The sequence below is a fragment of the Macrosteles quadrilineatus genome, unplaced genomic scaffold, assembly GCF_028750875.1.
Source record: "Macrosteles quadrilineatus isolate MER2022 unplaced genomic scaffold, UCM_ALF_1.0 Scaffold_2__2_contigs__length_208266976, whole genome shotgun sequence".
Lineage (NCBI taxonomy): Eukaryota > Metazoa > Arthropoda > Insecta > Hemiptera > Cicadellidae > Macrosteles > Macrosteles quadrilineatus.
In genome coordinates this window covers 119,316,093-119,443,040 of record NW_026542595.1, presented here as the reverse complement: position 1 = coordinate 119,443,040, position 126,948 = coordinate 119,316,093, and the positions used below count along the sequence as shown (strand labels likewise).

At 33.0% G+C, this 126,948-nt stretch overlaps 2 protein-coding genes across 7 annotated transcripts; both read right to left on the bottom strand.

The window, feature by feature from the left end:
* Positions 1-6,885: 6,885 nt before the first annotated feature.
* LOC128987086 (protein cramped-like) lies at positions 6,886-38,721 on the bottom strand. Of its 4 annotated transcripts, XM_054407784.1 has the most exons (16): positions 38,621-38,721; positions 35,345-35,559; positions 33,108-33,377; positions 32,783-32,986; positions 27,383-27,555; positions 26,361-26,570; positions 25,453-25,609; positions 24,092-24,252; positions 23,566-23,709; positions 22,247-22,333; positions 19,839-19,946; positions 18,728-18,920; positions 17,881-18,069; positions 12,878-13,026; positions 12,069-12,196; positions 6,886-7,926 (listed from the first exon to the last, which is right to left on the bottom strand). In XM_054407784.1, exons 2-15 carry the CDS (start codon positions 35,523-35,525, stop codon positions 12,089-12,091), a joined length of 2,334 nt encoding a protein of 777 aa, XP_054263759.1. In that variant the 5' UTR covers positions 35,526-35,559; positions 38,621-38,721; the 3' UTR covers positions 6,886-7,926; positions 12,069-12,088. The 4 variants fall into 4 exon arrangements, with proteins under 4 accessions (XP_054263759.1, XP_054263760.1, XP_054263756.1 ...); XM_054407785.1 differs by lacking the exon at positions 12,069-12,196; XM_054407781.1 differs by lacking the exon at positions 6,886-7,926 and having other exon boundaries at positions 9,991-12,196.
* A 9,481-nt stretch (positions 38,722-48,202) lies between these two features.
* Positions 48,203-71,538, bottom strand: LOC128986253 (protein takeout-like). Of its 3 annotated transcripts, none has more exons than XM_054406512.1 (6): positions 71,406-71,538; positions 68,882-68,980; positions 62,889-63,045; positions 59,290-59,426; positions 55,640-55,795; positions 48,203-48,495 (listed from the first exon to the last, which is right to left on the bottom strand). In XM_054406512.1, the coding sequence occupies exons 1-6, from the start codon at positions 71,479-71,481 to the stop codon at positions 48,347-48,349; spliced, it is 774 nt and encodes a 257-aa protein (XP_054262487.1). In that variant the 5' UTR covers positions 71,482-71,538; the 3' UTR covers positions 48,203-48,346. The 3 variants fall into 3 exon arrangements, with proteins under 3 accessions (XP_054262487.1, XP_054262486.1, XP_054262488.1); XM_054406511.1 differs by lacking the exon at positions 48,203-48,495 and adding an exon at positions 52,060-52,321; XM_054406513.1 differs by lacking the exon at positions 48,203-48,495 and adding an exon at positions 53,287-53,526.
* Positions 71,539-126,948: the final 55,410 nt, after the last annotated feature.

The following is a 126,948-nucleotide window of genomic DNA, read 5'->3' as shown; positions in this document are numbered from 1 at the left end:
CTCAGAACCACCAAAAACCCCTTCCGCGTTCAGTGAATCGTTTTCTGTTTCAGAAACTCATCCAAGCTCACAAGTACGATTACCTAAACTGGACTTACAAAAATTCTCTGGCGATCCATTAACGTGGACAAGTTTTATCAATCTTTTTGACACTGCAATCCACCGTAATGCTTCATTATCCTCTGTTATGAAATTCCAGTACTTACTCTCTGTCTTAAATGGAGAGCCTCTCAATTTAATAAGGAGTTTAAATCTCACCGCTCCTAATTATCTAGTCGCCTATGAATTGTTACGTGACAGATATCACAACAATCGAAGATTGCAATCATTGCATCTTAACCAATTGTTGGACCTGCCAAACATTACGGCAACTTCACTCAAAGGTTTGCGCCAATTTGTAAACCTGTTTACGGAACACACACAAGCTCTTAAGGCATTAAATTGTGACGTTAGTGACAACAACCCCCTATTGTCCGCACTCCTTTTGCGTAAAATGGACCAGGAACTACGTAAAAAACTTGAATCGTTCCGTTCCAGTCAAACCGAAGATCCAGTTACTCATTCATTACCAGAAATTGGTGAAATAATAAAATTTCTTAACCAAGAATGTTCGCAGACAGAAGATGCTAACATACATAACATGTCATCGGCCCACAGAAGCGTTCAACCTTCACCTCACAAAACCATACCAAAAAAGGTGCATTTCCGGTCTGACGTAGGCCTAGCCATGGTAGCTACTTCGAGATCTAATGCTCCCCCCTCTCATAGCTCTCAGACTAAAAATAGTCCTGTCTATAACAAATGTTTTGTTTGTAACAAAAATGATCACAAAGTTTACACTTGTGACGTATTTCAAAATAAATCTCCTCGAGAGCGACACGCCATTGTTAAAAAACATAATCGTTGTTTTTCTTGCTTGGGTGAACATAGCTCCAAAGAATGCCGCTCTCAGTTCACTTGTCGCACATGTAAACAGCGACACCACTCTCTCTTACACCTTGGTGATAATAATCAAACCTCTCAGATGTCTTTTCGACCTCAAGGTCAAAGAACTTCCCCGACCACTTCAGGTCCATCTCACACTCAGACTGGTGATGTTAATTCACAAGCCTCTATCTCCGCCACTGTCGCGGATGTAAGCAATTATTCTGCCCAAAATAACTCATGTACGATTTCGGGTAATTATACTGTATTACTCGGCACCGCCTTGGTCAAGTTGACTTCCCCTCAGGGTATCTCTCATGTGTTTCGTGCTCTACTAGATACTGGCAGTATGTGTGATCTGCTCTCAGAACGCGCTGCGAATCTCCTGAATATAAAACGCCAGTCTTCTCAACTCAAAATATCTGGTCTTTCTCAAATGGCTTCCTGTACTAAAGGGTCAACTTACTTGAATCTTGAAACTCTCTCAGGTCGAGTAATAGCCACTGACCATCAATTCCATATTCTTGATAAGATTTCCGTCGACTTACCTCGCTCCCCTATATCACCGGAAGTGCTAACAAAAATCAAGCCCTATGTTCTAGCTGATCCTACTTTTCACTTGCCTGGTGGCATTGACGTGCTTATAGGTAGTTCTCTGCTACCCCTCCTCTGGACTCATGAAAGTTACTCCCTCGGCACGCACATGCCTCATGTGATAGGTACTCATCTTGGCTTTATTCTGATGGGTAAAGCTCCCTGTGCAACTAACTCTGAACCCTTGTCAGGTTTTGCGATCTCTCTTCTCTCTGTTAGTGATAATTCACTACACTCTTCCCTGCAACGTTTTTGGCAACAGGAGGAACCCCCTCACTTCCAGGTTAAGTCACAGGAAGAGCTTCTTTGTGATGAATACTATAAAAAATCACACTCTCGTGATCAATCAGGTCGTTATGTTGTGCGACTTCCGTTCAAGACGGACCCCTCCATTCTAGGCCAATCTAGGCCCATTGCTGAAAAGCGCTTGTTGTCTATTGAGCAGAAATTTAAAGCTCAACCCCATTTTTCACACTTGTATAAGACGTTCATGTCTGAATATCAAACTCTCGGCCATATGACAAAACTAGATTTTGTTGAAGACATACACCCACACTACTTCCTACCTCATCATGGGGTACTGAAGGACTCTAGCACGACCAATTTAAGGACAGTGTTTGACGCCAGTAGCAAAACCAGTTCCGGTCACTCCTTAAACGATATTCTTTTGACAGGACGTAAATTACAAACTGACATTTGTGACGTAATTTTGAACTTCCGCTCTCATAAAATTGTGTTTTCATGTGACATTCGGCAAATGTACCGCCAAATACAAGTGCACCCTGACGATCAAAAGTTTCAACTGATTATGTGGCGTGACGACCCTTCAAAGGAAATCTCTACGTTTCAACTTACTACCGTCACCTACGGCATGAACAGCTCCCCCTACCTTGCTATTAAAACTTTAATGCAGTTAGCGGAAGACGAAGGTGATGCCTTCCCTCAGGCTTCTCACTCTCTACGTCATCACACCTACGTGGACGACATTATCACGGGTGCTGACTCCGTTGAGGCTGCTCTTGAACTACAGGACCAACTTATCCAACTTCTACATCGTGGTGGCTTTGAACTTCGCAAGTGGGCCTCCAACTCCTCTGCTCTTCTAGAAAAATTTCCTTCGGAACATCTAGAGACTCCAAGTTTCCTGCAAGACGCTCAGCTTCCCCAGTACTCCATCCTAGGTCTCCATTGGTCTCCTGAAGAAGACTGTTTCTGTTACGCTTTCAACCCCCCGTCTGAAAAGCTGACTAAGCGCTCCGTGCTCAGCTTTATTGCCAAACTATATGACCCCTGCGGATTTTTGTCCCCATTAATCATGGTAGCAAAATGCTTCATGCAATTACTATGGACTCAAGGTCTTGATTGGGACGACCATCTCCCTTCTGATCTCGCACATAAGTGGCATGTGTTCACTAGTAACACTAAAGACCACCTCGGTCAAATTAAGATCCCCCGAGCATTTCCGCTCGCTCACTCCTCTGATATCGAGCTTCACGGTTTCTGTGATGCATCGGAATGCGGTTATGCCGCGGTAGTGTATTTCCGGTGTGAATCTAGTGACAAAACAGTCATTGTGAAACAAATATTGTCTAAGACTCGTGTTGCCCCGTTAAAAAAGGTAACTTTACCCCGCTTGGAATTGTGTGCAGCTCACCTCTTATCAAAACTAGTGCATTATTGTGAAAAACAATTTAACTCTCTTACTACGAATACCACTGTATTGTGGAGTGACTCATCTGTAGTTCTTACTTGGCTACAAACCCCTCCATACAGACTAAAGACCTTTGTGGCTAATCGTGTAGCCCAAGTGCAAGAAATCATTCCCAGTTATCAGTGGCGGCACATAAAAGGGACGGAAAACCCCGCTGATTGTGCCTCACGAGGAATTCTAGCCTCATCTCTCATTGACCATCCCTTATGGTGGACTGGCCCACCATGGTTACAGCTCCCTGCGGCCAACTGGCCCCCCTCATGTTTTTCGCCGTCTGAACTCACTCCCACGGACGAAATTAAAGAAACTCCTCTTAGTGTACTTAGTGCAACAGTCGCCCCTTCGGAATGGGACTTATTGTCTAAATATTCATCTTGGTTGAAACTAACCCGTGTGCTAGCTTATGTACTACGATTCATAAACTATTCCAGGTCTAAAAACAAACTCTCTGGACACTTAAAACTCAGTGAATTAAATCTAGCGGAAGTGACAATTTTTAAACTAGTGCAAAAACTCCATTTCAGTGCGGATATTAAATTATTGAACAAAGGCTCAATATGTTCTGCACAATTACAGAAACTCACCCCCTTCCTCGACCCTAATGGTCTCATACGCGTCGGTGGCCGATTGTCACATTGTTCGCTTGCTCATGACATACGTCACCCTATTGTTCTACCCAAGTCTCATACTGTAGTGAATTTGCTTATAGACTTTTACCACCAGGTACACTTGCACTCAGGTCCGCAACTAACTCAATCACTACTCGCCCGAAAAGTGTGGATTCTATCGGCCAGGAGCGTTATCCGCTCGCGCATATTTAAGTGTCTTGTGTGCTTTAAAAATAAACCACGAAACAAAATCCCTCTAATGGGTGATTTACCTGCTCATCGGGTCAATCCTACTCGTCCATTCTCATCTACAGGCGTAGATTACGCCGGACCATTTAGTGTTCGCGTTTGCAGTCTCAAAGCTCTTAGACAGATTAAGGTCTATTTGTGTATTTTTATCTGCATGGCTACCAAAGCTATTCATATAGAGGTAGTCACCGATCTTACCACCTCAGGCTTCATTGCCGCTCTCACACGTTTTGTGTCGAGACGCGGACTCTGTTCCGATCTGTATTCTGACTGCGGAACCAACTTTGTTGGTGCAAACTCGGAATTACGCAAGGTAATCCGTGAAACCATCCTTACACCTGATTCGCAGGACAAAATTGTTCATTTCACCACCCCCAAAGGAATTAACTTCCATTTCAACCCCCCCTCTGCACCTCATCAAGGTGGCTTATGGGAAAGTGCCGTTAAAAGTGCAAAATACCATCTGAAACGGGTAATTGGTGAAACCATTTTAACTTTAACCCAATTTCAAACTTTGTCCATTCAAGTAGAGGCAATGCTAAACTCGCGCCCTCTTACAGCTCTTAGTTCAGACCCTTCCGAAATTTCTGTGCTGACCCCTGGACATTTCCTCATCGGAGCTCCATTAGTTGCCCTGCCGGAACCTCACCTGTCTGAAGTGCCCTTCAATCGTCTTCGTCAGTGGCAGCTTGTCCAGGCTTTTCACCAGCGTATCTGGAGGCGTTGGCAGCTTGAATATCTCCACTCCCTCCAGCAGCGATCCAAGTGGACCACCCCTCATGAGAATTTGAAGACCGGAGACTTGGTGCTCATTCACTCCAATTCACCTCCACTCACCTGGCCTCTTGGACGCATCGTCTCCACTCACCCTGGCGCTGATGGAACAGTTCGAGTCGTCACAGTGAAGACAGCTTCTGGGACTTTCACACGGCCTGTTCACAAGGTCTTCCCTCTGCCATGCAATGAAGACTAAGTCCAAGAAACCTACTCTATGTACATATTAGATTTAAGTGTGGTTTACGTTTGCTCTTGTGTTTTTTAATTAATTGTCTGTTGAAGCTGTAATGCTTCAAGGGGGCCGGAATGTTCGGTATTCATATTTTTAGAGTATTTAGAAATTAATCATTATGTTAATTAAGTCACTGGTTAATTAATCATGCTAATGTGTATATAAATCACCACATTTATTGTAATATTATTTAGTCTCAGTAACAATTTATTGTAAATAGACTCCCGCTTTCAATATTCAAATGAGATTGCTAAGCCTGCTCGAATTTCCCGCCACAGTAAGGCCTATTTTCCTGTACTACATACCCATGAATCACCTGACGCCGTGTTTGCTTCAATCGCATTTCCTATTGGCCATCGAATTCCTAGACCCCTCTAAACCGCAATTGCATTTTTCAAAGTGTGAAGCCGGCGATCGGCGTCTGTCTGTCCACGGTCGGCGTCCATAACTCACGGTGTATTCCGTTTCTCGTATCTCGGGACATTAATTGCCCATTTTACCTCTCTTAAACGTATTTTTAGGCTATAGATTAATTATATCTGGCCTCCCTCTCCTCTATAGTACATTTAACTATATATACATTTTAATTTCCCCCTTTTGTTTGTGATTAAATTACTTAAATTGTGATCTAGTGCTTTCAGACTCTTCAAACCTCAAGACAGTGTGTGCGCGTCCGTGTATTACTTCTAGACTTTCCGTACGTTTTCACCGCGACTTCCGCGTATTAGTGAGCTCTTTGTGATTATGAACTTGGGTGCGTTGCGTTCTCCAAAATTCTACAAAACAGAAGCACTCGGTCTAAGGACTCCGCCATCCGCCATCGCTCCACCATAGACGACGCCGCTGCCATACTCTCCACCTTTGGATAATTGGACTCAAGGTACAACCTTAAAGTTTTGTGTGTGTTTTAATTAGACTCTAAAACTAATCTCATTTGCCCCTCACAAGACATTTTATTCCATCTCGGGACCTCAGTGCCCTTCAAATTGCAGATTCGCCATTTTCTCTAATTTAATTATTTTTCTCTTGAACTATTAATTAGTTCTGGTCCTTCGAGTTATTAATTATTTTCATTTTCACCCATTACGCCCCCAACAGTTAAACTAATACATCGGTTTGATTAACATAAACTACTTTTAAAGGCAAACTATCAGTTCTATTTCATGTCAAAAATTAAGCAGCCTCCCCTAAATAAAATACAAAGATAAACAGTATTTGTTAATTATTATGTCTTTTATTGCTGACAATATTCCCGTAGCGGAGCACAGGCGGTTAACTAGTTTGTTTTAACGCTGGGGAGAAGCATGTGAAATTGCCAGTGGAGTCCACTATTTCCAGAGCTTATTGATTAGCATCTATCAAGCAAGTGCTACAGATATTTTGAATACAATATATTCAAGTACACAAGCTGCATGTAAAAAGCCTAGATGTATCGTGTCAACAAGCTCTGTGTGCTTGACTCTTTAGGGAAGTGTTTTTTACAGTAACAACGACAGTCTATATCAGTTATCTAAGAATCAAATGGGAAAAGGTTAGGAGGTATTTTTGTACTTCCAAGTAAATATTTACAATAAATTGACTGATTTGTTGGGATAAGTTTCCTATGTAATGGGATAAGGTGAGGAAGTATTTTTGTTTATCAAACTCGATGTTTGAAAAACTAATGACATTGATATTATGGAGTAGAATTGAACAGAAAGCTTAATACAAAAACTAAAAGAAAAACTACAAACTTTTTATTTAAACTGAATATAGCACATTTTACATGGAATTATGTCCATTATGTTCACAGTACAAACAACAATATTGTACAATAGCTAAAATATTATTACACTAGGCTATTAAATATATGAACACAATTGTAAGTGCCTTATCGTATCCTTATATCTAAGACACAGAGATAAAAATATTTTTTAATGATCTTTAAAACATTACTTAAAAAACAAGTTACAAGAATTTAATAAAGGTTACACATTTGATGTCATCTAATACATTTTTTTTACTTTTAGAGTATTATTGGCACATAATTAAATTTTTAGATACGGCTGTGGTAAAATATTTTTATATATCACAAAAGCACACAGTTGAAATATCTGGTTTTTAGTGTTTTATTGTATGATGCTTTATAGTAATGAGGAAAATCGGTTAACTTACAATAATGAAAAGCACCATTTCAAATTTCAATATTGGTAATAGTTATGTTTATGTAAAAAAAGATTGTGCTTCAAAATATAAAGATGTATTGTAATAATTTGAGACTATTGTTAATTTAAACATCTAATTAAGATTGAATTTATTTTAGTTTTTTTTTTATTTGACTGAAGCTTTTTTAAAAGGTTAATTTTTATTTTCCATTTATATAAAGGTTTATAAAAAAGATAGTTTACTAAATATTAAAGATTTGCTATTTATTCTAATCATATTACTATTCCACATTTATTGTGCCTTAACCATTGTTTGAAACATATTCTAACGACCCACAACAGTGTTACAAAATAAAGTCCTATATCACTGTAATGTGTAATTTTTCAAAATAGGTTGTATACACTTAAAATTCAAAAGTAACTTTTGATTCGAGGTTTTTTTGAAGGGATATAGGTACATATCGAATTTGAATTATTATTGTTACTAATAGAACAATTTAACATTTTGTATTTCATAGAAAAATAATATTTGATCAATCATGAACAAATTTTGCTTTTCTCTATTAATTAAAAAACTTACTTACATTACAGGACAGTTCCATATATTATCTAGAGGAAAATTGTGTTTTCAGAAGTTCATAATTATGAAATTAAGGGTTGAAATTCAAACATAGGCTGGGATAAAACCTGCAATCATTTTTAACACAAGGTTAGTTGAATAAAATTATATTTATATCGATTAAATTTAAAGTAAGAAAACTTCAATTTTATGAAATAGATTTGATTAATAAGTATGTCTTTTCCCCCCTTTGATATACCTATTTCTTCTATAAATAGTTTCTCAAAGCATGAAAAAAATATAAAAACTTAACAATAATATTTAAAAAAACTATGTCTTCAAAGGATACGAAAGAGGACATAATATGTCCCTTTCAAAAACAACACGACACGACTAAATCTAATATAATAAATAATTTTTCATGCCGATATTTAATGGGAAATAGACAAAGTCATATACTTGAATGTAATTAAATACAACAAATTAGAATTGGACTAATTAACTTGGTTTGTTAAAACTAATTTGTACATACAGAACGTAATATTTTAAAACAATTTTAAGTATTAATGAACTAGTATCTGGAAGGGAAAAAGAAGAAAACAGTTAAACTCTGCTTAACTGGAATTGGATTTTTACCAGTGTTTCAGAAAAATAAGATCTGAAAACGGAGTTCTACTGAACGTTTTTATAGCAAAATATTAAATTGAATAAATTAATACTTCCCCTGTATAGTATTGTCAAATACAAAAAACTAACTGAAAATCATACATATTTAATTCTGTAATTCAACATCCAAATTCTATTTAATTCTTCAAGAATCAAATTTGTGATGCCCCTTTAAAATAAAGTAGTTTAAACAGTATGTACATAACAATAAAAAATAATAGAGCAACAGAAAATAAACATATAACCTAACAGTAACAATGAATTTAGAATACAATCTGAGGAATCCCCCAAGTCGATAGAATCCTTTTATTTGTACAATTTACAATATTTACATGTAAACAGAGCTTTTTTGTACATGATGATCTGAAACTAACTTCTGAAGATCTAGTCAAGTAACACATTCCCAAACTGTCACTAAACAAAACCTATAGACTAGCCAATTTCAAACGGAAGTAAAAAACAATTTTTCTACTTATATTGACAATAAAGGATGAGTTTTATTTGTACATTTCAACGTCATTGCTAAACTTTAGGCAAATGAATATTGCATAATGAATTATAACGGTTAAGGAGTTAAATCGAGTATTATAAAACTGTAAAATAATAGTTAAAACAAAAATTAATTACATTTGAGATTTTACTCATTTTGGAATACAACATTAAAGACTTAACTCACAAAGACTAAAAACCTTTTTAACAAATTTATTTTCATCCACAAAATTTATAAAATTTGAAATTTTTAAGAGGTTTGGTTTGAAAATTAAAACCCTACTTAAAAGATCTACAAAAAAAAAAGATTTTGTTACACTATAGAACATGTTTACCTCAAAACCAAGAGATAATAAACTTTCAACATGTTGTTTGTTGAAATATAGAAAATTTACATTTTTACGTTTCTAAACTTTTCTTAAAAGCTTATCAAGATACACTTTACATGCCAAACAAATCCAAGAATTAAAACTGTAAAACCTTTTTTTCAAACCAGAAAATAATAACTTGTAATGCGCAAACAATGTTTTACTTTACCATCCAATCGCATAACGTTAACGCATAATCCAATATACGTTTTAAAACATTGCTTTGAAATAAATGAACAATTTTAAAGTCAGGTAACATTGTTTTTGTCCTAATTTAAAGATAATACAAAACTATTCTTAATAGGTAAATAATAAACAGTATAACTTTTGTACTGAAGAGTAATGGGTGTGTGAAGGTATTCAATGATATCGCGACAATCATACAAGACTTATCCTTAAAAGGAGAGTTTAATATGTAGTGCTCTACAAAATCCGGACTGTATTTGGTGTGAAGCATATTTGGATTTTGTAAAATCAGAATTTATTTGATTCAAATTGCTGATGTGAGCTAAAAGATGACATAGCTTACAGTAAGTCGACCTATCACTTTAGCTTGGTTAAAAGGTTGGTGTAATCTACGTATATCGGTGATTTTTGTCAGTGGCTTGGCTTGAGTTTACACCTAATTTGATAAAAAAAAAAAAAAAAAAAACTTTAACATGAGGATGAAGTGTGTAGTTAAATATACTAGGTAACACCGTAATGCACATTATCAGCACCAAAATCTCATAATAACCGGTGCTTTAGTGATAACAAAGAGTTATTAGAGATACAAAATACAGTAGGCTATACAGTAGGAAAATAACTTGAAAATTGAAATTCAATTTTTATCAGTCCACATTTTTGAGATCTAGATTTAAAATCTACTTTATATAGGATTAAATAATACATAATGTTACAACTTCTAACCTTTTAAAATGTGAATGTCATGGCACTGCATGTTTTGAACTAACAGAAACTGATGTTTACAATCTTGATACATTTGAACTGTGCAGCTTTTACAGTACTAAAAACTACATCTGCATTTTTAAGTACTTTTTCGAATTGGAAATAAGGTTATGAACAAACTCATTCATCAAAATATTCCGAATGTAATTTTGTTGCTTTGAATATTGGATAATGGATACATTCATACACTTATACAAAAATGTTTGAGAAAGATTAACAGACAAACTGAACTAGCAGACTAATAATTAATTATAAAATAATCAAATATCACATCCAAATTGCATGTAGTAGAAAGTATTAAAACTTATACTATGTAAACATTTCTGTTAAAAACCAAAAATGTAATTAACTATACAAATAAAAATACCAGACTTTTTCAATAAATTCAATAAATACCGTACAATTTGTGTATTCCGGCAAACAGAGTCCAACCAAATACTCACATGCCTTTAACATATTTATATTAGCACTCGTATTAGCTATTGAAATATTCTTTGAACTGATTTCAAATCATTAAAATTTAAAGGAGTTGTTGCACCTAGTTTTGTACTTTAAACATTTGATCAATGGAATACACCTGTAAAACATAAACACTCAATCACCCTACAATTCAGCCTATAATTAGTAGTTATAAACCAACTAAAAACAATTGAAGCTTTCAAACCTACAAACTAATACTTTAAGCAAGAAACAATTACATGTGAAAATATTGACACTTTCTAAACTTTAGAAAAAATGCAACTGCGTTAAGTGTCATGAATTACACACATTTTAATCAGCAAAATCAAGCTAAAAAAATAAATACTGTTAAACTAATTTTGTTTGTAAAGTTTCAGGATGGATAATCGAGACACAGATTAATAGGGAGGGAGGGGGGGAATAGTCAGGAGATACAGGAAAAGTAATTTATACATCATTAGAGTAAATTTTATGACTTAACTGAATGCTAAAACCAAAATGTTGACCTTGAACCCTAAACTCGGAAGATTACTGTGAAAATGGGTCAAGCTCCTTGAAAAACCACAGACAGCTACGATTGTCCTGCGTTTATGAAAAAAACTTTTGTTATGAAAACGTAGGAATTGTGACGAAAACTTCACATTTAGTTAGTCAAAAGCTAATTTCCAGTAGGGGTTTTTATACCTAGGATAGTTAAATTTATATTATATTGTTGTTTTGGACTACTTGGTCACTGCAAAAAATTAAAAATGCCTATTTTCAAACTGCTTAAAAATCTCATGATTGAGACTGAGAGAGCCTAAATACTTGAGATGACATAATATCACTGCCAAAGAGAGGCAATGAGTTAGTAACCCTTGCTGGACTATAGTGCTGATATCCACTGCTCAATTTGTGCATAGCGGACGGTTTTTTGGGATCCGCCGACGGTAGGCGGATATATCAGCTGATTATTACGGCAGTTATCGTTACCTATACTTGATTGTCTATAACATGATTAATCTTCATAAAAAATGTCAATATAGTCAAATGTATCTTTAACCGATGTACTAGGAATGTTTTTTAGAAGAATAAGAAATTTTGTTTGAACCATATAACGAGGAAGAAAAAAATAGGTATAAAAATATTTTCGACAAAAGTGTTGCATAGGTCAACTATTTACAACATTCTATACATTATAGATATAAAAGATATTTTTTAGTATCTATTTAAATAAAATAATTTTGCTGTCTGTATACATCGTACGATAGGCCGTCTAGGAAGGGTTAAAGGAAATTGGCCAACAAAGGAAGTTAGGTAAAAAATGTTTTTCCAAATTGAAGCTGAATTGCTTACGATACCAATGTTGGCGGGGTTATGACTAATCAGGTTCCATTTTTTCTGGTTTAATATTTGCTGTCAGGTCTGCGATGATCGCATTGAGATCTGTAGAATTATCAGTCCCCATCAGGTTACCTAGTTGTGAATCCTAAACATAAAGTATGGAGGAATGATTCTCTCAGAGAGTATGGAGCATTAATTAAATCAAAGAGTATGGAGCAATGTTTGACTCAAGAGAGTACGGAACAATATCTCACTCATATTGTGACAGTATGAAGCAATGATTAAGGGTGTAATATAGCAATGAATTAATTGGAGAGTTTGAACTATTTAGTAACTTTTTATTAACTAATAAGAATAAGAATCCTTTATTGTCATTAGACACAGATGTGCAATAGACATTGCCAAAGAAAACTATAAAATAAAAAATGTAACAGAGTCATGAACATTATCACAGTAGACCTTATGTAACAAAATACATGTAAAACTTAGCCTATATCACAGAAGAGATCACAGTTGTCAATTGAGAATAAGTATCATAAAATAAAAAATTGTTGAATAACAAATGCATGTTAGGCTACTTAATCTATAAAATCAGTAGCACTCAAATGTAAAAACTCATTAACAGAATTAAGTGGGTGCTTTAGAAGACCATTTGTTACGACAGTTTTAAAATTAGCAAAGGATTCAATATTCCTGACATGATGAGGTAGTATATTGTACAGTTTAAGAATAAGTTTAATAAAGACTGAGCTAAAATAATCCCGTTTCCATCAACAACAAGGGTAATGTTAGATTTAAATTTTCACAAAGAAGTGTAAAAGCTTACCATATCCGAGAGCCGACTCTCGTTGCCCAAATCTTTGATGTCCGTATCGAGATTGTTGAGGAATGAGAACCCACTGAGAGAAAGATCAGGGTCGGATGTTATCCACTGGTCTTTGGATACTTCACTACCATCCTGGCTGTCCAGCAAACCTATGAAAATTCAAATCATACAGTTTACTAATAAAAGTTACCATTTATCCTTATTATTTTTAGGAAAAAGCATTAAGTTTGGATTAACAGTGTCTTAGTCTAACCTCAGTGTCCGTAAATACAATAACTTATTGCTATGTGTCTGTATTTGGTGCTTTGTGTTGTGCCAGTTGGCTATCCTGTAAGCCATTTTAAAATTTCAAACTGTGACATCTTATTTTAAACTGTTGTCTTTGTAACTGCCCTCTCCTTCTGAAGAAGCCTTTGGAACAGAGGAAATACCAAGTCTTTTGTGATTATATAATTTGTTTGTAGATAGATAGATAGATATTTATTGGCACAAAACGTACAGAATATTACAGGATGTATGTACAGGTGCTTCGTCATAAATGACGAAGCTATTTGTGCTATTTGTGTATTGTATTAACCCATTGAGGAAGGAATTAATGCGCTGCCTGCAATGCCCTTGGTCAGCAATTGATTTTACCGAATTTGTAGACTTTTACTCAAATTGTTATATAGAAAGAAAACCTTAGGTAATAATTTAATAACTCTTTTGCCATTTTGTTCACAATACAATTGTCTACAAAAAAATTGTAGTTTTTAGTGTAAAACTTTAAAAATAAAATTATGAAAAAATGTTTAAAAATTGTTTTTAAAAGTAAACTTTATTTACAAATTCCAAGATTAATCCAGACAACAAATGACACTATCAATCATAATAAGTATTAACATAGAAAAAACATTTTGTTTTACCAAACCACAGCTCATTTTGGGTGATATCTGGTTTCCATGGCAACACAACCTTTGTGGTTCCAAAAAAAAAGAGATTAAATATGCAAAACAAGAAGCAAGATATAAACATTATAAAACTAAAAAAAACTTTATAAGAAAAACTAGGCTTGTATGTTGGATTCATAGTTAGGAAAGTTAGTAAAAAATTTTAACTAGTAAGAAATTATTAGGTAGTCCCGTAAAAAGTAACTGATAGAAGTTATTAGTTAGTTGGTTGAAAAACTAACTGATAGAAAATAAAGTTAGTTTTTGTAGAAGTTAGCTGTTTGTTGGACAGTTGTTTTAAAGGATTTCGTAATGACACATCTTGGTTACTTATCAATACTATAATACAGTATGAGTCTAGTTTGAGCACAATGATTAAAAAACGGCTGCTATGATTTCTTCCAATTGCAATGCTATTGGGGGAGAATTGCTTATATAATACATTTGCATTGTAAGATGTATTATTAACCAAAGGGATAATAATTGCGTTACTACAACAGAAACAAATGAAAATGAAATTGGGAAAGCTAGTTAAAAATTCTATCTAGTTAGAAGTTATTAGTTAATCCCGTAAAAATTAACTGATATAAGTTATTAGTTAGTTAGCCAAAAAAACCAACGAATATTGCTATTCGTTATTCCCAAGTACGGTAGGATTTTGGGTCTGCAGCGGCCAAACGAGTAACGCTTGTAAGTCAGTGCCTATGAGTTAACCCTAGTAGTGGCCAACGATTGTAATACGCTCGTTTGCCGCGAGGCCTAGAATGGCCACTAGCGTAATACGATAGTATGGGCTGAAATTTTTTTTAACAGTAAAAAACCGCTTATAATGAACTCTGATGTGAATAATATATATATATATATATGACTTTTTTGGATACCTTACTTCATTAGATTTACATGTAAATATCATTATTAGTAGGCCTATACACATATATTATATAACTTTTTTAAAACACAAACTAACACTGTACGGTTTTCAATTTTTCCGGTTCTCCGTTTGTTATTATATTACGCCTAAAAAACTTACAAAGAAAAAATATTTTCCTAACTTGTTATACAGGGTGGTCTGGACCTAGCGTTAAAAATTTTTTTGGGTGGTAGACCAACACAAATGTGACTCAAATCCACAATTTAAAAAAAATATATTCCATAAACCCACTTGCAGAAACATTATTTTGATTTTTTTAGAAAAACCTGTACATTTCCACAACATTTTAAAATTCCTCTAGTATTTTCATACATTTTTATAACTTTGACACTACCATCATATTCTCCATTAAATTCTATGTAAGAATAGACAGCTTTTGGTGAGCCCAAAGCTTCAGAATTGCTATTTAAATTGATTAAAACTAAGAAATTTTGATTTTCCCAAAAAAAGGTTAAAAATAAGCCTACAGACACTTTTTTTTAAGCAAAATAGTAGAGATTAGCAAATTGCTACAAAAACTTCTCTAAAATCTTAGCTTTAAAAAAATACGATTAGGCATTTTATTTGCTTCCTTTTAAGTACAGCTATTCCAGTTATAAAAATTGAAAACAAGGTTTCACTCGAACTCCATTAAACGCTAACAGCGGTTTTCCAAACTCTGTAGAATGTCACTTAATTATCTAGCAAAGAGATAAATAAATAATTTTAGTTTTAGATTACTTTTTTTAGTCAAATAATTACAAAATAACTTAGGGGCAAGGAAAAGTATGTTATTTTCCACTAAGATAACTGAAAGGTTTTGTCCAGTATCTGATTACAGCCTACCTTATCATGAGATAAGCTTGTATTGACTGATCCAGTGGATAAAATTTTAATAGATTTCAGTCATTTACTCGTTGTTAGTTGTCTGAAGATGTCCTATTCAAATCAGGAATATGCGGAAATGCATTTTATATATGGTTTCTGCAATGGAAATGCAAGTGCGGCTCAAAGGGAGTACACCATTCGCTACCCTGGTAGGCGCATTCCCAGTACGCAAGTGTTTGTGCGGCTGCATCAGCGATTGGTAGAACGTGGATCCGTACACAAGGAACGTAGTGTAGCACCGGTGGAAGTGTGCGTTGAAGAACAAATTCTGGACCGAGTTAGTGAAGACCCGGAGATAAGTAGCAGAAATCTTGCTAGTGAAATCGGTGTAAGTAAAACTAAAGTTTTATCTATTTTGCACAAAAACAAACTCCATCCTTACCATTTCACAAAAGTTCAAGGCCTTGAACCCAATGATCATGGTGCTAGAGTAGATTTTTGTCGCTACCTCCTGAATTCTGACATTGAACATACCACTTTTTCAAAAAGATTTTGTGGACAGATGAAGCTCTTTTTACAAGACAAGGTGTATTCAATTTTCACAATATGCATATGTGGAGCACTGAAAACCCACAGGCAACTAGAGAAATGTCCTTTCAAAAAAGGTTTACAGTAAACGTTTGGGCAGCTGTGATTGGTGATCGCTTCTTAGGTCCCCATATTTTTCAGGGAAGTTTGAGTGGAGAGATGTACCTTAACTTTTTGCAACACGATCTGCCTCAAATTTTGGATGTGATTGATCCTGTGCTCCGCCAAGATATCATTTATCAACAAGACGGAGCACCTCCTCATTTTACGAATAACGTTCGAGATTGGCTGAGTGCTAACTATCCCACATGGATAGGACGAGCATCCTATCTATCCTGATCTAAACCCCATGGATTTCTTTGTGTGGGGATACATGAAGTCTAAAGTCTATGCAACTCCAGTCAATAGCGAAGAAAAACTTCTAAACAAGATCCAAATCGCAGCACAGGCATTAAGGGATAAGCTAAGCCATAAAGTGACTGTTAGAGGAATGCGGAAGAGAGCTAGAGCCTGCATCAGAGAGAATGGAGGACATTTTGAAAATAAATTAAAATGAACTTGCATTTTAGTTTGGTTATCAATCCAATACTTGTAATTTGTTTTGAAATTGTCTAGATACAAATTTTGTTGCAGCCTCATGCTGTTTCTATAATAATAAAAACTATCATGTGTGTCTTTTTGGTTTGTTATAGTGTGTTTTTTGTTTTCCTTAAACCGTGTTTTCCACAGTTATAACTGGAATAGCTGTACTTAAAAGGAAGCAAATAAAATGCCTAATCATACTTTTTAAAAGCTAAGATTTTAGAGCAGTTTTTGTAGCAATTTGCTAATCTCTACTATTTTTCTTAAAAAAAGTGTCTGTAGGCTTATTTTTAACCTTTTTTTGGGAAAATCAAAATTTCTTAGTTTTAATCAATTTAAATAGCAATTCTGAAGCTTTGGGCTCACCAAAAGCTGTCTATTCTTACATAGAATTTAATGGAGAATATGATGGTAGTGTCAAAGTTATAAAAATGTATGAAAATACTAGAGGAATTTTAAAATGTTGTGGAAATGTACAGGTTTTTCTAAAAAAATCAAAATAACGTTTCTGCAAGTGGGTTTATGGAATATATTTTTTAAATTGTGGATTTGAGTCACACTTTTGTTGCTTTACCACCCAAAAAAATTTTAACGCTAGGTCCAGACCACCCTGTATATTTCTATGTAGGGAATTAGATTGTCTACTAAATGTTTATAATGAATTTCCCATAAAAAAATCTGTAGGATAAATTTTACCCAGACTGCTTTTAAAATTTCAAAAAGAAACTTTAAAATTTTTTTATTCTTTTCACTTAGCTTAACCGAGAAAAAAATTTTCTAAACCATTATTATATTACTATTTCTAGAATTTCCTGTTCTTTCCGAACAAAAGAAATATGAGGTTGGCTAAGTTTACTTCTACAGTTGAATTTTTACAAATTTTCAAAAAAAGGTCTGCAAAATTGCCAAAATGCCATTCTATACTTCTAACATTGGCCACTGCTAGGGTTAAGTAAACAGCTTAACCAAGCTCTTCCTTAAAAAAAAATCCTAATTACAATCACTTGTACCATCTCGTACAAATCCATGAGCTATAGTTAAAGATGATATTAGTTAAAGATGTTTCAGCACAACATGTTGACACCTGTAAAGTAACATGTGATGTCAACACTGTTCCCTTTACCATCAATACACACAGCATAAAAACAGTAAAATCCTGCACTTACCTCGGAAAGAAGGTACCGGCGTGGAGAGCCGCGAGGACCCCGCACTGAGAGAGGGAAGCGAGAGATCGTCCAGCAGATTGCTGAGAGAAGGGGGTGAGGGGGGTTGAGTTTCGGAGACAACATTCTTCACCACTACTGTGGGAGTGACAGAGGTGGCGGTAACTAGGGCTACTGGCGCTACCTTCACATCTGTGGAGAAATACATCATTGTAACACGGAAGTAGTTTTGAGATCTGGCAGCTTGTGTAACGAATACACTAACATTTTTAAAGTAAATCCATTGACCAGCCAAAATAATGGAGGCAAGTGGCTATTTTGGATTAGGTACCAATTTTTTTGATTAGTCAATGGTTGGAAGTTAAAGGATGTTTCGGTCAAAGAGATATAAAACAGTTGTTTTACGTTATTTTAACCACAGTAAATTTAAAACCATAAATTGTAGAGATAAAATATATATTTTTCTTATCACGGAATGTGGTCTGTGTCACCGTCGCTCCATTTCATGCCGTTGGCCAAGCTATCCACCGCCAAGGCAAACAATTACTATAATAGCCCAGCTGATTTTCTGATTTATTTGAATTTTTTAATATGGTTTCCGTCAACTCAGGCTTTTTCTGGATTTAGGTACTTGATATTGAATCAATTCATTTTCATATAAAACCAACACAATTAATGCCAAAACCGCAGCACTTAGTGTGAAAATTTCTCAAAATCTTGACATTCTCTTTACTTGCCAAAAACTAAAAACTAAGGAAGGAAATGTTTTAGATTGTAGCACACTTTGTACGTGTCTCATTTGATTGTTCATTGTCTACTTCAGAATCCTAAAGTCTATGGCTCTACTTACCGATGGACACCGGGGTGGCCGTGGCAGTGGCAGCGGTGACTGGTGTCGGTGCTGGGGCTATGGGCTTGAACCCTTGCGGCCTTGTGACACTGTTGAACAAACTGACCTTGGGCAGTAGTGGGGCCAGGCGGGGGGGAACAGCCGGAGGTCGACGAGGCCTGCCTCTACGGTTACAGTACCTCGGCCTCATCTTCTGAAATAACAAATTTATTTTATTTTAAAGGAGAAAAATGTATATATTTGAATGGAAAATGGATTGTATGTCAAAGGGGATTTCTTTTGAAAATTTATAGGCAAATTAAGGAAATAGGAGAGTAGAGGCGCAACTGGGAACTAAGAGAACTTTACAAGGATATAGTATAGTGTAGGATATAGTTTAAATGTAGAATGATAAGCTGGGCTGGGCATATTTTGAGTAGAGAGGATTGGAGTAATCTCCAACAAGTAATATAAAGTTAAAGTTAAAATGAAAGTCACGTTTGAGAATGGTGGAGTCAAATTATGGTTGATATGGAGAGAGAAGGAGCAACTGAGAAAGACTTGTGAGATTGAGAAAGATTAAATTTGATGGTGGGGCCAAATATCGACTCAGATATATATATGGCTCTGAGAGCAAGTATTTTATTTGAACTCATGAATAGGCCTAAGAATAATGGGTGTAAGGCTACAGCATCAAGGAATCAGTGCAAGCAAGCTCACTCCTTCCCCCGTGTCAGACACTCGCCTCCATCACTCTAAAACTGAAAGGAAATTCAGAAAGATTGCAGAATAACCACGGGTAATTATTACCTTAAGATTGTCACATACAGCAAATGGGAATGAAAATCGCTAAAATAAGTATTTAACAACATATTTCAACCAACACCTTGTTTAGCTTACGTACCGTAGCAAAAAACAGGCCTTTGAAAATTTTGAAACTACTGAGTTGGTGTGAGATTTCCATGTAAGCTTCCGATCTATTCTAAAGTGACCCCCAGTAGGTTGCTGATTCAAGCCTGAGTAGGATTTAGTCTGGACCCAGATGAAATTTGTCAACAGGCAACAAAATGATACTATTAAAAGGCTGCTTTTTAGAAGTTTTAAAAGAGTAAAGTCTAAAACTCTTCCTCACCTCCACCCTGTCCCCAGCACCGTCCGTTGTCTTGAGGATGGTCGGCCTCAGAAACACATCATCTAGTGTTAGCGGACAAACCTTGAACTTAAGCTGTGCCTCTACCTTCTGGAACAGATAAACCAACGTTAATATGATCACCAATCGCTTTATTAAGATTATTTTGCTATTGAATTGAATTGAAAATGTCTTTATTCATATAATATACAGTGGTATACATTGAATGGCCTCATTATGCTAAATTATAGCTAACAACTTAATTTAATTACAATTCCTCCATAAGTCATAAGGAACCTATTTAAACCAAAAGGTGATTGTAAACAACAAAAAGTATGGTTGTCAAAGTTCATCAAATTTATATAATGTTTTATTTTTCAAATGCAGTTTTAATTTTTTCTTAAAAAATTTCACATCTTTAACGTTTCTCAATTCCACAGGTAGCCGTAGTAAAAACTTAGCACCCGAATTTAATGGTTTTTTATTATAAAACTCTAGCCTGCGGAAATCGATGGCAATTTGATTTATATTTCTTGTAAAATAGGAGTGGCTGTCACCTAACCTGGGAACCAAATTGTTTATACTTAGTTTTTTTAGCATAAAGTGCTGTGTGAAAAACATATAAACTGTAAACGGTCATTATGCCCAAATCTGTAAAATGCTGACAAACCGAACCACCAAAATTCAAATTCATTATGATTCTTATCGCCCTTTTTTTGAAGAATAAGAATTCTATCCAAATTTTGTTTTGATGTACCTCCATAGATTTCAATGCCATAACTGATTGCTGATTCAATAAGAGAAAAATAAATTGTTTTTAATGTATTTACTGAGCAAAAATTAGACATCCTATATAAAGCATACAATCCAGAGGTGACTTTGTTAACTAAATGAGATTCCATGTTAAATTTTCATCCAATGTTAAGCCTAAAAATTTGGTAGAAATAACTTTTTCCAAAGAATGGTTGTTTATTTTTATTACTGGATTTACTGAATTTTTGTACTTCCTGCATTGAACATGATAAAATTGGTTTTACTTGTATTTAATAATAGTTTGTGATTTATTCAAAAAGTTATGGATACCCAATAAAGCTGAAGAAGTACTATCTTCCAAATTATTTATTGTATTACTACTAATAAATAATTAAGTATACTCTGTTAAGGTATACTCAAATTGTAATATGAATAAAATACAAGTGTAAAGATGAATAATAGAAAAATGACAAAAGAAGTGTTTAAGAGGTTTGATACATTCACCTTGGACCATGGACATTCCATTCCAATGAAATTAAATGTGTTTAATGTCCTTTGAATTTTTGTAAATTATTGACAATGTCATAAAACAGTTTTAATTATAGCATAGTCAGTTAATAAATACAAAATAGCTAACTAGACAAAATGAGACATGTTACAATACATATTTTAAATATTACAATTGTATAATCTTATTCTAAAAAAAAAAAAATACCCCCGTCGCTGCAAACCTGCCGACTAAGCGAATTTCTAGTTGCCTGAATTGATTTTAAATTAAATGTATTTAATTAACATTAGGTTTTATGAGTAGCCCACATAGGCTAGCTGCTGCAGGGAGGGTAAAAAATGTGTTTTTTAGTAAAATATTAATAACTTAGAATAAAATAAATAAATTTACCAAGTTTTATCAAAATGTATCCATAAACAAGCAAACTGCAACATATTACAATATTCTCCATAAGAATAACATAGGAATTTTAAAATAAACATTATTTTAATTTTCTTTGTAACCAATAATCGTACAAAAACACTTTGATATACTAAATTATTTGTTTTTTTAAGCTCTTTAAAAAGGTCTGGAGGAAAATTGAAAAATTTTGTGTTTTAAGGGTAAAAAATGAGAAAAACCCATTTTTACCCCATAAAACCCCCCATTGAACCCCGTTGCCAATGTCCGATCATGCTGGTTCGCATACTCATTCAAGTTTATCCCGCCTTACACCGGGACACGACGTGATCAGGTGGTAACCCCCGCCCGATCACTTTGTGTCCCGTTACCGTTATAGTATTATCCTTGGTTTTTAATCCTAAATGTTCGTTTCTATGTTCGTGTACGTGTGCGTGTTAAATGTATTTATTTATTATGAATTGACGACCTTCGAATGAAGCAAGAAGACATCTGTACTGGCTCGACGATGACTCCTTTGTGAGTCAAAACCGGTTGCAATTTAGCAACACATTGATCACATAAATGCAAGTATAAACACCATTATTTAGTGTTTAAATGTGATTAGGAGGCTAAAATTCAATATAATGAAATTATATTTATCTAGATTTCTTCATTTTTTACCAAGCAATATTTTAACAAATGTTATCAAATGAAGTCAGTCTTCAAAGACTAAAATTTCAAAAAATGTAAAATGAAAAAAATACAATACCTGTACACCATCCTGCTGTGCTTTAGGTTTTGAAAGACGAGATTTTGATGTTTGAGAATCACAGCCGTTGTTATTTGATGTTGAATTCTGTAAAAAAAATAATTTAAATTAGGAGTTAGTCCTAGCACTCATAATCTTCTCATAGTGAATTCATATCAAAAAAATAAATAAGCAGTTGACGAAAATATCAGATTAGTCTGCTGTTTGCATGAATTCTATACAATACAGGTATTCAAAGAAAAATTATAGTATTGTAAAAATACCTGTAACCTGGAGCGGAACTTTGTACCCTAGCCGCCTTCAGGCCAGAACCAGTCGAGACTCGGCACCCGTCATGTGTACACCAGTGTTTGTAGGCCTACAGTTTTTAAATGTTTTGTGTAATTTTTGTAAACTTTGACACGACCAATTCTGCTTTTTATCTCCTCTATTGTTCTGTAGTTTTGCTACTCTGTCAAATAAAATGATTGATCCAAAATTTAACTTCTCACTCAAAACATCATTTTGGGGAATTTTTGATGCTTTGTAAATTTCAACGCTTTTAAGAACATTCATCTTTTTACCTTTATTACATTTATGTAATATCTCTAAATTATCTATGCAACTCTTGACATTGTGATTTTTGTTCATTAGGTGTTCTGCAAACTTTGATTTTTGTGTTTGCAATTTAGGTTTGGGAAGGTGTTCAGCATACTTTTCTTGAAATGAACGACCAGATTTTTTTTTATTTGACAAGGGCAAGTGCTAAGTAATTCATGTTTGACGAGTAGAAATGCATTTAAGGATTTTAAAATGGGGTTAAAACCCCCTAAACTAGTAATTCACTAGAAACAAAAGGATTGATTGACGACAGGTCAGTAACCTTATTTATGTTTTTTTTTAACATTTAATAAATGAATGAATGAATGATATTTTTTGGCAGAAAAACCTACAGACAGAGTATTACAGGATGTTTATTCAGGTGCTTTGTCATTCATAAAATTGTCCTATTATAAGTCTTCAATTTCCTTCTAGGTTAAATACGTTAAAAAAAGTAATAAAAAATAGACTATGTTTATAAATAGTAATAAAATTCAACAGTTGAATATAACATAGGGAAAACCTTTGGGAAAACTAAACAGTGTACAAATAATATTAATTTAAGTTATATAATATATAATTAATCCATTTTTGTCTAAAACAACCACTTTATTTTTTATAGTTTTAGTTATTTTATAACTTCTTAGTTTCAAATTATTTGTATATTGAAAACGTCGCCTGATTTACAGCATTGCTATATTTGTAAGCGTATGTCAATAAAGATTTATCTATTTACTCACTTTGTTTTTTGATGTCTCCAGCTTCGCGACAGACAACAGCTTGCGTAGCGTTGTAGTCAGGGACGACTCAGCAGTACAACTTACTGAAGACTCTTGCGGACTCTCCCACCAGTAGTCCAGATGGATCTTGGCATCACAGCCAAACTGTAAACATAAGTTGGTTTAACGTTGGGTAATGTGGTGGAGAAAGATGAACTCGAGGTTTAAAATAGGTTGATTGTACGGGAAGGAGAGGTGAGGAATTGGTTAAAAAAGTATGGAAGAAACATTCCCTGATGAAGATTTTCTGTGCAAAGGAAAATGTGGAAGGATAGAGTTGATAATGTGGGGAAGGGTTGGAAGAGATAAAATAAAGAGGACGTAAATCAAATACTACCTGAGGCAGTGTCAAAAAAGGTAAAAAGGAATAGGTTTTTAATATTTTACCCTTAAATTCTCCCGTCTAAATTCATATAGGACTCATCTCAATTAGAAAACTTTAAATATTTAAGAAATGGAATATGAATGAGTAAAGTATCAAATGTACCATGATGTAGAGATCACCAATGCGAGTTGTGCCACATGTGGCCAGACTCCAGCCTACGCTAGTCTGAGGCAGATCTACAGAGGTCGGTGCACTCTCAGGCAATGGACTGTTCATCATCTCTCCGTTGGCACGGGGACTGATGATATCAGGTTGTGCGTTGTCTGAAAGAAGACAATCAGTGAATGACTTGAGCTCACAGCTCACAGCGACGATGCAGTTATCAGCTTCAGTGCAATAGCCGCTGAAAGCGACTTAATATTTTATACAAAAGCAACAATGTCTTAGACTGTCTCATGCGGCCAACTGTTACCCATTTTCGGCTTATTCAATCATTGACTATACTCCGTTTCTAAAATTTAGGTGGTTTGAGGGGAAGCCATTCCATCCCTTCCACCTCCACAGAGCTTTAAAAAAAGCTGACAGCTGATCAGCTAATACATTAAGCTAAAAAAAGTGGATCGGGAACCCAGGAAACCTTTCCCTTAAACCGTCTAAATTTTGTGAACAGAGTATAAACAAAAACAGTTACATGATGCAACGGCCTCTGGATTGTCTGAATTACCAATTAACTATAGTCGTTTATATTACCATGTTACTGTACATAACGATCCTTTGTATTTTACTAAGACTAGTTGACTAACACGTTTAAAAGTTATGACAAACTCCACCAAGAGGAATATTTAATGACGTCATGACATTCTTCTGACCTGATGATTAGCTGCAGCATGAAACAGCTGTAGTATTAGTAAACTACAAAGGATCATTTTGGACAGTAAGGAGGTAATATAAACCACTATAGCAAAAACAGTCATGTTTGCGATTTGCAAAACTGTTTGTTTTGAAAAGAATTTTTTTTAGCCTAAAGTATGAATTTTTTACTGAGCTCTTGGTACTATATCAATCTAACAGATGTCTACATAATTTACATTTTTAGGAAACTCACCAAGCTATTTTCAGATATTCTTAAGAGTTTTGGTGACTTCCTTTTCAGTGAAGCATGTCGACATTTTTACAAGACAAGACACAAAATTTTCAGCTGATTTTGCACATCACGGTTCACAGTAAAATTAAATTAGTTAACAGCACAACTCCCAGCTACCTCTAATCTCGCTATGCTTAAACTCTTGCAAAATATCTTTCAGAGATCTGCAAAACACATCTAATGGTTCAAACAGTTAATTGCTTTAAAAATTATAAAAAAAAACATAAGGTTTAAAAGTCAGCAGTACATTTTAAAATTCTGTAGTTTTTTTAGATCATCCAAGACAGGACCCAGCTAAAATATGGGAGTCTTTTCAGAGATAGGAATATCCAGACAGCTCTGAGTATAGTATAGGTTCATGTTCTGGTGTGCATATTACCTGATACACAATCCAGAGCTAGGGCTGGAGGCGTAGGTTCAATCTCCTGTGAATCGCCCCCAGGTGCAGCCTCCGTCTCCTCCACTTCTTTAGCACTCACGCTGTCAGCCCTCGGTCTCTTGACACCTCTCCCCTTAGTACGATGTATGACCGGCAACTGATAAACATTTAAAATAGCTTACACAACTTCACCTCCACTGATTTAATTAGGCAAATTTTACTACTTTTTTTATCCGTTTGATGCATACAAACATTTGAATAAACGAGGTTTTTGGTGGACACACACAATTTACCTGAGCAAACCTTCTGGAAATTATCACTACAGCAAATGAGTTACGTTATATAGTTGTTTCCCAGCAGTTGAAGTATACAGAAGTGTGCGACTAAGCAAGGTTAGTGTTGAGTAAAGAGAGGCATTTCAATGCAAGTGCGGTTACTTATTGATTTTTTTGGTATTATTTCATTAATTTTAGAATGAATATGTTGACCTTATCAACATTTATATATTGTAAATATGACAGGAGATGAAAGTTACATGTGGTTATATCTTAGATTACTTAGATAGACATCAAAATTGTGCAGTGTAACGTATGCAAGGCCAGTTTGAAACATTAGAGGATTCAACAAAGGCATTTCACGCTAATTTGAAATGGGTAAAAAGTGAAAATCATAAAATAATCCCGGGATTGATCCCAGGATCAGCATAGTCAAATACCAAATTCCCGGGATTGGATTAAAGCATCGGGATTGAGAACCCTGGATGCTACAAAAATCCAAAAGATAAAAGTATCAAGGGTTCTACTTAAACTCTTTTCACAAAAAAACATTTTTTGACTAAGAATAAATAAAGATAGTTGAGCGATTTACTGTTCACTTTAGTTAATTATATATGTGGTAAAAAAAATTACCTGCTGCAGCAGTTGTGCGACTTCCTTGCACGTAGGATGGAAGCGTTGCTCGTACGCCAACAAACTCAGTTTGCTGCTAGTGGCCACCTCACTGAGACGAACTGACGGAGGACTAATGTAGGTGCCAGGACGAGGTCCTACCCTCAACTGTCCTTCACTGTCTGTCTGTGTCTCGCCTTCCAACTGCTGCCTCAGTCTACTGTCTGGTGTCTGGAATAAATAATATATAAAGCCACAAGGCCGGGAAGTAAGTGTTTACGGTACGAGAAAGATAGTTTCCATGCTCTATGCAGGAGTGCTGTTAAAACCTTCAGTTTCTGGCCCTTTGACTATTTTGTTAAGACTATAATAGGTTGTATATTACCTTACCGTATGGGGGGACCTACCGCATTAAAAGAATGGTACAAAATATTTAATTATACACTGCATTTCAACATATTAGACTGAAGAAAAACTATTTATAAATTTTTCTTGGTATTTTTGAGGTTATGTAACATAGTTTTTCAGGTAATATGCAACAATTCACCCATAGAAGCACTCGTCAACTAAACTGACATGAATTGTTTACTTCTATGGCCGGAAACTAAACATTTAAGTTGAATCTTGTTGAAGGTCATTCGCCCGTGACGATATGACTTGTCCTCCTGAGACCGGGCCGGACCATCCGGCGGCCGATCCAACCGAAGCCGAACTAGAGGGAGTCTACTGAAGTTGGAATAACAGCTGATTTCACAATATTTTACATAATTCACACAAAATTTATGCCAATCATCGGAAGAAATTATTTATGACTTTAGCAATGGTTATTTCACAGATTGTGAACGAGTTGGCCCAGTATTTTAAAATTGTAGTTTAAACTCTGTTTCCCGTAGCTTTTTTTAGGATACCATTATTTTTAATTAGGCCTAAAGTAATGGTTTTTTTTGTAGGCAAGCAAATGCAAGGTCAAAAGATGCTGATAACTTCTTGGTGGTAAACAAAATCCTTACAGTACAACTTAAGTTCAACAATTTTAGACTTACCTGCCATCGCTTTGTAAGGTACGACAACAATGTCTCCAGTCTACGATGAAGCGGCAAGAGTGATCTGACACGAGGGTTCTGTGCGAGAGCTTGCACGCGACACCAGTCCTCGTTGTAGCGAGGTCGCAGTTCTACTGTCACACACGACGGCAGACGCAACTCTTCTGAACTTTCTGCCAATAAAAAACCAGCAATTATTGATGTGTTAAGGCCAAATATCAAATATATTGTATCTCGGATAGGTTTAGATTGACAGGATTGAATAATTAGATGTTGTCTAATTACACAGTCCAGTGCTACAATGTGTGAAAGATAGTCAACTTAATCAAATCTGAATAGTAACATATCAATTTTTCTTGCGAAACCACCATTAATTTCTGGATTTATTTTTCAAACAAAAAATCTACAGCACGTGCACAATTTAGTAGAACTACTGTGTACCACTGAACCACTAGGCTTAAATGTTCTAAGCCTAATTAAAAATTATGACTAAAGCTATTTAATTTTCCTCCAAATAATAATAATGAGCCTTAAACCTGAAAAACTCAAACCTTGGTCTATTACAAAGCTTCAAAACGTCAAATGTCGGTTTCACCGGTTCTTGGGAAAAGTACAGGGACCGAGAACCAATGGTGAAATGTCGGTACCGATACCTTCAGTACCAAGTTAATTGGTTATATTTTTATTTACTCATTTTTTACAAAATTGAAATTGTCAACCATGATGATTATTTTTCACTTAAGGCTAATTGAAAGGGCATGAAATATTATCAATAGTAGGCTGTACTGTAGGATGATTATTTCAGTGTTAGTTGTGATCACTATCGTCAGCTGATAAGAGTGGTGCAAACGTTAACTACAATTGCTCCACCATCTTCAAACAGAAGACAGAAGGCAAGCATAATAAAGACTGGAATAATTAAATGGGTTTAATTGGACTCAACAAAATTATTGCACAATCTTAATACCATTCTTTCCTTATCTGAGGTTGATTAATAATAACATTAATAATAGTTACAAGTTAAAGGATTATTTTATTCATAGGCCTACAGTTCTTTATTTTACTTTGTTTTGCACGGACTATGGAAAAACAGAAGCAACATAAATAGTGCTAAATGTACGACTGGAACCTTAAACTCATTCCAGTTCACTCTAACTGTTTAACTCAGTCCAGTCCAGTCAGTGGTTGAATTCATATTTTTAAGCCCAATGGTTAAATGTTGGGTTATTCCAACGATCACATAAGACCAATAGATGGAGCCGCGACGTGAAGCCAGTATTTTTCACTAATCTTAACCAAGATGGTAGCTGCCGCCTGTGCCTAATAGCGGGCGAAACTAGTTTAGGCTATATCAATGATATCCGTGACAGCTAACAGAACCTACCTTTGAATTATAATTATTTCTATTACCATACGCTTTTAAATTTTTTTCTAGCGTTTACCGTTTCTTAGAAAAAATTAGTTTGAATAATTAAAAACAAAAACTTTTTCGGCAAAAGAAAAAAATTCTGAATAGCTACAAATTAATTTATAATATATGTATCTACATCTTATTCAAGTTTGATCAAGTTCTGGCTTTTGGTTTCCTCTTTACAATGTACAAATTTTCAAAGTCACAAGATAGTTTATGAAGCTCTTTATACAACTCTCCTTTATATTCTGACTGTTATATAAACTTTTGTGAAAGAGCTAAAAAATATTAATTTTTAGATTAATAAAACGAAGAACATTTACATGGACTCCAATTACTTTTAGTAACTTTTCTGTATAGTTCCAAACTTGAGTATCTAAACTGCATTACAAGTGAGGTTGTAAGTAGAATCTGCCCGCATGACACAACGCGGCCGGCGGGTAGCCCCTATAGAAAAATATGATGAAAAAATTCAGCTCTTTACCTACAATATCCACGGTTTTTTTTTTTAACTAACCTGACCAAAAAATAAAAAACAGGGTGGCTAGTGAAATCACATTGAAAAATTCCCTGACTTTTCCCTGACAATTCCATGATTTTTTCAAAGTTTCCCTGATCGACAAATTCAAAATTACAATTTTAATGCTAACTAATTCTTCAAAAGGACTAATCTTTATCTGAAGAATATCTTATGTTTGTTTATATGAAAAACATACATAAAATCTATAGATACAGGCTAGCTTATATTCAAACTTTGCAACTTACCTTAACCCTCCGAGTGTCCATAGTTTAGGCCTTAATGTCCGCCTATTTTTGGCGCATTTGCAAGGTTTTATTAAAACCGATCTGAGAAGCTTAAAACAATGTCAATTCTACTGTTCTATATACCATTTTGTTTGGAAAATCATGGGCTTCAATATTATACATAAAACATAAGGAACATTTGTTTCAAAAAAATTTTTTAGGTAAAAAAAAATTATTTTGGAAAATTAAAAAAAAAAAAATAAGTTCGCGCTCAATGAAATTGGATAAATTATAGGCCTATAAATATTTGAAAATAGCCACTTTGTTCTAAATTTTATGAGGATTACAAATATATAATAATATAAGGAAGTAGATTTGCAAATAAATAAGTTATGGGCAAAAAACAGATTTAAGTACATAGCGTTTAGCTAAGAATGCATAGCCTAACCATAGCTATGAATCTGGCTGATAATTTACATCAATATCACTACCTACTTCTTCAGGATCATCAACCAGCCCTTCAAAATCACCTAAATCTTCTTATAATGCACCACGTATATCACTACTTTTGATTTTTAACACTAAAACAATGATAAACGTAATAAAACACATCAGTCATCGGTCCGAGGGTAACCTAGCTATTTACAAATACGCACGTCAGCTGTCTGCTACAATTACGATCGGCTCGGAGAACATACAGCGCTGAGACAGACCTCTGGAGAAAGCTTAGAATATAACAAGAAGAACGATACCTAACTCGATCCAGTTCAATCCGATTCAGTCAGTCATAGAGCCTTCGCCGTAAACGATGTTCGCGCGTCGAAAAATCGACGCATTACTCTACACAAAGTGTGTAGCGCGTCGATTTTTCGACGATGGACGCTCGGAGGGTTAATAAATTAAACTTGGTTTGATTAGATGATACGCAGTTTATAAATTGTACAAAAACACAAAATTTATTTATACAGACATATTTCTTAGTTTCCACCCACACGGCACACGTACTCTCACCAGATCGACCTTTCCTGACAATTATTAAAGTTATTTTAAACCTTTTACAATTTTCCCTGACTTATGACAAAATTCCCTGACTTTTCCAGATATTTAAAATTCCCTGACATTTCCAGGTTTTCCAGGTCACTAGCCACCCTGAAAAAAGGTAGCAGCCGACGAACTTTTTCATGTCATATTTTAAAACTCATTTAAAAGTACCGACTTTATTTGAAGATTTAAAATAGGAAATATTAACTCTTAAGCTTTTAATTAGAACCAATAGTGTCCTAGACTTATTGACATCTTTCATACGAAGTTACAACGATTTACCTTTAGTCTAAGTAGGCTAAATGTCAAGTTATTTTGATGCGGGACATTGAGTTTTGGTGCCGTTTTCAATTGGCATATAGCGCTTCTATCCTAGAGTAAGATGGGGACCTGGCTTCAGCTGCTTGAATGTTAGTTAGATAGGCGTGGTCTTATGTGATCTTTGGGTTATTCATGATTTCGACGAATCATTGCATTCGATCTGTAACCACCGTGACAAATGGCAACACTGCGCATTTCGCAAGGCCACTCACTATTTTAAATTTCAAGTTCAAAGGTAAAACTTATGTATTGATGGATGAAACTACATGGCTACATGACAAACAGCAAAGCCTTCTTTCAGCAAACCAAAAAGAGCTTTTATTTGTTATTGTTTGTATGCTTTGTTCGGTGGTTTGTACTTAATTTTGTTTTTGTCTTTCTTTCTCGAGGTGAGAAAGTTTAAATGTAGTTTATGGTCGTGTGTCTAGTTTCTTTGAAATTGAAGATTGGGCCTTTGTTTTCATCGGATTTCTTAAATAATTTATATTTTGATGTGAATAATTAAATTTTTTTGGTCTGTAAATAATAAGTGAAAGTGGATTAGCTTATTAAAGGAATGTAGTGCTACCACAAGTTGTTGTTTTTATAGACTAGTTTGTGATAAATTCTTGATAATTGCTTCCCAAGTTTGGAAATATTTTAAAATTGATGAAGCAAACAACAGATTTTCGAAATGCATCATATTATTTAATAGGCCTATCTCCAGAGATGGGGGGTCTAAAAGGACTTTTAACCGAATGAAATACCTAAAAACCCACAATACCGGTACAGGCACTAAGTTAGGCCTACAAAAAACCATCACAGTCCCCAAACTAAGCTTTTTTTTCTTTTTCTTTTTTAAAAGAGGTTGGCAGCCTCTTTTAACCTTGCATATGCCCGTCCACATAGACTAACCGCCCGTGCGTGGATCATAACAGCAAAGCAAGGAGTGAGCCGGTACATTCCAAAGGTGATCTGTACTGATCAAATGTTTTCGGTAGTGACCAGGATCCGAACCCACGACATTGCTGCCTTGAGCTCAAAGTCCGCGACGCTACCGACTGAGCCACCGACTCACTAAACTAAGTTTTTCAACAAGCATGCACCTTAAATTAAGTTATAACCTCAAATGAAAACGTACCAGTAGGCCTATTTTCTAAAAAGTTATGTTCAAAACATCCTTTCTATAAATACTTTTGTTCTACATTTTTCTTAATTCTGGAACCTAAAATTAACTTAATGCATGCTATAGGTACAAAATGACTCAACATTACTTCCTTTGTTCTAAATATTTAGCTAGAACTTCCTATCAGGCAGTTAAAACTTAGTTTAACAAATTTCCAGAACCATGAAATAATCAAATAATTTATTGCCATAAAAACATACAAAACACACGTATGAAATCGTCATATTTTACAATAAACTTAAATTGCCACTTTTCTTTCCAAAGTTAGTAGCTTATGTTAAATTTATTGATTATTTATGATTAGCAAAGAATCATTTCAACAAATAGGCCTATATTTAACACTTTAAACTGGAATGGTATATATGTTGTTTTGATTTGAATAAGTTTGGTTGTTAAGGTGTTATTTTGTACAAATAGGGCTACGATTTATTTTCCTAATCCCTTAATATAACGAACCTACACTAATTAAAAATAATCGTTTGAAAAATTGAAATAGGATACTGTATTTTGTTTAAAAAATAAAACAATTAAGTAGCCTAATTTAAAATGATGTAGGCCTACCAATGGTACCGGAACTGAAAACCGAGAATCAAATTTGGTTAGGAACCAGTACCGGTACTGACCCATTACTACTTGAAATACTACAGCATTGTACGGATCTAATCTAATTCAAAACATTGCTAATGTTGGTTTTTCAATTCTTTGAGATCAAACCCACCTTGAATCTGGTTGAGCTTGCGCAGAGCCTTACACAACGGAGTTCTCACTTTCCGAACCTTGCCTCGGAACTTGAGCTGCGTCGAGCCGCTGTAAATCATCTCACTGAGCTTCTCGTAATGCTTCTTGATAGAGAAACTTATCTTCTTGCGAAGCTCGCCAAAGTTTATTAGAGCATATAGTTCCTGTGTTTGTTTCTTGATGTCTAAAATGAGACGAGAATTTTAACAATTAATTGATAGCCAGAAAGACAAAGCTCTAATTACAGTAGGCCTCACCTTATTGTTAACAACAAATTTATGAATTAAGTAGGAAAACATACTTACGAGGAGGAAAAGTTATGTGTTTTGACAGAATAGACCACATTCTGTAGTAGAAGAACCGCACTTGGTCTTTGGTTTTTGTTTCTTGACCACCACGTCGTTTTGATTTCTGCACCAAGTAGTTGTGAATGGCGTCAATGTCTTTGCCAAACTCGTTAAGCGCCTCAAAAAACGCACATTTGTCCTCAGCTGACCAATCCACTCGCTTGGACCTCGGCTTGCTTTCAACGACTGGAGGTACTTCCACCTTCTTCTCTTCCTCATGGTTTTGATCTGGAACAGCAAACAAATTAACGTTACTTACTTCTATTTAGGAAATACTAAATGGCCCTGAAATATTTACACTTTTGCAGGCAAAGCATATACTAAACAAGGAAAAGAATTTATACTCCATCTATTGTTCATATGGCTGAAAAAGTAAAGCACATTTATCCATCAGTCAATTACAACCAACAATTTATGGCATTTATTTGGCTGTTTGGTTTTGTTTGTCATTGGGTAGCTAGTTAAATATAAAAGACAAAATTGAAGTAACATTGTTAACGAAACCAATGTTACTTATATCCAAAACCAATGCTACCTATTTAATTAGGCCTACATCTCTCAACTGTCAGAAAATAAAATAAACATTTTTTTCAAAAGGTATATGTAGTGAATTAATTCATCTCATGAACATAAATACATTTTTTTATTACTTACTTACTCCTTCGTCTTTTACCCAAAATAGAGATAGATTGCGGCTTGACAGAAAAATAAAAACATTTCTGTTACACGCACAAAAAGAAAAAATACTTCACAACGTGTACAACAGTTCAAGATAGATAAAACAATATATATACATATACAAAAATAACTTCCAGGGATGATAGAAAGATGGCTACCGTATGTTTGCAATCTCATTATCAGTCATGAACTCCGATATGCTATAGTAGGCTCTCTCAATCGACATAAGCTTGTCCTTAAGATAACCCCTTCTCCAGCCCCTAATGGTCTTCAGCAGTTTATTAAAAAACTTTATAGACCCTGAATTTGATAGGTAGCAGCTGTCTTAGAGAGCCTAACGCAGGGGACATCCAGCATGTTTCTCTGCCTGGTGTTGTCGGAATGGACCACGGGACGTATGTTTATCCCAAACATGAAGAAGGCACAGGAGAATGTAATGGTAGAAGACAATTCCTAGTTTCACGAAAAGGGGCATACTATGAGCCCGTCTGTCACTAAAGGTGATGATTCTTAAGGCTCTTTTCTGAATCTTGAGAATCTCCACTGTGCCTGGAGAACAATCCATTATTAATAGAGCGTACTTATCCCAGCTATAGGGAGACAGCTCTGCAGCTATTTAGGCTATAATGTAGGTAATTTTATAGCCAGTGCTTCAATTTGCGGCGGAACGGGTCCCGGTAACTCTCTTTTGGAGATAAAAATATTGCTGTAAAAGGTAGCCTACTAATCATATTAAATAGGTAACAGTTCTGACCCCTCATTTTTTACAAATCGAGCACTTTGTAGAACCATCCTTGATCTACAGAAATCAATTTTTGCATATAAACTAATCCAGCATACTTATTTAACTGCATTTCATGTCCATGAATACATTGCTTGAATGGCGGTATACACCCTTAAGGGCTTAAGAAGACAAAGGCAATTTGGCCTCCTCAATTTTAGGTTAACCCGAAATCAACATATGAGCCATTGCAAGTCATATAGTGAAGAAGCACTTTATATAACACACAGGTTCAACTAATGAGTAGGCCTAACCCATTGAGCCGCAAATACAGAAGCAAAAGATAACAGTAGGCATATCCAATTTTCGGAGCTTATTCCCCTGACCATTGCCTGCCACAATAACAGGTACAACTCTATATTCATTCCGCTCATGTGTTTGTGAGGGCTGCAATGAAATTTGACATACTTTATCTTTTTGTAAGTGGTGTATAATATATTTTCTGTAATACTAGGGTGGTATTATACAACACCTAAATTGATGGTCACTAATCAATTGATCAATTGATTGTCATACTACGTGCCAGCCTATCCAACAGAAGAGACCCAAAAAACTTGAACTTGTAATGCGTTGATCATCAAAAATAATTCATTTAAAGACAACCTGCTACAGGAATAGTAGGCCTGAACATTTTTGACTGCATCGATTAAACATAAGTTATTGATAGCCAGGAATACAAAGCATTAGGGTATTAAATAAACAGCATAACTTAAATATTTTTGACCTCTGTCCTCACCTTTTTTCTCTGAAGCTTGCGCTAGAGAGTCAAGTTTGAGTTTCTTGGAGACTCGAGCACTGGTTCTCAGTTGAATTCCACCCTCCGAGTCTGTTACAGAACCAAGAACCTCTGAACCATTAGTGACGGCCGAGATACTCGAGGTTAAAGCATTGTCTTGAGGTTTACCTTCCGTCTCCATTATAATCTCTTACTGAATCTGGTATGCCAATCATCTGGAATTAAAAGATTTGAAACCTGAAGATTTGCTTGGTAATGAACCATTAAGTAGGTTATGACAGTTTCTGATGAATACTTTTCAATGAAATAGTGACCATAAAAAGTGCCAATGTAGCAAAATTGTTACGCATGCAGTTATCTATAGAGGATAAGTTACTGCTATGAAAAATTATAAGGCTGTAACATAATTGTTAAATTAGGTTCTAACCATTTGTATTTACTTAGTAAGCGACAATACTTTTGAGATTAATTATTTACGACTGTCATAAAGATTTAGTTACTTCCTATCCCAATAGGCTAAATACCTCAAAACCGAGTGTGGAGAACAAGATTCAAATGTCTCATTTATTTGAGTGAAATTTATATTTAAACAATATGTTTAATATACGGTACCGGTAATCCGGTATTTAATAAATTTGATCAAACTTTTCTGCTAGGCTACCTTAGAGCACTAAGGAGTACAGTTCCGCAGAGAAACTGTGATAGGCCTATATTATACACTTAAACCTCAATATAGGCCTATCCCCACCATGGCATTGAAACTGTTTAACAAGGTGCCTGAGGACTTGAGAAATCTTGAGACCAAGAAGTTTGAGAAAGCAATGAAAGACCAGCTTACTCAGTCGGCCTATTTCTCCATCAAGGATTTCCTTGATGATAATCTTGCGAGTAACTGACTCAAACCCCTACTCCACCTGCCAAGTTTGTGAGTGACCTATTTGTACCGTACATAATATTATTTTGAAATATGACAAGAACATTTGATTTTGCTATTTGATTTAAAATTAATAAAAACTGATGCAGTTAATCCAGTAAACCTGGTCAAAAACGAAGAGATGGTATTAAGGTAGGCCTATCTAAATTTTCATTTGGTTTGATATATTGTTTCAACAATATAAGTGAATTTTTTAATGTAAAAACCGAATTGAGTTAGATCATTTATTTAAGTTTTTATTGATGTTCAATAAAATGAAACTACCGGTACAACTTTCTCAATGTTTTTGCAATTATTTTTGTTTATATCTATGGTCAAATTAAATTCAGTATGATATTTAACTTAGCCTATATAAGTTATTGAACCAAATCATATTTAAAAAAATATATATATATTGATCCGATAATATATCGCAGGTTCTCTGCAGAACTGTCCGCACTAAGACCTCTAAAATGTTGCTCCTTTACAAGAAATTACCCTCTGTTCTTTAAGCAGGAAATAGATCTTTTTAAGTTAATTTAGCCAATAATAAGTTAGTTATTCACTTACTTTCACAATGAAAAGGGGCATAATGGTAATAAAAAGGGGGGGGGGGGTTTCAAAAGAATGTTTACTTAGTAAGTTAGCTTAAAGCCCCTATTAATCATCATTTAACTTAAGTTAGTCTAAGTTACTCATATATGTAGTACTGAATTGAGTTAGGTAATCTGTATTCATAATAGGCTTACTATGTCATAAGTTTAAGAGTACTGATTCAAAAATGTATTTGCCGTTAAATATTTACAATAAATACAATTAGGCTTTGTCATGCTTATAACTAGAACAATGCAAGATACTGAAATCTTAATTTCATTTTTAAGAGTTGTTAGCCTCCGGATTACGTTTGAATATTTATAATGGTTTAAATACCTGCATTCAGTAATCCATTATGCTGCTTGTGGCAACTATAGTTTCGGTTCACAGGGAACGGCCTGAAGATGGTTCCCTGTGAACCGAAACTATGGTTGCCACAAGCAGCATAATGGATTACTGAATGCAGGTACCTATTTAAACCATTATGAAATCTTAAATAATAAACGGGACCGGTAGGCCTAAGTTACTCAATACACTACGTAGGTAAGAGTTAGGACATAGACTAGGCCTACGTTTAAACTTGCCAGTTATTGAATTAAACTAGGATGACCAAACGTCCTTAAAAACTGAGTTTGGTAACTTACCGTATTTTTGTAATAAAATTGTCTCGGGACACTTTAAAGTCCCAGGAGTAAGTTAACTCTAATAAACAACTTTTGGAAGTGTACAACAGTGTTAGGGAGGAAACAAACAATATAAAGGTATACCTTTAGCACATTTAGGCCGAGGGGAAGGTGGTATTTAAAATACAATGTTAAGTTATTTTTTATAGCCTATAACTTATTTACCATAGGTATAACTTATATTTATCGTGGTATCCTAAGTTAAATAATTGCATGGTCAAGATGGTAAGATTCCAACTCAAGAAAATAACTTACAACAGCCTAGGCCTACCAAAGTTTGTACAGCTAAGTATTCCTAAGTAAGTTTCCAACCTACAACCCTGCTTGGTATTGGAGCTTGGACTAAGCCTAAGTTTAAGTTATAGCTGCATAAATGCTACTTTTCAGTCGGGTCTTGCGCAATTTTTATCAGTAAGACTGATATGACACATAGCATTAAGGAGTAAGCCTATGGTCACAGACTTGAGGAGTATGCCTATGTTCACAGACTTCCCGCTCTAAAAGTTGAAATATTGTGTCACTTTGCAGGCAAATTTTATGGTTAGAAAATATCCTCGGCATACAGCAGCAGTGAAATTGAGGACTCTGACTCTATCTTCAGCCCAGGATAATGAATTGTATTGCAAAATTCAAGACAATTAAGTTATAGTTATAGGCCTAAGATAACTTATTATGCCAAAAAGATACTTAAAATAGTAAAGGCTAGTCTGTTAACATAAAATATAGGTTTAATTTATAATAATATTGATATAACTACTTCGTGTGATAAAATTAATTTAGATCTTGTCTTGTCATCAAACATGACGAAAAGCCTACTTAGGCCCTAACATGGAAGGAAAGCAGTGTAGCAAATTTGTAATTAGAAATGTTACTGATCAAAGGTCTAGGTTATTGTGAAGATATTACAAATTTGAAGGCATTTTATCGCCGAGAAATGCATGTATGCGAAGAAGCAATAAGTATTCCGTATTTAATTTGAACCAAGATTGAAGAACTCTCGGTTGTGTTCTTGCAAATGGCGTCTAAAACAAGGATTGTGTTTACAAAATTCAAAGTGCGAATTCATGCCTTATATTAAATACTTACATAGGGTTTTGGTCGGATTCTAACATTAAACTTCACATTTCATAAATTCACAGTCAAATATCAGCTTAAACACACATAGAATAACAGTACTTCGGTTGTTTTCACTGCCTACAAACGTTCCGTCATTGCCCAATCTGAAATCCCGATCTCCGCCAAACCATCACTAGCTGATTCGAAAATTTTGTATTTCAGTCAAATAATGATAGTAAACAAACGGGTTTTTTTGCATAAGTTTGCCAGATTTTTAATTTAAAAGAGTTTTTTTACCTGTTCTACCATCAAATATTCAAGTACTTAATATTTAATTGCTTTTGAAGAGGGTCGCTGAAATACAAAAGAATGTGAAATTAACCCTCACTGTAACACTGTAAATTATAGTTTATATTTTACTTTAAACGTCTAAATGGGTTCAGAAGTGGTTTAAACTTTTACTCAATGCATAAAATTAAGTTTACAGCCCAAAAATTTAGATTATTAAAAGTTTATACGTTTTAAGTTGTTTTTTAATGTAATTGTGTTGATTTTTTAAAAATCCCGCCATTGTAAAACATATTTACAAACACAAACAGAAGTACCTACAGAACAGTATGGAATTTTGTCTTTGGGTCTTGAGATGATGCATAGAGGAATATACAGGTTTGATCACATGTGTAAGAAATGTTCGGTAAAATTGATTTGTTATTGTTCGTTTATCAGAACATTAAATATGACCATCCATATAGTATATAACTTAGTACCATAGATAAAAATAAAACATAATTCTTACTCCTGTGTTTGGTGTTTTACTATTATACGGTTATGGTATAAACGGGAACGCGCCAATGCGCCACCACGTCAACCCGCCATCAAAAAGAAGAAGTTTGAGGTGGCGGGTTGACGTGGTGGCTCGTTGTAGGGGTGGCACGTTGACTCTAGCCACACGCACGACAACCCGCCACCTCGGAAAACTGTGTGGTGGCGGGTTGTCGTGGTGGCACGTTGTCGCCTATGAGCGAGGTGGCGCGTTGACGGCACCGAACACTGAGCGACGAGCGTACACGTCAACCCGCCACCTCGCAAAAGAGTGGTGGCGGGTTGACGGGGTGGCGCGTTGTTGCCTACGTGCGAGGTGGCGGGTTGCCAACATCGAACATGGAGCTTCACGACAACCCGCAACCTCTGATAAAAACTGGTGTTGGCGGGTTGTCGTGGTGGCATGTTGTCGTGGTGGAATGTTGTCATGGTGGCTCATTGACTTGAGTGTGTACGACAACCCGCCACCTCGGAAAATTGTGTGGTGGTGGGTTGACCTGTACGTACACGTCAACCCACCACCTCGGTTTTTTTTGTGGTGGCGGGTACGGCGTTGACGCCTCTGACCAAAACACCGAGGTGGCTGTTTGACGTGGTGGCGCATTGACCCGTATAAACAATGGGTATAAATGGTATGGGATGTCCCACTTCGGAGTCCAAAATATATGGTCACGTTAGGTATGATAGCAGTACACGTTCAATACAATTTGCATTATGTTGAGATTTTTGCCTTAGTTTGCATTGTATACGTTAAGCGTGACGTATGATTAGACGGAAATGGCCGTAAGCTATCATGGTCACCTTTAACTACAGGCCACGACCTGGTAGAATTGGTAACGTTGCAAGTGGTTTTTATAGATAAGAAGACCCTAAAGCCTGACTTTATCATACCAAGTGGAACCACATTGTGGAAGTGGTGGGGATGGAGGGGAGAAAAAAGTGACGTCATTCTGGCGCCAATGCGGATTTTCGAATCTCTCCGATGGCACTAGCTTTTTGTCTAGATTTTTTTCATTATCAGCAAGTTTGGTTGGTTATTGGTTAGGTTATGCCATTTTAATTTTATAATAACATTATAAAATTGAATTTAAGCCATTTATAGTTTTATTTTATGAACAGAACTATTTTTTTCGATTAAGCCTTCATTCAATTTTTCATTATCAGCAAGTCTGGTTAGTTTGGTTAGGTTATGACAGTTTAATTTCATAATTTTAAAAAATATAAAATTGAATTTGAGGTATTTATAATTTTATTTAATGAACAGAACTAAATGTTCGATTAGTAAACCTTCATTATAGTCAATCAGAAGCCTCCAAATGTCACTGTTATGACGAGATGATGAACCTGTCTTTTTTGGGTCGCTGTCAAGGTGCCACCACGTCAAACCGCACCTCGGTCGCTGTTGTCCTCCCTCCATCCCCACCACTTTCACAAATGTGGTTCCACCATCGATCTCTATTATTCATAATAGAGATCGATGGGTTCCACCTAGAATGATAAAGTCAGCCTTTAGGGTCTAGTAAAGTAACCTTGTTCGGGTTAGGACATGCTTGATCGGCCCCAAGGCAGAGAAGAGTCACCTTAACTGTTTATTTATTTTTTTTCCGAACAGCATAGCCACTTTACAATGAAAAACATTCACAACTTGAAATAACAGGAAACAAAATAGTAAAAGTTGTACAAATAGTGAACAATAACTATAGTAGTAACAATATCAATAGTAGTAACAATATTAATAGTATTAACAATATCAATAGTAACAAAAATATTAACAATACAAATATTTACAATTTATAAATAGAAAGTTGAATGGCACAAGTAGTGCATGAGTGAGATCAAAGAATTTCATACCCCTAGATAAAGATCATTGCTCTCCAAATTGTTACCTAGCCCATCTATAAAACCTAAACCAAAATCATAACCCATGAGATTGTTGTAATATAAGTTATAGAATCGAAATATATCTTGTTATAACTTTAATGGAATTTTGATTATATATTTTAAGTAAATTTATATTTATAAATCAATTAATAAAGTGGAGTAGGTTGCATTCCCTTATTAGTGCAATAAAAATAAGAGAAAAATTCCATAAACTTAGCTTGCTTCCATAAACACACTATAATAACCTACCTGTAGCAGCAAACCAAGGTACCTGTTGAATCTAATTTTATTTAAATACAATTAATAAAACATCCAATCAAATGGAGATTTGCTGAGTCTGCAGGTTTGCTGTGGCGGAGTTGTTTTACTTATAATATAAGCTTAAATTTTAAGATTTTATAGTATCACACTATTTAACTAAATGGGATAAATTATCATAATCCTTGAAAGTAACGGTCAATTTCCATGTGTTTCACCTATTTTTGATAAATTGAAAAAACCAAATATACTTAATCACAAATAACTCAAAAGCCGTTGGGTTTAGAGAAAGATGGTAAATACAAAAAATGTGTATTTTTGGATGGCCTACATTTTGTATGTTTATATTTTTCCTGTATCTCTAATGATAAAGTCACTATAGCGAAAAATACAGAAATATACGACCTGATTTTCCAACATGGCGGCCGTAGCACAGCTTCAATTTTAGGGGACTTTTAGTATGTTCAAAAGGAAGGTACACCCAACATCTGTACCAAATTCCCGGTTGTGCTAATTTTTTATGGGTCAAAACATATTTTTATTGTACTGTATAATGTTAAAAATACCCCCGCCGCAGCAAACCTGCAGACTAAGCGAATTTCCATTGACCTGATTGGATTTACACTAAAATGCCTCCATAAAAATAGCACATTTATTTTCTATATAAATAGAATTAGTTTAACAAGTACCTTAGGTTTGCTGCAACAGGGAGGGTAAAAAAGATTTGTTTATAAAATGATAATAGTTTAGTAAGAAATAAAAGTATTTTCAAAATCGATCAAAATATGTTCATAAACAAGCAAACTACAACAGTTGACTTATTCTCCATAAGAATAACATGGGAATTTTAAAATTACAATTTTTTTGAATTATCTCCGTAACAATTAGGCGCATAATAACGCTTCAATATACTAAATTATTTGTTTTTTTAAGCTCTACAAAGTGGTTTAAAAAGAAATTGTGAAATTTTGTGTTTTTAGCGGCAAAAATGGGAAAAACCTATTTTTACCCCATAAAACCCCCCATAAACCCCCGTTCCCATAGTCCGATCATGCTGGTTCGCGAACTCATTCAAGTTTATCCCGCCTTACACCTTCAAACCAAATTTTATCAAAATCGGACAAAAATTACTCAAGTTATCGTGCGGATGGACACACACACATATATATATATATATAGATATAAAAAAATTTGAACGAATGGTGTTTTTGGCCTCTGGGGACATCAAAATGAAAAAAAAAATCGGTCCCGGGCTTAGGTCTTACCATGAGACTACAATAGCTACTTCCCTATAGGGAAATTCGCTAAAAACCTCAGCTGTCCTTATTTGTATGTTATTATTTCAATTTATTTCCTTATTAAAATCAGGTTTAATTATTTGTTTGTATTTCTGTATTCTGTGTTGTTTATTTCAGCATAACTTAACACTTAACCAATCAATACTACCCCCAATAACTATTCAATTTCTAATCAATTTCAATTTCAATTACTATTCATGTATATAAAATGTATAAAGTGAATAAAGATAATTTGATTTGATTTTTGATTTGAATAATAATTGTATTATGAATTAAAACGGGGTGAAGTCCGTGGGTAACAGCTAGTTGACCTAACTACGAACTTTATAATACAGTTTATATAATATAGGACTATAGCCTACTCAATTCCCATACGTAGGATGGGCCAACAGCTCGTATACTTAATTTTGCGTATAGCTTAGTTTTGTGGTATATTCCATAGTCAAATTAAAGCAATGTTAATTCTTGTTAAAATTTTAAATCAAATGTTTATATAAAGCTTAATCAAAAGACAAACGTGAAGAAAGGAGAGTACATTTTAGTACACCAAAAGACGGAATTAACATTTCCGATTGTTTCGTCAAAACTTGCGGGTATAATAAACCCTGCAATGGTTGTTTCCCATCAAAAATGAGCCATTTACGAGCATGCGCTAAACGGCTGCTTAAAAAATCTTACCGCAGTTGCCGTGGAGATTCGTCCGGGAACAGTTCAACAAGTTCATATTTGTCCTTTGTCCGATTAAAGTTTTACAATTGGTTAACTTGTAACCCGTTTTTGGTGAGTAAAATTTGCAAAAGATTTTTCTCTTTTTTATATAGAGTACATAGTTCAAAATAGATTCCTAATGTATTCGATTCCTGAGTTTTTAATATAGTCTGTCAAATTACCTAGAAAATTGGCTGGTAAATAGGAATTGTTGAGTACGAATGGATACATTTGATTGATTCACGTTACGGTACTTTAAAGATAGTGGCACAGCGTAGTCATTAAATCTGATGTTATTAAATAAGGCAAAATACGACCCGTTTATGGATTTTTTTAGTATCCAAGCAGACAAATTGAATTTATATAGTCTTCAGATTTGTTGCGACGGGGTATTTTGTTCTATTCAGGATAAAAATAAAGATAAACATACCAAAGCTTGACAATCCGACCCCCCTACATGGTCACATTCCAGAGACTGCCTGGCGAGATTAGCCCCCTTCTAAATTCCTAATAGTATGAGTATACAAGCATGATTCGCCCTGTCCTCGAAGTCTGCTTTGCCTCTCTGTTGAGATATAAATCTCATCAGCCAAAATACATTACAGGTCTTGATGAAAATAAACAATTCAGGTTTTTAATAACTTCCTTGAAGTTTGTTTTTAGAAGAAATGTGACTAATAACTCTGAACTAAAACTCTGCATGTTCGATGACTCAAAGTTCTTATACTATGGATCTATTGAACTATAAACTATTAGACTATAGAATTAGTTACAAGCCTCATTGAGTACAACAGGAATTTTGACAAAAGATGCAGACAAAAAGCTCAAAAGAAAATTACAAGAGGAAATACCTTTAGGCCCATTTGGGCTCAATGCGCAAAAGAGAAGACTTTTCTACCTGACTTATTACCAGTGCGCAAAACATAATATTAAATGTTCCCCTTGACTTTAAATGTTTTCTTAGTTGTCACAATTTATGTTTATGTTGACATGTTGTTGGTTATATTGCTCTTTGACACAAGCTGCTTATATTGTTATTCCTCAAGCTGCCTTATTTATTGAAGAAAAAATCATCCAAAGGCCTCGTCATAGACCAGGCGAAACGCGTCATTCTGTAAATAGTGTAAATACCGATTTGACTGGTCAGAGGACCGGAACACCAAGAATATAAACAATTGTATATCTTTAAAACTTGATTGTAATCGAGTAAAAACAGTACGGTACGCAAATACACATACAAAGATACACACAGTGTATAAATAAAAATTATTTTTGTAAGATCATATTTACGTTCAAGTGCGATATTTTTATTCATGAAGCTTCCTCGTTTAGCATTTCTCTCAGGGTTTGTCTCGTCATCAGAATTCTACGAGCAGATTTTCCACTTGTTTGAAGTAGCACATACGATTTTATATATGTTTACTTCCATTCTAATTTTTTTATTCGAACGTGTTAAAGCAGTATTAAAAATAATACAACGGGCTTAAAAATATTTAAATGGTTTAAAAAAATACGATAATCTTGTCGATGTGCTCAGTAACATTTGCTGTTTTTAAAGATCGTATCAACATTGTTTATTTTAGTAGTTATTTTATAGTTTATAAGACAATCAGTATTTTTTTATGTCTATTGACTTAGCCAATGCATTAATGTAAATCTGGCCAAATAAATGACTTATGACTTAAAATTCTAAAAAGTACAACAGTTATATTAAACTAGTTTTAAAGGCTCAAGTTACAACTAACAACTTTGAATTTAAATTTTAATATTTTTGACCAGGATTTAAATTTCAATTGAACAATCAAACCTTTCTTTGGTTAATGTTGCACATAGAGTTGATTTGTATCAAAATTGCTATAATATTCAAGTTGTTTTTCTCATGCAGAGGAAAGATCTAATTTATAGCTATCTTGAAAATTGTGATTTTGAATATCATCACTAGTATTGATTATTTTAACATCTAGGGGGGGAGTGGTCATAACTATATAACATTTACTAACTTAACCCAATCTTTATACCAAAGTAATAAACATAATATGGTTTTAACTGTGAAACCAACTATTAAATTCTAAAATTATCAACCGCTTTACAAGTTAAAACCATTCTCACAAACACCTAGCCTACATTTAATATTACTTAATTCACAAATTAACATTGAAACCATTGATTTACATAATTAAATAATTAATCTCTTGAGTTTAACTTAAAGTTATTCTAGCCTAAGGCCTAGTTGTAACCAGCGTTCATGTTTAAGATTTTCACTTGAATCATTTCATAATTTTGTACCAGTTTGTAATCCTGGTTCTCTAAACTGAAATATCTTATCCAATTATTTACTTAGAATTTATTTTTGAAACAATCCTTAAGGCCCCTATTACACGAGGTAGCCTGGCGACGTCGCCAGCGACCAAACTGGCTACTCAGCTTGTCATGGGGCATTGATTCTTATGGATGTTATTACACGAGGGTAGCCAGCGACGCAGCCACACTTTGGCGACCAACTGGCTACCGAGCCCCGTCGCCACTGTGGTAGCCACTGGCTACCCATATTGGCGACGCTGCGTTGTAGCATATGGAGCTTATTACACTAGGTCGCCAGTATCACGTCGCCACTCGGTTAGTTTATATCACGGGGGTACTTGCACACTGTTGTGTTGCGTTCTGTTGTGTTGTGAGTGTGTGAATTGTTCACTTCAGTTGATAAAATGTCTATATCATCCTTTATGGCTCGAAGAAACTGGATTGTGACATACGAAAATAATTAAAACATTTTTTATTTTCCGCACAGAGCTCATCAAAAAGGGTGTAATATAACCCTTTTGATTCTCTTGCACTAAGCATTGGATGAACATACATTTTTCTCTTCCTTTGCCTGTTGCCTCCTTTTCTTCAGAAGTAACAGAAGGAGAAGATACTTATAATCACTCATTATTCACTGTAAACACCGCTCATAACAAGTACAAGTGCAAGACAAGCACTCACAACAACGGCGCTACGGCGGTAAAATTCTGGCTACTCAACTGGCTACTAAACTGGTTATAGGTTTGGTGGCCAGTGCGTCGCCAGCTACTGCCGCTGGCGACGTCGCCAGGCTACCTCGTGTAATAGGGGCCTATACCTTTAATGAGTTCAAAATTGTTCTGGTGTGGGTTTCAGTGACATAGTGTAAAGGGCGAGCTTCTTATCCTAGCGAACAGGTGTGGACGAAATAAATGACTGTTTCCATTCTCGAGTGTTTCCCAGTTCTGGAAGTCATGGTAGGGCAGGAAAAAATATAGGTCATGGGTGTTTTTTTTTGGATGGTTTCTAAAGGTGATTAGTATATTGTTTACTGGCGGCAGTCCTTGATCTTACCGACTGGTATTTGTTATATTTTATTTTAATTTTGACAGTTTTCAAATGTTCAGACAATCGACAAAATTAAAGCGATGCTATATACCCGGTTGCAACTACCATTGGCCACGAATACAAGTAGGATTCTCATAGCTTTGTACAACGTGAAGTCGACTTTTATGTGTGCCATGTTGGTGATGTTTGTGAGCTTTATGTTTAAACTTACAGTTTTTTCTCTTATTTTACAGGGAAAATTTTACATCGTGAATTTCATTGTTTTGTTATAATATGAGATAAGTATTTAGTTCTATTTGGTTAAATAATAGAATAAATATTAAAAAATACTAATGAAGGATTCTATAAATTAACTGAAAACTCATTCAAGAGTTATCGGACTAAAGTGTAAAAATATTTTTTTCTCAACCATTAGGATGATAATATAACTCTTCGAGCCCAACTAGTACGCGCCTGAGTCCTTGGAGGCTAGAGGCCATCTTTCATTATTTAAAAAAGCTGCTGAAGAGTTATTTATCGTCCAAAAAATCGTTTCAAACACCAAAGTTGTTATAATTTAAATATCTAGTATACTGTGCGATTAGAAATGTTCTTTGTAGTTTTTTAATGTTCTCAAAGGGAGTCCATGGAAGCTAATAGCTCTTGGATATAACCTCAGAAAAGTAGTAGTAGTACAGCATCAAAAGTGGTGGTCTTTCACGTTCCGGTGTTGTTACTTAAAGTATTAATATTTTAAGTAGTTTAAATAAAACCCTGTTTACTTGGATCAACTTTTTCGCAAGTACAGTATTCACTGAACACGTAGAATAAAACATTCTTGAAATCCACATTTCACATTGAAACTACACGTGTTTGACTCGTACTAATAGTGTGAATCTAATACAATTAAAAAGATGTATTATTGATTATAAATTGTTTTACAATAAACAAAAGTGTACAGGAACCGGTGTTACGATACAATTTCCTCTTCGAGTGTCACAATAAGTAGTTCGACCTGTTTGCAACGACTGGATTGTGATGGAATCCCTTAAGCCAGTTTCTGTCAAGCTAAGGTTCAGAACAGAGTTATGTGATGTTTTTACAGAATATTTCAATACTTTCCTCACATAAATACAAATGTTTTACTACCTCTTCGTCATTTTTCCACATAGCTTAGAACTTTGCTATGAATTCATGTAGATTAAATAATAAATAAACAGCGCTGTTTCTTTAATTAGAAACGACTTAAACACAACAATGATAAAATAAGGGATGAGTAATCGTTGAAAACTCTGGGAAAAACAAATAAACACTCTACTGAGAAAATAAACATTTTTATTAAACATACTATAAATATTTTACTTAATAACATTGGTATTTGCTATGTAAATTGTACTAGTTTAGTGGTCGACGTTTACCAGTGAAGTGCAGTGGAACAGTAGGTCCACCAGCTGTTTATAATTTAAGAGTAGATGTCATCAAAAGGTACTTTTGAGAACACCCTGTTTGCTATGTTTCGAAAAACCAGTCCTAGTGCAGATTGCAAAGGCGGTCTCATATCGTCGTAAATCGCTTTCCAGTTGTCGTTTAACACCGCGTTTATGTTGTCACCTGTTTAAAAATATTATTAGAAGATTATTTTAATTATTGTTAAAAAGTGCTAGGTGAAAAAGCAAATGCTCTTTTAGGAGTGATTCTAACAGGATGAAATGAGATGGAACATCGAATAAACACTTTCAAATATAAATTTTAACTAAGATGTGCTCAATTGAGTTATACATTTTGTACTTTGGTAATTTTTTTTTGCCATTTGTTAGAAATAATTGGATAGTATTGGGAACTAAAAAAACGGAAGGTGCAATTCGAAAGGAAATACAGTAAGGAGGATAATCGATCGAACCCTCTTTGAATGCTCTTTAAAACTTAATATTTAAAGAAGATTTGTTTGATTTCCCCCCTCTTATTTCCTTAAATCATACCTTGCGTTTTAAAATTGGTTAAAACAGAAATGCCTACTTAAATTTTATTTTATTATGCCTCTGTGTCATTTTTTTACAATAGCGTGGTATTTATTTTAGTTCTGACACAATTTTTGTAAAGAGCAATCCCATATTACACATATTTCCTTGATTTGTATGTTTTTCAATGTTAGTTTTGTTTAACTTATTAGTATTGTTTTTTTTATTTTTATTTTTTTTATTAGTAAGGTTGTGAAACTATTGTTATGGTTTCCATAACGGGAATAAACGTTATAGAACAAGTTTAAACCCCTGTCTAAAAATGGAAATGTAGCCTACAAACTCTTATGACTAGTGAAAACCGCAGTAGAGTTAAATGAAGCAAAACAGCTGTTAGTGCAGTTTGAGAAGATCTCTGAAAAGCAAAGTAAAGCCAAGTTGATACATTTAATGCTACTATCAACATAAAAATAAAATATAAGTAGATAGATAATCGTAGTGCTGGTTAATGAAATGATCAACTCAAATTAAAACAATCACCAAAATAATATTTCATCACTTGGGATTAAATTCCCTGTTTGACCTAAACAACTAAGGCCGAGGCTTGAAAATGATTGAGGATGTAAATGACTTTTAGACCTGTGTGAAATGTGATATATATATATATAAAAGGCAAAGCCCTCACTGACTGACTCACTCACTCACTCACTCATCACTAATTCTCCCACTTCCCATTTACCTAGGAAGCTGAAATTTGGTACACTGATTCTTTAGACATTAAATAGGAAAACTAAGTTGTTTTTATTCTGATCGGACTCTCGGGCTCCGCCCCAGTGGCTCTGGAGTTTCCCATGTTAACCTTATGAGTACTAATATTTAAATGGAATTAATGAATCTTAACAGCTGTTTCAATTAAACAAGTTGGTTCTGTTCTATGATGTTCAATAGCATTAAAGTTACAAGGATTACCAACAGGGTTCAGCACTATTATTTTTTTTAAATTTATGACAACAGCTAATTTGCAACCAAAAGGTGAGTGAGCGTAGCGAACGAACTTCAACCTGGAGGCGAGTTAGCGTAGCGAACGAGCTAACCTGAAGGCAAGTGAGCGCAGCGAACGAGCTCCAACCTAAAGGTGAGTGAGCTTAGCGAACGAACTTCAACCAGGACGTGATTGAGCCATGCGAGCGAGCTCACTTACGAAGTAAAACGGGGCAAAGCCCGCGGGTACAGCTAGTGAAATATATTTTTTTGTCATACTGAAACTATTTATTCAAACCACAAAACTAAAGATTCTCATACTTTTTACGTTGGTAAAAGTGCTTCAATGTTTTTCGTCTATTTTTGCTCCGAGTTATTATTATCTAGATGCACTAGGCATCTAATCCGCCAACACGGTGCATTTCGTGTATCAGAATTAAAAAAAAATACTATTTTGAACGCTTTATCTACTTATAGTCTACTTTAAATGTGCATTTTATACCGATGGACACAGATCTATTTACAAATAAATTTTTAACTCAAACTGTTAAAATGAAATTTGAGAACAAACTATTACACTGCATTTTTGCAATACATGCCAAGAAGTCCTAAAAACTTTGTTTCGGTCACAAAGTTTGTTACACGAAAGGGACAAAGACCTAGTTACACTTAGACCTAAACATTGAAAGTTTTCAAGCGTGGGTTAGCTTCAAAGTAAAATCTGGTGCATATACAAGCTGTGCATTTTACTATGTTTCTTAACCACTGAATAAATCAGTGACAAGTGAGTCTTGGCTACAATAACGCTCAAACCTGCTTAGTTAAACAAGATTTTGTCCCAATTAATTAACTTTCATGCAAAGGCGTTTCAAATTCATAATAATTAATGATGGTACAAAACTTACTTGTTTATGACGTGTTTGTGTCCAAAGGTCAGCTAGTGTAGGACTTGAATATTATTTTCACACAAAATTATGAAAAATTTACTTGAAATTTCTTTTTTGCTTTTGCTAATTCTTATAATACGAAAACTATAAAACTTCCGGATAACCATATTAAAATATGTGTTGAAAAGGTTTGTAAAATTTGATTTTGTGAAAATTCTTTATGAATCTACTACACGTGCTAATGATGTTAACTTAGAATCAAACGCGTTTACCTAAATTAAGTTATTTTGTTTTCTTTTTAGTGTCTATATCTTTTTGTTCAAGGTAATCTCATTCTTCATCTAATATTTGTATCGTCTTCACAAATATCAGATGTCAGAGAACTGAGTAAGTTACTTTTATTACCAATTTGTAGTCCACAAACGAATATACTGTTATAGTTCGGATGGTTCATAATTGAGAAAATAACCTATGCTCTTTATCACGAATTCGATAGATGTGAGTGGCCCTTATATTGGCAATGGTTAGACACAAATCTTGCCTTATCCTTTTGTTGGTTTATTAGCATCTTTAATAAAGAGAGAACTCATGGTGTAGTAAAGTTTTCCTAAATCAGATTCTTCTTGGACACACTCATATTTGGCCGTACTCTTCGCCCGAAGTATGTTTTTATACCTTTAATGTCTCCCATATGGTAGCTATTTTGATTTAAGTAGAGGGCTATCACACTAAAACCCCATTCGCCCCTAGCTTTTGCAATTAATACCCACAACCCGTATCTAATCATTTCGAGGGGTTTTGGAATTTGCTCGAGAGAGGATGATTTAGGATTTAGGAAGACAGACTGCTTTCTTCCTTCTGATGTTAAGTTGTGGCATGTGGCCCAAACTTGTAAGGTCCTTTTATCATCAAATTAAGCTTTAAGTATTCCTCTCTGACTGACAGTTTCTTATAACAATTCCTTTGTTCATCAGTAGTCACTAGTATATTTTACATGAATATAATTTTGAAATGATTGTAATTAATATATATTTTAAGTAAATGAAAGTCAAACTAATGGGATGCTAACCTGTAAGTTAGCAAACACTGTAATGTAAAATAAAGAAAGATACAGTGTTATCAACATAGTTTATTGTTACCAACAGTCAATACTGTATTCAAAATTGGCTATCCTGTTTGAAATCAGTATAATTTTTTTTTCTATAAGCTAAGTTAGACCAAAAACTATTTGATAAAAAAGGTTAGTCAACAAAACTATTGAAAGCATTTTCACTACAAACAAAAAGTTTTTCTCATGCAAATCATAATCTAAAAGTAGACAAAATTAAGGCAGCATAAAAATTAAACAATTAGCCAATATAACCTTTATTGACTGAAATGACAAGGGATTCATTGTGTTTGTGGTTTTCGTCTTTTAGGGTAGATGGGCTTTAAGGAGTTGAGCTACATGGTAGAGCGAGACCTATGGGAACACCTTGTTGTAAGGAACGTTTTTGAACAATTTTCGTGCGATATTTCCTAAAGCCAGGTCTAAAGCTGACTCTACGGGTGCCTTCATGTCTTGGTAAATTTCTTTCCAGTTGTCATTCAAAACCAAATTCATATTATTGCCTAGAAAACATTAAAACATAAATGAAAATTCAACATCGGAACAGATTTGATACATGCTAAAAAGAATGTTTATAAATTCTCCTGTCCAAACACTAGGATCTTGTAAATATTCCTAAGTTATTGAATAGAACCCTACAATTTCTGTGGCATTTTGTATTTAAGTTGTTGTGGGTTAACGGGTTCATTGCATTAACTGTCTCGTATATGTACGATATGTAACTTTTATAGTTTGGCGTAATTAAAAAGTTGTACAATATTTCACATTACCCACACTCTATCAGTGGTTGAATTAATGGACTCAACATGGAATTTAACTCCTACTTCAGGGAAGTGTATCTTTAGTCAAGGTTGGAAATAGCTCTATGGTGAGCGGAAACCCAAAATTAGAATGGTGGATGAATATTAGAAGAATTGTAAAATAGAGATGTAATACAACATGAAGAGAGGTTGCATATTTTTGAATAGTTGCAATACTTGTGAGTATCTTTATCAACAGGATTTGCGTTGTTAATTTACTCTTAAGGTATAATTTATAAGTGCACAATGTAAACAATTCCTCATAAAACATATTATACTTTGAAGCTTCTAAAAATAGTATTACTTCCAAAACCATAGGCAACATTTGTATGATGTCAAAAAACCGTTGTACAAATAGTTAGGTTTTAAAACTAGACCCAAACAGACCATCTGAAGGCAGTTTATTAGCAAAAAAGAAATTGGTAGAAAGCCTTCTAAATGGTGTTAAACTATTGCGGATTCTATTTCTCTATTGATTTTTCATAAATGATGATTGATGAATCACAGCAAAATTAATTATAATGAATTAGCCTAGTTATGAAAAGATTGGTTAGTTAACCAAATTAATTGTTAGAAAGAAGAAACAGTGTTAGTCAAAATACCCGTCCTCCATGCAAAAATAAAGTCTAACAGCAGACAAGAATGGAGACATTAGAAAAATCATACAATTTGTCAATTGAAACTTTATTGACTGAAAGTAGAAAGGGGATGAGTATTACTGTGAATATTTTTGTTAATGAGATTCAGGATGTTGGAGACCTAGGGAAAAACTCTGTTGTAGGGGACAATTTTGAACACTTTTTTTGTAGCCTCTCGGAAAGCCAGGCTTAAAGCCGATTCGACTGGAGCCTTCATGTCCTGGTAAACTTCTTTCCAGTTGTCATTCAATACCAAATTCATATTATTTCCTAAAAGCCATAAAACAACAATGCACATTATTAGCTTTTAAATGCTTTTACTCTGGTGTATTGGGTTGCTTTGTTCTAAATTGGAGTTCAAAAGTAAGGAGCTGGTAAATATTGTTCAATTATTATCATTCAAATAACATTTTACCTATCAAAACTTTCTACAATTAAAATGCAATGTATGTAGAACTACAATTTTAAAATGGTTGACTTGTACAACTAGATTTAGATATATCGTAGAAATTCCAATTTTAAGGACTAGTGTAATCAAAGAAAACATATTATAATCTAATTATTTATTTTCTATTTTATTTCCTAGTCAAAAAATACTTGATGGGTAAATAAAAACATAAAAGTTTGCAATGCTGTATGCCACTTTTTTCGTTAGACACGACTAAAAAGTTTGTTCAAAAGTACCCACTCTGTTCTAATTACTGACTAAACCGTTAACATGGGGTTAAAGTCTATTTCAAGACTCGGGGGCAAGTAATCTAGTTACTTCATACAAGTATCCCAGATCTAATGGTTAATGAATATTGGAAGGGGTTGAAGTAGACATGGAATATTGCATACATAGAGGTTTCAAAGACTAGAAACCTCAAATAAACTATTCAAATGAACTATTACGGGAGATAAGTTGTAGATGTGTTATTGTTACATTGATGAACATAATAATGAAGATAACTTCTCATTCAAACATCAATAGCTGAAAATACACACTCGAATAAAAATTTCTACAAAGATTATTAATAGGCTACTATAAGTTAAGTATGTTCCAATGTCATATATCACCATTGACTATGTATTTTGTGTAGACATGTCATTGATAAGGCAAAACCAAATGCATGTTTATTGTTTCGTACTTAAAATAGGTAAATAAACCCCTCATAGCGTGCTACTGTTTCTGATTTTTTAATGCAATAGTTGATAGATACATAACTAGTAAAGTTTATAAAGTAGTCCTTTGATATAACACGAAATGAAGTGGTTGACAGGAGTTGGTAATTTTCACCACACCATTCATTCATTCAGTTAACACGCCATTAGGAATATGTAGGCAATAGTAGTTTACGCAATGATTGCTTTAAGTGAGTCTTTACGACACGAGTAGAAAATTCAAGGCACGAGCCTTGGCGAGTGCCTTAAAAACTTCTACGAGTGTCGTAAAGACTATTAACGCGAGTTGCGTACACTACTTTACCTACGACCGTTTTTTGGTTACTATCAATCTGGATTTAATTACTAACAATCACTACTGATAACTTTTTAGAGAGGTTATGTTTTCGTGTATTGCCATTGCCACTGAAAGTGATGCAACGACTTGTTGTATAATCAGCTGATTTCCTGTAATTACGTGTTTGTTAAACTTCGTTAAATATTACATTGCTAGCAGCATTCTTACCATAAATAATATTGTATCAGGTACAATTCGGCAAATATTTAATTTATTTTTGGACTTCCACCAACTTAATTAAGAATACGCGAGTATCAACATGAACAAGTTGGTCAACAATTAAATTGGTCAACTGATCAGCTGATCAGCTGATTAGTTGACGTTCGAAGCATTACAATTTTAATTCTTTTCTCTCAATACTTGAACCTCATTGGTCCGTTACCTGTGTTGATATGAGAAAAACTATGCTGATATGAAATGAAACTATGCTGATATGAAAGTAAATAGCTGTAAAGTGAAACTTTTCAATTCTAAGAACTGAACTGAAATGGCTACTTTAAAAAAACGGTCGTAGGTAAAGGGGTTTTCATTGTAACATTATTCATGGTCCATTTAATAGTATGGATATATCGTACCATTGACTTGTGATACTGAAAAAGACATCGCATTTACACGTATCATCCGTTCTTTTCTCTACATTCTGTTGACAAGAAAGTTTATGTGACATAAAATCAGCTATAGTAACTTAATTCAGTTAAGTCCGGTTAGAAAAAAAAATATCGGACAAACTTAACACGGAGATGACATGTCTAGTTGTATCAATTGTCAATTTAACAGAAACTACGCACTTTCAAACACCAAAACAATACGAAACATGTCCAACATATTCTAATTAATTTCTCTTTTGGTTTCAAAACAACGCCTTTTCAATCTATAACTTACCGAGCTCCTTGTTGCCGTTGAAGAGGTTTTCCAGGTCGTAATGAACCCTCTCTACATCTTTGACCACGAATTTGAGAGTGTTCACTTGAGCATACTGCTTACCATCCTTGGTGATGGGCTTGCCGGAGAGATCGGTGATCTCGCCCTTCGGGTTTACTGGGGAAAAATATTTAGTCAAAACTGGTACCAAACTAATATGGTGAGATGATTGCTAATTGCATGACTTTTATTTATCAGCCTATAGTAATTTACTCAACGATCGCGTGAAGATAGAAGGTATCACTTGTAAGAACTTAACTGAAACACCTACTTTAAAATTGGTCGTAGGTAAAATAACTTAACAACATAAAAAATATAATAACATACCGTGCACTCGCCTTTGGCTCGATAGGCCCCCTTTTGTGGTTGGGATTGTTGGAAATATCCCCGGAGAAAATCTGTTACTTTGTTTTACGCGTTTTCGCATACGTTTTATACGAAATTTGTTCGTCAACAGCAAAAGTAGGCAGCAACATTGTTAAGTTGGTATATTAGTGTTCCAGCCCATTAGCCAGATTAGTTTAGCCTTGAATTGGCTGAGGCAATTATAATTTTTTGTGCGCCACAGTGCAAAAAAACAAACCTCCTTGCCAAGTGAGTTCCGCAGCCTCTGGTTATTATAAATAGGAACTACCAAATTTAATTAAAGATTTACTTTGAATATTGCAAGAAGAATCTTGTACTAGGCCTACATGTGCGTGGTTTTTTTGAATGAGTCAAACCACTCGATGGCATCGTTGAATTTAAAATTCATACCGTATCCTAATCGGATGTAAAATAGGTCTCTTCATTCGCCTAATGGGTTTCATGATGAGTGGAATACCCAATCGAAATCGAAGTGTAAATATATGTTTCAACTGCTATTAGACGTATTTTTATTAACTTTCCGAAAAATAGGTGGCTACCTGAAATTTTTATACAAAAAGATTTTTCACATTTAAGCTGTCTTAATTTTCCTTACGAATTTTATGTTTTTGACTGCAGTTCTTGAAAAATCTAACCTAATATGTATACCAGGTGTTTCATATTCGCATGTTCAATATGGATGATGTTTCGATTTGTGTTTCATGTATCCAAGATCAGCTGTTTATCAAGCCAGGGCCATTGATTAAGACCTATAATAACACATATTGCGTTTTAAGGCAATTAAGCTATACTATAGTTGCTGAGGTCCTAAAATCATATGCTAAAGGGCGATTTGTTTAGTAAGGTGTGAACAGTTTAAAAAATCAACAGAATAATTTAAAAATTAATTAAAATATGTTATTTACTAAAATCATTTTAATAGTACCTATAACTAACTGTGGGATTTGTTTTAAATTCACATCCCTAGAAGCTGCAGTGAAATACAATGTAAAACACAAAAGCTTTCACGGTTTGGCGTAAAAGCTTTCAAAGAAACCGACTTGGAATAGACTAACGGATATAGTATTGAACTGTCATTCATATTGAAATGTTTGTTTTAACTGACAATGACATGGACAACTGGAAGAAACCCTTCTTTGTTCAAATATTGGGTATTAAATTAGAATTGAGCTGCCTACCTATTTACTTTTCCCATAACACAATTTCCTTTGGTATTATTAGTACATTACTATGTTAGCTGCTGTTTGTAAGAACAATTTTTTTTCTTTTTTTATTTGTAGCGAATTTCCCTATAGGAAAGTAGCTATTACCTATTACCGTAGGTGGCATGGTAAAACCTAGACCTGGGAACGATTACTTTTTCATTTTGATGTCCCTAGAGGCCAAAAACGCGATTAGTTCCATTTTGTTTTATATGTATATATTTATTTAGTCCGTGAACGCGATAACTTGAGTTATGTTTGTCCGTTTTTGTTGAAATTTGGCTTAAAGGTGTAGGGTGTGATAGTGAGTTCGCGAACTAGCATGATCGGAATATGGGAACGGGGTGTTATAGGGTGTTTTATGGGGTAAAAAATAGGTTTTCTTTTTTTACCTCAAATCCTTAAATTTCCCAATTTTTATTTATATATTTTTAAAGGAAAAAAACAAATAATTTAGTATATTGAAGTGTTTGTTATTTTAAAATAGGTGGTTTCGGATAAAATTCAATAAATTGTAAATTTAAAATTCCCATGTTATTCTTATAAAGAATAAGTAAACTGTTATATCCACACAAATTCTATTTTCACTATTGTAATTGTGGAAATTTACGTTTGTCAAAAGACTAAAATCTGATTGAAGTTCATAACTACCAAGATATTATCATTTTGAGCAGTCAAAACAAGTAAGTGGTAAGTGGCTTTAAACATGTTTTATCCTGTTATAAACAATTTGAAGAAAAACGAGTAAATAATTAGAACACCCGTAATTTAACAAAATAATACAGTTTAATTGGCCTGTTACAATATTTGTCGATTCCGACAATATAATTCTCCCACAATTAACGTCGAAGATGCCAAACAGGATGAAACTGCCTTAATTGCGGCAATTTACACGTGCAAAATACCGCGCCAAAAGAGGCCTACATGGGCGTGGTAAACTGGTCTCCCGCGCAACAGCTGAACAGCAATCAGCTGGTTAAACAACTGATGACCTTGCCGAGGCACGCTTGATACTGAGAACACGGAACATCTAACTGATACTCAGTGATTTACTAAAAAGGTGTTTACATTTTTTAAAATTGTTAATATTTACAGATTTTGATGTTTTTTGCTTCGTAGTTTAAAGATCCATAAATGGCTTCTACTAAAGACCTGGAAAATAATTACAACAAAGATAAAGGTGTTAAAACGTCTTTATAAAATCCGTAAGAGAAAATTAATTTTTAGGGCAAAACTGAGGTTAACAAAATAATGTAGAATACAAGCTGGACAATTACTATGGGGGAGAAATATTAGTGTTAATCAGGATCGCGATCATGGAAATGTTGGCAAATTATTTGAAATAAGGAATTATTTGCTTGTTCAAAGTCTTGATTGGTTGTGCAAAGAAATGCTTGATTGATAATGTAAGTTTGAATTGACAAAAGTAATTTTGGGTTATCCAGAGTAATTCTTTCTTACCCTAAGCCCATATCTGTAAAAAGTGACATTTTCCAAAGTATATATGTTTGTCCTGCATGCTTTTTGCTATCTTCCTTTTAAAAGTAATTGGCTACCCCAAGAACGATTTATTTTTCACGATACCTTGTTTTATGTATCGTTTGCTTCTACAAAGTGTTGTTTGTGTGTCCGAAGTACTATGAAATAGTTTAAAGTAAAATTTGCTGTAATATTGGTTTAATTTGTGTACCTTTAGCTTGCCTTGTGTAATGTTATAATGGTATGTAATGTAATGTATGTTATTATGTGTATGACTTTTGTCATACAGAGCAATGATTGCTCAAACCATTTAAAACTTTTGTGTTAAACCTTTTGGCTCTAGGAAGTAATGTAACATTTTTGGTTTGCTTTAAGTAAGGTTTGCTTGTTTGGATGAATTATAGCATTTCCGATAAAGGTTGTGTTTGTACAATCTGTAAGTAATTCTGATTACTGTTTGCTTGCCCCAGGTAATTTTTGCACACCCTAAGTATTTTTTTGTTTCCTTAGGTCATTTTCCAATCCCAGCTCAATATTTTCTTACCCTAAGTACAGTTTATTTACCCAAGGTAATGTTGCACTTGCCGGATCCCTCAATAGGTAGAACCAGAACCTTGCCTTTGATCGTGTAATCGCCTTGCAGCAGAATCGGACCTTCGATGTCGATCTTTGCCTTCATCTTGTAGTTATCAACATCCATGCTGTGGAACAAACATTTGAGTTACCAGAACAAACGAAGCACATGCATCAAAAGTAAAAATATTTTTGTAACTAACCTAACTAACCAACAGTACTAACCCTAACACAAATCATTGAAAATGAAGAAATCGTCGATGAAAGTACTTAAAGAATTTATGAAACACGCCAAGTTTAAATTGCAATATAAATTAAGTACGATACGCAAAAGCTAGGATCAATCGTCAATCAAACTTTTCAGTTTAATGTCGAAACTGTCAATTACCTTTACCGAATGAAATACGTGTTTTCTGCCATATAAACTTAGTTTGAACTTAAGCGGTAAATTGCGCGCCGTTAAACTTTCAGTAGCAACCAGTATAATATAGGTTTCTCTGCGCAGCTCCCGTTTATGCAATTGACTTTGAATAGTACAAAATTATACTTCGCATCCTATTGTAAAATCTTTTGCTTGTTTTTGTGTTGTCCATTTTGGGAGCGCTAATGTGTAATCAATGTTTTTATCTTATTTTAGGGTTGATTATACAACAACCCTTTACTCTCTGGTTGTAATACAATTGACCAAGCAATGTTAAATAGAAACGTTGAAAATATGGCCTACGTTATACATATGATAAGTCTATCCACGTATAAATCTATCATACTTGCGAATTTCCTGAGTATAATCTTCTTGGTTTTTAGCGAATTTCCCTATAGGGAAGTAGCTATTACCGTAGGTGGCACGGTAAGACCTAGACCCGGGACTGATTTACTTTTTCATTTTGATGTCCCTAGAGGCCAAAAACACTATTCGTTAAAATTTTTATATATGTGTATATATACAGACTGTCCCAAAAGTCCCGGACCGGTTTAATATATTCAAAACGACAACAGATAAATCAATAAGATTTTGGTACTTCAACACCACACCTAAAAATCTACTTTTTTAAGGGACTATCAATTTTCTGTCATATCATGGGGACGTCCCGCAAGGAGTCAGAAGGAAATCTTAAATAGAAGCATAGGTTGACATGCATATCAAATTAAAGACCTTTACTAGTAGATTACAATGCCGTAAATTCAAGCTCAAAAGAATGCCTGAGTAAAAAATGGCAGCCGTTCAAAGATTTCTTGAACCTGCCATTTTGAATCTTTGAACGACTGCCATTTTTTACTCAGGCGTTCTTTTGAGCTTGAATTTACGGCATTGTAATCTACTAGTGAAGACCTTTAATTTGATGTGCATATCGACCTATGCTTACGTTAACAATTTTTTCCCGATTCCTAGGGCTGTGCCCCCAAATGCAAATTAAATGAATCTTTGAACCACTGTCATTCTTGACTTGGTTGTCCGTTTGAGTTCAAATTTGCGGCATTATATTTTGCTAGTAAATACCTTTAATTTGATGTACATGTCAACCTATGCTTCTATTTAAGATTTCCTTCTGACTCCTTGCGGGACGTCCCCATGATGTGACAGAAAATTGATATTTCCTTAAAAAAGTAGATTTTTAGGTGTGGTGTTGAAGTACCAAATCTTATTGATTTATCTGTTGTCGTTTTGAAAATATTAAACCGGTCCGGGACTTTTGGGACAGTCTGTATATATATATATACGTCCGTGAACGCGATAACTTAAGTAATTTTTGTCCGATTTTGATGACATTTGGTTTAAAGGTGTAAAGCGGGATAAACTTGAATGAGTTCGCGAACCAGCACGATCGGACCATGGGAACGGGGCTTTACGGGGGGTTTTATGGGGTAAAAATTGGTTTTGCTCACTTTTGACCCTCAAAACACAAAATTTCCCAATTTCTCTTTAGACCTTTTTAAAGAGCTTAAAAAAACAAATAATTTAGTATATAAAAGTATTTTTGTTCGATTATTAGTAACGGAGAAAATTAAAAAAATTGTAAATTTAAAATTCCCATGTTATTCTTATTTAGAATATTGTCAAATGTTGTAGTTTGCTTGTTTATGAATATATTTTGATCAAACTCGGCAAATTTATTTATTTTGTACTAAGCTATCAATATTTTACTCAAAAACACACTTTATTAGTTTCCTTGTAGCAGCAAACCTAGGTAACTCGTTAAACCTAATGTTATTAAAATATATTTAACTGAAAATCAATTCAGACAAATGGAAATTCGCTTAGTCGGCAGGTTTGCTGCGGCGGGGGTATTATTGTTACCTTTCTGTCCTGATAAAGTTAATAATTCTATCAATCTTCTCCCCACGCGTCAATATGTGGCGTGAAAAACATATTTACCGTGTCTATCAGTTTGATCAAATGAATATTTATCTAACTCAATAATGCTTTATGTATTCACATACCTCCCTTTTTACTCAAGTTTCCCGGAATACTAACAATTACCATTTTAATCTAGGATTTAATCTCTTTTTGCAACCTTGGAAAAGTGTTTTTGCGAGTGTCATTTATAGACTGGTCTGAATGGATCAAGCTAATTTATGTTCCCACATACTACGGACGTAATTAATTAAACAATCCTTAAACCTTTCCTTGTGCAGATTCTTTGTTGGATTTCTTATCGGTGTAATTGGTGATATTTAAAACTTAGAGTTAATTAATGTTAATGTTTATGGCTACTAAAGCAAAAAATAATATAGCAAGACTAAAAGAGTAGTATATACGTGTACATTTTTAAGTTTTAAAGATGTTGTGGATAAAAAACCCTATAGTTTTTCCGGTTAAGAATATTAGTTTTGTAATTTACTTTGAGGTTTGAATCTTTTTCTGACCTTACAGAGATACTCTTGTACACTGGGCTTGGACGTGTGCGTGGAGAGAATACAGCACATCAAGGAGTGAAGAAAAGTAAATTAAAGAAAGATTTAGTGGTAGATACCACAACGCGAACCCACTACATTAGTTCTCAAGGGAAAGTAATATACCTAACACCTTATTAAGTTTCAAACAACAACCAATTTGTAATCAAATGACCTAATTCGTGACCTTCTTCTTTTTAGCTCTTCTTTGGGTGAGGGGGGGAGGTTGTATTTCTTCTCAGTAACATGCAACCAACTAAAACGAAGGCTAAACAAGAAAAATAATGTTTCTTGTGTTATTTCATTTATTGACGATCACTGGTGGTTTAGCTTATTAGTAATTCGGGGTTAAATCCTACACATTTGTCGGAGCTCACTGAATCTTCATCTTGAATTACCCAAAACACAATACTTAATCCCTTCTGTCATTTTTACCATCCAGCAATAATTCTAGTTTTTTTGCTAGTTTCATGTTGAATATATTCCCTGTCTCATTCACCCAACTGTGTACCGTACAAACCACCGTGGGAACCTTTCAATTATGTCCAAATTAGTAAACTCAGAACATTTAGTGAAAAAATAATGAGAGTGCAAAATACTGAGAGAATATTTGTTTAAGTAGGGGTAGTCTAAATTGCGAAAACCATTGTGACCATCGAATGTTTGGGACTATTTGGAAATCATGTACAAGTACTTACTCGACGCTCTTGATCTTAGCGTTCTTTAGTCCGATGATGTCAAGGTTCTTGAAGCTGATGTCAACATTGACTGCCTTCTTCTGATTGCTGCCTTTGGTCACCTGCAGAGACTCAACATGCAGAGGGTCGATGGTGAGGAGTCCGTACTCGGGCAAACCTGTGGATAATTATTTTACATAGTCAATTAGTTACATGGTTAAGTCCTTCGGCTACATATGGATGAGTAGTCTGACAACACGGTTGAGCGAATTGGCTACATGATTAGGTCATATAACAACTTGTTTGAGTAATTTTATTGGATAGTTAAATAATTTGACCATTAACGTATGATTTGACGGTTAAGTATTGGCTACTTGGTTAAATCAATTTATTGCATAGTTAAGTCATTTGATTGCAGCATGATTTTATCGTGATTTGATCAAGTATTTTCCCCACTTGACTACTCATAAGAATAAATTGTAGTCCATGTATGGTATTCTAAGGCAGAACTCGACGTTTGACTTTCGTTTACACTTTAAAGCTATTCGCTATTCGCTAATTTTTCAGAAGAAAATAGCCTAAATTACTTCAATACTATCGTATTGTTTTGTGTGTGTTTATAATCGTGTTATATTACACATTATACTACAATATATGTACCCCTCCGAATACTTTTTTGAGATTAACGTAAAGAATTCCGGATAAAAATAATTCAGTATGACGAAATAAAAAATCCTTCACTCGTGCAAAAAGTTTATTTTTCGATTCCCACTCATTTTCCTATCTAAGATTCGCCAATGTTGTCAAACTAGAGCTCGTATCGTAAACAGTAGTTTTGACCTTTGATAAATGACACTTATTTGTTATTTGTCTGCGATAAAATTATGTAGCTTAGATTTCATTTTACAACGTCACAGCAAGTTTCAGCATACAGTTAACAGTTGAAATTACTTGCTCTTTGAATCTTGATTCACATGAGACCGGGCATAACTTTCACAATGGAAGTGACATGTCGCCTTAATGAAGTTGCTTCGATATCTGCATAGCGACGCGGTGACTGATAACTTAATCGGATGGCTAAATTAATTTAAAGATCAAGTTGTCTACTTAAACGTGTTACGCACAATTTTCAATCAAATGATACTTTAACTAAAGGAGATTTAAAAAGGTATAATTTGTATACAAACCCCCCCTTCCACACATAATTACACAAAGTTTACTGGGCTACATTTTACTCTTTTTATGCAAGACTTCAAAATAGTTTTATCTGAACAAAGTCAAACCTGTTAAGCAAAAATAAAATATTTCAAAGTGTTTATATGCTAGTACTAATCATAAACATAATTGGTTAAGAATATAAAATACCCCCGCCGCAGCAAACCTGCAGACTAAGCGAATTTCCATTTGCCTGATTGGATTTACACTAAAATGTCTCCTTAAAAATATCACATTTATTCCCTATTTAAATAGAATGAGTTAAAACACATACTTAGGTTTGCTGCAACAGGGAGGGTAAAAGTGTTTTTTTATGTAAAATGTTAATAGTTAGTAAGAAATAAAAACATTTTCCAAATTTGGGCAAAATATGTTAATAAACAAGCAAACTACAACAGTTTACTTATTCTCCATAAGAATAACATAGGAATTTTAAATTTACAATTTTTTGGAATTTTCTCCGTAACCGATAGGCGCATTATAACGCTTCAATATACTAAATTATTTGTTTTTTTAAGCTCTACAAAATAGTTTAGAAAGAAATTGCAAAATTTTATGTTTTTTGGGTCAAAAATGGGAAAAACCCATTTTTACCCCATAAAAGCCCCCATAAACCCCCGTTCCCATGGTCCGATCATACTGGTTCGCGATCTCGTTCGAATAAACGTAGGTTTACACGTTTGTACCAAATTTGATCAAAATCGGATCATTTTTGCTCGAGTTATCGCGCTAACGGACACATATATAAATATATATATATATATATATATATATATATATAAATATATATATATATATATATATGAATTTGAACGAATGGTGTTTTTGGCCTCTAGGGACCTCAAAACGAAAAAAAAAATCGGTCCCGGGTCCAGGTCTTACCATGAGTACTACGGTAATAGCTTATTCCCTATATGGGAAATTCGCTAAAACGAAAAATAGCTGTTTCATTTTTTTTATCATAACTTTGATTTTTTTTGTATTTAGATTTATGAACCAAACTGTGTAGAAAACTTCCAACAACGCAACATTTACCTCATAATTTTATCTCTAATTTTAGGAAACCTTTCATAATTACTACCTCGTACACGTCGGGCTGGTTCAAGAACGAGAGATTAAATTCTTAACTACTTTATCGTCATTTTCAGCTGAGAAATGTTTCTTAAAACCATAGCGCAGAATATGTTATAGACAGTGACACAAAATAATTGAAAACAAACTAGTTAAATAGCAAAAAATGTATTATTTAAAAAGTTTTGTTTTGAATTACTTATAATTTGGGTTTGTGGAGATTACTTGGAAGTTGGTTAATCTTATAACGTTGGTTCCTTGATTGTGGACAATTTTTAAGTTTGGTCACAAGAATATCTTAAAACTCAAAATATGAACCCTAACTGCGGCAAAGTTTTCTAAAACAATTAGATTGGGTAGCATTTTAAATTTATTTTATTATTTTTAAAATTTTAACAAATACGTTTTAAGTTGGACTATTTACTATTATTATGTTTTATATATATATATATATATTTTTTTTTATGAATGGATAGTAGTACATATTTTTAATATTGTAAAACCTAAGACAAATTAAACATAAAACTATTCATAATTTTTTATAACTCATGGAAATTAGATTGTTTGAAATAGCTTCAATAACATAAATTTGACTTCCTCTTCTTAGCTTTTTGAACCGATTTGTGGAGTACCGACCTATTTTCATGTACAAGGGAGTTTATTCAGGGCAAACAAGATTTATCCGTCACAAGATTACCTCCCTGTCAACAATGATAAGGGTTAAGAAAATATTGTGTCCGGGTCAATCTGATACACTAACCTGTTGGAATATTATTTTCACTGTATCTAACGTCCATTATCGTATCACTTAATTTTTCATGCGCCGATTTCTACATAACTTAATTGATCGTAAAAAAATAATTTCCTACATTTTGAATGTCACGTTTTTATTTATCCGTCAAACTGTAATAATATTCAGCACAATAGTGGATGGAAAAAAGTAACAATATTATAAGATTGCACTTAGCCGAGTTTTGAATAAAGACTAGTAAAACTAACAATTAGTTATAACATGTTCATGTCTATTAACAATTTTGTTGTTAAAACTATATAGATGCGCTCTTAGTAAATTAATTGATTCTCTCCCAAAACTTGTGGGCATAATTTCTAGAATATTTACTTGCAAGTTATACTCTACTGATAATTTAAAGGTATACTCTGCTATACAAATATCTCTAAAATATAAGTATAAAATTAATAAATTTTATTTGTATGAAAATAAATAAATATATATTTATTTTATTAAGAAGCTACAAAACAGTTTATGCTAATTAAATTGGTGCATTAAGCATGCAAAAATAATGTTTGCAAGAGTGATACAATATAGAAAATATAACAAGGGGGAAAATATCCGTCTTCTATTGTGGCAGTCTTGTACCAATTTCACCCAAAATATAAATAATTTTAATCAAAATATTATTAAAATTTTATCTATTGTTGACAAAATATTATAAATACTCGTTGCACTTAGTTTCATTATACTTCTAAGTGTAAATACCACTGACAAGAGGATTATGATTTTCTTTATCTTGTCTGTGGTAAATACAATAAAGTATTACTTTGATATTATTATTCGTATTAGTATTTTATTAAAAGTAAGAAACCCCCTATTTCGTGCACACGTTTGATAAAAAAAACTTTCTACTTAGTTGGGAATTCTCTAAAATGAATCAAATATCTTATATCAAATATGGTACTAGCGTATAAACTATCCACTTAAGAAAGAAAATTTAATTATAAAAAATTGACTTGAGGTTCGATTTTCCTAAAGGTTTCTAGGTAATGTATACACTAAACCCATTCTATTATGCGATATACTTCAGGTTTAAAAGCGTGACCTTCGTTTTTCCTCGTTTGCGTTAGCGTATGAACTGGTTAGTCTCTAATTAATTGTACTTGATTCCATTCGAAGTAAATGGCGTCTTGATTCCATTGTTATGTGGAAAATGAGGAATTATTCAACAACAATTAAGTGTGCAATCGGGTTGTGTTGATGTTGTGACGCAATTCTAGACTTTGTTCATTCTTCCTACCTACAAATAGTTGCGATTATTTTAGCGTTGCATTTAATTTAGTTTTTGTTTATGCGTTCAAAGCTCTGGGTTTGTTTTACAGTTGTAAACGTTTAAGGGAAGAGATTCGCAGAATTATGGTACATTTAACAAAATATGCTATTCAATTATTATTTAATATGCTATTCAATGTTTATTCCAAACATTGCTATCACCAAACCAGCTATAATTGCTACAATTGCTATAAAAGCAGTGACAAAATAAGAATCTCTACTTGAAAAAGAAATAAAGAATAGATTAAGCAAATAAAGTAATCTACATTATATCACGTTGTAAATGGAAACCAAGAAGTTGAATAACAAAAAAGAAGTAACTAACTGCTTCACGGGAATGGATGGAACAATTACTTAAAGATCCGCGATCGGTTGGCAGTGCTTATTATTATCAGTAGTGCTGGACTGATATAATATATTACATATTTTCATAATGAATTTGTTTTTGAAACCACTAAAGCTCTCTAAAGCCGGGTTTTCCTAGGCGCGGAGTCGGCGAGCGGAGAGAGGAACGCGGAGAGCGGACTCCACTTGTCTTAGGCAATTTAATGTTACTGTTTTCCTAGAAGCGGAGCCGAATGCCATGTTAATTTCAATTCCGCTCTCCGCGTTCCTCTCTCCGCTGGCCGATTCCGCGCCTAGGAAAACCCGGCTTAAACAAGTAAATTGATTCATAGAACCGCTCTAGTTTAAAAGCATTTTCAAGAGCAAACCACGGGTTATAGACACATACAGATCCACTTCTAAGCTGTAAGGATTAAAAACCCATCAGCGCGATTAGGTGTTTTCTAAATTATACTTTAAATTCATAACAATGTAAAAGGAGATTAAGTTTCATAGTAATATATGATGTGTTTCACATAAAACAAAGTATTTTCGTTTATAATGTATTCAACCAATAACCAATAACGGTTACTTCATGTAGAAAGTTTCTTTATAGAAAGATGAAGTTCTGTGATTGTAAAACTAAATTTGTATTCATCACAAATACTAGATTTTGACAGTTTAAGCAATAATTTATTGTTTCGTAACTTTCTATACTGATATAAATATATATTGTTTACTTTATGCTGTAAATAATAATTATTTGAACAATTTTGAAATTTTTTTTTAAATAACGAAGTGAACTTTTAACAAATATTATCGTTCATCCTATATGATAACACATATTATTCTCTTAGAAAATATTTGCAAGCCAAGGGAAATATTTACATAATATTCGTAAATCACCACTTATCGAAGGAAAAATCATGAATGAGTTAATATTTTAAGACTTTTTAGTGTTTTAGCGAATTTCCCATGTAGGGAATAAGCTATTTTTTTGTGATTTGAGAAGCTTATTGATTTTTTGAAGGAAAAAAGTTTAACTGAATTATTTGAACGAATAACAGTCTGTATGAATACCCAAGACTATTCACATTTTGGACTTTGACTTTGGTTACTAGTATTAGTTTTGAACATTTGTTTGAACATACATTACAAGCATTGTCAAAATGTTTAGCAGCTAGGCCTATATCCATTTGTATGATACTTTGTAAACTATTTGGGTTTACTTAAAGATTGCAAAGCAAATGCGCTGTTTACCAAACTAGTCCATAACATTGATAAATACATATTTTAAAACAATTTGTTAAATACACAAAATAATAAAGCATTGCATTACCTTTCACCAGCTCCGGTACTGCCCTCTGTAGAGAATCTCTGACACATTCGTCCAGTTTATCTTTTGGCTGACCCCTTTTGCATGCCTTGAACCTGGGTGCTGGAAACAAAGCTCATGTTAGACATGTAAATAGTATAACATGGTGGCCAAGCTTGGCTAGGTGAAGGTTGTTTACAAACAGCTCAACGTGATCTATTTGAAAACGCTTAATTCTAATGGTCAGTGTTAGGTTCTTTGGCATACAAGGAAATCGGTGATTACAATGTTCAAGGAATCAAGTAAAATGTACTTACAAAGCAGATATGACAAAATTTAGAAAAAAATTGTCATATATACAATGCTCAAAATGTTCGTAAATGATAACACACCTTTATAATAAATGTAAACAAATCAAGATGTAAGTTTTTAAAAAGAAGTCATGATTAAAAGTCAAACGTCTTTACGTCTCCTGGTTCAACCATCTAGTTCTTTGTATTTTAATAAATATTTTCTCCTAAAAATTCTTTATAGATTGACAGTCCACATTACTATTGCAGGTTGAATTTAATGCATTCTTATTTTGCATTTAAAATAACTTGGGGCAATCTCGTCTTACATTTTGTTATTGGACTGCTTAAATTATTATTTTTTTTATGAAAATGTTTCCCGTTTAATTTGATTTGAACGATTTATCTAAATAAGCGGAGGGGTGTTCGCAGGTAAATCTGTCCAATGTCCTCATCGGACTAATTGTAGTGTCAGGCTACATAGTTTACTATTCAACCCTACACTGATTACGATGCTCATGTAACATTACACGCATGCAGCAATAAGTGTTAAATACACCATTGGCATTAAATATGGTATTGGTATCTAATTTCTGTCAGTTGTGAAAAGATGTCCTAGTCATAGAATTTTTTTTAAAGATAATCACAATACATAACAATGCATATATAAGAACAATATATAACAAATTAAAATACTGTTCAATTAGAAATCATCATTAGTCTATTATGTGATAAAAGGAACTGGTTTGCCTTATTTTAAAGTAGGCCTACACTGTAGGCTATTATATTAACAAAGTGTAAAATAAATTGCCTGAATTGAAATATAATATCTTTTTAAGATTAGTCTACATGAATAATATGTCACTAGTTATTTATCAAATTCTTATTATTTCAATAAGAACAAGAAACACCACAAAAAGAAATTGTCCTTATGTCTAAAACAATTTAAAAAATTATAATTATGATTTATACTTATTATATACAGTTATAAACTAAGGTTTATTTTATTAAAGCGTTTTGCTCATTACAGCCTTAGTTTACTTAGAAAAAGTATTTAAAATAATAATTACTATTAAAGCTTTTATAGAATGAATTAGCCATTACGGGTTATGAAATTTTAAAAGAATTAATTTGGTTTATTAAAGAATCTTTAAATAAAGTATTCAAAGAATAATTTGCGTGAAAGATTTTAAATTATATTGTTTGGAGAGGTGGTAAGATAAGAGAGTACCTTATCATCTTGGACTATTTTATGACTGAGGCAATGCCATTCACCTTTGAAAAGACGACACTTTTATCCAACAATGTTTACAAAACTACTCTTAATAAATGCTCTCTATTCATATTTTGATTAACCTTCTTTAGCTTTATAAGTATTACTATTTTATAACAGTGTTTTTATTTGATTTCGTATGTATTGTCACCAAACATTTTGTCAATACATCAACAAGGTTTTTCTCTCAACTGCTGTGTTTTCAATTACGGCTTCATTTGTTTGCACACAATAATATAACTAACTCGTTTGTACTAATAAAATAAATAGCAGGTAAAACGAACTATTTTATTATCTGTTGTAAATTAATTTTGAATAGGTTCAATTTGTGGTGAATAGGGTATTTCTATGTAGGCAAAGAAGAAAATTGCCTTTGGATGAAACATTAAGACTTTGAAAACTAAATTATTCTCCCTAAACAGTGTTTGTTCATAACAATTATTCAAAAATTAAAAATGCATAATTAAGAACATAATTAAGAAGAATAAAAAGTATATCGTAATGAAAATTTAATTCGACTTGAAATTGTATCTGTAGCCTATTTAAATTTAAATACAGATACAAATTTAAATTGTATACTTGTATTTACAGTTATTTATTATTGTTATTTACTTGTATTGTACAGATACTTGTATTCAAATTGTATCAAAATTCATGTGAAAAATATGACCAATGGATAAAAAATTTAATGAAAAGATACTAGACTAATTTTCAAGTATATTTTAATTTGTTTAATCAAAAAGGATTTACAGTCCAACAATCCTTTATCCAATAAATAGCGTTAATGATAGCATCCAAGAGTTCTTGGACTACAGAAACTTGGATATTGTAAATTATGGTATGTAAGTACTAGGAGTAATATGTAAATACCTAGCCTACTGATAACAAGGATTTTTGATAATACAACTTACTGTCAACTTTAGCTGAATGAAATAATTTTATTTTACAAAAAAATCTGATTAAAAACTGTTATATATTTGTTTACCTTTCTGAGCCAGAGAAGGCGTCAGCAACACAGCACAGGCTATCAGCACCGTCAGCATCTGCAGATAGGCCGCCATCCTGACGTGTGATTCAGCAGACAATATCAGCACAAGTGTTCTGCCTTGTGTTAGACACACTACATATACCAGCCACCAAGGTCAAGGCTTCCAGGCAGTAGCTGTGGGGTTCATTACTTTTGCTGCTCGAATTAACTCGTTTCGCCCTAAAAGTTGACAAAACAAAATACGTACGGAAAAGAATTTGTAAGTTTAATGAGGACATTATTTCACAGTAAATAATTTGGAATTTTAAACAAAGTTGTTTCTTTTTATGGGTGTTAAAACGTCATGGGTATTATTTTGGGGAACCGCAGAAACTCTTGCCTTGTTACTATCTAACGTCAACCTTTTTGTTAGGTAGAGTCTATTACCTCAGTTGTACGAATTTCCTCTTTTAGTTGTTTGAATCATTGACTAAACATTTATTCCTCAAATAAGGAAATTTATTTACGAGGAATTGTTTAAGGTGGAATGCGTTATCTCGTTAAAATGAAAAAGTTTTGTTAGTAGAATGTTGCATCTGAGTCAAGAATCGTCCCCACTTGGAATTAAACTATCAACCTTCAGATTTCAGTACTATAACCATAACCACTCGTCTCCCCAGATATTAATATATTTGGTAAATTATCAGGGGTCCTGTGTTTTAGGAAAATGTTTTAAGTGTATAATATTTTTGTAAATTCAAACAAATATTGTTTTTCGTAAAAGAATATGGTTTTTAGAGGAGCTTGTAATTATGGTTCATTTTAAAGCTATTCGCCTACTGGGTCTGATGATGATTGGAGTGTCCAATCGAAATCGAGCACCATTTACCATCTTTCATATGTATTTACAGTGTTGTTAGTAAAAATTTTAAGTGTAAAAATATTATTAAAAGTGTTATTTGACGTATTTTGTACTTTCAGATTTTTAAGTTGGCTACATCTTCATCATGTGATTATTAAGTATATTTTAAAGTATGTTATCGGTAGTCAATGGTGCTGGTTAGTAACTCATTGTATTGCATAATTATTTTCTTTGTAACCTCTCTTTCGAGCTGCATTGATTATTATGTCATAATGGGTGTAATAGTAGTTTTGACCAAACCAAATTACGAATTTCTCTTTGGTTAAAGTTGAAGGACCACAATGAGTATTTAAAGTAAATAATACAAAATCAGAATTGTAGCTTCGTTGTGAGGAGAAAGTAGTTGCTTTACCAAAGCTCAACGGTAGCTATTAAGTGTAAGAAATAAATCCTAAGCTTACAGTAAATCAATGATTGATTGATGGATTCTCATATTATGAAACTTTGAATTGCTGCTTTCAAATAGTTTAGGAACTTGGTGATCTGTCATCTGTTATTCTGGTGAATTTCATATGTTTTACACGGGGTGTTTTTATTAAAACGCAACTAATATCCCGTACCATAAGACACTGTTTAACGACAATGTATTCTTTATTTTATTGCCAATTTGCTAACATGCTTAGCTGCATAGTTATCTATGAGTTTTAGTTTTATTGGGAATTTATTGCGAACGAGTCTTAACTTGAGATTTTCGCAAGCTCTGTTTGAGCTCTGAAAACCCTAAGTCTTATTTACAATTAATTATCAATAACTAAAATTCATAGATAACAGTTATTTGGTTGCTAATCAGCTGGTATTATGCAACAATGTATACCAGCTGATTAGCAACGAAATCAAGAATACAGTGATACCATCTAAATGTTAATTATGCTAATTGGCATAACCATATGAGCTGATTTTGATGTTGTGTCTCACGGTATTTGTAATTATTAGGGTTGCGTAAAAAACGCCCTATTCAATGTTTATGTTGTTATTTATATTACAAATGCTCCTTTTTACTGTGTATAGCGAGAGATTGTTGTTGGTATTGCTTAAATTTTACATCAAATAATAATCCACTTGATTTCACATTTTAAATTATTTAGTACAGTATCTCAATTTACAGATGAAGAAAAGTGATTTCGATTATCTTAGTTATGTAAGTCAACAGTCTTTAGATGGAATTATAGTTAAAGAACACATAACATCCAAATAGATTGTTTAATACATGGTTAAGGAGATCTATATGCTAATTCCTACGATTACACCACTTAAGCAAATTTGCCTCAACCAAAGATCAAATTAGTTTGTATGAGTTTAATTAAACTAATAACCCATCTTTACATTTGGTCGTAATAATTTAACATTACATAAAAAAATTCAGGTTTCAGCAAAACATAAGGATTACACGTAAAAGAGTTTAAATTTAATTCAATATACGACTGATTATTAATATGGGTTCATGTCATTTAGCATGTTGTGTGTTTATATTTCTGGCCAAATAGTTATTTCTGGTTCGAATTTCACCAAAGATTATTGAGACAAAAATCAGATCGATGCGTTAATGACGTTCTCACTATTATAATGACGTTTTAGTTCATGCAACTTCGGTAGGATATCTTTGTCAGATTAGATGCTAATAAATTTTTGGACAGGTCTGATAATTGGTAATGAACAATTTTATGTGGCTTTATACAACCATGCCCTTTTAGTATATAAGTTTCTAAAATGTACTATACATATTTAAAAGGAATTAATCGTCTTATATATTTATTGAAGATGTCCAACTAAGAGAAGCCTCATTTACAAAACTGTATACCTTGTTGCTTTGTTAATGTTGGTTCTAAAAAAAACACGGTCCCTGAACCAAATCTTCCAAGCTTTCAGTGCATTAGTAATCCTCATATTAGTTATTGGAAATCTACGACACAATACAAACCTAAACTACCTACAAACCGTAAACTATTTTTTCTACAATATATATAAATTAAATATTATGGGTTGCTAGAGTACATTTCGAAATATTTCCTTGATGTACTGATTGAAGTTGAGAGTGTGTCGTTTGCTGCAAATATCGGCTGAAAATTCTCTCTTATGGATTTAGCGTCTGTGTAGATCAACTGAACACAGTTTGAATGCATGTTTTTCACGGTAAAAATATAGAAAAATGCGATGTTTACTTTTCATATATTTGTAATTTACAAACTTTTAAACTAATGAGAAGGATTTATTTAAACACTCTTTTCTGGTTCTGCACAGCGTTTCCCTTGTATCTGCTATCAGCGAGAACTGTAAAGGTTTAATCTACAATAAGAGAGAAACACTTAGAGAATATCAATATTAAAAAGCAAACGGACATGAAACTCATTTAAAAACAATGTTCACATTAAAACAACAACATGAGAAGTATACTTTCAAGTATACTATTAGTCGAATCCAAAGTCAATGGTTCAAGGGTAAGAGTTCCCAAAAGTTCAAAGACTAGTATTTGACTTTGTAAAAAGGTGTTTTCTCTTACCTCTTTGGTAAACTGCCTAAGGTTCTTACAGGTTTTAGAGACAACTGGGTTTCAGACCAAGCTACTTAAAAATGAAAAATGAAAAATAAATTACAGTGAGCTACTTTCATTTTTGTTTGTACTGTAAGTGAAAATTTTTATAATGTTTATACGTTTCAAATAATAAATGAAAATATCCTCATGATTAATTTTGAATTGTATTTCAACAAGGGCTTGTGTGCTGTACCTATCAGAAAATCTTATGCGGTTATTATTGACACAATATTTTTCATTTTACTCTTCTATAACAATAGAATAACTCATTTTACTAAAATATTACTACACGATTATGATTGTTAATTTGAGAAACATAGTGTTTAATTGATTTATATCCAATGAAGATTAAGTACTGTGAATCTAAAAACACAATGTAGTCATATAGCTATGACAGCGTTTATACAGTAGTAGTTACTGGTGTAAACAGTGTATCATGTATCATGCTTTGTGTAAAAGCTTCATTGTATATCTGGCATGCCTGCCTCATCCAAGCTCTCCCTATATAGTGTTCTATCTTGCTAGGCGTTACTTCTCTTTATGTTGATTGAACTTACATTAAATAATTGAGATACTTCATAACTTATTGAATCTTTCAGTACTAAAAATAATTACAGGATAATAAAAAAATAAAACCACATTTTTAGTATTTTAAGGAAAATTTAGAAACTTGATACTATGGCCTTTTTTATTTTCAATAAGTCTGGACAAAGCTCTAAAACTTCATTTTCTGTATATCATTATAAACTTTTGACATTTACATAGTTTTGTGTTTTACAAAACGTGTTTTGAATCAGTCTTCTGTTGGGGAAAAGCATAATCGAGTGATTGAATGGACGTTAAATGTTGTATTAGTTTTCAAAGTAATTCTGTTATGCAGTCAATACAAGTATTGTATCGCTTCAGCGATTTCATGAAGGACGAATTTTATGCACGACTCAAGGTTAGCTGTTAGTAGTTGAAAGCTACACCTTTGATACAATTAGTCTGAATAATTAGTTCAGCTCTTCCCTCTTCCTTTCAATTACTACATAATGATTTATTAGTTTGAAGTTTGTATAAAGCTTACATTGGCAACTTATTGCCATTGTATTATTGAATCTAAATATAATTTGATTTGTCTCATTTTGTATTTACTGAGTTGTGAAGGAAGATTCTCCGCTCCAGCACAGATGTAAACTCTGGGAGATTCCAGTTGTCTGGTTAAATTTGTTTAGGGAAGTAAGTATGTTGTAAACAATTTCAATCAAAACTAATTGGAGATCAGAGTTGTCCAGATTAAAGGAAGCGCCATTAAAGAGGAAAGGCAGTAGTATTTTTGGGTCGTTAAATACTACTTTTATGAACACCTGTTATAGAAAAAGATGGAATAGTGTATTTAAAAAACCGTAAACTATTGAAGATAAAACAGACTCTGTGCAAAGACTAAGACGTTTTTAGTGGCACTTCTAATTTACGTGTAGCCTACCTATTAAATCTTTACAAACTGTTGCCCTCTTTAGAGAAGTCCGTACGGGATCTGGATTAGTGAAGGTTCACTGTACAATTATTAAGAAAACTTAGCGATATAAATTAATTGTTTCCATATTTTTCATGAAATATTTGCTAAAATAAGGAACGAAATTTTCATTTTCGAATTATTTCATACATTTTACACGAGATTACCTTGGTGGGCTGGATTCAAACTCCGCTGATCAACAAGACCTTTAGCATTGTATTAATTATGTATCCAATGATTTTAAACCCTAAGTTTTAAAAGTTCGAATTCCCGTAAGACAGTAAATAATTGGTTTCTCAAACGAGATACCTTTCTAATCTAACTAGGTAACCTCAACTAACAGATAAATTATAAATTGTTAACGTAAACAATCTATTAATTTATAATTTAAAACAATTTCATTGTGTTGTGAAAACATGTCTACAATAATGCTAATTGAAATAAATAAACTAAAATAGCCTATTCTTTTTAGGCTAAAAACTGCTTTAGTATACAAAAATCCTTTTCATTGTAATAAAAAAGCGTTGGAGTATCGCAATATTTCAAATTGAATGAAATGTGGCTATTTTTCTTTTACACAATTCCTATGTTCCTCTTCACACAATTCTTTGTTAAAAAAACTAACTTTTTGTTTAATGTGGTTAAAAACTTAGAACATTTATGTTTAAGTATAATATATTTCCAACAGGTTGTTAATATAAAGGTTAAGAGAATATTCTGTACATAGCTTTTATATTTATCTTTGATTTACCCTCGTTCTGCAACTAAATATATATACAAAACAATAAAAGAATACTTCTCGTTATTTCTGGAAAATTGTTTACAGAAGATGTTACGTGTAATATAACATTATTAAAATAATAATAATCAACTAAAGAATATACCTAACTAATGTAAACAATAGTCTATCAATCATAATAATGGAAGCACTAAACCCATTTCTTGGAATCATTTATGAACGGAAAACAATGTATTTAATGAACATATTGCAGAAGATGAAATACGATTGAACTGAAAATCGTCAAGTCTTTTCGTTCATTATAGATGAAGTTACAATTACTTGGGGTTTTATTTTTTGATTCTTTTGTTATATTCGTATAAAGATTTAAGATGTATTTTCCATGTTTCACCCACTTTCTCAACGTACGACAGAGATGTTATTAATTAAATATTGTATATTAATTAAATTAAATGAAAAAAACATTAAAATAACTGTTCGTGTCAAACTGGAGATCTAAAAAGATCTATATGGATGCATTCATCATACATATAAGTTATAACAAACACCGTTGTAATTATTTACAACTTTTTAAGGGGAGCGAATTAATTTAAGAATTATCACAAAAATGGTGAGTTCAGAAAGAAGGTTCCTTTTAATTTTAATATAATAGATTTACTTAAACTAAAACCAACTACCAATAATCGCTTTTGGTAGCATGACATTTACATCTGTTTTAAGGATAGTTCTACACAAGTAATTTATAAGCCTCATTTACCACAAACACCTGAATGCATTTAACACGTAAGTGCTATGCTATACCATCAACACTACAAGTAAGCAGCTATACAAATACACACAGAAATATTTTGTAAAATAAACGCGTAAAGATTCAACCTTAGAAAAATTTTAAATAATCACAGGAACGTCGAAGAACAATTAAGATAATTGTTCTGATTGAAGGTTCTCCTCTAGAAGATGATAGTCTTCTTAACTGGTTTGGTTTGGGCTGGCCTTGGCCATGTCCAACAGCAACAAACTGTGTTCTGCAGATCATTATAAAGATCAGCAGATTGTTTCAAAATTTGAAATTAAGCTCTGAATTATCTATATATGGTTTACCAACTTACTTTAGTTAGAAAGTTTTTTGATATATTCGAACTAATTTACTGAAGTGCGGTTTACGTTTTGACTAATTATTGTACAGCATAAACAAATTTATTGTGATTATTGTTAAACACCAGAGGAATTAGTTTATTTTGTAAATAGTTTGTCTACAAATAATGGCTGTTTTATTTTAACTTTGAAGTCACATAATTCTTTTAGAGTTATTTTTCAATATTATATTGTGGAAACTGGAAAGACCACCTTATTTTTAGGATTTGTATGTTTAAAAGATTACACACATTTGAAAGATTCAGTTAATTTATTATAGTGAAGAATTTTAGAGATCAGCTCATTAATTTTTGTATGTCCCTATTTATTTATTGTAGTGGTTAAAAAAGATCACGTAAGTATTTCATAATATTCTAGAGATCTGCTAATTCTTTAGGGTATTCAAAGATTAACATTTTTCAATTCCTTCTTGATTTCAGCTCATTATTTCACTGACATTAAGATCTAATAAAAATACAAGTAGATAGTACTACTAACTGTTTTAGTACTACTAACTGTTTTAGTACTACTAACTGTACTAAACTGATCAAAAGCTGCAATCGAGATATCAGTTTATTATTGAAACCCTTTAGATACCAGCCGATTATCCTACAACAATATAGAAATCAGCTGATCATTCCAGTTCAATTTACAGATCAGCTGATTAGCACAGAAATCTTTAGAGGCCAGCTGATTATTCCACAGCATTTGAGAGATCAGCTGATTGTTACAGAGCACTTGAGAGAGGGGATTAAGGCGAGAATTCTGTTGAATTTACATTGCTAATGTACGTCCGAACCCAGCCAACGATACGTTGGGGTTACAAATCCCTCTTTTGTTGTGTTGGGTTAAAGTAATGAAGTGGATAAAACTTAACAAGCGATGAATCAGTTTGATTCATTAATAAATGAAGCCAATTAGAAAATACGAAGAATCGTACTTTGAAAATAGCATGTGTGGAACTGGGTGTTGAAGAGTGAGTTTTGTAGCTGTGCATCTGAGATAAATATCCCTATTGTTAATATTTATTGATTTTAGTTAACGTTAAAGAAAGATTTTTTCAATTATTTTAGCATATTTCTGATATGAATGCGTTCGATAAATCTCCTAAATTTCAGAACATAAGAACAATTAAATTTATTGCATGACACTTTAAGTGTCATTGAGTATAGTATTACGTTAAACATAACTGATTAATTGTTCCAACCAACAGACCTCCTCATTATACTCCCTCAACGTAATAAAATAAATATATGTAGAATAAATAACAACCCCAATGAGAAAAATACTCTCATTCAGGTTTGTTATTCTTTTATAATAGATTGAGACGATAATTGAAGGTACAATAATATCCAGTAACACATGGGTGGGTTTTATACTCACCCAACATAACAATTCTTTATTGCTTTGTGATCAAATAGAACTTTAGCTTATCCTCTGATATTGTTACCAAATAGTACAACCAAAATTTACCTAGTAAAGGGAAACATTTATTCAACATGAAATGTAACTGGTAACTGGTAACTGGCCTCAAACACGTATCAGAAAATGCTACTGACACATTTTTCACATTTATTAGCTAATGTTCACGTCAGGATGAAAATCCTGTTATAAGTATCTTTCCTTTTATAAGTATATTTTCCCACTAGTTTCAGTATATTCAAGAATAACACAAAGTTATCCTTAACCCATAAGGCAATATCGTATTAAGTTAAAATGAAGTACAATCTATATCAGTAAATTTATAAATTACTAAACACACAATACTATGTGCTCACTCGACCAATAATTAATTTCGCAAACACCCTAAAACGGATTTGTAAATGGTTAAACTGTTATTGGTCTTATTACATCATTAAATAGGATTGGATTTGCTTGGTCCAATAAAGTTAATTCGCACGTAGAAGATGAGGTGGAATTATAACACCACTTAATTGTAAATGTAGATTCACGTGTAATCAATTAGTAGTAATTGTTTTTAGAGATTGTTTTGATCACTACGTGGACATTAAAATACAAGATAAATATTTTGGTTTACGCAAAATGTAATCTGTCGTTTTATTATTTCTAGTTCAAAGCCCATCAGTGCTAATGGTGTACTTTGGGTAAATTTTACTGAAAATAATTTGAAATGAAAACAAATATCTAAATTCTACAAACGTTTTGAACATAATTATTGATTCAAGAACTTCTTCATTTCACGAAGAAAGTTAAATTTAAAAAGGTACTTTTTTAAGCAAATTAGCTGGCTATATCACAAAATTATCTTACCATTTAACATCATATAACTGATTAAGCAATTACGAAACATCTATTTTTTACAAATAAAATTTGTACAACTCGTAGTTCATATGGTTAAATAGCATGTCGTATACATGTCAAATAACACTACTTCAAATGTCTATGTTTTATAAATACTCTTTTTTGTCGTTTATCTAACACACATTTATGCAAAAATAGTTCATTTATTGAAGAAAATGTGCACTTACGATAATCCAACTTCTTCATGGCAACTAGTTTTAATCGTAGTCACCTTCAGTCCAGTTTATAATGTTTTATCACTTGCATTGAAGGTTACTATAACAAAAACAAATCCACGTGCGCTCAGAGGCTTCCTATTTTTTTAAATGTTTATATGATGTATCTAAGGTTTCACATAACCTACCATAACACAACAACATAACAAAACACAATGTTTATCCATTTATAGAAATCTTTAATTTCCCTGTAAGGTGTTCTGACTGTTGAGTTTCACATAACCTACCATAACGTAACAACATAAATAAACACAAAGTTGAAATATGTCCAATGAGAGAAATATTTAATTTTGCTGTAAGGTGATGTGACTGTTTTCTGAGGTTTCGCACAGCCTACCATAATGCAACAACATGACCAAACACAAGGCTACTGACCCAAGTATACCTCTTCTCTTTGTTTTTTTTATCCAATTATAGAAAACTTTAATTTCGCCGTAAGGTGTTTTGACTGTTCTGAGGTTTCGCATAATCATTGATTGGTTTTGCTTAATTTCCTGATGAACTTGTATCATTGGTGTTGTTATCTAGCTTGATGGGAAACCAGTGCCACCATGTCCTCACATACGTCTGTTATGGGGATTACTGACTGGGGTGAACAGTGTTAAAGTTAGTCACCAACTTTTCTTTGGCAACAACAGTTGCCAGCGTATAGGATGTCGTATAGTTCTGTATACAACTTTACCTCCAAAAGAAACATTACTGCTCGAGGCATCTGCTTGGCGTCATAGAACGTGACATAGAAATCAAGGACTTTCAAGAAATTGATTGAGAATTGCTGGTTAGTAGGTATTTAAGCTTTTGCCAACATCTACAGGGTGTTTTTTTTAAAAACTTGCATCTTTATTTATGTAAAAACCGCAATAGATAGAAATATGCAGTTTGCGGGAATCATCTATTGACGTAGGGGGCCCATTTTTTTTTTAAATTCAACGTTACATTCACATTCCCCCCCTTTCCCCCTGTCCCCAACTTAACTTTTTTAAATAGCAAGGTACCCCTTGTGACATATCAAATGAAAGAACATGAAACAAGAAAATGTTTGATGGAAAAAAATTGAAAATTGGTTCATAAATTTGTGAGATATTCCCCCCCTCCTCCCAGGAACTTAATTTTTTTTATTAGCAAGGTACCCCTTGTGACATATCAAATGAAAGAGCACGAAAAAATAAAATGTTTGGTGAAGTTTATTGTTCATTTGATATGTCACAAGGGGTACCTTGCTATTAAAAAAAGATTTAAAAAATAATCTTGTAGAGACTAACCGTCAAAGTAGAATGAATCATATCTACACCATACATTTCACCCTACTATGCATGTAAACTAAGATATTTGAAGTAAGGTTTGAAATATTATTTTTCATAAAACATATGCTCCGTAAAAAATAAAATTGTTAAACATCTAGGCCTACACAGGCCGATTGGATACTTGGTACCTTATAAAGGATTATTTTTAGAACTATATTGACGATTATATTTATAGCTACATAAAACTTGATTTCTCAACCAGGAGGCTTGTTGTAGCTCTAACTCTAACACGTGAATCTGAAGATTTGTTTATAAACAAGTTCTCCCTCTCTCGCTCGTTTGACCCAAATACGCAAGATAGATTGATAGGAGGTTTTATTGATCATCACACAGTCCACTTTTCAAAATATACAGTAATGTAAAGTATTGTTTGAAAAATCTAACTTTGCGTACACAGCTTACAAGCTTAGGTGTCTTAAAACATCACCTCATATTTTCATTAGTAAAATAGTTCTCAATTGAAATAGTGCGAATGATTTAGTGCTTGGGGAGTAAAACCTGTGTTCTGGTAAAAAGAACTTCACCAAAGACGTAAAAATAATGATTTCGTGACCCGGATCACAGCCTACCTTAGCTGTTGGTCTAATAATCTTATAATAGTATATTACGTTACTAACCCTGATAAATGTTTGTCGTCTCGCACGGGATTACCATACGAGTCCGGTACACACATTATGGACGAGTGGCGTACGATAGTTTACGCCATACTACTAAATCTGTACGAATCCTTATATATTACCACCAACTAAAGGACTAAATAAACGGTATCAGCATTCTGACACATACTTTCTCCCATAAGTTTGTCAACAACCTTTATCATGTGTAAGCGGTGAGAGTAAATATACGGAAATGGGATTTGTACAATTTTGTTCAGAACTTAAAGGAATATAACATGTTAAATTTTTATCAAAATCGTTCGGGCCTTTTTTGTGAAAATCCGATTTTTCTGTTATTTAATGGGGGTTTTATGGGAAAATGACATAATTTACAATAACTTTTGAACCGTAATTTTTACAGAAATGGGATTTGTACAATTTTGTTCAGAATTTAAAGGAATATAACATGCTAAATTTTGATCAACATTGTTCGGGCCATTTTTGGGAAAATCCGATTTTTCTGTTATTTAATGGGGGTTTTATGGGAAAATGACATAATTTACAATAACTTTTAAACCGTAATTTTTACAGAAATGGGATTCGTACCATTTTGTTCAGAATATAAAGGAATATGACATACTAAATTTTTATCAAAATCGTTCGGGCCATTTTTGGGAAAATCCTATTTTTCCGTTTTGTTATGGGGTTTTATGGGAAAATCCCTATTACAAATAAAAATTTCTAAAAAAAAACTATCAAAGTTGTAAGGACTATAACATTCTATGTTAAATCAAAAACGTATTTTTTTCTAAAATCCTATTTTTTGTTATTTTATGGGGTTTTTATGGGAAAATAACATATTTGACCATAACTTTTGAACCGTAATTTTTACAGATAGGGGATTTGTACCATTTTGTTCAGAATTTAAAGGGCTACAACATACTAAATTTTTATCAAAATCGTTTGGGTCATTTTTGAGAAAATCTGATTTTCCGGTTTTTTACGGGTTTTTATGGGAAAATCCCCATTAAAAATCAAAATTTCAAGAAAATGAAAAAAACGCCTGGAGATACCATAGATTAGAACCTACATACCAAATTTCATCGAAATCGGACCACAGGTGTAGTCTCTAGCTCTGTACACATCCAGACACACAGACACACACACACACACACACACACACACACACACAGACATCACTTCGAAAACCACTTTTTTGGGTCCAGGGGGACCCAAAACGAATATATCCACTCAAAACTCAAACTCGAAAATTTTGACGAAAACAATACTTTCTCCATATACTATGGTATAGGGGGAGAAAGTAAAATCACTAGTCATAACCTCTAAGAGCCTAACCTTGCCACCCAAATACGGTATAATCAGCTGATTGGTGTCCGGTAAAACTCATTACAGTACAGTAGTACACAATGAAACCCCATTTGATTAAACTGGCGGCAAACAGTTGTTTTCTGGACTAAATCCTTGCGTGGGAAGTTCGTCAAAATAGTCAAGTGTAGCGTAAAGATATATTTATATGATGTTAATATTACCTCAGTAAAAAAAAAACTCTCTTTACTAAAATCCGCAGGATTATACGTTACTTTAGCTGATTATAAATGGAGTTTCTGTTTAACTATTGAATAAATTTTACGTTGTATTTAGTTTAAACTTACGTTTCATTTTCACCCCTTTAAATAAGGTTTCAGCAAATATTAGATAAAAGTGCAGTTCCAAAATAAATAGTGTATTTTATCAACTAATCAGACTTGAAGGTCTCTGTTGTGGGTCAAACTACACAAAAAAAGTAAAAGTTTATGCATCCATTTTGTGAAATTTGGCTGATCAACTCAAAAGTTCAACTCTGCAGTGGACAAAGAATGGTTTTAACGATGAACCTTGGAACGAATTTTCCTCGTTAGTGCGAAGTTGAATCTTTTATCTAACAGGGAATCTGCTACGGATATTGGTGGTGTGCGATTTGTTTTAATCACCCAATTTTAAATTATGATGTTTATCAATGGAGGAGTCATTTAAATAATTAACAATGAAAAACCAATGCCTTCAGTTATTAGTTATCAAGCTGGAGTTAGTTAATTTTTGCTAAAGAGGCTCAAAAATTCAAATCAATGAATCAATTAAACATCTAAGAGTGAATATAAATTGTAATCATCCATTTAGCGCAAAAAAGTAGGATAATCCCAATATGTCAACGCGCTATATGAAGATAGTGATGCGAAACCCATTATCCCTAGTATATATTGCACTTATCGGAATATAACAAGTATCGTTTGGGTAATATTTTATAGATAACAAACTAAAGATTATAATTAGATACAATTACAATAAGTACATGTGGGCCGAGCCATGGCTCGGTATAGTTAATTTCGATTGTAAAAAGCAATATAAAGGAAACTCACGTTTTATGTACAACTAATTTTGGCTTTTATTATTTAAGTTTTAGTGGATTTTTTTTATGATGGAAATTTTCTTGAATACTAAACTGTAAAAAAGAGTGTATACAAATTTTAAGCAGTACCCTTTAAGAGTGAAATATTGAGTTGACACCAGTGCACTCAAACGCCACCAACACGAAACACTCATTAACATTTGCTCTATTCTACCCTATATCGAGTAATCTTCTGTGTAGGTAATCATTGTCCAATAGTCGCAACTTATATTTTCCCTTTGTACGGTATTTTATAATTTGCTATATTACACACATGTTACAACACAAGTTTAGTCTTTTGTTTACGTTTCCCTTGTTATTTTGTTCAATAAACATAGTTACTTAGCAACCCAAAAGGCCAATGTTAAATTGAATTTTCAAATGAGTTGTGTAGTTAATTAAGATAAGAATATTCCTGAGTTAGGTAGTGCCTGTCGCCAATCACGTTTTAAAGCTATACTGTATGTACCTAATTCCAAAATTTAGTTAAAATCCTTCCGCTGGATTTCGAGATATGTATTACAGACAGACAGACATAGCTCGTATTACAATATAGGATAATAAATCATCATAAGGCCAAGATGAGTGTTGATTATGAAATGTTATTGTTTTATACAGAAATAAGATTTAAAAAAAAAAAATATTATGTACGTTGGAATGAAAACTTGTAATTAAAATTGTTTTAAGTTGGAGGCACTTTAAAACCCATCAAGAATGTTTTAAAATCAAATACTTTGCAAAGTAATCAAAGATTGAACGACTTTTCTTGTTATTTATTGGGTTAAAATGTCAAATAACTAAAATATTAGCTTAGGGTGGTTACCTTAGAAGCTGAGTTTGTTAACATTAATTATTTTATTAATCCCGCAATGATAATGGAAACAATGAAATATTATAATTTTGTTTCGATGTATCAATCAATGCTTATTTTAATATACAAATACGAATGCCATAACTATAGTTGAGTTTAATCATACAATGTGTTTTCTGTGTGCTTTTTTTGCAATAATTACATAGTAAATATTTAAAGAGATTCTTTAAATTAAAATTTCTCTTATAAAGCCTTTAATAACCTGATAAAACAATTCGGTTCTTGTGTATCTTAAGTATCAAGAATGTGCTTGCCTATTGTTTAGAAGTTTTCCTGCTTGAGTCTCATGAAGTTATTTTCCTAATAACAAGATATACAGTACCGACACTTCTAAATTAAGAGATTAAAATAGTATGTATAATTTATTACTTTGGCGCCTACAATAGTTGAACATTGCAATCTAACGTGAGTCCGTTGCAAAACAGTATCATGCAATGGTACGGCGCTTAAAAATCAAAGTGATTTTTTTTAAACTACGTACAATTTCACCATAGATTAAAAATAGTATCATATATGAATAAGCTGAAGATAGTAAATACTTAGTTATAATATTTCTGTTCGGTATTAAATTATCTAGGGTTCAGTGTGTACCGACTAGTTAATTTTGGCCTTTTCTTCAACATAAGAACAATTTAAACGGATTGAAAAATCGTGTATTCAGGTATGAAATCAAAGAATAAATCATTCATTGTAAAATCTACCCTGTTATAAAAGAGAAACATGAAAATGATGAAAATGTTTACAATCATCAACGCCATTTAGTTTTTACCGCAGAAAGGAATCCATAAAAAAAATGCTGTATATATTTTTAATAAATGATACTATTAATTGCAATATCCAATGACAAAAATTCAGCTAACCAAACTATTACAATTAAGTATGATACGACTGTTATATCACATTTTGTAGTGTTAACCCAGCATTAAAATTGAAATTGCTGAGAATGAATAAGTTTTTTTTAAAAATTTAGCATGATTTTATGACTTTGTGTACTGCAAGTATACTTATCATCCTTTAATAAAATCCACAGTTTATATATATGAGTGTTGTTTCTTTTCTTGTTATACCAGAGGACAGGATTACAAATAGATGTTCTATTACTTGTAAAATAAAGTAAAGTCTTCAACGCACTCTACCTGTACCGGATATAAATGTACCTTAAAAACGTGGTCAGCTAATTCATAGATATCAAATCTATGGGTTTATGTTTAATATCTCTAACTATGACAGTATCCTCAGGAAACGAACGTATTTTCTGAGCTATAGCTGGGTCCATTTTCAACTAGTGGAACTGGCAATAATGAGTTGAAATTATTAATATTTTCAGTTGAGCGCCCAAAATCTTGAATTACTTCGTTGTATTCCCATAATCCCTGCACACCACGAAAGATAACTTTCTTACTTAACAACTTTTTCCATTAACAATTCCGCTGAGTAAGACCAGGGTCTTACTCTTACATTTCATTTCAGAATGTAAATTAATGAATATGTAACTGTAATTTAAATTTTACCTAATTCACTCCTTTTGTGGATAAGTCCTTAGGGAATAACAGTTGAAACATTTATAAGCGTTTTGAAATAACAAGCAATTATTAATGTAAGCTATAACATTATTATTTCAATTAATTAAGAATCAGTGTATTATCTCTAAAAAACATAGATAAACGTAATCCCTTAGTAGATTTCTCATCCTTATGGATCAGCTGATGAAGATTTTATTGTTGGTTTTGTCCGGTGCACTGTATTGTAAAAGTAAAGTTTTGTCAAAATGTATTTCTTGACGTTTTATCTATGGTTTAACTAAGCGAAACTGCAAAGTCATCTGATTGTTAACCACATCATATGTCATATCATACTGTATAAACTATCAAAGTGCTATGCTCAGAATTATTACCATAGAATTTCTATTATACCTGTATATAATAGAAATTCTATGGTAATAATTCTGAGCTTAGATCTTTAAAAGGAAACATCCTCCAAGTACTAATATATTGGGGTTTTTTCAATAGATAAACCATCAGATGGACTACTCGAGTAATAGAATTCACAATTCGTGATTTCTTCATTCAACGATGTCCTTTTTTTAAAATTTACATAAATAAAGTCTATCCACGTATTAAGATGATTAATATAAGTCAAATTCTAAATATAATTAAAAAAGTATTCCCACACAAAAAATGATTTGACCAAAGATCAGTTTGGTTTGCAATGATTATTTTAGTGGTTGCGTTAATAGCCTGACCATACCTTGCGTTTGACTACAAAGGCAGTCGATGACTCGCCCGAGTTGTGGCTTGGACACATTACATTCCTGGGAACTCAAAGTTAAGTCAATTTTCAGTCAAGGGTAATTACTTCAATAATAACTGCCTACCACACACTATGCGATAAAATAAGGAGTCAAGTTTGGGGAAAATTTGCCTACTATCGACTTTATTGATAATTTATAACTGTTTTTAATAACTTCTTTAATTTTTTTTTTACATTTTACAACAAACTATGTATTATTATTTTTATTTTGTTGGATGTTGGACTGTCAAAAACCTATTAACCGAACATCACGATTGCTTTCAAAAGTACCAGAACTTTGCAAACGATTGGCAATTCGAAAGAAAACATACAATGTTAACTAATTATAGAATTAAAATTATATTTGATCAACCACACATTTGGCTAATATAGCCTATCACACCAACGCCCAACCTAATTCTATCAGATTGTGTTGCGTTCCTTTCTAAGCTCTACAATCAGTTTGGTTCGAATTCAATAATCTAGCTTCATGGTGTAGTGATGCTTACCGATTTAGCTTTGATTAAAACAGATGAACTTGGATCAAGTCGTTTAGGCAACGAATTAGTGATTTATAAAACTATAAATAATATAAAGAGGGCCGAAAATTGTCAGTTTAGTGTAACTGTATTTTTCGTTATGTCCTGTATTAGCTTATGTTCAGTTTTCATGAATATATTATTATTGAATATACACCTCTTACCTAGAGGTGTAGTCAATGATAATATGTACCATTACATATTTCTACATTCCTAAACGGGTTTTGGAAAATAGTTTGTTTTTATTAGACTACCTCTAACTAAATACATTACTATTAATAGTAGAAAACAAGATGCAATATAAATTATGTAGCTAAAAAGCTCAATAGATAAGGAACTTAACTTAAAATACTATGTTCTTAACAATTAATTAGTAAACAATGAACCATAATAATAAATTTCGATGTTGGGATCCTTCCCAAAAAAGGAATACTACGCTATGAGTTAATACGTAGTAGGTTTTCCTAAATACACCAATGTAAAGTAGATTTAAAAAAAATAAATTTATAAATTAACTGTATTTAGAAATCATTTGGTGATTGACCTAAAAAGAAAGTTTAAAAGTATATCATCCACCCTAAAGCACAGCTTCTAATAATAACTCCGTGGGTTTGGGGCCTTAGGGGCTTACGATTCTAACTTTCTTTAATTCAAAACTTTTCCCATCACTGACACCGTTCAATCAATCATACTGATCATCATTTGCAGGATTTCACGAAAATGTGAGCTGAAACATGTGTCTCGGTGGTTGGTTTCAGTGATTTTTTGTTTATAAGATTTATCTGTGGTTGCACTCAAGTCATTAATTGTGGAGTATTGTAGGTCTTGATTGCCAAAAATAAATAATTAAATATCACAAAATGTTACATGTATGTTAGGTACTAATGCTACCTCAAGGGGGAGGGGCTACCTCAAAGGGAAACAATGGGAAAGGAGAACGATTTTTTATGTTATTATCTTCCAATACTTTTTCCTTTCTCTTACCTAAATATCAGTTTGAATCATTATTTCCTCGTGGACGCCATTCAGTTAAAAGTATTAAAAGTAGAAGAGTATTTGCCATTGTTTTTTAATCTTAGTAACATATTAAAGCCATAGGAAGGTAACTTTAGATAGGTACTGAAAGTAAAATTCCCATGTGATCGTTAGCTTATGAACCCTTTCATGACGTTTTTCTTATGTCAGGTTTCATTTTAGTATTTGCTGATGTCAAATAAAAGCTTAACGATCAGGATGAATAGAACTTTGTTTGCTTTACCCTCTGACTATAAAGCTAGGCAATAGTTGACACAAGTTTCCAATAATCTAAACTTTCAGATAATATTGGTACTTTAACAGATATATAAAGAAATCTTACTGTAATTAGAAACCCTTATTTACCCATAGCCAGAAGTTTTAAATTGCATTTTTCTTATAAATGTCAGTTTAAAATAAAACTGTCAACAATAACTTTGATTAATAACACGTAATCCTTGCCTTCCTCAACGTTGACCTCAAGTTAGACAGCATTATGAATATGGACAGTTCAATGGCATTTGCATCTGGATCAAGAATAAAACCCGTCCGTTTAAACAATAAGTCGAACCAGCCTGTTTCGATGCGTATTTAGCTAACGGTTATTTAGAAAGTTAAAAAAACCCCCAGCTATAACTGTTCTCTACACTGTTTAAAAAGTATACTTTAGTATTCAAAGTTATCTAAAGTAGGTCTACATAAAGAGCGATTCGTGATTGTAAACAAACGAACACTTTTAAAGCACCCATTTTCTGTAAGCATTAGTGTAACATTACTTTCTATTCAACGGTGGATAAAAATAAGTAGACACTAAAAATAATGACGCCTTAAATATTATTTTTTAACACACCTATGTTATGTTTTCACCAGGAAAGTACCCTTATGTCTATGTACCTTTTGAACTTACAAGTGAATCGTTTCCTGGAGAAGCCAAAGAAGTTGCAGTGCAAAAAAGCGTAACCTAAGTAATATAACCTTGCCTGTCAACTCGATTGTTTATGAATGTGTTCAATAAAGAAATGTATAAGACGATTATTGCGTAATCAAATTATTGTTATGGTCTGGGTAACGATGTAGATTATTTTGGTTAGATTTAATAAAACATTTATAAGGCAAGTTAGTTAGCTACACTGAAATAGTATATTTCGTACCTAGGGCCGAAAATGAGGTTTTGCCGGCTCGAGATAGTTTTTAAGTTCGAGACGAAGTCGAGAACTTAAATCGATCGAGAGCTGTAATACCATTTCGGTCCGTGGTACGAACGCTATTTTTCACCACACTTTACCCTATTACCACTGTTCACCACTATAATAATGCACACTGATAGTCAACACAACTACAACTTTAAGGTTATGTGAAGAAATAATTTGAGGAATCAGCAAAAATAAAAATAAATAGTTGCTAGGCAACGGTGACAATAACAGAATTCTATTGCAATGCTATGGGATTTTGATTGTGTTTAAAATGCATTCATGTTTTAAGTAAAGTAAGCGGACAACTGATTTTGCGGCCCCGGCCTGTAAAAACCTGCTTGGTCCCCAAATTACGATGACAGCTGGCATGGCCAGCAAAACGTAACTTTCAGCCACCAATTAACGTATGTAATACAGCCAAAAACATTATAGTGTGGTGAAAATATTTATTATGCAATCAATGTGAAGATATTTTGTAATGATTTAATAACACCATTTTAAAACACATTTGATAAAATAGTAATCCACATGCGTATTAGTTTAATCCTTACGAATCAGCTGGAGAACAATTTTAAGTTAGTTCTGTCCGGTATGTACAGAGAACGTTTTGTTGTTTACTATTATTTTCTTGTTGTTTTTTGACCCCTTATGTAATGGTATGACAATATAATTGCAGAACCATTGCTTGTCTTCTAATATTGAATCACAAGTATGAAGTAAACTTTATAAGTCTAAAATAATGTAAAGTCTAACAAATCTGTGTTTCGACTATGCCCAATGCCAAGTCAATGGTAAAAGTTAAATTCACCCAAAAATAATAGTCAACGTTTAGTAGATTTAGCATTTATGCGTAACCAGATATCAAAACATTGTTTGGATTTAATGTCGATAAAATTAAACCTGTAGTATCCAAAGTTAACGCTTTAACCTACGCTATATAAATTTATGCAGAGATGAATATCACAAAAGAAAATGGGAAAATGATCACTAAGTAACGTATGGGTATCAAAGAATAGAAGTGTGTGAAGATGGAGGTTTCGAAATGATAAAAACGTCCAAAAATCCTCTCTTCTTTCCCATTGTTCCCCCTTTACGTAACCCCCATCCTCTTGCTCTCTCACTTAGCCCCATCTGGTGTTCTGCACTTTCACATTATTTGCTCTTTATAACATGATGTAACTTCGTTGATTTATTGTTGAAACGCGAATTCGACCTTATTGACAACCCTTTCAAGGAGATATAAAAAGATTGTTTAGTATTTGCGGGCGTAACAGCTAAGAGAACTCGCTAACTCAAGCGATGGATTTGACACCTCCAGTATTCGTGTTACTTGATCTATTTACGATTCAAACAGCTTGGTTAGATAATTATTGACCTTAATATATTTTAAAATAATACGAATACCTTCTGGAACGGTTTTAAACCAGTCAATCAGGTTAAAGGAAAAAGTAATTTGAGAAGTATTACTTTCAGTGTCAAAAAGGACAAAAACATTTATGATTAGTACAAGGATAGGCCTATGATTATGATTACAAAAAAAAAAAAAAAAACTCTTGAAAAATACCACTGTAAATAAATGGCTTGTGTGTTGCTACCAAAAAGTAGCCAACATTTTTATCATAAAAATAGAAAGGGCGTCCTTTAATCTACTGTATAGCACATCATGTATCAATCAACTACCGTAGTATGGAAATAAAATAAGAATACAGTAGACAATAGACATTCTATGAGAAAGCCACTAAATTATGATCTTACAAAACTGGCTTCAGCTTCAGCTGGTCCATATGGATACGAACACTTTACTGTGCAAAGTTGATTGCTCTAATGAAGAATGACAACATTTTATTCAAATAAGATAAATCCTTTGTTATGAAGCGAATAAATACTCAATTAGATTAACAAAGTAGATGGTACAGTATTCATTTCAATAACCAAACCCCCTAAGCGTATTATACAGACGTACAAATCAATCTTTACATCATAACTGCTGTGCTCAAAGGCTTCACAAGTTTTATTGGAGTCGAGTCCAGTTTCAGTTTGTACCAACTTATTTACGATTATTCTGACCGCATCTGTTTCCTCTCTGAGGCGGTTCGTTGATATTTATCGCTCTGCTTTTGGACCAATGAAATCCCCAACTGAACAACTTCATTCAGAATCAAATACTCGATTATTTTTTGTTACAAAACTCTCTTCCGCAGTTTATATCTATATATATAAAAGGCAAAGCCCTCACTGACTGACTCACTCACTCACTCACTCACTCATCACTAATTCTCCCACTTCCCTTTTACCTAGGAGGCTGAAATTTGGTACACTGATTCTTTAGGCATTAAATAGGAAAACTAAGTTGTTTTTATTCTGAACGAACTCTCGGGCTCCACCCCAGTGGCTCTGGAGTTTCCCATGTGTATGAGTACTCATATTTAAATGGAATTAATGAATCTTAACAGCTGTTTCAATTAAACCAGTTAGTTCTGTTCTATGATGTGCAATGACATTAAAGTTACAAGTATTACCAACAGGGTGCAGCACTATTATTTTTTTAAATTTATGACAACAGCTAATTTGCAACCAAAAGGTGAGTGAGAGTAGCGAACGAACTTCAACCTGGAGGCGAGTTAGCGTAGCGAACGAGATAACCTGAAGGCAAGTGAGCGCACCGAACGAGCTCCAACCTAAAGGTGAGTGAGCGTAGCGAACGAACTTCAACCAGGACGTGATTGAGCCATGCGAACGAGCTCACTTATGAAGTAAAACGGGGCAAAGCCCGCGGGTACAGCTAGTTTGTGTATTTTCAATCAATTAATTGTCAGTGTACTATTTTGAAACGTGAAACTTTTTCTTGTTATTTCACTACCAGAGAGTGTCCTGCTACATAAGCATAGACTATTTAAACACAAGAAGAATTCTTATCCCATTGTAAATTTTGAAGTTTTTTTCGTGTCTAGTTAATGTCCGGTGACACTGATCGCTAGTGTCGACAAAATTTTGATTATAATATTTTAGGGTTAATTTAATGATTTATGCTTTACTGTTTGGTTTTATAGGACGAGTTTTTTTGGAGTCAAACGAGGTTTTAAATGACTGAAATAACAAAAAACAAATTGTAAATTAAACACAACCTCTACAGTGCACCGAACAGAACAAAAAAAAATTGTCTTAAGAAAGGATGACAAATCTACCAAGTGGGTATGTTTTAACAATGATCTAAATAACAGAAACATTTTTTCGTTTACAAGAAAACCAAGATATAAACGATTTTGGGGTGCTAATTAAATCTCACATAACAAGTAATGAATGTTATTAACCTTCTCCCAAAAACTTTCTTCGGTACCTGAAAAAAGCCTCAAAGAAAAGCCATACTTTAACTGTTATCTTATTTAGCTCAATGATAATAATTTTAGAAACATGCCATAACAAAATACTACGCAACTTTTACACAATTAGTCTTAAAAGTGGGCTCTGTCCCTTCTACGTTGTTCATCAACTGTTGATGGTTGGTGCGCAGACTTACAGTGGGTGTGGGTGTGGGTTGGTTGATGGGTTGGTGAGTTCAGTTCAACTTTCCCGTTGAAGCCCGTAGTATCGTCGATAGCGCTCTGGTACTCTCGCTTGTTTCCTTAAAACAATCTTTTTAGGCATATAAGTACATTGGATTTTACACGTAGGTAAGTTTATTACATATTTTAATGTATAGCGACATTTCAAAGGTCTTGAGATATTTTTACGAATTTTGCTAAGTATTTTAAACTCTACAACTTTTAAGATTCGAAGTATTTTAGAACTGGAATAGTTTAATTTTGCCTTCTTCTAAATTTGAAGTAATTTTTATTTAGTGTGGGAAGTAATTTTTATTTAGTGTGGATTATTTAAATAATGTTTTAAGACTTTTAATAAGATCATTTATCAATTATAACAAAACTCCACAACTGTTAAAAACTCATGTTTACCACTAGCGTATCTACCAACAAAATAGTGTAAGTTTTGTGTAAATATATTATTTACATAAATTTTTATCAATTAATTATCAAATAATTGAGATGGGGACGCCACCTAAGTGCGTATTTTAACCCCAACATGAGTGAAGGATGAGAGTAGAGGGAGTATGTTTTATCTACGGTAGAATGGTGTGAAATGATATGTGTAGCACGTAATATTGTACAATAATTTGGCTACTGCTTTAAGTGATTGCAACATATTTTTGTTCAGCCATAGACATTATTCTATTATATATGATTTTAAGGAGACTTGCCGTACTTATTTTTTATATTTAAATGCCGGTTTTTAAAATCATTTACAGAGTGTAATATGGCCAAAAAATGACATTTAACACATTCAACCCTTCAGCTTTTACCAGAAAAGGTCAAGTTATGCTATGTTTGTTCGGAAATCAATCATTAACAACAAAGAAACTCGTGTTGCACTAAGGATCTATTTATGTAACTTTTATTACGCAAACAATACAAATATTAAAAGAAGATTTCTGTAAATCGTGATTCTGAGTCAGTGAATCTGTTCACAAAATAAAGAAGTTTTCTTTTCTTTCTAATTTGCGGCAGCTTAATGAAGCATTTCATCGAGTTTTGTTATATAAAGTTTCTTCTGGAAATCAAACAAATATTCCCTCTGGTGATTTGGTTATTTCTCCAATGTTATGCATCCAAAATAAGTATTAAAATTCCATCACGTTTTAGTTAAAGCATGTGCATAATTTGTTTAATTTGCTTTGGCTCAAGATAACATTCAATATCTCTATTAATACTGTTAGTATTAATTTACATTACATATATATTGATGATGACTTTTAAATTGATTCATCCTTTTATTTTGAAGAGAAGTAATTTGTCTGGCCAAAACATGACCTTAGAAACATGACCTAAAGTTTGAAATATTTAATTCATTATTACAGTAACATAATTAAACATCCTTGATATTACTATTGATTTGCTACACTTTCTATACTAAATATGCTATAATTTACAACAGCATCTTCAAGTTTGTTATTATTAAACTGATTTATAAGAATGAAAACGATATTTTACAAAACCAATAATATTAGATGCCGAATAATGGTACTTTCCTAATCTAAATTTTTAAATTGGCTAAAAAATTAAGAGTTAACTGGTTTTTAATAGTGTGTTAATGGTGAAAGGTTGTACTATCTTTCCAAGAAATGCCATTCTGCTAAAATTAATTTAACAAAACCTTAGATTTGATTATTTTTCAAACTAGATATAAAATGCTACATTGAAAAAATATATAATTTACGTGTACCTCCTTTATAGGGAAACTCTAAGAACGAATATGGGGGTTTACTTAAATAAATTAATGATACAAATCATGAACTATAACATGGAAAACGCTTGGATACAAAACCACTTTGTTTTCGTTAATGAATCAATCTTTTATTCGAGCTATTCGTTACTTAAAATAGTTGTATAAATTTTCTACTTCACTTTAGTCTATTGGTAGTCAACATTCATAACCCACTTCTTTGTAGAAATTCTGTTAAGTTAAAATTAATTAAAATTCATTTTTATAGCCCCAGGATTGCGTAATATGACACATAATGGTTAAAACATACCTCGTCAGACAATCCTTAACATGTAGTGTCGATGTTGCTACATATGTTTCGGCGGTTATTTACTGATCTCCGCCATCGTCAGGCAAACAAAAGGCAAATAAAATTAATTGGTTTAAGCACGAAGAAGACATTAAAAGAAAGTTTTCTTTCGCTTAAGCACATCATTTACACTTGAAATCTTGTAATATTAAGAGAAGGTTTAAAATACGTAGTTAATATGAAAAGATGAGCTTACTACTTCAAAGAGTAGCTTCAAATGGTGCTGTGAACATTTGCTTTCAATTAATTTAATTAATTCTGGATTTATTATTCAAAAGCCCGTCCATCACGTTTCAGAGAACCTTAAGTTACATTTTTGTCTTTTGTAAATTTAATAACGCAATTAACTAATCGTTTAAAACATTTCGCAGTTTCTATCTTAATTTACTTTGAATAGACCAAGTAGACTTATTCAATTTTAACATGTGAATCCTGTTTTCTATGTGTATTTATTTCACGATGGTGTCGTTTGAGGGCGCTAAGGTTGACTAAATATAATTATCATTTGTATTTTATTGCCTCAGGGTGGATTTTACTGTGGAGCTTCACCACTTGTAAAAATACCAGGATACGAGTACTCGTTTATAAATGGTAAAATTGTGTTAAAGTTTCAAAGTTGGTTAAATAAAGGTGACCACAAGAAGAAAAAAAGTTTTTTGTTGTATGACACTACCCTAATACGAGTGTGAAAAACCAACTTCCACGGCTAAGACAAAAACAACTTAACTGTTAATAATAATAGTTAGAAAAAATCCCATAGTGTTTTCTATATGTATTTTCATACTAATAACTAATAACAAAATTTATGAAAATTCTACCTTTCCTATCTACATTTTAGATCGCATTCTTCTAAAATTAAACGTATGTACGTCCAAAACATAATTTACATTTTTTTAATCCTCTTTTTTCCAAAAACAACTTTGCAAATATGGTTTTTCGCACACTTTCTAAACTGGTGCTCAACCCCGCTTACCTAATGTGTGGAACCTAAAGCCCGTGTGTGGTAATGAGCGAGTGCGGTCGAGTGGATCGAATTCGAGCACAGAGAATACCACAGTGTGGCCTCAGAGAAGGTGTCGGGTTACCTCGGTTGCCTTCACCTTGCTTACCTCAATAGATAGTGAGTTAGAGAGAAATGTTTTTGATAAATTGTGTGTGTAGTAGCAAAAGGAAAGCCCTATGTTGCCTATGTTACTTACCTCAAAATGATTTTTTTAGTTAGAGACTAAAGTTACATTGAATCTATGATTATACGGTTTCTTACTAAACTCAATAGTGTGTAAGGAATAGTTCTATCACTGAGAAAGGTTGGGTACATAGTAAAAAAACCACAAAATCATTAATAGGAATTTTTCATAAAAAGCGTCTTTTGTTTAAAGGTTCAGTTGTCTCAATAATTTTTCTGTTAGAGAGTAAAACTGTTCATCAGTCTAATAGCAAAAGGTTATCTTGGTTACCTTAATCTTACTAGTATTTATTTTTGCGAGTTTATGAATAAATATTTCATACATTGCGAGTCTATTGGTAGTTACAGGTTTCTTAGTTATCTTAATAGTTGGCGAGTAAAAGAAGATGCCAAAAGTTTCCATAGTTACCTAATTAGTTTGTGAGTTGAAGGGTTAAGTGTTTTTATGCATCGAGTGTCTAATAGGTTTCTTGGTTGACTCTAAAGTTACCACAAAAGGGTTTCCTTATGTGCCTCAGTTGGATTTAATAAAGTAACCTTTCGTACTTCAACTGTCTATAAGTATAATGTTAAAGTTTTTTATATTTTTTTTCTTTTGTTGGAAAAAATACCTTTCTTACATCTACTGAGGTAGTTGATCTGTATTACCCAAAAAACTCGTGAAATTTAGAGTAAATGTGTCTCATACTTGTGTAATTTAGGGTTGGACACAAATATTTTCGTAGTGAAAGTGAGAAGGGTTTCCTTTTTTAAGTCGTAACGAAGATAATGCAGTAGTTGGCTTTATATTGTTTTATTTCAATATTTCGACAGCTTATGAATCAGTTTCGTACGTATTTTTAACGCTAGACTCTAGTCGAAGAAGCGTACATCGGGTTCTATAGTAAATCAATGGATGTACATCAAAGAGAAGTTTTTAAATCGGTCCATTGAGAGTTTATTCCTCAAAAACGTGAGCTTGGTTGCCTAATAACTATTTGAGCACTTAGCTACATATCTCAATATTTTAGTAGGAAGTGGAGCCAAATAACCTTTAAATGCACAGGTTTCTATGGTTACCTAATACTTTGGTATATCAAATAACAATATTGTATCTAAGGATTTGTTAAAAAAATGCAGCAGATTCTTTTATGGTGACATTCGATTAAGATAATTTGTATATAATTTGATGGATAATAATTATTGTAACGTAATCATTATTGGATATACTCAGAAATAGTCCTCTTATAGCATCGTATATACAACAAGTCAAACCCTATGGTGCCGTTTCAAAAGATAAATTTATGATTTTTATAATGTAAAAAATTGCATTTAGTTAAATTTGCAAACTAACACATTTACCTAATTATTTAATTTACAATTTGTTTGAATCCTAACAACATATATAATATTTAAGCGTAAAAATAATCTTTAAATAATTTGGCCAATACGTATTTAGCTGATAATTCACAATTTATTTATTTCCCTATAAAAATGGTAACGAGCCGTAAATATTCGATTCATGAATATTCAATGAGCCATCATTAAGTTTAATCAATTATTATTTATTCATAAATTATGTAAATTAGTTGAATGCCAGTTTAAGATAATAATTTCAATAGAAATCGCGATTTGAAAATTATCTTTGTTCAAAATTACCAATTTTAATGGTAGCACTACCTGTTTATTTAGTTTTTTAACAAACATCTATATTCCAAGTAGACCTAAAACATATTGCCCGGAAGTTTTTATTTTGATTGAATAACATTTTAAATTGCAGTACTTAAAAAGTTTTTGTTTATTTATGATTTTTATGAAACTAATTTGGATTGAATAGAAGTAATTATCAAGAAAAGTTCAAATTATTGGCTTGAACTTTTGTTTACTTAAATCGAATATACATGTATTTGCTTACAATTGTAGTTAGGGGTTTTTTTAAATGAATTTAGTTTAATGATTACTAACTTAATGATTAAAAAAGGAGTATTTTATTGACTTTCTCGATCGTAAGTGTTGTAAGAGTTAGCTGGTCAAGTCGTAAAGCTCGGGATTTTGGTCCCCAAGGCCTCGGGTTCAAATCCCGCAAATTATGACTATCCAAGTGTGATAATGCCGCTGCCCCAGGCTAGAGTGGAGCATTCCTAGATTTTGAAGTTAGACAAAAAACCATCCCAAGTCTTATTTTTCACCCAATTTCACACGTTATGCTTTTAACGACGGACTTAATAATTTTACAAACAATATGCGCCCGATCAAAAAGAGTGGTTATTGACTCGTTGTCAATAGAGAAAGACAATGTGCAAGGATCACGGTACATTGGGTTGGGTCAGTCCCTGTCACACCACATTAAACAATATGTCAGGTCAAAGCTTGTCGAAACCAAAAGCTAATTGCTTTAGTTAACAAGAGAATTAATTAATGTTAATTTTATAGATTTTGATTACGGGTGCTCAGATTCGAGCGAACTATTGCTCATTAATATTATCTTTTACTTCTAATATTAAAGAAGGAACTAGTTATCGTCGAGGGTTGTCCAGCTGTAGGAATTGTTTTTTTAAACTTAACTTACAAAGTGAGTTTCAGTCTAACGTTATACCTGTTACTGAGATGGTTGGTGTGATATAAAAGATTAAACATCACAGAAATATAAGTAAACATGATATTTAGCGGTTCCATAGTTTATAAAATTACAACTATAGCTTTTATTTTCAGCTTGTAATGTTTCAGCTCGTAGACAATGTAAGAAACTCATAAATCTGGAAGGTGTTACAAAACCCAGAGAGCACACTGACTCTAGTGGTTATACAGTTTTTGCTTGTTCTGGAAACCTATATATCACCTAACTTCCAAACTGCAGTTCTGTAGTTATTGCCAAATAATTGTATTGGTCCATTATTCATTAAAACGACTGGGAGTTTTTTTTTTTATTTGTTAAAGCTACATCGAATTTTCACTAAAATATTTCCATAAACAAGTCTAAATTGTGCCCTATTTAAGTAATATTCGATTTAACGAGTACTTATGTTTGCTACGAAAGGGATTTTTCAAAACAAAATAATAATAGTATGGAATGAAATAAATACATTTTACATATTTTATTATATTATACCCATAAACAAGCAAATAACAACAGAATTCATTTTCCCCATAAGAATACCAGGGAAATGTTAAATGTACAGTCATTAGGAATGTTCTCCGTAACCTTTAATCCTACAACAACGATTCAATGTGTAAAATTGTTTGTTTTTTAAGCTCTACATGATGGCTAGGTAAAGTTGGGCATTTACATTTTTAGGAAAAGATTTGAAAAACGCAATTTCTGAAAACTTTAAAAACTTTCGCTGGTTTGCGAACTCAATTAAGTTTAACCAGCCCAAAAAAATGTATTAAGCAGATACACACTTTAGAACATTCAATATAAATGTTATAGAATCAAAAATATGTTTTGTGTTTCTAATTGCCTTAAATTTATTATTGCTTTACAATAATTACAATTGCTTATTCTGAAATGCAATTAATAAGATTTATTGCAGTGAAGACAATTTGGTTGGAAAAATAGTAAAATTGAAATTACTTTTTGAGTTAATGGTCAATAAAATTTGCTGTCACGACAAAGCTGTCAACATTTTAACATCCTACGCCGATTCTTAATTGTATAATTTCATCCGACATAAAACGTTTTTCATTAAGTAAACGTCATTGTATCCCCCGGTATTATGCTAATTTTATGTATAAACTCCCATTTACCTAAATCTGCTTTAACAATGCACGCAACACTATTCTCAATAAACACAATCTCGGGTGTATGCAATACACACATACATTGCAATACAGTTCAGTTGGCTTGCGATGCAATTTCATTAGGGTTAATTCGACGTGACACCCCCACTATGTATGGTTCTATATATTACGTCATTGGTGATACTGCGTATATGGTTTGGGCGATCAGTGAACAAAGAAGTATCATACTTAGTTTCCATATGAAATATTTTTATAATTTATTAAAGAACTTTTTCATTGTTGAGTATTATTTTTTGATACAATTTTAATTAGTTGAATAGGCTAGTATTTTAGGTATACATTAATCTAGACATGTTTAATATTATTGAATATTATGTGATACTAGATAAGAATAAAATAAAATGCTAGACCTCTCTCGTTTAACTATATGTACAAAAACTATGCTATCAAGTTGTTGTATATTTTAAGCATTGCGTTATGTTTGAAAATAATTTTGGCGTAAGTCATTGTTTCTATCAACTGTCCCTTACTAACATATAAAAAAATGACCGATTGTGTAATATAGTAATATAGTTAATGAATCCAAAAATGTTTTACATTTGACTATTTGTTTAAGATAGTAGAATGGATGGTGGAAAATTATATTTGGAAAATCCTAATTATTATCATTCAGTTTTTGTCGATAAAATAAATCAATCTATTCAAATATTTCATAATCGTGAGTGCACTTTAAGCCTCGTTTACATGACCTGTTTTAGTTAAATAATTTCCGTTGAACAATATAAACTTACCCCTCGAAATACCAGTAATGAGTACAATTTTGTTTCGACTAGCCTATATTGAAAAGGAGGTTACTTTTGGAAAACTGGGCCTTTTGTACATGTAAATAAATTAAACGTTTAAAAATTATCCATACATGTTTATGTGTATAAAGTATTACATTTTACCCAAGAACTTTGAATTGGACTAATCTTGTTATTATAGACACTAAAACGAACATGTTTTACAATATGATTTAATTGTATATACCTTTGTATATACCTTCAGACCTCAGTCATGATGTAGCCTACTGATATTTAATCTTAAACACGAGGTGAAAATAATACGCAGAACATGAAACCAAAATTAATTATATTGTGGTTCTAACACAGTCGATAAGCCAATGTCGAGTTCAATGAAGTTTCTCATAAGTTAGTTTCAATTATACCACATTACTTGCTAAGGGAACCTAATGATGTGTGTTACTACTGTCTCAACTGAAACTAACTATGTAAAAATCAATTATTTTTCAAGTTAATCCTACTATTTTTTATCTAGCAATTGCTGTACGTATATACACATCCTTATACTTACAGTTCAATCATCTTGGATTTAAAACTAAGACACATCACATTACAAGTAAAGGTAATGTTGCGTAAAATGAGAGTTTTATACCTTGACATAAACAAGGCTCTCGCGAGTGTTCAGGTAGAGTAAAATCTTGTCTCAGATTTGCTCACGTGTTTAAAATATACGAGAAACATCTTAGAATATTTCACCATTCACTAAACAACGCACTTTACATTAGTTACATTAGTTTGACGTTGTTGTGAGATTCTAAAAGGTTGTAGGTAAAAGGTAAAAGGTTGTGAGAAGGTAAAAGGTTTTTAGGTTCAATTTTTCAAGGTTTTGTTGATTAAATGAGTATTGTAATTTTAATTTAATAAGTGTATGCAACACTTATATACTCTTTGTGTTTTATAAAACCTTGTGGAAATAAATCCTATTTTATTTAATTTAAGGTTTGGAATTAGCAACTAAGACTGTTGGTAAAACCTATTATTCATTATTCTAAGCTATAGAAATATTTTTACAAAACGTAAAAAATACCAAAGGAGCAATCACACAAAATTACCATAAACACAAAATAGCAATAGTCTTGTTTTAATGTCCAATAAACGATTAGTAAAAATATAATACATAAAACTGCGAAAAATGAAAGATATTTGTAATATAATTGATTTGAAACCCCTTTTAAATACACCTCTATTACTCCACTATTTACTATCTACTATTAAAATCACATACTCCAATGTACCACTTGTAAACCTATATCATCTAAACTGATGTATTTCTCTTCGGGGAATAGCCTTTGCTCTTTCGTGCTGCCAATAACATGTCTGATAACTACAACAATGGGGCAAAATTCGCTATCTAGAGTGAGATAGCCTGAAAGTGACAGTCAAGTTTTTTTACAACAAATTGTAAATTTTCCACAAAACTATCATATATTTTTTCTCATGTAAAAATAATGTAATATGAACAATAAAAATTAAATTTTAAAGTTCATTAGAAAAATGTACACATTTTAAAATAAAAATTTAAGTTAATTCAAAACTGGTGTTTGTTAGCTGTGTTAAAAGATAAATTTCAAAATTATACCTTATAATTTAACACCCAAAACAGGGTAGTGATCTTTAATATAAAGGGATACATTCTATGTCCACTCATAGGATAAATCATACAAACTCAAAAACGAACTTTTTCATTTTTGGATTTTGAACCATGAAAACGTCTTCGTCGTATCGCAAATACCCCGTTATTGATTTGTTATCCTTAAGGACCAATTCACGCTAATTTTAAGGCATGTTTTCGTCTGATAGCCTTTTAGTGTATTGACATAAAAACGTGTTTGTTAGTTTATTTTTCATTTAAAAAGAGTGGTAACGATAACGGCTTATTTGTAGACTACAGTACATCGTTTTCTTTGTAATCCAAACTAAAGAGAGAAGCACAGTAGGTATGAAGATTTTACTTTCAAATAAGAGATTACATTTATTCGACACAAACGTACTTAATATTTACCAGCTTGAATATGCTTTAAACGTTATAATAGGTTGATAAGGGCAGTTTCCATGACCAAGTCAATGCCACCTTTAATGTTACCTTAAAAGGTCTTGAAACACATAGTTATGTCTAGAACTTGTAGATCGTTATCTCTCATCAAAATACGATTTAGATTGTAAGTGGATGATGAAAGGTTATTTCTGTACCCCAAGTCAATATTTATTACTATAATAGGTACTTAAACGCATAATACCTAAAGGTTGAGAAGGTTAAATTGTTTTCAGATTCGCGATGAGGTGACGTTCCCACCATGTCCACTGTTAGCCCGCCAAAATCGTCACCGTTCTGCAAGATTGGCTTGTGTTCCCGCCATAAACCTCTCAAGGTGATGGTTCTGGGTCAAACCGGGGTTGGAAAAACTGGTAAGTCATTTCACTCTATAATAAATCTAGTTATGATTTGATGATCTTGGCATACAAATATTCGTTAAGTTTGTACTTTTGTTTGTATTTGGTTGGTTAAATTGTAAACCTAGTTCAATTTTTTTTAGCACAACATAACTAATAACTTATCACTTATTGAGGGCATTTTCCATCACGATTTTTAAAATCCTATATTTTCAAGATCAGATGTCAGATCCTAAACTTTTTGAAACATTTTTATTTATTAACTTAATGGGAAAATTTCACAATAATCTGATAGATCATGCAAAACCCACCATCACCAAAAATGAACTTCAAAACAAAGAACAGAAAATCACCATACACATTTTTTGAATTAAAAAAGACAAACTTGCATAGCCTAGTTGGGCTATTTTACTATCGTATAGAAATGTTCAACGGATAAATGGTCCAGACTAATTTTAGTCAGTAACAATACTTGCTAAATTCACACCTCAGTCTACACCACACTCATCGTTCATTCGACTTTGCTCAAAAATAAGCAACTACATGTGTAGTGGTCATATGGTTCTAATCTAAACTATTGTATGCACTTTGACACAAGCTAGTGAATTTTGAAATTTCTGGAGGTTAAAAATAATAATTTAATTAGGCTTGGTGCAATTATTTTGATCAATTTAGTTAGGTACTGATTCGAATCGATTAATCAATTTCGATTTGTTTTGATCGACCCTTCCTGGATTTGAACCGTTAGCATCGAGATTTAATGGTGCGAATTTCACCAACATTTGTCCCACCCAGTCAGTGTAATGTATGAAGTGTTCTATGGGCAATGTCAACATTGGATAACAACGTTGATGGTTTTCAAACACCTCTTCTGTTGGTTATATCACCTTTGTTCGATCCATGTCAAACAAAGCCTGATGTAACGCAAGGACCTCACTTTATCAAAGTTTATTATAAAATTTACTGTAGTTTGTTAGTAAGATATAAATAGAATGAAATGTAAAACTTGTTTTTGAGAAACGATCAACGAATTTACTTCCTTTATACAATTTTAGTTTAGTAAATGTCTAGTAAGTATATCAATAAAGTATATACAAATAAAGTATATACACACGAATATACCGTACCAGTTAGCAAAGTGGTTAATTTAGTTTAATCCAACTAATAACATATTTAGCCCGCTTAGACCAAGGAAAAGGTAGAAACCTGGAATTATTGTTTCAATATAAAAATAACAGAGACATGAAGTTGTTCTCGAAAAGAAATAATTCTTGGCTGGAGTCCTACGTGCATACGTTACGTATTCAGTAGATAATAATGGGCTAGTTTTGTAATCAAAATACATACATACAGTTTTGTGTAACAAAACAAACAAACAAAAAAAAAAACTTAAGCTTTTATACAAATCATTAATTTCTCATACAGTAAAAAAATAATTTTACCTACGACCGTTTTTTAAAGTAGCCGTTTCAGTACAGTTCTTAGAATTGAAAAGTATATCATAACCGCATTGTTTACTTTCATAACAGGATAGTTTTACTCATAACAACACGGGTAACGGACTAATGAGGTTCAAGGATTGAGAGAGGAGAAGCAAAATTGTAATGATTCGAAATTCAACTAATCAGCTGTTCAGGCCAATTTAATTGTTGATTGGTGCAATTAGTGTTTGATACAATGTTTCATTGAATCACTGTCAGTGGCAATGAGAGGTTATAAACAAAAACTTAACCTCTCTTAAAAGTTATGAGTAGTGATTCTTAGTAATTAAAACGCCGTCGTAGGTAAAGTAGTGCACTCGCCAAGGCTCGTACCTTAAATTTTCTACTCGTGTCGTTAACACTATCTTTACGCAATCGTTGCGTAAACTACTATAACCAACCTGACAAATGATAAAAAAACTGTTAAAAATTGTATTGTATATTGTGTTTGAACGAATAATGTAAACTATTAATTTTCACTTTCATTTTTCAAATTTAAATAACGATTTTATTTTTACGAAGACTAAAAGAGTATGATTCCTATCTAATTACTGTATGTTGAAAGGGGTTTTAAATTATTACCAATGTACAAAAGTTGGATTTGATTAAGTACAAGTCTTTTCACCATGCAACTCTGAATCTGTTTTATGAGCGTTTGCTGGTGACGTTTGAGATCCCTAATGTCAGCTACATACCTTTTTCTCTTATATTCAAAACTCACACCTCAACTTTATTCGATACAATTTTCAAACCATTGATTAAATATAAGGAATAAAATAATAGTAAAAACAAACTTCTTATAAACAAAGGAGAACCAAACTTAAAATTGGATCTAGGAAACGGTGATAAATGTATGAGGAGTATGTTTAAACTGTGTTATTAGTGCATCTGTGGTAAATATCAATTCACAATACCACTGCCAGAACATAATGTAAACGCCATTGCATGACGAATCACCTCTAGACCACACCCTGATAACTGATTATAATTGTTCACACTACTATAAGTTTATTATTTGCTTAAATCTGTATTCATCTCTCCAGTCTAGCAAAATATTACTGAATATTGTTTGTGCATTTTGTTTTGTATGTATTTTATTCGTTCAAGTACTAAGTGTACGGTTCCAGTGACCAGATTGCGTAATTTTAAATAACTGTAGTAAATTAAAAATAATGAAAATAAATAAAAATAAGACACAATATGTAACAACCTGTAATCTCTAAATGAAACAAATTTTCGTTGTTGTAGAGTCTATTAAAGGAACCAATTTCTAAATTGCACAGTTTTATAACCTTTTACCAAGTTGTTAAAGTTAGTATTGCTTGTAATAATACAATAATAATACACAAGTATGAACTGGTACATAGTATATTGCGCAGTGGATATAGTGCTCACTTTTAAATCTAAATGTCGCTGGTTCGTTCTGATTTTGGATCAAAATTTAAAATTGGGCTAAAGCTTGATGATGCAACCCAAGGTCAACGTTTGATCGTAAGGCCAAATTTGTTACCCTTTGATTAAAAAAAAACCTCAAAGTTCCAATGCCGTAGGAGGACACAAACAAGAGCAAAACTAAACTATTAACAATATTATTGCATTATACATTGCACTGTATGCTGAGTTTCCATTGTATTACAGAGCAAATAATTATAATATTAATCAACATACGAATCTATTAACATTTAAGTCAGATTTTTTTACAAGATTGTAAAACACTAAACTTGTAAAAATGTCGCTTAGCTTTCCACAAGATGTTTGTCCTTTTTAAAGTATCCGACTTTTTCCGAGTATTACTCAACTTTTCAACATTCCAACACTAAGACCTTAAATAAGTGTAGAGGAAAATAATCACAGCTCTGTAAAAAATGTCAAGCTTCGAATTGAAACACCCAACTCCTGTATGAAGGGTTGGACGTGTTCCAAGTCAAGACCTCAGAACACACACTCGTTTCTCCCACCTTTTCAACGTCTCAGTTCGTCAGTTTACTTTACTACTCCAGTAACACTCATGTTGTCAACAGTAGTGGTAAACTCCGGCTCTTTATCGCGAGCAACTTAGTTGAAATGTGTGGAATTTCGTAGAAAATGCGAGTCAAGATATATGGACTTTGTCGTTTGGCTCTCCCGTTCGTATTTTCAGTATAAAAGCCATAATTGAGTTCACCAATGCTAATTTTAAACAATGGGTGTAAACAAAGCACAATTTTTGTACTTAATATTATTTGACCATAAAAAGTTAAACATTTTAAACATACAAAAATGTAAATTTCAAAGTATTTCACCATAAAAGAGCACAGGTATCCAAAATAAATATATTTCGATAAATCTTGAATATATTAATAAATGATTTAGTCAACATTACACAAATACTCCAAGAAGTTTGTCCAAGAAACTCTCAATGTAAGTGACTAATTATTTAGAGTTATTGTTTTGGAAGATGTCTCAGCAGGGTTTAAACTATACCTTAAGAGTGTTAATTATTTCGTTCCACCTTTGTGAATATAAACCTCTTAATTGGCAGAGATCATTAACTGGTGTACAAACAAAGGGGCTTATAAATACTGGTATAAATTAAATATAAGTACATTATGTTTAAAACTTAGAGAATTTGTCAACTGCTACGGTAAAAACTCGGTTTTTATTATATAAGTTATATTTATGAATATCACTTGAATCGATATGATAGTAATTTAATGCTATAATTAATTCTCTAGAACTTATTCAAACAAATTATTTTCTCGATTAGGAAGAATTTAAGAACAAATAACTTAAGTAATTCCCTCCACAGCTCAAGAAAATATTTCAATTTAGAACATTTTTCGGTGTTAAAAGACCGACGTCAGCTTCAGTTACTTGTAAAGTTGACCAGTTAACATTTTCAAGGGTAAATAAGGCACAATAAGGCACAAAGAAACTAGAATAAAGTACAAAGCAAACATTAAACGGAAGTAATTTTATCTTACATCATATACAACAGATCAAGGGATAGAAACATGGATTTTAAAGAAAGAATGATTTTTCCCCTGAGAGAAAATATTTTATGATATGCGAACATACAAAAAAACAACTTAGGGACTCCGAACCAGTGGACACAACTCTACCACATGTGTAAAACACATCGATGAAAGGATTTAAACCCGGATTTCAAGACAAAAGCCCCTAGTTCTAATTACTAGACCAGCGGTGTCCATTTCATAACTGTTCTTTTATCATTCATTGTGATAGCCCCGTTACTTTAACTGCAAAACGTAAAAAAAACCGAATTAATAGTTACTGTATTCATTCAGTGTTCAATTTTGGCAGCAATGTTAGATATTATTCGATAAAACAACCACTATTTTTTTACCTTAAGATCTATTTCCATGTACTTAAAATTTGAAATTATCCTTTTCACCTAAAGTATTAAAAACTTTGTCATAATGAAAATTATTTACGATTACTGATTAGCCAAGTATATTTCACCACTAAATGAAGGGGATACCACTGGTCACTTATTGGGTTCTAAAGATCTTGCTCAAGTTTAACTGCCAGAAGTGAGGCTATTGCCGGTTCCTCATATTACATTATTTTATGAGGTAACCAACTCAGGAAATGAAAATGACGTTAACTTTTACCTTATAAGTTACTTACGAAAAGAAAAAAATCAAACATGTAACCTTACGATTATGAATTTACCCGTCGAAACTATATTTTTTTCAGCATAAGCAGTGGATGAACTTTTTATGTGATGCGAAAAATGACCTCGACTATGGCCGATTATTTTTAAACTTAGAGACAAATAGGCCTAGTACTTCAGCCCTACAATGCATGTATCAAAATTTGTTGTTTTAAGAGGTACAATCGGAGTAGCTGTACGTTTTTACTTTTCTTTATCGGTTTTCTTTCGATAAAGTAGTTCGGCTTAAAAAACGATCATTTTGTTTATAAAATGTAATTGTTTTCATCAAAGTGTTAAGTTTGATACATTATTGTTAATAAATACGCCTTTATCGATATGTATATTTAAATACAAAACTAAATTCTTTGCATTTGAATATGAATAGTTTGTATATTTTAGTAGTAGCAGTACAATGTCTCTAAATATCGATGAATTGAATATATTGTAGTGAAATGAAATGAAGAAGTATTCAGTAGTAAAATATAAATCTTGTGACGATAAACACAATGGTGACTAACGACATTTTTATTAATCGTTGCTAATTTCTTTAGCAAAATCTGTGAACAAATTTTAAAAGTCTTTATGTTCATTTATCTTTTCTTAACCATTAACATTAATAGGCATAAGATTGATTGCGTCATATACTAAATTTATAACTTGTATCTTAAAATAGTTATACTGCGAAAACAAACGATATTCAAAACGACAATATTTTAATAACATTCATAAGCAATCTGCATCCAAATGGGTGATTATTTCCAAGGCTGTGCTCGAATGAATACATTTTAATCGATTTATTGATTGCTACATTTTACTGATGGGTAAATGATTAGAATTGAGGGCTATGTAATGTACCGTGATGACTTTGAGGCTTTGGAATAATGTTGATAAATAGTTATTAAATAAGTGATAAAAAAGCATTATTGTGAGCTAAATTGGAACTTCGGTTCGAAAAATGTATATGTTACATATTATAAAGCGGGTGCGATTTATTTTGGTTGGGAGTAAAGCATAAAGTCACCTCAATGAAAAGTCTGATAAAGTATTCAGTTTTGAAATGGGACGCAGGTTGCGTTGGTCTTTTGGCATTTAGTTAAGTTAACATAAAGCAACTTATTTATGAATAATTTATGTAGCCATAATTTCAGAGGTTATTCTACGAGATTTGATGGTTCGATCGAGCTTAAATCCCGACCATTCGTCCATTATATGACCTTACCTATTTGATAATGCTGCAATTTTTCATTTTGTAGCGTAAACTCAACTTAAACCGGTTAATATTTTAAGTCAAAAATAGGTTAAACCGATGGAATTGACAAGGTAAGAAACTAGCCACCAACAAAGCATTTCGATAAAACTTCTTTTACCAATGCAACTAGGCTAAAAATTAGCTGTTCAGTGGCAAAACCATCACATTATACTGTATAAAAAAGTCTATTTCTAATCAATTTATTTATTTATTTTATTTCAATGCTGCAAAACAAGATAAACCCAGATTGTAGCACTAATATTATTACAACGAATTCTTGACATGCATAATAAATAATAAATATGGCAAAAGTTCATCTTGCTGAAGAAATTATAACTATTAGTGTTTACAATCACAACAATACAATGGATAACAATAACGAATAAATATCAATAAATAATTTACAAATAAATATCTTAAATTATATAACAACAACAACAACAACAAATTAAATAAATTCACCCAAGATATGCTTAATAAAGCTAACTCAAAATTTGTCTGGTGTTTTTACAGGAAAACGTAAATAACTTTAAAAAATTCATTCAAAAATTTATTGTTTATTTCCATAACAATGTAAATTGTTACAATTAAACTTAACCGATTCTTGCAGATGAGTGAACGAAGTGAACGAATCTATGTATCGTGTATAGCGGAGTCGGAGAAAAGTTGTCCGCTTGTCTGTGAGTGAGTGTGTTCGCACCAAAAACTCAAGAACCGTTGCACTTATAGCGTTCAAATTTTGCACAAATAATTATGACACCAGTGGGAAGACCTCATTAAAATTCTAGACGATTCCGTTCAGTAGTAATTATTAAAACCTTAAAAACATTTTTAAATTTGTCCCATAAGAATAACATTAGGAGCTACCTTCTTCTTCTTCTTATTTGTTTACGTTTTGCGACCAACAATTTTGTTGTCTACTTAAGACAGAGAGAACGACTTTTACTCTAAGCTTTTTTATTCATGGAGTAAACAGTTTGGCGTCTATGAATATATATCATTATAATTTCACAGGTTTCAGAATAATGTTGTTTAAGTTAATTAAATTTCACAACTTTCTGAATAATAAATTGAACTTTACAATATTAATCGGCAGTTATATACCGTTTATGTTCAGTATTAAACTTCACCTTTAAATTAAAAATATATATGTATATATTTCGAACAAAGCTGCTTTTTACATTATTCAATTTAATGTTGGCATTGAATATTAAATATTCAAAGATGTTAGTAATACTAAAATGCTATGCGAAGGGGGGGGGAACAGGTCCACGACGTAGAGAGTGGTAAAGGAAGCGGAAAGGTGAGCAGTGCGGAGTGTGGAAATCCTTTGTGACTGTTAAAATTAATATATCTGTAATACCATAGATTAAACATACTCCCTAAGGGAGTATGTTTAATCTATGGTAATACTTATATGCTATAGAAAGAGAGGGAAACAGGTCTACGATGTAGGAGGTAGTGAAGGAAGTAGTCAAGACGAGCGCTCCGGAGTGTGGAAAGCCTTTGTGACAGTTATAATAATGTATCTGCAATTCTAAAAACACAATGGGAAGGGAGAGAAACAGGGCCACGACGTAGGAAGTGGTGAAGGAAGTAGTCGAGGCGACCATTCCGGAGCGTGGGAACCCTTTGTGACAGTTAGAATAATGTATCTGCAATTCTAAAAATGCTATGGGAAGGGAGAGAAACAGAGCCACGACGTAGGAAGTGGTGAACGAAGTAGTCAAGGCGAGCAGTCTGGAGTGTAAGGACACGTTGTGACAGTTAGGTAAATGTACCTGCAATGCTAAAATGCCATAGGAAGGGAGGGAAACAGGTCCACGACGTAGGAAGTGGTGATGGAAGTAGTCAAGGCGAGCAGTCCGGAGTGTGGGGACCCTTTGTAACAGTTGGGTTAATGTACCTGCAATACTAAAATGCCATAGGAAGGGAGGTAAACATGTCCACGACGTAGGAAGTGGTGATGGAAGTAGTCAAGGCGAGCAGTCCGGAGTGTGGCGACCCGTTGTGACAGTTAGATTAATGGATCTGCAATAAAAAAAATGCTAAAGGAAGGGAGGGAAACAGGTCCACGACGTAGGAAGTGGTGATGGAAGTAGTCAAGGCGAGCAGTCCGGAGTGTGGCGACCCGTTGTGACAGTTAAATTAATGGATCTTCAATAAAAAAAATGCTAAAGGAAGGGAGGGAAACAGGTCCACGACGTAGGAAGTGGTGATGGAAGTAGTCAAGGCGAGCAGTCCGGAGTGTGGCGACCCGTTGTGACAGTTAGATTAATGGATCTGCAATAAAAAAAATGCTAAAGGAAGGGAGGGAAACAGGTCCACGACGTAGGAAGTGGTGATGGAAGTAGTCAAGGCGAGCACTCCGGAGTGTGGGGACCCTTTGTGACAGTTAGGTTAATGTACCTGCAATACTAAAATGCCATAGGAAGGGAGGTAAACATGTCCACGACGTAGGAAGTGGTGATGGAAGTAGTCAAGGGGAGCAGTCCGGAGTGTGGGGACCCTTTGTAACAGTTGGGTTAATGTACCTGCAATACTAAAATGCCATAGGAAGGGAGGTAAACATGTCCACGACGTAGGAAGTGGTGATGGAAGTAGTCAAGGCGAGCAGTCCGGAGTGTGGCGACCCGTTGTGACAGTTAGATTAATGGATCTGCAATAAAAAAAATGCTAAAGGAAGCGAGGGAAACAGGTCCACGACGTAGGAAGTGGTGATGGAAGTAGTCAAGGCGAGCACTCCGGAGTGTGGCGACCCGTTGTGACAGTTAGATTAATGGATCTGCAATAAAAAAATGCTAAAGGAAGGGAGGGAAACAGGTCCACGACGTAGGAAGTGGTGATGGAAGTAGTCAAGGCGAGCAGTCCGGAGTGTGGCGACCCGTTGTGACAGTTAGATTAATGGATCTGCAATAACAAAAATGCTAAAGGAAGGGAGGGAAACAGGTCCACGACGTAGGAAGTGGTGATGGAAGTAGTCAAGGCGAGCACTCCGGAGTGTGGCGACCCGTTGTGACAGTTAGATTAATGGATCTGCAATAAAAAAAATGCTAAAGGAAGGGAGGGAAACAGGTCCACGACGTAGGAAGTGGTGATGGAAGTAGTCAAGGCGAGCACTCCGGAATGTGGCGACCCGTTGTGACAGTTAGATTAATGGATCTGCAATAAAAAAAACTAAAGGAAGGGAGGGAAACAGGTCCACGACGTAGGAAGTGGTGATGGAAGTAGTCAAGGCGAGAAGTCCGGAGTGTGGCGACCCGTTGTGACAGTTAGATTAATGGATCTGCAATAACAAAAATGCTAAAGGAAGGGAGGGAAACAGGTCCACGACGTAGGAAGTGGTGATGGAAGTAGTCAAGGCGAGCACTCCGGAGTGTGGCGACCCGTTGTGACAGTTAGATTAATGGATCTGCAATAAAAAAAATGCTAAAGGAAGGGAGGGAAACAGGTCCACGACGTAGGAAGTGGTGATGGAAGTAGTCAAGGCGAGAAGTCCGGAGTGTGGCGACCCGTTGTGACAGTTAGATTAATGGATCTGCAATAACAAAAATGCTAAAGGAAGGGAGGGAAACAGGTCCACGACGTAGGAAGTGGTGATGGAAGTAGTCAAGGCGAGCACTCCGGAGTGTGGCGACCCGTTGTGACAGTTAGATTAATGGATCTGCAATAAAAAAATGCTAAAGGAAGGGAGGGAAACAGGTCCACGACGTAGGAAGTGGTGATGGAAGTAGTCAAGGCGAGCAGTCCGGAGTGTGGCGACCCGTTGTGACAGTTAGATTAATGGATCTGCAATAAAAAAAATGCTAAAGGAAGGGAGGGAAACAGGTCCACGACGTAGGAAGTGGTGATGGAAGTAGTCAAGGCGAGCAGTCCGGAGTGTGGCGACCCGTTGTGACAGTTAGATTAATGGATCTGCAATAAAAAAAATGCTAAAGGAAGGGAGGGAAACAGGTCCACGACGTAGGAAGTGGTGATGGAAGTAGTCAAGGCGAGCAGTCCGGAGTGTGGCGACCCGTTGTGACAGTTAGATTAATGGATCTGCAATAAAAAAAATGCTAAAGGAAGGGAGGGAAACAGGTCCACGACGTAGGAAGTGGTGATGGAAGTAGTCAAGGCGAGCACTCCGGAGTGTGGGGACCCTTTGTGACAGTTAGGTTAATGTACCTGCAATACTAAAATGCCATAGGAAGGGAGGTAAACATGTCCACGACGTAGGAAGTGGTGATGGAAGTAGTCAAGGCGAGCAGTCCGGAGTGTGGGGACCATTAGTTAGATTAATATATATTGGATTTTTAATCATTTTTAGATGATATAATTACGATATTGTTGTTTTAAATCATCATTGAAAGCCATACGATATTTTTTAGGAGATTCCTTACATCATGCTTTGTTCTAGGTTAAGTTAGATTAGTTTAGTTTGGCTTAGTTTTGTTTATGATAGGCTTCATAACAAATATGGAAATAGGCTTCATTTAATCAAAAGACATGTTGTACAGGAACGATGGCTTTACCTCCTATCGATAACTGTTGGAAATCCATTACGTATATTACCAATGACTTTGTTTAATTAATGGATGAGAAGTTAGGATTGTTGTTGACTAAGATTTGGTTGATTTGCCCATACAAATAACACTGTGTTCACCAGTGACACCGGTAGGTAGGCTAGGTGTGGGTGGACTCTTTCATTACTGCGCTCATGTTCACTCATCCCGTTACGCGCAGAATAAGCGTACTACTAGTAAACATTCGTGTCAAAGCCTCGAACAAAGTTAGTTGCGGTCCAAAGTTTACAAGGAACTGGATTCAATTTCAATTAAGTTTAAGTCAGACACAGTCGTATTGGCCAACAATTCCTGAAGGGAACAATCTGGATTTGTGGGTTTTATAATTAAGAACTCAGTGACTGCCGATAAATCGTTTCCTACAGTTCATTTAGATTTGTTATTTTGCAAACAATTTTTTTTTAAATTATATTTACATAGTTTTCAAATTAAGTATTCTACTATCCGCAATGATTTTACTAATAGCACCGGTGTTTAAAAAATAATGGTGCAAAACTAAACAAGTCTATTTTATTCTTTCCTTGACTAACACAGCTGTTAAAAACGTGCATATGTTTAAAAATTGAAAGAGATGTTGATTATACGTTTGCTTTGATTCGGTTAAGTTTTGTCTACTGTAGACCACTTAACTGTGACAGATCTGTTTTTCAAATTACCGTACTATTACAAATAATTAAAAGACTTTTGTGTTTCTGAGTTTTTCTTGAACTGGATCCTTTTTGTGGCTGTTCAATTAAACTTAAGAAAACATTTAAACAAGGCCTTCCTCGTTGTAACTGCATACGTTGGGCGAAAAAGTTGCATTGGCGGACTTTCTCCCGCGAAAAGCATACTTTTTAGTTTGTTAAATGCTAATTACGTAAAAAATCGTGAAGATTTACGTAGTTAGAACGAAATGATTAATACAATCTTAAAATAAAGTTTAAACTCCGTTGTGAAATCTTCCTGAACAGTAATTCTGAAACAATAACTTACTCATCAGATAACCAAGTTTGTTGGAAATGTTTGTTTTGCAGATTTATCTAAAGTTGGAAATCTGGATCATTTATTATTTTAACGAATTAAATTCGGCCAGCCAAAATATGCCAAGATAAAGTGTCATTGGGATCTCTCCCCAAAGGGATGATTTATACTTTTTTTACAAAAAATTAATTTAGGTCTTTTTTACGTTCTCATAAAATGGCTCAAATAACTAATGAAATTTGTATTTACAAGTAAAAACTCTATGATTCAGGCTTAATAGGGTAATCTAATCGTTCGGGTTGAGAATATACGAATTTAAATATCATTGATATAAAAAAACTGTGTTCTGTGGTTGTTTGAATAAACTTACACACTAAACCCTATTAGAGGAAAACAGCTGGGATTGTGTATTCAAAACCAGTTTAAAATATAGACTGCTGTGTGACATAACTGCGTATTTTATAGCGGCGCATTTTTTACTTAGCTCTATGAATTTTTTATAAACTACAGTCAAATGTCCGAATTGATATTGAGTAACGATGTGTTATACTGTCAGAACCTTAATCGATGATTTGATAAAGAAACCAAACGATTGCCGAGGATTTCGTATTGAGTAATTCATGTAATAATGTTAAGACCCTTTTTTCGTATTAGCACAAAAAAATTATCTGAAAATAGTGTTTACGACCCATTAACCAATCTGCATATAAATCAAAACATTATTTGCATGAATGCTTTTATATTGACGATCAATAATCCATTATGTTTTCTTTCCCATTATTAGGACGGTGGTAATGCGTTTGTGATGGTTTCCAGTGGTTTAGGAGGGATAAGCCCGTTTAAACACATGTTAAGTGCCCATCTTGCTTGATAGAGTTATCTAGAATATTTCAAAAATACGACTAAATTATTTCACATATAAATAAAATCACTCTAGGCTTCTGGTTTAGTGAGTTCCCTTATTCTCCTAGTGTTAGAGACTTAGGTGCTTACATCTCAAAGTAGTTTCTGAACCCCTCGGTCATGACGTAGTTACGAAACTACACCTAATTTGGATATCAGTCGGATTCAAATCAAATCAGCCATTATAGAAGTCTCGTGCTCTATCAGAAGACCCGAGTTCCTTTTAATGAGTAGTTAATGTTTATCCATATTGACTAATATATTGTATTTTCTAACCAATTCATTGATACAGACATATTTAATTGGTCATATCAATTGTTTTAGCTCACAATAAGTCGTTCCTATCACTTTAACTTGGGAAAAAAGTTCGTGTTTTCGGCATAAATAAGTAATTTACATATAAGCACAATCTGTCGGCAGCTCACATGAACTACTACGATTTCAACTGGTGACAACTATTACATGGGGATGGAATGTGTCAAATAAAGCGACAAGTAGTTTAAACGTTATTTGTAAGATGTAATGCATGACATATTTTGTAATTTGAGAAAAAAATTAACCAAAATCAAGCGTCATTGTAGGGAAAACTGTAAGATGTGGGAAAATAAGGCCATAATAGGCGGAAAGTAGGACATCAGATTTCGTCGAATTTGCAAGGGTGTGGATGGAAAATATTCCTGAACTAACTTTTTTTATTACGTGGTCAATATGATGGTAAAATTTTAAGTTGTCGTCTAAAAACAATCCGAGAAATTTAGTGCAACTAATCGGGTGGACAGGATACTCATCTAGACTGTTTATAACGTAATAATAGAAGCAAATAAAACTCTCAAACTATGAAACCTCTTACAGTTTTAACAGTTAGGAGCCTAACAGTTTATCTTCAATGTATTATCTGTGTTTGACATTTTCAAACAAGAATTATAAACCAACTTTGTAGTTTCAGTAGACTGTTGTGTGTATTTGACAGACGATTGTATAATATCGCGACGAGTTTTTTATTGGTTCAAAGAAATGTATTTTTCATTAATAACTCGTTTCGACATGAGTGTTACACTTCGTTTACTGAAATTATTATTACATCAATACAAACGCAGGGTGAATATATAAAGCAGTGTTAGTTGGTCTGTGTGGATTTGTTTCTGACTAAGATTGGTTTTTGCTTTACTCAGTAATTTAAGGGCCAATGAATAAACACAGTTGGGTATCAATGCATTTATAAGTTAGATAAATATTAATGAAATAAAAATAGCCTTTTAATATCTTAAAAATTCCTGATAAGTATCTTTGCTATAAATATATTAAAATTAAGATAATAATGGGAATGCCTTTATATGTACTTGAGCACTGTAGCAAAACGTTTAAACGAAAACAAACTAAACTTTGTTGATGTTTATTTTTATTCAGATATTTTAAACGGCTGTAAAATTTTAAAATGCATTATGAAGTTTATTCATCTTCATATAGAGAAGGTATTTTTTCGTGTAAAAATTTGCATAGGCTTGGTCGCGATAACCAGAAAAAACTCTATTTTAAAGCACAACATGACAACGCTCTATCACCTTTGAGCGCAGGGAGCTCTTTCAAAATAAACCTTCCTTGTTTCCAATGAATTTGTGAGCTTATGGCAGGTCTCATATGGGTAGAGGTGGTCTCAGCACGGTCATAAACGTTTTGGGAAAGTCGTAAAAACGTATGTGTGCATTTCTTGGCTCAATTTTGCTGATATATTTTAGATTAGATGTACACTTGTTTTATCAAAGGTCAATATTTAGTGGAATGTGTGTATTTTAACCCGAATTACGAGTGAAGGGAAGTAAAGGATGAGAGTAGTAGAATGGAGTGAGATTACTTGTGTATTTTTGTTAATGTCTAAAATAATCAGCTGTTTCATAAGCCAGACCATTGAAAGTCTAATAATCAGGTTTACAAAAAAAACTACTTTTCTCAAAATTATCTTGGCAACCTTTTGATTACGAGGAAAGAAAAAATTACCAAACAGTAATGTTGGAATTTATGTGATAATATCACTATAGTTTTGAGGTATAGTGGTTTAAATGTAGCGAGTCCTAATAAACAAAATATTAACTAAGTTTGCCGAAGTATAAGATTAAAGTGCAATTCTCCTTTCTCCAATTAGACACAGTTAAAAAGAGGAAGTCTGATGAATATTCCAAAATGTAAATTGATTTATTTGTGGAAGCAATTACATTCGCCCTATATACGAATCCCATTAGTCTTGCAATTGATCGATTTAACGATATTAGTCTTGCCGTAAATCCTTATATTTTGTGTAGCTTTATACCGCAATTAACTTACTTCTATAGATCGCATGTAAATCGTTCGATGGAAATTCATATCATGTGGTTCCGTGCTCTAAACAATGTGGACTATCTTCAAAATCATTAGTAAAATTATTTAAACTTTAAGACAGAATATACAAGTCATTGATTAGAAGTTTATGAATTTTGTCGCAGTGCTGTTGTACCTATGTTATAAAATACGTAACACAATAATATGTTTTTAGCGAATTTCCCATATAGGGAATAAGCTATTACCGTAGTACTCATGGTAAGACCTGGACGCGGGACCGATTTTTTTTTTCGTTTTGAGGTCCCTAGAGGCCAAAAACACCATCCGTTCAAATTCATATATATATATATATTTATATATTTATATATATATATATATATATGTGTCCGTCAGCACGATAACTCGAGCAAAAATGATCCGATTTTGATGAAATTTGGTACAAACGTGTAAACCTACGTTTATTCGAACAAGTTCGCGATCCAGCATGATCGGACCATGGGAACGGGTGTTTACGGGGGGTTTTATGGGGTAAAAATAGGTTTTTCCCATTTTTGACCCAAAAAACATAAAATTTAGCAATTTATTTCCAAACCATTTTGTAGAGCTTCAAAAAACAAATAATTTAGTATATTGAAGCGTTATTATGCGCCTAATGGTTACGGAAAAAATTCCAAAAAATTGTAAATTTAAAATTCACATGTTATTCTTATGGAGAATGAGTAAACTGTTGTAGTTTGCTTGTTTATGAACATATTTTGATCAAATTTGGAAAATGTTTTTATTTCTTACTAACTATTAACATTTTACAAAAAAAAAACAGTTTTACCCTCCCTGATGCAGCAAACCTAAGTACTTGTTAAACTAATTCTATTTAAATCGGGAATAAATGTTATATTTTTAAGTAGACATTTCAGTGTAAATCCAATCAGTCAAATGGAAATTCGCTTAGTCTGCAGGTTTGCTGCGGCGGGGGTATTTTTTATATATACCCAGTAATAATTTCCCAGAAGGTAAATATACGATTTTGTTAAATTTGCGATCACCAATTTGTTTTGACGATTCCCAGTCTAGATTCCAAATCCCCGAAGACAGAACCTAATGATGACAAGTCAAAGTCGAATTCGGATGCACTTAGTAATATAGGATTGCCCCTTAAAATACACATGTTCAGAGGCACTCCCTTATGCTAGGATATCAGGTATGTATTTTATCCATCATATTTAAATGTTTACAGTGTAAGTATGCATTTATCGAATTTCTTAACATTTGAATGATACCAACACACAAATTCTAAATCAAGAAGCTATTTTAAATCCGCCACTGTATCAGACAGTGGGAATATTTCTCCTCAAAGTAGTCATGTGTTTTTTCAAAGACCAAGAACTATTAGAATTTTGTTTTTCACTAAAAAAAGAAACTGTTTTTGATGGTTATGCAATCCAAAAAGGTAGAATGGTTTAAAATCCAAGGCATTAGGTTATGATGTAATTCTAGCCTACTGAGGAAAACAATGTTTATTTAATATTTTGGAAATCTGGAATTTTTACATTGCAAAAGGAAGGGGGTGTTGGTATATGTATATTTAGTTAATCCATGTTTACAAATGTATCTTTTAACCTTAATTAACCTCTTTTAAGTAGGTTTGTATTCCCCATCACAGTTTGCAGATGTGGGCTAAAGAATTTCAGGCAGATTTGAGTAAATAATCTCCAAACAAAAATTGTGTTTCATCAAAGACAAACATTATGAAGTGTATTTATAAGATCTTTTAAAACTCAAATTAAGTGAAATCTATGTACGAATAAAGAATAGAAATGTATGTTCTTCTTGATGAAAATATGTTGACGTGGGTGATGTTCAATTAAGAATGGTCGTCGGATGATAAAAATGTTTGACAGCTTTGCCGTGACAGCAGATTTTACTGACCATTAACTCAAAAAGTAATTTTCAGTCGAATAAAACGTTTTCTATTTATGAAACCACGTCAACACTGCTATAAATAGTCTTACGAATTGCATTGGAAACGTAAACATAAATAAACATTAAAAGCCTCTTTTATAATTATACAGGGCAGTCAATTATGCTAGCTTATTATGTTTTATTGATTGGCCTATGTATTTATGTTTGGTTTTTGTTTTATATGTTATTGCAACCACGTCTTTGAGCTTCTGTATATTCTCCATTTCATGAGTGATGGAGTAAAATGTTTGCCTGATTTCACAAAACTGTTTACAGTGTATATCAACATACGCTTCCGCTTTTTACAGAAATATTACAGTTATTTGTATTACGGTCGATTAAATTGGTACTAAGAAGCGTATAATAATATAGGAAAACAAAACAATGTGTAAACAGAAAAGAAATACATTTATTACTAAACAAAACTTGATTATAATTAACTAGCTACAGATTTGTGATGTGTTAAACCATCCCAAACATTGACAATTTAAATAGTTTACCCACCAAATATTTGCAGATGGGTTTGTACTGTGCGTATTTTACAAATTTTACATCCTTAACTGAATAATTATTTTCACCTTGAAGGGAATACCTTTAACAAATTTTGCTTTATAACCCCTCATTATTAAACTACCACTTTTAGTATTTTCATTTGTAATCCAATCAGCAATCCCCATTACAACGATTGTGTCATCTTGCCTGAACAATTTCCCCTATCTCTGTAAGTGGTTGGAGTCGGTTCAAATGATAAGGAACGACCTCGAAGTTATCAATTTGATCGATGCTTCACCTCATCAGCCTTGATACTTGTCAATATTGAACTTATCAATAATCTCTACTTGTCAATACGGGTTACTTGTGACGCAACCCCTCTAGTGCCGGTTTCACCTTTCATTGAGTTTTTTCCTCGATAGAACTTTAAATGACTTGACAATTTTATATTCTTAAGCTAAAATACAATATTTTCCAGTTAAAAAATGTATTACTTACTAAGCACACATAGTTTGTTTTCAATTAAGAAATGACTTATTATTTTTCCTATTTTAAAATTTATTTTAAATAATTTGTTTGTATTTGTGCCACTTTTTAAATCTATTGATAAAAGATCAATAACCTAACACTTAGAACATGGTTGAAATCAATTTAATCATAAAATCACACAACAGCTTTAGATACAATGCAAATCAAGTTCAATTATAAGTGCATTCCAAGTTCTAATTCAATTATTAATAAAGATGATATGTACGAAACTATTTGATACATATAAACAGTATCACTTTTTTATTTTAATAACATGGTTTTAATTAGAATAGATAATTACTAAATACTTATTAACTATAATGTTACTGACTAAAAACATCCTGCAGGTTTCCTATGATAGAGGTATTTCCTCACTTTTAAGTTCTAAGAAAATAAAGTTCTGGTGAAGAACAAATCTAACGACTAAAAAGTAGTAAAAATAGACAAGTACAGGTTTTTCTACTAGGTTTCCGACTTTTAACATTTTTTAAATAAAATCTATTATTAATATCGAAACGGACATAGGCTATAAATTAAGAAGTTAACTTAACTAAAAAAATCATCTATTTACAGTATTTATAGTGATGTCCGTCTAGACGTTTTTTAATCTATAAAATATATAATACCCCCGCCGCAGCAAACCTGCAGACTAAGCGAATTTCCATTTGCCTGATTGGATTTACACTAAAATGTCTCCTTAAAAATATTACATTTATTCCCTATTAAAATAGAATCAGTTTAACACATACTTAGGTTTGCTGCAACAGGGAGGGTAAAAGTGTTTTTTTATGTAAAATGTTAATAGTTAGTAAGAAATTAAAACATTTTCCAAATTTGGGCAAAATATGTTAATAAACAAGCAAACTACAACAGTTTACTTATTCTCCATAAGAATAACATGGGAATTTTAAATTAACAATTTCTCCGTAACCATTAGGCGCATTATAACGCTTCAATATACTAAATTATTTGTTTTTTTAAGCTCTACAAAATAGTTTGGAAAGAAATTACAAAATTTTATGTTTTTTGGGTCAAAAATTGGAAAAACCCTTTTTTACCCCATAAAAGCCCCCATAAACCCCCGTTCCCATGGTCCGATCATGCTGGTTCGCGAACTCGTTCGAATAAACGTAGGTTTACACGTTTGTACAAAAATTTCATCAAAATCGGATAATTTTTGCTCGAGTTATCGCGCTAACGGACACATATATATATATATATAAATATATATATATATGAATTTGAACGGATGGTGTTTTTGGCCTCTAGGGACCTCAAAACGAAAAAAAAAATCGGTCCCGGGTCCAGGTCTTACCATGAGTACTACGGTAATAGCTTATTCCCTATATGGGAAATTCGCTAAAAGGCAAAGTTCACATTTTAATTGAATAGTTATATAATTTTAATTGAGCCAAATGCTAGCTAGTATCACACTATGCGTTTACTGAAATGCGCCTCTTCACTTCCGTTTTCGTAGCTAAAGTGTTAATTCAATCCAAATTATTTCTTACAGCGGCGTCTAAACGTTAATTCACCTCCTTCGCTGAACTTTGATCTATCTTGGTACTTGGATTCCGCAGTTAATTGTTTCCTAAACTTTGGTGTTTCGAGGGTTGTCGCGTCTTGCTTTAATTTGTCTTGCATAACCAATTTATCTTAATCTTTATTATCTCAAGCATTTAACGGTTTATTTTAGAAACTGATTTTACATGGTTATTGATTAAGTGTTGTAAAATGTGTTTAATGCTGCTAAGAAGCGATTACATTTTTCCGTCAATACCCCACTGCTTCTAACCTATATGTTTAGAAACGTGAATAACTTGTGAATATTCTTAATTATTCCTGATATTGTAATGATAAACCCATAAACAGAGAAATGAAAACATTAAAATAGATTTTGGTAAAATGAAGTGTTTGATTTTAAATGCATAGCTTCCTCAACAGAATGGGGGGCATTATTGCCTTCTTTCATATCTTTCATTTACTAACATCATTATTAAGAGGTTTAATAATGATAATACATAAGAACTCCTATGATTACTACTGTACAAAAGACTGATAAAACCTAAAAATATAAGTGGCGATTTATTTTATAGTTCAATTATTTTACTGTAAACTGGCAACCTCTTAATAGTTAAGGCCGTAAAGTTCATAAATATTTAACAATGTTCTAACAATTACAATAAAACCAGTTCGGTTACATTAACTTAACTTATATGTTTGCCAAGGGTTATCTTGAAAGCTCCAACTATCCTTTGTTGTGATAAAATAGAGGAACCGTTATAATCACCAAGCTTCGCTAGAAACCCTTTTTAACGACCACAATTTGACCTCATCCTCACTTCAACACTTTGTTCCTTTTAACTACTACCACAGATGAGTTAAAGTTGTAGTTTTGTAAAGAATTTATATAGTATCTTCTGATATAAAAGGTGCTGAAGTGTGTGTGTTCATTTTGATATAAAGTGTTAGTTTTAGCTAATTAATATAATTAAGAAAATATTTTATCATAATTACGATTATAAATTATATACTCAATTCTCATGTTAAAATTGTGGTTAGTTTTGAAATAAAAAAAACTGAATGTTTGAGCTACGAAATGAGCTTTGAAATGTGTTTTCTTTTTATAAAACTACGTTTTCATCATGTCTACTAAAATGAGAACATATTGTAAGCTATACAATTTTTATTTTCCCATGAAATATCATAGTATGAAGAACTAATATAGCTATAATTGTAAATAATAATTCAACTTTGTTAATTGGGAAGTGTGTTTTAGTTGCCAAATGTAACAAAAAGAACTCAGATTAATTCAGTCACATACAGAGCTTTAAAAAATGTGTTTCTATACAACAACTTTAAAATCAAGCTTCACCTTTAGATAAACATATTTTAAACTATATGGTAAGTGAAAAATTAATCTTAAAAAGTACCTCAAACTATGAGTGGATCGACATAAAGTTATCTTTGGAGTTTAACTATAATAGGTCTATATTGACAATCCAAGGTCAATGCTACTACATATAGATACATATTTTCAAACTTTAATCAATAAATAGGAATACAGACATTCCATCATCCATTTTATGACAATTTTCATAATTTATTTATCTCGAATAAACTTTAAAATATCATACTTCAGTGCCCAATTTAACTGCAAATATAATCCCTCGATTTGATTTCTAGGAATCACTGCAATTAATAAACAATACGCTTTATATAGGCTCCAATTAGGCTTGAAAACTCGAAACAGGATTTATAATGAAAATCCATATTTAGATATAATTATTGGATATTATATCAGTAGAGTGATTCCATTTTTTTCTTGTTTAGTAGCTCGATAAAACCATATTTGAATATTCCTTTAATAGTTAATAAATACTTCGGTTGTTTGTGGCTGATAATCCACGATCTTTTATTAAAAGTTTTGGTGAATTTTGGTGTGTTAAATTGTTGTTAAATGTTAAATACACAACGATTTAGTGTAGAGCTATTTCTACAATGGTTTCAACCTGATAAAGTTTGTATGCGATTGTTGTATGTATTGTTTTAAATACCTATTTTAGTTTTATGTTATTAAAATTAAACAATAAATTATCGATATCACTAAGCGAGATTTTCACGACAGAAAGACTTCTGTAAAAAAACCTGTATATAATCATAGACAAATAGAATTACAATATTTAATTATTTTTTTCTATGATATTATTATTATATTAAATATTTACCAAGAGGCTGAGAACTGTAAATTATTTCATATAGAAACTATTTGCAGTTGAAATAATCACTGAGTTGTATGGCTCAGTTTTATTTCATAGATCTCTACTATTATTTTATCTTAGAAGCGTGGCTGTTTTTTATTTAACGATCTTGGTCTAGTTTCGTTTATTGCACGTCGTTTGTCCTTATTATTGTTTTGACGACGTTTCTGTCGTTGTCGTTAGACGTTACTTGAGAATTGTCCAATTAACCTTGATGTTAAGATAAGCAGCTACGTGGCTGACACTGTCGTAAAACGAGAAGTTTTAGTGATAAACTGTAACTGTATATAGTAGTTGAAATTGCCAAAACAC

Excerpts from the sequence above, each read along its gene's own strand:
- LOC128987086 (XM_054407784.1), bottom strand. The coding sequence starts at position 35,525 with ATGGAGACGGAAGGTAAACCTCAAGACAATGCTTTAACCTCGAGTATC. Across the intron at positions 22,334-23,565 it reads TGGAGACATCAAAAAACAAA|AATTCAACATCAAATAACAA; the intron begins GTGAGTAAATAG and ends TTTTTTTTACAG. Across the intron at positions 13,027-17,880 it reads GCCGGTACCTTCTTTCCGAG|GTTTGCTGGACAGCCAGGAT; the intron begins GTAAGTGCAGGA and ends GAATTTTCATAG.
- LOC128986253 (XM_054406512.1), bottom strand. The coding sequence starts at position 71,481 with ATGGCGGCCTATCTGCAGATGCTGACGGTGCTGATAGCCTGTGCTGTG. Across the intron at positions 68,981-71,405 it reads GCCTTCTCTGGCTCAGAAAG|CACCCAGGTTCAAGGCATGC; the intron begins GTAAACAAATAT and ends CTTTGTTTCCAG. Across the intron at positions 48,496-55,639 it reads CAACGGCAACAAGGAGCTCG|GTGACAACATAAACGCGGTG; the intron begins GTAAGTTATAGA and ends ATTTTTAAACAG.